Genomic DNA, 144179 nt, shown 5'->3' with positions numbered 1-144179 from the left:
GCCGTTTCGTGTCTAAGACCTTTCTACAATAAATTTTCATGAAAATCTGGGACAAGACGGCAAAAATATATATTTTTTATTTTAGTTTGAACGATCTCACTTGGAATGAGCCATTTCTTAAGTTATCTAGTAAATAAAATTTGCATAGATATTCGTTTATTTTAATATTACTATATCGATATAGTCTGTGGACAAACTGTGGTAAGTGTTTTGTATTGTATCAATGCAATGCATATGAAATATTTTTATAAAACTAGCAAATTTTTAACAAAATTTTTCTATCTTTTAAGAAAATATTTATGTTTTTACAAAAAATTTTCTCTTTTAAGAAAATATTTTAACTTTTTGTTAAAAATTTTCTATCTTTTAAGAAAGTAATTATGTTTTTATAAAAACAATTTCTCTTTTAAGAAAATATTTTTACTTTTTGTTAAAAATTTGCTAGTTTTACAAAAATATTTCAAATTTTTTAACGAAATTTTTCTATCATTTAAGAAAATATTTATGTTTTTACAAAAAATATTCTCTTTTAAGAAAATATTTTAACTTTTTGTTAAAAATTTTCTATCTTTTAAGAAAGTAATTATGTTTTTATAAAAACAATTTCTCTTTTAAGAAAATATTTTTACTTTTTGTTAAAAATTTGCTTGTTTTATAAAAATGTTTCAAACTTTTTAACAAAATTTTTCTGTGTTTTAAGAAAATATTTATGTTTTTGTAATAATTTCCTAGTTTTTCAAAAAGTTCTAGATATTTTTCTGAAACTTTTTGTATTATTTATTAAAGGGTGAAATTTTTCTTGATAATATAAACTTTTTCAACTGTGAAAATACTCAATAAAGACAAAATATATTTTAATAAAATAAATAACATTTTTATTCAAAGTTTCACCTCACCACTTCTGCGAGCATACATTACAGCTTTCTAAAAAATTTTATTTTTACTATACAATTTTTTTATTTACATCTAAATTTGCTGGTAATTGAACATCGTTTAATGGTTTTAAAAATACATTTCTCCCCACTGGAGCTGATTTTCTATTTCGCAAAAAAGTCATTCATAAGATTTACTATATTACTTCCAGGAACAGCTTTATGTTGAATTCCGAGTGCTTGTCCTATTTATAGGTCTTGTAGAAATCGTCCAAATGCTTTCGCCTTAACGAGAGCACAATGTTTAAAATCTGGTGAATGTATAGTGCACGATGAAAAAGTTGGTATCAGTTCATCTACTTTCGGACAGCCAAAATCTTCTAAACTGTAAAACACTCTGCCGGTTAGAATTTCTAAAAATTTCCGTTTCTCGAGTCCTTTCACATAGATATGTGAATACATATCACACAAAAAAGTCAACATAGTATGAAATTTAATGTAGGGTAATTCTCCTTGGTTCCAATCTATTTGATGAATATTTCGGACTATCCAAGAATATTGCATTTTCTGTTGTGTTGGAAGTTCTTCAAACGGGAACGGTGGTTGGAATGTACACACTCCGGTAATGGGATTACCTTTTACAGCATGAAAAGCAAGTTCTTTGACAATATATGTCCCTGAAGAAAGTTGAAAACCTTCAAAATCAATGACTAAAGCTGAGAATCCTTTTCTGTTTCCTTCCTACAATAAAAAAAAGAAAATTTTGAGTCACCAAGAAAAATAATTAACAACACACAGTTAAAATGTTTATGATAATGTTCATAACTCCTTTTGATTACTACGATTAAGAATTTATTTGCAAAGTAAAAGTCTTTACCTCGTGAGTTCTGTCTAAAATAAACCTTTTTACAAAAACAAATATGAAACGTTCACTTAAGAAAATATTTTATCTTTTTGTAAAAACTTTCTATCTTGTAGGAAAATATTTATGTTTTTAGAAAAATTTTCGATCTTTTAAGAAAAAATTTTAACTTTTTGTTAAAAATTTTAACTTTTTGTTAAAAAATTTAACTTTTTGTTAAAAAAATTTCGATCTTTAAAAAAAAAATATTTATGCTTTTACAAAAAAAAAAATTCTCTTTGAAGAAAATATTTTTACTTTTTTTGTTAAAAATTTGTCAGTTTTATAAAAATATGAAAGTTTTTGCTAAAATCTCCTAGTTTTTCAGAAAATTCTATACATTTTTCTGAAACTTTTTGTATTAATTATTAAAGAGTGTAATTTTTTCTTGATAATATAAATTTTTTCACATGTGAAAATGATCTATAAAGACAAAATATATTTTAATAAAATAAATAACATTTTATTCAAAGTTTCACCCAATCACTTCTGCGAGCATACATCATATGTTTCTTAACAATTTTTAAGAAATAATTTTATTCCCACGTTCTATAACAAGTATGAAGCACTATGTTATTATGACTAATTGATAAAACGTGGATAAGCCCAAAACGTCCCGGACAGACATTATCTTTGTAAAATTTTGTGAGAAATAGATAACATGTTCAAGTTCTATAATCAGTATCATTTAAATATATACTTTCAAATAGAAAGGCTATAGTTAGTTTTAAATTAACTCCTAATTTGAAAATAAAGTAAGTTATTTGCATTATTATAATATTAAATTATAATAAAACGAATATGTTTTTAATATAAATGAATTTAAAGCGGCAAAAATTCCCATTACATGTTTCTTAGATTTAAAATAATTCATTTGAAATTTTAAGGAAATTTAATTGATAATATAAATATGTCGTTATTCGTTCTTTTTTACAAAATGCTCTAGTTTTTTAGAAAATATTTTTATTACTGAGGGAGATTTTCTAATATTTCAGAAAATAATTTTATTTTTGTAAAAAATTTCTAGTTTTTCAACATTTTTTTAATATTTTTGTAATAATTTTCTAGTTTTAATGAAAACTTTTTTGTATTAATTATTAAAGGGTGTATTTTTTTTTATTGAATAGGTTAATAATAGGTAATATTGAATAGGTAAATAATAATTATAGTCATTTATATCAACTGTATTTATGTTAAAAATAACTAAAACTAAGAGTTATGAATATAGTCTCTTTCTAACATTTTAAGATGACACCATTAGAATTCATATAGTATTTTTTAAATTATTAAAATTTATTTTATTAAAACCTTAAGTTTTCCTCTAATCTCTGTACATTCACAGGATACTGTTTAACGAAACCAATCCACTATTTGTCGTCGGACTAAGAGTAGGAGGTTTTCGTAGTTTTCCTTCTCATATAACATGGGTACTCACAAAGTCCACTTCGAAGACATGTATTGTCTCAAGATCTAGGAGTTTCATTGTCTTTTGGGTTCAAAAATGACAACATTGATAGCCGTAAATCCAAACGATAGGGATAAAAATAAAATCGTATAAACTAATATTTATTGATTTAAAATTAATATACCTTTAATTCTAATACTTTTAATATTCACAGTAAACGTACTTAATAAATTTTAGCAAATGGAAAGTTAATTTAACAAATATTAACTTTATTTAGATTACGTAATGAAAAAAAATAATAACTATTCCTAATTTGTAACTAAGAAGATGAGTAATTTTTATTATTAATAAAATTAAAATAATTAATTAAAATGTGCGAAACAATTTACTTTCTCTTGGTTAATTAAAGATACAGATTAACGCATCTCAGTAGTTTTATGAATAATACTATTTAACATTATCAATATACTATTTATCATCAATATAATAAAAATAACGTAGTTATAAAATTTTTAAAGTTAACTAAGTTTTGTCACATGCTCTGCCTAAAAACGAATTAGTGCTAGAAGTTAAAATAAAACAATTCTATTAACAATAAATTTAAAAAGCATAGTAAATTACTGAGAAATCAATAGTACTTACTTCAGTTTCAGCATGTTTTCTCTTTAAATAACCGTCCATAACGACCTGGTGAATTGAAAAACATTCAAAAACTTAATCGAGACACAACAAGTGAAATACTAAGATAAGAGGGGGTTAGGGAATTTAAGTCACTCTATCCTTCTAGTTGCCAAATCATGAAAATGTAGCTCTAACAACCAATCAGAAAAATGTTAAACTGTCACATGCTTAACTATTTACCAGCGCAAGTGAAAGGAACTGAATTCAACACATACGTCATAGCCCAAGATCTAGCTTGTTATATGTTATCAGAATGACTCGCTCTGTAACCAGTAGTTGTGTTATCACACAAAACACGTCAAATCTTAACATGTGTATGGTCAGTACCGTTGCCACCCAGAGAAAGTTATAATAACATTAAGAGGGGCAGAAATAATTATTTAATAACTGTCAAAGGTTAAGTGAAAAATATATCGATGAAACTGTAGAATGATATCGATATCAAATCCATTTCATTTATACACGCGTTCAGAATACAAAAGTTTAACTTATGAACACATATCTAACCAAGCATTCGTGGGTCAGTGGTTATGATATCCAACTACTGACCCACGAAGGCTTTTTAATTGGCGTGAGTTCGATCCTCAGCATTAATTATACTTAATAAATAATAATAAAACAGATTTAAATATTAAAATAGATTTAAAGTTATTTTATTTCTAACATTCCCACATAGATGACGCCACTAGAGTAAAAGTATGATATCATTTATTTATTACGTAATAAGAGATGACGTCATAACTTCATAATATACAATATCTCCCCAAATAACAAAGTTTCTAAGTGTTGCCATCCTTAAAAACTAATATTAAAAATAATAAGTGTTGCCACCCTCAAAAAAACTAATAAATGAAAATAATATTTAAAAAACGAAACTATATTAAAAAACAGAAACCGAAATTAAAAATATTTTAGGCTTAAGAAAAAAAAGAAATAAGCTCCCCATGACGTTGCAGACGAAGTTTCGATTTCAGGCGGGCTGAAATAAGCACTCCTTGACTTTCCATTATGACGTCAGAACAGTCCAAAAGAAGTTTAACTAGTATTCGCAACAATAACTTGATATTCGATGACTCATGGGATTGCAAGAGAGAAATCTTGTTTTCGCTTGTTCATAGGAACCTATGGGGGGTCCATATAAAGGTGGTATCGTGGGAAAATCGCACATGCTTCAATTTGTATTATCTTGTACCTGAGCTGTTTTTCGTTTCTCCCGTGAGTTATTTTATTCATCTTCGTTATTTTTCCAATTAAATAATAAATAAAAAAATATTAAATACTCATCAAAATTAAGATCAATTTAATAATAATTTAAAATAAGATCAATTAAACAATCATTAAAAATAAGATCAATTAAACAATAATTATAAATAAGATCAATTAAATAATCATTAAAAATAAAGTCAATTTAATACTCATTTAAAATAAGATTAATTAAATAATCATTTGAAATAATTGCATTTCATTCTAATTTTTTAAAATTGTACCCCCCTTCCAAGTGTACGACTCCTCCCCCTCCCCACACACTCTGGACAAAATGTAAATCCATTCGTAATACTTAATTTTAAGCATATTTCATACTGTTAAATACAATTCAAAAACATAAAATATAAATATTATAAAATAGAACTAATTGTGAAAAATATTTTTTATAAATTTAATTATTTATTCAATTTATGTTAAGTTAGAAATATTTAATATAAAATAATACTCTTAACATACGAATATTATAATTAAATAATTTGAAACCGTTCTATATGAAGGATTCCTTCATTTTTATTATGAAACTGCACAAAATTTTCTTCTCTCATTAACATGCGTCATTTATAAATTTTAGGATAAATATATTCGTAAGATTAAAAAAAGATATTCCTTAATTATTTTTTAAAAACTCGATGAATACTATTTTATAGTATTAATAAACCTCTCGGCACCTCTATTTATCGTTATCTCTTATCACCACATGATGAGATCAATCCTCAGTAATAATTATATTTAAATTAAATGATAAAATAGATTTAAAGTTATTTTATTTCTAACATTCCCTCATAGATGGCGCCACTAGAGTGAAAATCATGATATCATTTATTTATTATGTAATAATTAACACGTGTATGATCAGTACCGTTGCCTTCCAGAGAAAGTTATAATATCCTTTCGAGTGGCAGAAATAATTACTTAATAACTGCCAAGTGAAAATATATCGATTAAACTGCAGGATGGTATCGATATAAAATCCTTTTCATTTATACACGTGCTCAGAATACAAAAGTTTAACTTATTTACACATATCTAACCAAGCATTCGAGGGTCAGTGGTTATGATATCCAACTACTGACCCACGAAGACTTTTTGATTGGCGTGAGTTCGATCCTCAGCCTTAATTATATTTAATAAATAATAATAAAACAGATTTAAATATTAAAATAGATTTAAAGTTATTTTATTTCCATCATCCCCACATAGATGGCGCCACTAGAGTAAAATCATGATATCATTTATGTATTAAGTAATCAAAAGATGACGTCATTACTTCATAATATACAATATTTCACCCCAAATAACAAAGTTTATGAGTGTTGCCACCGCAAGAAACTAATATTAAAATTATTATGTATTGCCACCCTCAAAAAAGTAATAAATGAAAATAATATTTAAAAAACGAAACTATATTAAAAACAGAAACCGAAACTAAAAATATTTAAGAAAAAAAGAAATAAGCTCCCCATGACGCTGCAGACGAAGTTTCGATTTAAGACGGGCAGAAATAAGCACACGGGCAGAAATAAGCAACTTCCGGTTAATAGGCGGGCAGAAATAAGCAACATCCGGTTTGGCAGAAATGTGCAACTTCCGGTTGGGGCAGAAATAAGCTCCGGTTGACTTTGAGTGATGACGTCACTTCCGTAGCACGTACATCGGCTACTACTACTTATATGCCTAAAAATTTGTTTAATTTATGAATATTATTGTTTAGTCTTATTTACTTGTCAACCACTGCAGATTTAATTCTCAAATATATATGATAATTTTCTCTTAATTATTTTCGAAATATTAATCAAAGAATTACATGAATTGCTCAAAAATGAAGAAGTGCTCCGCCTTCTGCGGGGGATCATCGGGGAAACATCTCAATCCCTGTGATTTCTATTTTTATTTTCAAGACTCTCTAGTTAAATTCACTGAACTTTTCATAGCAGACTTTTACTTATGTTTAATTAAATTACATTAAAATTTATTTTCTGATAATATAGCCAATTTATGCACATATATTTATCAACTTATGCACGTTAAATTCTTTCGAAAATTCTATTGTATTTAATGAACAATATTTCTCTGATAAAATATATTTACTACATTTTCTCCAAACATGTTATTTTATCATGTATCAAGGTATGATTTATTTATATTCATCAATTGTGTCTTTCATATTTCAAAAATCAATTAATGTACAGATTAAATCCTGTTTTATCTTTATTTTTAATTTAAGTCTACCATCAATATTTCTAACGTTATGTAAAAACGTCAATTTGTCATATTGAATTTTTTCATTGCTTTATTATTTCTCAAGCAAACGACTGGATTTTTATGACTGCCACAATGTTTGGCAAATCAATGTATTTTACCTTACTGTATGTAATTTAATGATGAATGGAATAGGGGCTGTAACGTAACAGTGTGACAACTGAGCTGAAAGCATCAATTTCTCGCAACTGAGCTAAAAGCATCAATTCATCGAGAGGTAATGCTAAAATGTTGTTGCTTAAGAGACACACACGAGAAGTGATGTTCTTTTTTGTGTAGTTGAAAAAGAGAGTTTTTTTCTGAGAAGAGATACTTTTTGGGGGTAATATTTAGTGATTTTTCGTGTGAATGTTTAAATAAATTGTTTGGTACAACTCACGTCTTATTTCTGGTTGTTGTGACACAACAGGGCCCAGTTTATTTAAATGAAGCAAAAAGCAATTACTTTTGAATTAGAATTTGGGCACAACTGGTTCACTTTTTAAATAGTCTGAGCAAACTACTTATAAAATACCGTGTGGAGGTTCTGTTAAGAATATTGTAAATTGTGTGAATGTGGCCCACCTTATGAACGGGTATTAGTGGCAGTGTGACATGGGTAATGTTGTTCGCCTCTGTGATTTAGGTTCACAGGTGCCCACTGGGTAACGTTAAATGAGCAACACTTCCGGCATCTTCCGAGGGGAAGAACGAAAGTTCAGTACCTGCCGTTAGAAAAAAGAATATTGTAAATGGGTTTATTGCTAAGAAGGCGAATTTCGTGCTGCGTTTAGTTTGATTAACGCGCACTTCGGTTCACTGATTGATTGGCTGCTAATAAATTGATTCTCTTGTCCTTTTAGTTTACACCTCTGAAAACTAATTATGTGTATAATTTGTTAAATAGTTGAACCAAGTATGTGACATTTCCATAGTGACTATAATTAGGAAAAGTGGTATTTGAACTATTATAGATTTATAAGAAAGTCGGTTTAATAATACTTTATTCAACATTATCTAATTTAAAATAAAAACGACGCAACTTTACTCGAAACTAATGTGGGTTCATTATGTTAAAATTAAAGTGGAAGCATAAACAAAAACTATCCTCTCACATTAAAAACTATCCCGTTAATTCTGTTCCTGTTGCAAAATCATGCGAGCTTTGTTATTTTCCCTGATTAATAAATACCCCTTAAAATGCCATTTACTAGTTTCATCCAATAAGCTCTTCATTTGTTCTTATGATTATTAAAAACATATTGTTACCAGAAAATATAAAGAAAGAAAGACAGTTGAATGAAATGGTAAAATTAGTGGTCACCACTGGCGACTTTTTTTTATATTTTTGAAGTTATACTTCTTATGCGACTTCCAACAAGGTTGCGTTAAACGTTTAACGATACATTTTTATTGGCCGGGAAATCACGTGGTAGGATCCAGTTTTCCCTCATTCATTTCCATATTGTTTTGGTTCTCACTAGCATAAAAATAATAAAAGTCATAAAAGTATTCGCGATCGCAACGCTCGAGTACGCCCTCTATCGGGAGCCTGTAAATATCAGACATTAATTTATCACGTTTTCATTTAGTTCCATGAAAATCATCGGTCATGACAGACGCCATTTTCTTAGCAGCAAATAAGAATCAAAATTTCCCTAAGGAACAGCTGTAGAATTTGAAAAAACTAACCAGAACATGCCAAACATAGAAGCAGAACACGCCAAGCATTTGAAGAACAATTTCTCAATAATTTTTACCTTTCTATTACCAACAACATAACTTACAATTTGATGATCACTTGCTGTTACAGATGTGTATATTACGGTAAAATAATTTTTTCTGTCTTCAATTCATTACAAATTAAAATGAAGTCAACATTGCTCTCGTCATTCCAATAAAAAATGTGAATTCAGAACGTCAAGAACTGCTATAGTTATAGAATTCTTCTTTGTTATAGAACAGTATATATTTCTGTATCTATATAATTCGGAAAACAACAATAAAGAATCAACCAAATTACTTGAAATAGTGTCATTTGTGCTGATGATTAATAAATTTTTCTATCGTTTTCTTGGTAAGTTTTTCTTAGTTTTGAAAGAATAGATAATTTCAACTAGAATTCAGCTGTTCTGTTTTTAAGTTACATATTCAAATTCATATCGAGATCTTACAATTATAAAATTTTGATGTGTGGTATGTTATCTAAAAGTAATAAAGGGATAATCTATGTATATATTATTTGAAAATAAAACTTTCAAACGAAGAACATTTCATTTGGAACTCTACGAATTTATAAAGAAGGTAAGTGTTATGATTTTTATAATAAAAAATTAGCTTGTAAAACTTTTTTTTCTTATTTGATGATAGTTCTCTACAGAATGGTTTCTTACATCTGATTAAGAACTATAAGAATAATAAGAAAAGAAACTATATGAAAGTTTTTATTTCAATGTAAAGAATTCCTAAAATCGTTTTTTATCCTAAGAATTCTTTATTTTCCGTTTTATAGTTTATAATTTTTTGATAAAAATTGTTGTCAAAATACTTTTTTTGAAAACGTAAATGGTATAACATTATGTGTTTATGTATACTTCTTGCATATTCTAATGTTTCAAGTAATATGATTCAGAAAAGTATGAATAAAAATTCGGTTCTTATGTATTAACGCCACAGCAGCTACAGATTTGGCTGTTTTTAAGTGCCGCCAATCTACACCTAAAATTTTTGTGACAAATCATAAAACGAAACACTTTATAAAATCAGAGTAGTTTATCGGATTTCGGTGGACAATGGGCAAAATATTTCACTCCAGAAAAAATAAAATTGCATCTTGTTCTATTTTTGGCAAATCCCAAAGGCGCATTTTCGTAGCACTAAAAAATGGTAACAAAAATCGAAGAACAAATAATTTTAGAATTCTTCTGATTTATAAAACAGGTAAGTGTTAATTTTTATAAAATGAAAAATTTTACTTTTAAGTAGTTTTTTTCTTGATGATAGTTTTCTGCGTCCGATTATGAATCAAAAAAGAAAAAACATGAAAGTTGTTTATTTTAATATAAGGAAGTTTTAGAATTGTTTTTTTTTTTGTTTTGTACCGTAAGCATTCTTTACTTTATGTTTTTTAGTTTCTAAATAATGATTTTCATTAAAACTTAAAATTTTTCGATAAAATTACTTGGCAAAAAACTTTATTTACAAAATTAAATTACATAAAATTATGAAGCTTATGTACACTTTTTGCTTATTTCAATGTTTGAAATTATATGATTCTTAAAACTATGGAATGTAAAGTTTAAATAGGCCTTTCAGGTTATATCATTAAATTTAGTAAAACTATTTCTCAGGCATTAGGTTTTAACTCTAATAAGAAGATACATATTTTTTTCTGTTTATTTACAAATATTTTTCAGATGTGTTTTGGATGTTCCCTCTTTAAAAAAAAAGAGATACCATCTTGTATTCGGTTGTATAAGAAAGAATATCAAACATTTTTTTTTTTTAAATTTAATAAGCCACATTAAAGAAGGAACGTTACAATGCTACACGCTACATTAAAGACGTCTCCAGAGTAACTGAATGACTGTTCATATAGAAATCGCAGGCATGCGTCTCATACAACAACGCCCCCTATAGTTCGTTGCGATCGCGAATTGTTTTTCTATAAGTATTTTTTTAGTTTGTTTTGATACACATATAATTTAATAGGGTAGTATTTTTTATTTTCAAATTTAGTGGATAACAATTGCAAAAAATGAGTGAAAACGATCCCACGGACAATGCGACGGATTTAAGGCTATGTCAAGGTACGTCTCTTGTGAATATCAATTAATTGTTTCTCTTCTGAAATTACATTATGACGCATCCACATACATTATTAATACAAATACATTTTCCAGGGCGAGACGATGAGGAAACCACAAGCACTTCCACTGGTTCAAGAGGTCCACGAGGGAAAAATGCACAATATTACCGTGATTACAGAGCACGGAAGCGAGCGGAGCAGGAAAAACGGGTTGCGAAGTTTAACTCCACGCGCTATTTTTTTTTAATAATAGTCGAAGAAATTTCGAATAGTAAGGTATATAACTTTTTACACAATTTTAACGAATGTAATTTTACTTGGCAAAACTAAAAATTTTAGCGAAATTGATTTAATAGTTTCAGAGAATTCGAATTTTCAGAAAAAGTTGCATCTTAAAAAATTCATTTCTCAGGAACTATTCGACCGATTTCAGTCAAATTTTGTATTTTTTTATGTAAAATTATACTCTTTAAAATGATTATAATGATTTTAATATGACATTATTATGTCATTTTAAATGATAGAGCAGATAGACCATTGAAATAGGTACTCCGAGACCAATGTTTAAATCTGTACAATTATGACGTGGTGACACTTTTTTAAGAGTGGGCGAAATCATTTTATCGCGAAACAAATCACGATAAAAAAATATTAAAAAATAAGGCAAGTATCCACCCTAACGTCTCAAGTGCAATTAGTATTACTTTTTAAAAATTTTTGTTGAATTAATATGAATATTTTATAATATTCTGTCACAGCTGTTTCTAAATTTTATCTTGATCATTTTAAAAAATCCCCACACGTTTAAAAAAAATACCCACTATTAAAATGCTACAGCTGGCCACTGGTCAGAGGCAAAAGTTTCTAATTTTGCGTTAAATTTAAATTCTATTTAGTGTTTTTTCTAACCAATGTATTTAGAATGAGAAATATTTAGTAGGAACGCGATATTACGTGGAATTTTTCCAGTTATCAAGCAAAATAACGGATCTCTCTTATTTAAGGTACCTTAAATAAGAGAGTCCGTCCGTTAAAAAGTTTGATCTTCAAACATACGAAAGCAATTTCTACCGAATCCCTGTGAATATTTATCAACATCAGATGGATTTTTTCTTTTGGCAACAAAACAGATTCCATGATTATACCTCAGGATCTGCAGCATAAACTTCTTCCTTGTTTCATATACTAAGACAACAAACTAAAACTCATTAATTCAGGGAATTAGAAATAAGAATTTTCAATCATCATGGAGTCCAAGATTTGACAAATACAGATGGCTTTATTTCATTTTTATTCATTTTTTTCCCTCTTCGCCAAAAAAAACAACACAAAACTTTTCAATTTCACCATCGCCTCGAAGCAAAACAAAACGATAAAAGTGAAACCATTTTCTCAGTTCAAAAAGAAAGCAGACGATCTAAAACGGCCGCCATAACTTCATTAGAATTCTACGTATGGCTTGCCTTCTAACCAGGTGAATAAAATCTGGTTAATATCTCAGTTAGGACGAAATCCTCAATAGACGTGGGGTCCAATCTTATTAAGAGACATAACAACAGAGGGAAAACTTTAAATGGCCCGGAATTTTAAAACGGCAGAAAGTTTTGGCGATTGTGTGGAACGTGTTCGAACTGACAATTCTTAAATCACCAGGGAGATTGCGATTCGATTGAGCTTTTGCCGCTGGGCTTTGGGCAGTGGAGACTTCTCCTAAGCGAGATGGGAGATTAATAATGGCGGCCCCCACACTTTCAACGGAACAACCCTGCGTATGGAAACTTTTGACACTCGTGTTCTTTAATGAGAATTATAGGGGTTGTACACAAAATTACTGATTTGAGAAAAATAATTATTTTAGAGTAAACAATAACTACATTAAAAATAAACAAAAATCTTAAAGTCTAAGGTGAATATGATTGCAAGTTTGAAATTCCGATTGAAAACCTCGCGCTATATGTGGAATTATGCGAACATTTCATAATTGTTTGAGATTTACACTATGAGTTTTAAAAGCAAATACCTTTGTTTAAAACTTTTTTGTGAAAACTTTAACTAAATGACAGCTCCACTTTCCGTTTATCTCAGATGCTAAGCATTAAATAATAAATGGTCAGGGAAAAAAATCTAGTTTAAAAAAAGATTGCCCGAAGTTGGGTAAGCTAAAAATTAGAAAGAAAAAGCAATAAAAAAATATTAGTTGCTAAATGGAATTTCTTTTTCCCCCCCAAAGATGTTACTTAATGGTAACATAAAACTTATTCTGATTGCTACTCGGTTTTGCATATTTAATGGGCAACTACTCAAATTTTTATTTTGTGATTTATCTAAGTTAACTGTTAATCGATCTTGAAGCCAAAGCGTAAAGTGGTCTTATAAAGTCCTCTTTTTTTCTTTTTTATTCTGAACGTAAACAAAAACCGTAATAGAAATGTGTAAACTTCTTTTCTTGCTTCGGAGATTAACTTTCTTATGATGAAAACATTCATGCTTAAACAGTTAAGAGACTCCATTCGCTTTGTGTGTTGCCAGTAGCATGAATAGTTGAGTAATACGACGCAAGATAAAATATTCAATTTGTGTAAACATTGTTGACAGAGCAAAATTAGCTGCATAAATGGTAATAATAAATAACCCCTTGTCACGTGATCCCTCTCATTTGGCGACTTTGGCGGTGAAAGAAGAGCGCTGTGTGACAGTTGATATTTGTTCTCTTTTCTGGTAGATTTGAATTTCGTGTTTTTAAAAGAGGGAAAGTTTAAAGCTTCAGAAATGTTGGGCTTTAAAGCACAGAAAAAAAATTAGATATTTTTTTCAACCAAAGTTTGATAAATTAAAAATTATTTTAGAAATCCAATTTTGTTTGTTTTGTTTATATGTTATCGATTGTTTAAAATTGTTCAAATTTTCACGAAGTTAGGATAAATTGTATTCGCGAATGGTTTTAAAAAAAAGGTAAAAATGTATCTTGAGTTAAAACTTATTACCATTTGATCCAGAAGTTTTCAGAGAAGTTATGTTGAAGTTATTTTGTAAAATCCCTATATTATAATTTTTTAAATATTGATATTTTATATTGATAATGTTAAATAATTTTTTATTGATATTAAAGTACATAAAAAATACTTCTTATTTTCACACCAAGCGTTTATTTTTTTTTTTGGCATAAATTCTACAATAATACAGCATCTTGTAAAATCCATTCCTTTAAACTTTCTAATTTTAATAAAGCTTTACTCCTGAAATAATCAAGTTAACTATTTTTAATACAACTTCCAGAATTCCCCAAATTTTATTTTTCTGCACAATTGTAATAAAAGAAAAAAGATCTGACGATTTCAATTAAAAGACATCTGACGATTTAATCAAAAAACTAATAATTAAGTGATAAAAACTTTGCCCTGTTTATCGAATCGTTTTATAATAATCTTTTATAATAATCCTGAAATAAACATGCTGAGCAAATGTATTTTGCGAATTAAATTAACTTAGAGTAAGCTGCTAATTATTATTTTTTTTAAATTGAAGAGAAGAATTGAAGAGTGAAGCAAGCTTTATTGTCTCGTTATTGTAAATAAACAAAGCAATAGACATTATCACTTAAACTTCGAGTAACGAGTTTTAGAATTAAAATTAAAGAAAAAAATGATATATTAATAATGAATAATTCTATATCTGGATGCTTTTGAGGTTCAGATTCGATACATTTCGAGGATTTTAAAATTAACTAACCAAGGTACAATTTCACCAAACAATCTGATACTGGGGAAAAGGAATTATTTTTTTAAAAGAAGTGTAAATTGACAAAACCTATAAAAGAGATTTGTTTGAGATTCGCGTCAACGATACTGTATGTGGTTAACAGTGTTCCGGCGGGCCTTGAAAATTTTAAAAAGTGGTAACGAAAATAAAACAAACGTCAAAATTTTAATTTCTGTGTAACCACCACTAAAAACTGTTTTCCAGAGAAAGTATATACGTATGAAAATTTAAGTTTCTTAACCACTTACCTATAATAGTGCATCTTAAGTAGTATCATAAAATAAGAAATATCTTCTAGCATTAACTTAAACTTACTATCACTACTAAAAATTTTGAACCCTGGTTAAGTTGTTTTGTTAATGATGTAATACTAACTCAACAGTTAGCGTTAAAAGTAAACCTTTGGATTTTCTTAATCATAAAAAGGAATAATTAGGATTAACATTTAACACTTAATCTATACCTTTTGCTACTATAATCGGTCAAATCACCGGACTTTATGTTTCTTGATTGAATGCATAAAATATGGATGTAAGGAAGGCAACAAACTAAAAAAAACTTTATTAAAATTAAACGAAATTGTATAGTGTCAACTTTTATGTATTACGAACACAAAGAATAAGAATTTTTATTTCATTACTCAACGCATTTCTTACATATACTGGATGTTTCCCTTGTACATTTTTTGCAAACATATTTCTTCTAACTATTATTAGTTATGTAATTCTTATAATTATAATACTTAATAGTTATAATTGTTATTATTATTCAAATAATTATAAGAATATATAAGAACAATTATTCTTATGATTAATATTATTTCTTCTAAGAACTTGTACTGTCTTGATTGTGTCGACATTTTTCTGGGTAAAAACTAACACTTACAAGGGAAACTAGGGAAGTGTGATTCGCCAATTTTGAAATAAACTAGTGGGATGTATGCCTTATGAGGAATAATTTTAGGGGGAAACATTCGTTTCGGCCCATAGAAGGTTCTGTGAGAGATAAAAAATAATTCAATATGTAGAAAAATCGGTATTTTATTACTTCAATGCAGACTATTAGTGATTATAATTGTCTCATAACTCCAATTAATTTTGTGGTACTTTCACGTACTGTATAATGCATATTGATTGTCGAAATTGATTTTGAAAATTTTATATATCTGTAGTTTTTCAGAAAAACCTGTTAGGTTAATTTGAAAACAAAATTTCCATCGAATGTTTTAAATTTTTTTTCCAAAAAACTTTCAAAATTAGTTGGAGTATGTAACTGCAAATCAATTAATAATTAATTAACAATTAAATAATAATTAATTAACAATTAATTGATAACTAATTTTCTGATTGATTTATTAATTAGCAAATTAATTAATTATCTAATTAATCACAAATTAATTGGAGTATGAGACAATTACAATAACTAATAGTCTGCATTGAAGTAATAAAATACCGATTTTTCTACATATTGATTTATTTTTTATCTGTCACAGGACCTTCTATGGTCCGAAACGAATGTTGCCCCCTAAAATTATCCCTCATAAAGCATATATCCCACTAGTTTATTTCAAAATTGGCGAGTCACACTTCCCTAGTTTCCCTTGTTAGTTAGAAATGAAGTAAAGATATCAAAATAAAATATAAGCTTCTGACCAACAGTTTTTGTTACTTTTTTGTGTAAACAAGAATGCCAATCTAAGATTTTGGGTACTTTCTTGAAATTTGTATTCTCAGTTATTCTGATGGAACTAACTACGCAACAGTCTTGACAGAAATGTGCAACTGATCAACTGCAATGCGTTGATCACGCATTACATCGTCATTTCTGATCCGATAACCTAATAACGCAATAAATTGCGGTCAAATGACCGGTTGTGGTAGAAATAGGTATACGAAAAGTATTATTCAAAACAAACAAAATACAAAAAAAAAATAATAGAATATTAACTGTATATAATTGTTAGAAAAAGTCATGAAGTCAAATGTGCAAAAACGATAAGATGATAAGCGCATTTTCCATGCAAAAGTTCTTAAACGGTCATTTGAATGGTTATGGTATATTTAGTGCTAATATGAGGCTTAGAAGAAAAGATGCAAGGTCTGAAAAATAAGTAAGCTAAGTATAAAAAAAATGCTAATTTAAAATACGAAGTTTCTGTTAACACTCACAAGGGAAACTAGGGAAGTGTGACTCGCCAATTTTGAAATAAATTAGTGGGATGTATGCCTTATGAGGAATAATTTTAGGGGGCAACATTCGTTTCGGCCCATAGAAGGTTCTGTGAGAGATCAAAAATAATTCAATATGTAGAAAAATCGGTATTTTATTACTTCAATGCAGACTATTAGTTATTATAATTGTCTCATAACTCCAATTAATTTTGTGGTACTTTCACGTTCTATATAATGCATATTTATTGTCAAAATTGATTTCGAAAATTTTATATATCTGTAGTTTTTGATAAGAACCTGTTAGGTTAATTTAAAAATATAATTGACATCAAATTTTTAAAAATTTTTTTCCAAAAAACTTTCCAAATTAATTGGAGTATGTAATTGCAAATCAATTAATTAATTAATAATTAATTAACAATCAATTAATAATTAATCAACAATCAATTAATAATTAATTGATTTTTCGATTAATTTATTAATTAGCAAATTCATTCCAAATTAATTGGATTATGAGACTATTACAATAACTAATAGTCTGCATTGAAGTAATAAAACACCGATTTTTCTATATATTGAATTATTTTTTATCTCTCACAGGACCTTCTATGAGCCGAAACGAATGTTAATTAATTTATTAATTAGCAAATTAATTAATTATCCAATTAATTATAAATTAATTGAACATCATTCCATGATTGAAATGTTACTTCGATACTATGATGGCTAACCATCATGAGAAGTTTGACTCTCATGGACAAACAATTCGTGATGGTTCCAACTATGCATTTCCATGATGTTTTTAATGGCAATTCTTATTAGTTCTCAGGAATATACCATCAAAACAATTTAGTTTGGTTTTTTGTTGGACTATCATAAATCAATCCGAATTCCTACATTGCGATGATAGTTGTTCATGATCGTTCCAACATTTGATTTCTAAGATACTATGATAGAAATTCGTGATGGTCTATAATGGTACAACAAAGCATTTCCATGATAGCTTAATAATTATTCTTGTTGGTTCAGCTGGAATTTACCATCCGAACATTTTGGGTTCTTTTATGTTGTCTTGTCATAAATCAGTCGAAATTCCTGTATTGGGATAATGGTGGTCCATGATCGTTCCAACATTTGATTTCTAAGAAACTATGAGGGAAATTTCTGATGGTTCTCCATGATCAAACCATCAACTCAAGTTGCTATTCTTTTTTTGGACCATCATAAATCAGTCCAAATTCCTAGATTGAATTGATGGTTACTTATGTTGGTTAAAATGATTAAAAAATATAATGGTTCAGGGTTTGAATTATTGATGTTTACCATCACAATTATGTTGCTCCATCTATATCTAAATTTTGAGTGGGGATGGTTCGAAGCTTTTTTTTAATATAAATTGCATTAAAACTTTGTATCTTGTAAAAGGAAACTGATTGTAGATTTGAAAACTCAGTCTGAAAATCCCATGTAGCAGGAAAAGAACTTTGCTCCGCAATGTTATTTAATCTAATTGAAATAAATCTTTTCTTTTTCAGTACGTTGCGAAATCTAACATACATTTGCCATTTCACCACACGACGTTGCTAAGAGATATAACTCAGTGTTTCGTAAATTTGCTTACGGCCCCTTTATTCGAGGGGAGCTGCGAGAGATGCATCCATCTGAACTTGAGATGAGTATTCTTTAACCATCATGAATCGTGTCACGCTTCTTAAAGATGGATGACTCGGCGACAACTCTGTTGCTGCACTTTACTTATTCATTCACGGCGCTTTGTTACGCCAATATTCCCACGCCACTGAAGGAGTGGCGATTCCTGGATTGGAAGAATAATAATGTGCTCACAATCAAGTAAAAGAACATTTCTTCTGATTTTCGATCTTGATATTTTAAATATTACATATCTTATGGAATTTGTTAATTATATAATCTATAATAAAAAAATAAAGAGTTTGTGTATTTTTCTTATTAACTCCAAAACCATTCGTGCTAGAATCTTGAAGTTTGAACTGTGGGAGAAGGGGTTAATTTTAGCTCACGATCCAAAAATTCGTTTAAAATATAGAGAAAACATGGAGAGAGAAAAGTGTAATAAAGATTTATGAAAATAGAAGAAAAAAAATTATCAAAATAAAATATTTTGAAAATATTTAAGAATTTTATTAAAATCAATTTAAAAAGTCGGAAAACAAAATAATGAAAAAATCTAGTCATCAGCTCACACGATTATATCTGCAAAAAGGTGTGCCTTCTGATATTGCATTAATGTATCTAAAGCAAAATATATCTATACAATAGTGTAAGGAGCACCAAAAAAAATTTGAAATAAAAATAGAGCATATTAAGTAAAAAATTCGAAACAAGGTACATCAAACAACGAATAAAAATTAGAAAGCAAAAAAGAAAGAAAACACGGAATAAAATGCAAAATGTTATATGTAACACGAGTAGAAAATGCAAAAGAACTTACACATCCCGGTATCTTTCAAAAATGATTTAAAATATTTCTGTAACAAGTTTGCAAGATTACAAAATATGAAAATAGAAGCGTAAATAGAGGATAGAAGGAACTTTTAAATGGCGCGTTCTTACTGAAGTTCTGAAGCGCGTTCGATTTGTTAGTTACCTTGGATTGGTCCAAACAAAATGTTGGCAATGTAATAATATTAGACTGGATAATTCAAAGTTAATTATTAATAAGGTTCATTTTTAGTTATATAATTTTAATGATATTTGGGAAATGATGAACATTTATTAAAAAAAAAATTTCTTGATGAAAGTTTTGAAGATTTTTAGCCACGGATTTTCACATGGTAAAAATATGAATATAGTAAACAAAATTTTTTAAATAAATTTATTAATGATAATAACATACAATTAACTGAATGATTTGATGTAGAACTTAATTACATTAGTCAAGTAATCATTGCTTTTTATCAAATTTTGATAGAGTTTGTCTGTTTGTTTTGTGGGTAAATAATTATTAAAATAAACATTACTATGCATTCTTTTAATTCTATTCATTTGATTAAAAATCATATTTAAATCGAATGAACAACTTTGTCTCTCCTCTCTCTCTCTCTCTCTCTCTCTCTCTCTCTCTCTCTCTCTCTCTCTCTCTCTATATATATATATATATATATATATATATATATATATATATATATATATATATATATATATATATATATATATATATATACAGGGTGTCTCAGATAAGCGTTTCAGAACTTCAAAGAGGGGTAGGGGGCATCCTGACGACTCGAAATCATATAGCAATGCGGGGTCGGAAATGCTTCCCTGACGCGGTAGATGGCGTTGTTCGAAAGTTCCAATCGAGCTTTCCAGTGCGTTGGCCTCCTCTGTCAACCGACCTATCATGTCTTGATTTTTATTTCTGGGGTCATATGAAAACACTGGTTTATGATACCCCTGTTGACAATGCTGGGGAGCTGGTTGCAAGAATCTCAGTAGCTGCAGGGGAAATTCGAGATATGCCTGGAGTATTGCAGAATGTTCGGATGTCCATGCACCGGAGATGTGAGATGTGCATTGTCGCCGGTGGCAGAAACTTCGAACACTTACTTTGACCCATGTGCCTTATGCTTTTTTCAATGTATTATTAAAACGATTTTTCACTTACGGTCTCGTTTCTTTATGGTGTTTCTGTGTACGTCACTGCTTCAGGAAAGCATTTCCGACCCCACATTGCTATATGATTTCGAGTCGTCAGGATGACCCCTACCCCTCTTAGAAGTTCTGAAACGCTTAACTGAGACACCCTGTATATATATATATATATATATATATATATATATATATATATATATATATATATATATATATATATATATATATATATATATATATATATATATATATATATATATATATATATATATATATATATATAGTACCGTATGCTACCCTGTATAGGGCAAAATGAAGAAATTTTGCAGCTGACCAGCGGCTAGTTAATGAAATTAACAACTTTAGTTACTGTAACAACATTGAAAACTTTAAATGGTTCATTTCTAAAAAGAAATAAAAAAAATAAGTTACACTCATAAAACAAAATCATTTTCAGAATAATATAAAATATTCATAAGAATTCTATATTTTAAACGGTCAATGTTAAAAGGGGGTATGTTACAAATCTGCACTTTCGAGAAAAACTAAAAAACACCGTGTCAATTGTAGAAAGATTGTTTTAATTCCTTCCAAATTGTTGAATTCTTATATTTAAGCAGCCTGGAAAATTACGCGGTATTTGATAATTGGTGGTTAATATTCCAAAACCGACAAAAAACTTATTTTAGGAAAAATGTTACATACCTCGTTCTAACACTGACCACTTCATTAGTTAAAAAGAATAACAATAAAATGCACACGTGATCCAATTTCTGCAGCAACAAAAAAAGAGTGAAAGTGGGTAATGACAGACAAAAAGTTTTTTTTTTTAATTTTTTTTAAGCAATGATTGATATATTCAGTCACCCAGAGCCCATTTACGACAACATCCTGACCCTCATTTCCATCAATGTATAAAATTCTAGAACTTAGTTATAATCTGTTGTTTAAAATTAAGACACGTTTGCCCATCGAGAAAAATTCTCCAGAAAAGAAACTTTTAAGTAATGAGTGAATCTGCCGGGGCTGATAGAATTTTTTTTCTAACACTTTCAACATTCAAAAATATTCGTAAGAATTCATAGGATTAAATAATAGAACAGTTTACCATGGATGATTTTAAAATATTTCTACCATTTCTGAAATCAAGAATTCACTTTTTATAAAAAAAATTAGGAAAACAATTCAAATACGAAAGATGATTAGTTATAAATAACAGTGGAATACAAACAGTGTGGAAATTGTTTTTCTTCAAGTAATGAGCGATAGAATCAGTCAGTTGCTGATTGAATTTTCTTTCTAAAACATTCGAAATTTTAATTTCATACGATAAAATAGTAGAATAGTTTACTAGAGAATTGAAGATTTCATTTCAGAATTTTATGTAATGGAGAATTCACTTTAAAAAAAAAAGAGAAACATTTCAAACACGATTGATGACAAGTTAAAAAATAGCAGCGCAATGGCAGCAGTGTGGAAATATTTTCTTCTTCTAGGGATGAGTGATATAATCAGTCAGTGGCTGATAGAATTCCTTTTCAAAAACTTTTAAAATTCAAATATTTAAGACGAAAAAATTAATTTTAGAGAATAAAATCGGAGAACAGTTTATTAGACAATTGAAGATCTGATTTTAGAACATTTCTACCATTTCTGAAATCAAGAAGTCTTTAAAAAAGTAGAAAAACATTTCAAATGCAATTAATGACAAGTTATAAATAACAGTGGATTGGCAACAGTGTGGAAATATTTTCTTCTTCTAGTGATGAGTGATATAATCAGTCAGTGGCTGATAGAATTCCTTTTCTAAAACTTTTAAAATTCAAACATTTAAGACAAAAAAATTAATTTTGGGGAATAAAATCGGAGAACAGTTTATTAGACAATTGAAGATTTGATTTTAGAACATTTCTACCATTTCTGAAATCAGGAAGTCTTTAAAAAAGTAGAAAAGCATTTCGAATGCAATTAATGACAAGTTATAAATAACAGTGGATTGGCAACAGTGTGGAAATTTTTTCTTCTTCTAGTGATGAGTGATATAATCAGTCAGTGGCTGATAGAATTCCTTTTCTAAAACTTTTAAAATTCAAACATTTAAGACAAAAAAATTAATTTTGGGGAATAAAATCGTAGAACAGTTTATTAGACAATTGAAGATTTGATTTTAGAACATTTCTACCATTTCTGAAATCAAGAAATCTTTAAAAAAAATAGAAAAACGTTTCAAATGCAATTAATGATAAGTTATAAATAACAGTGGAATGGCAACAGTGTGGAAATTTTTTCTTCTTCTAGTGATGAGTGATATAATCAGTCAGTGGCTGATAGAATCCCTTTTCTAAAACTTTTAAAATTCAAACATTTAAGACAGAAAAATTAATTTTGGGGAATAAAATCGTAGAACAGTTTATTAGACAATTGAAGATTTGATTTTAGAACATTTCTACCATTTCTGAAATCAAGAAATCTTTAAAAAAGAATAGAAAAACATTTCAAATGCAATTAATGACAAGTTATAAATAACAGTGGAATGGCAACAGTGTGGAAATTTTTTCTTCTTCTAGTGATGAGTGATAGAATCAGTCAGTGGCAGATGACTGATAGATTTCCGGAATCAAATCCTAATCGAAGAGAGAGTAAGAATATCTAAATCTAGTTCTCTCCATTAGAATGTGACTCTCAGAGGACTCTCACGTCAATGGTTAGAACTCCCATCTAATGATAATTCATGCAAATAGCTGTTTCCCGAATTATTTCCAGATATCACATTAGCCTAATGAATCAGAGGCATTAAAAGAACTAACATTATGACGTCACAAAGAAATAATGACGCCCCACCAATGACAGGCATCACACGCCCGGTGCCACTGGAATGGCTAAATTCAACCATAGCGCCATGTTTGGTCAATGCATGTTTTAAAACAGAATTTTGTACTCAGAATTATGCTCTTCCTAATATAATTGACTTTTTTTTTACCAATAACTCTACGAAAGAAAACTAATATGTTAATTTCCTTTCACTAAATTGCTAAACAAAATAAAAGAAACAATAAGGACATTGATATAATAAACTTTATTAAGTTTAACAGAATGAGATTTTCCCAAGGATGCCAATTGCTCCGCTTTTCGCCATAGTTTTAATAAACTCGTAGAATAAGGAAAATTACGCATATATTTTATATGAGTAGCAACGAGTTAAATACAATACATATGCATTTCCTATGATACTTCGAATTTTTGACATGAAGTGGTGGAAAAATTACTTAAAATGAAAATACTAAACTAAAAATAACTTTTGTTACCACAAGAAAATACTTTTTCATGAAGTGGAACAAGTTGGCATCTCATGATTTGCACGACATCAGAGATGCCTACTGCTCCGGACAAGACAAAATAGTTTATAAAGCAGTAGAGAACTAAAACCAAAAATTTGAAGATTTTTGGTTAATCTTGCCGACTTTTTAAAAGACACTAAGACAAAAGTACGTATACCTTTGAATTCTGTAGAAGTAGTGGTATGTAAAAACTCTATACATGAAATTTCTGAAATCAAGAAACATACATTAAAAGACTACCACTCGAAAATATTTATCCGCTGTCCGGAGCAAGTTGGCATCTCTAAAACATACTTGCCGTTTAGATATAATTAACCCAGCACATCTAGAGCTGCCAAATTTACATGTTTTTAGTAAACATTTATAGTAGTGGTAACTATGTTTACGTTTTAATGTATTATTTTTTATTCATTTAAACTTGGCATAAATGATTTTTTAATTCATACGCAACGTCACTTTGTTCCAGCTCCTGCGTGGTGAGGCTTTTAAAATGTTGACAAAAGTTCTGAAAGGTTTGGTTCTGAAATGTATACCACTCTTTGAAATATTTTGCAAAAAGCGTAGTAGTTGGCAGGCCTGACCATTAGATGTTTAACCCTTTCGCACCGTCTGTCACAAATACGTGCCAGCATAAAACCATATCAATCAGGGTAAAAAGATAAAACTGGTAATCAAAGTAATTCTTTAACAGTTTATTTGTGGACGGAGTTATAATTGTTTGACTTATTTAATTCATCATTACTTTGTTCAAAATAAAACTATTCAGTTATACTTTGAATTAACATTGATTATATGTATGATTAAACTAACAATAATTAAAGTAAAAGCAAAGTAAGTCTGTCAAATTAGCAACGACTATATTTAAGTTACCGTTTTTTATTTAATTACAACTTGATTCTGATTTTGCACGAATGCTTTTCTGAATCACCACCCGTCCCATGGGGTTAAATATGAATCAACTAGTAGTAGAACTAGAAGGTGTTGAAAACCTCAAGGGCGGTACTACATTAACCCTTTGGGGACGTGTGATTCAGAAAAGCATTCGTAAGAAATCAGAATCAAGTTGTAAATAAACAAAAAACGGTAACTTAAATGTAGTCGTTTCTAATTTGACAGACTTACTTTGCCTTTACTTTAATTATTGTTAGTTCAATCATATATATAATTAATGTTAATTCAAAGTATAACTAAATAGTTTTATTTTGACCAAAGTAATGGTGAATTAAATAAATCAAGCAATTATAACTCCGCCCACAAATAAACTGCTAAAGAATTACTTTGATTACCAGTTTTATCTTTTTACCCTGGTTGATACGGTTTTATGCTGGCACGTATTTGTGACAGTCGGTGCGAAAAGGTTAACGTAGATTTCGAAGTCATAAGTATTGTTGAAAACTTAGTTCAGTTTTATGCGAAGAGTTACAAAGCAGTAGCATAACAATACCTAAGGCATTTAAGTAATTTTAAAAAAAAATTAAGGTACTTCACCCATGTATTTCAGAAAAATTGCTTTACTAATCTATCTTATATGCACAGAGTGTGTACCATTTCAAATAAAAATCTCTTTTAGTGGATCTGTTAATTATCACTTCATTTATTATCTTTGATATCAGATTCGTCAGAAAAATCGTGTCTCGAAAACTATTCGATTAGACCTTTGAATTCGGAAAAAAAAGGGAACGAAAAGGTTCGTGACGGGTAGACAATCAGATAAATATTTTATTTTATTTTATAACCGTCGTTGAACATCCGACCCAATTTTTGGGGGCTTACGACTACTTTCTTCAACTCCGTAACCTTGCACTTTCGTTACATGTAGAGGAAAATCACGAAAACCTGACATGGTTAGCCTAATGCCAAAGGGACTCTAACCTATGATCCGTCTACCACTGGGGATATTTTACATCAGTATTGCTGTCGGTGCAAGCCGGATGCAGAATTCTTATTCATTAGTCATCACTGAGATTCGAACCCGGTTCACCTCATTGGAAGGCGAACGCTCTATGCCCTGAGCCATCACGGCTCTCTGATAAATATTTTTAAATTATTGATTTTGGTTAGGGATAGCCTGGTTGGCAGGGTGCTGGACTTACGTTCGTGAGAACGGGAGTTGAAATCCAGACTCCTAGTGTAGTAAATGGTGACTGGTGCACGTTAATTCTGTCCGGTCACAGAGTTCTCCATGTTCCCATAACAAATTATACCTCTAAGGGTACTGAATTGGAGATTGATCAGTCTCTGGTTCAGGTCAAAATTACGATCTGTGGATGAATGAATGGATGTATTAATGGGTCCACCCCATAAACGGGGGTGACGCATGCTTATGGCAGACGTTGAATTCTTGCCTATAGATGGCGCCACTTGAAAATAAAAACAATCGCACCCCTTGCCTTGATGGCCTATGACAACAACAACTAGAACAATTATTGATTTGCTAAATAAAATAATTTCAGTTTTAAAATTTAAACTTATGCATTAAGAAAACTTTGCTATCACTAAAATTATTTTTTCAATGACCGTACAAGATATCACCCATACAGGGGTCAAAGACTCCTGTAAAAATTTTAATAGGGGTAAAAGAGTTTACATCTCTCGTGTTTATTTTTGGATGAAACAAGACATTTTAACTTCCACGTTATGTTAACAATATAAATAATTATATTTAGTTTTAAATATTATTATGCTGTTAATTTTGAGTAAAAGGTATTTTGCATGAAGCCGACTCTTCCGCTTTCTGTAACTGGTAAATAACGAATAATTACACCGACTTATCAAAAGTGATAATAATACTTTTTAAAAGTGATATAACTGCTATAAAGTTGCTTTTTGTATGATACTTTGAATTTTTGATTTGTAGTGGTGGAAAAATGATCCAAAAGGAAAAATAATAAACTGAAAATAATTTAAATTTTGTTACCACTGGAAAATATAATTTTACAAAGAGTGGCAAGTTGGCAACTCTGATTTTGCTAAGCATTTCTGTGTTTGATAGTATGAAATATATCAGCTGCAGTTTTTATTTTTTAAATTTTTTTATAGGAGACTATTCCCCTGCTTATTCCTTCAAGTGTTATGATCTGTTAGGATCTAGAGACAAAGTGAACTACATGGAGCAATGTTTGATAGGACACTCCGAGCAAATGTGCCAATGCTAAGGATGAAATGACTTAACACAGAAATTGCTGAAACCTTTATTATCTATAGTAACCGGGCTTACCTTCCACAATCAAAATAGTGGAATTACAGAAATAACACGGTATGATCATGATTATTCGCAGTAACTGGATTTGCATTGGATAATGAAAACAGTGGGATTATCAAGGTGTGACACGGAAGGTTTTCGATTATCCGTTGTAACTGGACCTACCACAAATAATGGTTTGTTTATAGAGGTCATATAGTTCTTTGATATAACTCTGTAGATTGATTCATCAATGTAATCGGCTGGTTCAGAATCCTTTTATAGAGAAAAAACCACGATATTTAATTTTAATATCACTATTAACGAAATGTCTTTTTGTCATAAAGGTAGAAAGATAGTTTATTTCAAAATTAATTTGTACTAGTGCACCAATTAGTGATACTCTTTCACTCCGTTTTTCAATCACTATTTGTACAAAGTAACGTCTAATTTTTAATCCTTTGCTGATTTAATTTATTCTTGAATTTCCTTTCATTAATTTAAGTTCACTAGTAAGATTTTTCTCGATTGTACACGCATTACGATATCAAATTTCTCATGCACAAATGATGTAACATACCTCTTTTTAGCAAAAGTAGAAGCAATGATAATAAGAAAAAGACGAGAAAAAAACTACAAAAATTACAATTTTAAATTTTTTTTTAAAATCAAAACCAAAGCTACCAACTAACAAAATAATTATTTGCTTCTCATATAAAATGATTGTATTTATTAATCCAGTATGAACAGACTCCGAAGTGTTAAACATTTCGGAATCAATTTTGTTTAACCGTGGTTTTCGGATTAAAGAAGTTCGGATCATAGAGGCTTTACTGTACTTGCAGATAAGTGTTCTCAATGTATCATCGTCTTCGTTCATCGAAAACTTTTGCCTCTTGTCTTATTCCCCTTTTAGGTTCTTACTTGTGCAATGGAATAACTTAGCTTTTTATGCTTTTTTGAGTGGTTCTAAGGTGGCGGAGAGTTAATTTTTTGCACCATAAATAAGTTCGAAGGATACAAAATGTGTGACATCTTATATCATCTGACGCTTTCTTATGATGTTTATTTTTTTGAAATTATACTTCTCACTGAAGTGATACTTTTTATGCGACTTCCAACAAGGTTGCGTTAAACGTTTAACGCTACATTTTTTTTATTGGCCGGGAAATCACGTGGTAGGATCCAGTTTTCCCTCATTCGTTTTCATATTGTTTTGGTTCTCACTAGCATAAAAATAATAAAAGTATTGTTTTTCTATAAATATTTTTGAAGTTATACTTCTTATGCGACTTCCAACAAGGTTGCGTTAAACGTTTAACGCTACATTTTTATTGGACGAGAAATCACGTGGTAGGATCCAGCTTACCCTCATTCATTTCCATATTGTTTTGGTTCTCACTAGCATAAAAATAATAAAAGTCATAAAACTTTTTTTTTTACAAATATTTTTTTAGTTTGTTTTGATACACAAATAATTTATTAGGGAGCAGGAAGAAGAGTCGTTGAATAGAACTAGTGACCCTTCGATGACTGCTGATTCTTCTACAATTAACGTCGCAGGTTGCGAAGTTTAACTTCGTCCGCGCAGAGGGACTCCACGCACTTTTTTTTTTGTCCAAAGATCTCCTACTGTCTTCTATTAATTTCGTGTTTGGTGTGATGGAATATCTCCCTTATTTCAAGAGTTTTAGCTTTAAATTCGCTATCAGCTTATAATAACTTTAGCAGAAAGCGGAGCAGTTGACCAATACTCCAAATAACTAACCTCACCGGTCCGTGATGAAACCCTGAAGTATTTAACCTTTGGATCGAGTTGAAAAACACTGCTTGAAGCAATGAAAACTGAAATGGGTTTACACTAAAATTACAAACATGCAATTGAATTTTTTGAAACGGTGACCAAAAATGGGGGAAGCGGTGTTACAGTATCTTGAAATATCCATATCTCTGAAGAGACTTGGGCAAGATTTATCATCTCTGTCTGACCCGCGAAAAAGAGATTTTTTTGCCATCTCATTCCAAATTTCTCGCGGATTTTTAAAGCTGGTGTTAATGGCGAGAGGTCATTATTACATTTTTTTTTTTTGTTCTACCTTCTGTCGGGGATTTGATAAAACTGTCACTGCCCGGTGAAAACAGGCGGAAAATAATTCCCACGAGATTCGACGAAAGGCATTATGGGAATGGAATAACTTTTGGTTGGGGGAGAATTTTCATTATCTCATCTCATCTGCCGTCAATTAGTCATTTGACCAGTAACGGCTGCTGGTCAAAAAAATCTATCCAGTGTACATAAAAAATAAGGACTTATATTAGTAAAAAAAAAGAAACTTGTGCGCGTTTAAGTGTATGTTACTTCAGTTAATATTGATGGATTTTTTATCCAAACATTATCTAATGTGGAAGGTTTATAAAAACCTATTTTGATAATGCATATTTCCCTTAAATGAACTATGGAAAAAAAAAGAAATTGAAGTAATTGTTTAGATAGATTCGTCATCATTATTGTTTTTTCTTTCGATATTTTTTTTAAACGAGACAATGACTCTGAATATTTTTCGTAATTGTTGTAATTTTTTTTAAAATTTAATAACTCATGATAAAATAGGAAAAATATGAGTAACACAGCATGTTAATTATTTATTTTTTAAACTACTTATTATTGTCGGTTCAAAAAAAAGGTGGAATGCATAACTGCTAACATTTATGCTTGTAAAAAAAATTCTCAGTGGTAGCTAATGACCATTTCAAAGTAGATTGTAAATTAGTGTTTCATTAAAATTTAGCCAATACATGAGCAGCTTTTCATTAGATAGTCATAGTAGTGATCTGGAACTGGGTATGTGGGTAATGAAACGGTTCCATCCGTCATGAATTTGTTTTAACACTGTGAAGTCAACTGTTCGTGTGGTTGCTGGATAAGTAGTTTGAGCACTTTGCTCGAGGAAATTAAAATAATTGGAAATAATAAGAAGCACCTTGCTCAAAAACTTAATTTTGCAGGCTGTAGATGAGGTTCGCGCACTTTGCTCGAGGAAATAATATAGGTAAAGGTAAAAAAGAAAAATGTCAGTTTTTTGTTTGCAGATCAGAGTATAGTATCAACATGAGGGATCGCCTTTCATTATTTCTGCAGGTTGAACAGTCACAGCAATTGGAATTTTAAGCATTTTTTCAGAGAACGAGCAGGTTCACTTGTTTAAATAATCTAAATATAATGGTTGTCAAAATCATTTTAAACTACATTTATTTAAATAAAAATAAAATGTGAATTCATAAATTTTGCTCACACATTAAATACGAAAATAAAATCTTAGGGAAAATCCGGAATAGGCAAGTATGGAAGTGTTTTAACACACTGATGTCTGATTTATTTAAAATCCTCCAAATGTATAACAGGTAGTAAGTTTTTGATTCGGAATGATAGAGATTTTTAGTTAAGTAATTACCGAATCTAACACGATAACTTCACCAACTACGTCATTATTTATGATATGTAATAGTAATCAATGCGTTATCTCTTTCTGAAATAGACTGATAGGAAAATATTTTGACAGCTACTTTTTATTTATTTCTGAAATACGTATTTGTAGCTGTGTCCATTTTCTCAAATTCGTATTTTCACTGGTGTCCATTTTCTTAAATATGAATTTTTTTTGCTGTGTCTGTTTTGTTTCTTTTTAAAAACTCGTATTTTTAGCTTACAAGGGAAACTAGGGAAGTGTGACTCGCCAGTTTTGAAATAAACTAGTGGGATGTATGTCTTATGAGAAATAATTTTAGTGGGCAACATTCGTTTCGGCCCATAGAAGGTCCTGTGAGAGATAAAAAATAATTCAATATATAGAAAAATCGGTATTTTATTACTTCAATGCAGACTATTAGTTATTGTAATTGTCTCATAATCCAATTAATTTGTAATTTACTGGATAATTAATTAGTTTGTTAATTATCAAATTAATTAACATTCGTTTTGGTCCATAGAAGGTCCTGTGAGAGATAAAAAATAATTCAGTATATAGAAAAATCGGTATGTTATTACTTCAATGCAGACTATTAGTTATTGTAACTGTCTCATAATCCAATTAATTTGTAATTAAGTGGAGTATTAATTAATTTTCTAATTAATTATTAATTAATTGTTCATTAATTATTAATTAATTAATTAATTTGAAATTACATACTCCAATTAATTTGGAAAGTGTTTTGGAAGAAAAAATTAAAAAAATTTGATGTCAATTTTTTTTATTTAAATTACCTACCAGGTTTTTCTGAAAAACTACAGATATATAAAATTTTCGAAATCAATTTTGATAATAAATACGCATTATATAGTACGTGAAAGTACTACAAAGTTAATTGGAGTATGAGATAATTACAATAACTAATAGTCTGCATTGAAGAAATAAAATACCGATTTTTCTATATATTGAATAATTTTTTATCTCTCATAGGACCTTCTATAACGCCGAAACGAATGTTGCCCCCTAAAATTATTCCTCATAAGGCATACATCCCACTAGTTTATTTCAAAATTGGCGAGAATTGGCTTCCCTAGTTTCCCTTGTTAGCTGTGTTTATTTCCTGAAATACGCATTTAACTTTCCTGTTTAGCCCCACATATGCGTTTTAGTTTTAGATTTAATCTCTCTGTTTTTAATTTCACGTTGTTTTTTCTCACTCTCCCCTATATACCGCTCACGTTACCTTGTTCATAGCCCATTTTTTGCGTATGTTATTAGTGAATCGGATTTATTTTAATTGTTTATTCAGGTTTCATACACCGTCATTAACCCTTTTGGATGTACGACATCTCTCGTGTGGTCTTCCTAGGATTTTACTAGCTCTCACTTTTCTTTTATTCATCGTCATTTTTATTCATATTTTATATTACTTTTTATTATTCGACTCACAATACCGACGAAGTGCCGCTTTCGTCAGAGATACAGCATCCATCCTGAATTATGTAAGTTTATAACGTCTGCATCGATTTGAGTTCCAATCTGAATTTAAATAAGTTAAATAATTGTTCACAAACAAAATTAGACTGTTTTTTAAAAAAAAACTATTTTAAAAAGTTTAATTTGAAGTTAACTGTAAAAAGCTTTTAACACATAGTTTTAATTTTTAGTGCAATTATCATAGGATCCATTAACACTAGACTCTCAGGTACTTAAACTTTTGATAAGTTAATAATATTATCAAATATCACAAAGTATTACAATTCGATGCAAGTTTTTAAAAAAATAAGCAGTTGAAGAATAGTTATTTGAAAACTATTCTATGACATTACAATAAGTACAATTATTGAAGACCTATTTGAAACCTGCACTAGAGTCCTAGTGAATCTGTTAAATAGTTTAAAATGTGTAAAGTTTTTTTTCCCGTAAACTTTAAATTAGTTTTTACATATTAAATAGTCTTTATGCATTAAAAAATATCTAATTTCATTCGTAAAGCATTCTTTTGTACGGCTCAATGGCTCGAATTAAACAAACGAGTTGCTTTTTCTCCGGGTACTCTTTTAAGTAAAAAAAAAAAGAAAAAGAAAAAGGCGTTTGTGTTCCAACTTTAATTTCTTCAAAATGACTCTAGCTCTGGTCTGTTTGGATTTATAAAAATATGAAAAATAAAAAAGATTTATTCATGGACAGGGATCGTTTGGTCCTTAGAAAAATCGAAAAAGTGGTGTCGATGTCGAAATTATTAAAAAAAAAAAAAAAAAAAAAAAACCTATTTCACTTTATTAACTCTCCTTATAAAATTAAAAATTTGAGAATGGTGGTGAATACAAATTTCTTAAAATATTTTTTATTTTCTATCTTTTTTAAAAATTTTAAAGCCTGTTAGATCCACCATTGATTATTTATTTTGATTTTTTGTCCAAGACTGTCGAAAGTACAAAAGTATTGGCTTTTCATAAAAAAAATCTTATATGCTGTTTTTTGAAGCTGTATCTCCAAGGAAAATAAAAAAGCCGTAGTTTAAGTGCCTTACATTTAAAGCAATGCGTTGATTTTTAACATATACATATACATATGATTCATATACATAGGCTTTAGAACAGACAAATAATTTAAATATTTTAAAAGTTATTAAACTTTTTTAAAAATCGCCAATTTAGCGACATTTTACCACCCAGATGAAAATTATCAAAATCACTACCTTGTTCTCAGTTTTTGCTAGCTTCTATAAGTGCAGGCATTGGAGTAAGTTTTTAAATATTAAAAAATTAGACCACAAACGCTTTTCATTATCACAAAACTGTGACATTTCCTCCATATTGATGTTTTGCGCCATTTTCAAAATAAGCTTTGACAGCCCTGGCTTTAAATAGGCTAAACTTGACCTAACAATCATGATTAACAGTTGCAAAATCACAGCAGTTATGAAAATTGCATATTATTCTCAAAAAGGCAACATTTCATATTACGATGGAGCCTTCGAAAATTAGCCTTAACTTGTTTTAGAAAACATATACATTTAATATATATATATCCAAGTTAATTTTTCTCACCAAAATATGGTATATATATTAGTTTAAAATTAAAGATTAGAATTTAAGTCTCATACGCTTTTATTTTCCTTGGCGAACGAGAACTCTTAAACCATCTCCAGATTTCCATTCAAAGCGACTTAAATCTAAAACAAATGTGATCCAAAATCCAAGAACTCCGTTAAACACCATTAAAGGATTTCGCGGAAGATCCGTCCACATTTAGCCGGGGCCGCACGCAGAGTCGGCCCGTTACGGTGTGAATTATGAACCCCATAACTTAGCGGACCCTTTTTCGGTGGGTACCTCGCAAAGCTGCACTATTTGTTTACATTTTAGAAGAGGCGCTGCCCCCTCCACCCTCCGGCTGAATGACCCTCTTTTGATGTTCGGGGTGATGCCGACAGGTGAAGACGATATGATTTAATGGAACTCGTAAAGCTTTAACAAGTTTTGGAAGACAGAGAAATGAAATGTTTTTTTCTTCTCCACTTTTAGAAGTCTCATTGTCGGAAAGGGTGCCAACATCGTTAAGATATTCTGTGAATGTCAGCTTTACGCTAAGAATTATAAAATCCCTCTAAGATATATTGAGAATAGAAAAATTCTTGCAAAAAAAAAAAAAAAAAAAAAAACCGTAGGATATTAGAATATTGTGAGGTATAACACTTCATATAATAATTGACTATGATATGGATTGATTTCTTCAAATTGTGACACAATTATAATTTTTAATATTTCGAATCGCTATGCAGGGCTCGTATGTTTTTCAAAATATTTAAAAAAAAAATTTAAAAAAAAAGTGAACATTCTTTCGTATCAGTTTTCGCAGGCCTGCCAACTTTCTACGGTTTATGGTAATTATTATCCTAGTGGTATTATTCTAGTAAAAATTTATTCTAGTGGTACCTAAGTTTATGCTTCAATGTACTATTTTTTATTTATTTGAACTTATTTTCCGCACCACTATACATAAATTATATAACTGGTCAAATGCTACGCCACTTCATGCTTGCTCTTTCTTGGTTAGGATTTTAAACTATTAGCAAAATTTCTGAAACCTTTCGTTTTCACATGTCTACCAATTTTTAAAATATTTTGCGAAAAGTGTATAAATTTTCAAGCCAACTGTCGTTTTAGCATTCACATTCAAAATTAGCTAAATGAGTTAAACGTTTAAAGGGCAATTTCGGGACCCATTAAAATTCAGTTCTTGATAATAATTGTTATTAAACGTTAAACAGAAATACAAAATTAAGGTAATTTAAATAAATAAAAGTATGATTCATCCAATTCATAACAGGGAGACGACAATAGCGGCATGATTTGCCATGTCTAGACATGAATTGTTAAGTAATTCTTATTACATCCCTTACTTTCTACATTAAGGTGGCCAGATTTCTAAACCATCATTTGAGGACAGCGGAGCGTACTAAACAATTTTATAATTTGAGACCACCCATATATTTATGATAAATATTAATTTACTTGGGAGCTAAGCCCCCTGTCCGCTGCCGCTCCCTAATCCAGATGCGATAATTGTTGTTCCTTGGCAGAAAATAGTTTTTCGACTAAAGTTGAAATTATTCTCTTAACATTTATGTACTAAAAAGAATTTACGCTTGCGCCTCCACTTCCTGCGTCCAAATATTATTATCTATCAGCACTATAAATATTTAGATCTATTCGTGAACAGAAGTAATTTTTCCAAGTTATCATTTTTTAAAATAACATTTATATTGTTTATAACATTATATTGATCAAACAAATTTAATGAGTTCCCAACCGTAATTTAATATTTTCGCTTAACAAACAGGCGAATATAATAAATACTATTTTTGATTTCATTTCATTGTTTATGAAACTGAAAGTTAAGTTTTAAATCATTTAACAGATCTCTTTGGCTGTAAATTATAACGGTATATTAATGTTACTTAGCACAAAAATAATAATTGTAAGACGGTTAATAAGATTATACCACCTTTCTACATACTAAACTTAGTGGAGCTACATCCCATGTAGGGCCAGGGCCTACTGTGCCCATGTCAGTTTTCCTGACCTTGGGTGCAGGAGCAGATGTTTTGGTTAGGTGGTCAGCCGAACGTGGAACTTCCAGTGTTTAGTTCCCAAGAATACTTGGTGCTTATTTATCTATCCACTAAAGGAATGAAAGGCTGAGTAAACCTAACTCGGCCCGATAATCGAACCCAGGACCTGTGGCACGGGAGCGCGAAGCACTACCACTAAGCCACCGGGCGTCACCTATCTACATAACTTTATCTTAAATTATAACGCAGACTTGCATTATAATAAGAATAATAATAAAACAAAACAATTCTTTTAGCTTTAAACTCATGAATTAAAAGCGTAATAATGCCGAATGGGAAAATAACTTTCAATTGGGTATAATATAGCCTACGTCACAGGTTGTGTTGTTCCTACTAAATTTAACCCATGAACGGCATTTTCTGCGAGCCTAACTTCAAGCCACAAATAAACAAACGAAGTGTTCGATCGTTTAAATAGCTGCTCGCCAGATTTTATTGCATTATAAAGAAAAGTTATTGAAACTAAATACAACTAAATAAACAACAACAACTAAAACAAATAACAACTAATAACAATAACTAAATAAACAACAACTAAATTCCATTCGTTTAGCATTGCGTCATATGTTGTTCCTACTAAATCGAAGTAGTTGTGTTTTTTTCATATTATACCCAATTGTAGAGTCAATATATTTATAAAAAAACAATACCTTTAGAACTTTTATTAATTTAATGCTGATGACAACCAAAACAATATGGAAATGAATGAAGAAAAACTGGATCCTACCACGTGATTTTCCTGCCTATCAAAGTGCACGAACAACAATAGAAAACTGCGACACCATCATTAGACTTTTATATATAGTAAGATATGGGCAGCAAATATATTTTTTTTAATTGTTAACTAATATCAGAAACAGAATCATCTTCACCAGACTTTAATTTCCTTATCCAGTCGTTTTGGTTATTCATATTACTTTCTGCAGCTTTTTAACGCATGTATAATAGTAGAGCACATGATTCTTGAAACTTGTTTTTTCTGAAATTAGGGAAAGACCCTCACATAGATTTAACATGGTGCTTTTTTGCCTTTTGCTTGTATTCTCTGTAATATAAAATAATCTTAATGAAAAAAACATAAACATTTCTAATTGTTTGAAACTTAACAGAATGTAATGAAAAAGCCGAAAATTCAAAAAACATATGTTATGCAACCTTATTTCATGGTTACACTTTCACCCATGATTTTATTTCATTTTATGATTTTATTCTATGCAGATGACTATTCCACTTGGAAGATCTTCATAATTATGTCATTGGTAAGTGGCTAATTATGTTATTAAAATCCACACATCCCCCCTGTTTGCCAATTTATTCCCAATTTTGCTAATCTACGATTAGAATACATAGACTCACAACAGTGATAAATCGGGATCCTGAATTACATCTTTAACTCTGAAGGTGTCTTCTTAAAGAGAAAGTGGTGGGACAATAATGTTAACCATTTGCACTCGGAGTACTTTTAAAAGCTGTTTGATCTAATATAAGCTGTTGATCTTTTAAAATACACAATATAGCATTATTATACAATCTTAAAAAAATGTGGTTACTAATTATTAAGGTACAAAATTTCTCTTAGTGGTAGGCAAGTATATGATTTAATGTAATATTCCTTTGTTTCGTAAATTTCATTTAAGGATATTTTCTCCAACCATACATATTAGAGATAATACGGGCTGAGCCAAGAGCTCGAAAATCCGAGACCGAGTCCGTGCGGACACCGTTTACTGAGAAAAGGGTGGGCTCAGATTCATGATAAAATTTTCATGAACTTTTTTACTACTTTTAATTAGACGTTTGGTTCAGTTATCGAGTAAAAGAAAAATTTAAAGTTTATAATGTTCAAAAATTTACAGCTATCTTCTATTTCTGTTCGGTACTTTTGCTTTGTGAGACAAACACTAATTGTCAAGTAATTTGTATTTAGCTTAAGCTTTTTTATTTTAATTTTTGTTTAGTAACTTGGAGTTTCAGTTGGTTCAGTTTTTCTCTTTGCTTTTTCTTTCGCGGTAAGTGATAAAAAAGGTTTTAATTTAATAATTCCTCTTTTAGACATTTAATGCCAAGTGACTAGATCGCCAAATTTCGCTTATATCCGACGTATATTTCGGGTTCGGAAGGATTCGAGCTTTAAGTTTCCCTACGTATCTCGGGCTCGGCTTAAAATTCTTCGGTATTGGGCAATCTCGGACCTGCAAAAGTGAATCCGAGCTCATTACTAATACATGTAAATGATTTAAAAGTTTATTAGAAGTACCACTTTGTTCCAGCTCTATCGTAGTAAGACTTTTAGAATGTTGGCAAAATTTCCGAAAATTCCGAAAAAATTTGTTTTAGTTGTCTATTGCTACAACTCCTCTTTGAGAAGTTCAGAACTTTATAGGAGAGCCAGACAAAATAAAATTTATATCAGTTCAAAGACTAAAATTGGGTGAGCACCTGATTAGAATGAATGCCACCTAAAAGGCCACCTAAGGTGACCGAGCCACCTAACCTTTTAGGTGACCGAGCCACCTAAAAGGTTTTCGACGCAAAACCACTTGGAGCCCGAAAAAGGAAAAAACCAAGGATCCCGTGGATGGACTGTCTAGAAACAGATTTGAAAGTTCATGTTTAACTACATAGCCTAGTAATTTTGAACCCAATACAAAAGACAAGAGAACTAACTTTTCATGATTGGCCCGACGGTAAAGGGACACTAACCAATGACCTCTGAGGATATTTTACGACAGCACTGTTGTCGGTGAGAGGCGGATGCAGAATTCGTATCGACCAGATTCTAACCCGGATTCTTTAAGATTCTCCAAGATTCGAACCCGGTTCACGTCATAGGAAGACGAACGCTCGTTCTCCTTAAGGCCTGGTTTCTTAGGACAGGACGCCGTCAGCTGGAAATCAGCGCTAACCTCTGATTGGTCCATTTGTGAGTTTGATAGTATACGTCATCGAACGCTCATCTTGAACTACAATTGCCGTCCAACTCAACTGCAGTTGGATTACAACGTGACGTTAACCACAGAAGCAATGGCGGACAACATCCAACAGTACATTGAAATCAGCCAAGATTTTGATTTTGACATTAAACATAGCTTCTTCATTAAGCATAGCACTCTTCATTTAGCTCAGCTATAATATGTTTTTTCTTGGACAAAGTCATTATTTGTTCTCTAAAACACTGGTCGACAATAACAAAATCAATACAAATTCAAAATAAATATTTGTTTACGTTATTAACGCATGCGCAATGAGAGATAATGTCTGCGTTGAACCGACTGCTCACGCTGATCTAACAAAAAAGTATTTTTTTTGGCGTCAGCTCTACGTCAACTTTCCGCTGACGCCCAGATAAGGCGCTTGTCCTAAGAAACCAGACCTTTAGCCACCACGGCTCAAAAGTTCTTATAGTTACAAACTGTAAGAGTTTATCCAAGAAGAGGGCAGTTTGGAACCTTATTATGAGGAAGGTCATGGCCCACCCTAAGCTAGCGCGCTCTTGAATAATAATAATAAGAAAATCATTGTATAAAGTGTTTCCGATATAAAGTCTTCTGCGACACTAAAACCATTATTGTTTTTAATAGATTGCAAACAAAGGTATTCTTCGAATTCAAAAATAACAGTAAACTTTTTATAGGTGTATGATAACTTATTATTTTTTTTTTAATTTTTACATAATATTAATATTGTTCTTAAAATCAATTTTTAGCCATTTCTGCAAATTGCTCTTACTAGTATACTTAAAAGCATTTTGTATAATTTTTAAACAAATCCGAGATATGCATTTGTTTCAATGCTTAATACAATTAAAATTAGCTAATTGATTTAGTCAATTAATTAGTTGAACTAATTGAATTGAACTAAGCACTGTCATTCGATTATATTACTTCATTAAAAACAACAAGGAAAAACTCAAAACTTAAATGATTTAAAAATTCATAAATTGGGGACACATTTTATTTTGATCAAATTCATTTCATTTTTTTTAAATTCTAGTGAATATACCTAGGGAGTAAACTTTAAGACGTATTTGGAAGAAAATTTCTTTTTGCAAACAATTCTTTAAAAAAAAACTGTCTGCTTAAAGGGAGATGAAGAAAAAAATAATAAAATAAAATAATAATACTATTAAAACCACGAATAATTTCATAATTTTTTTTTTAATTCTAGAGCAAATGTCAGCAGTTTTTGTGTTCAAATTGATTAAACTATTTCATTAATTAAAATAATAAAAAAATGACATTTTAATTGCCGTACTGTATCCATATTGATTCATCAAAAATAACTGGTGTAAACTTAAAACTTTATGAATAATTTAAAAATTCATGAATTTCAGACGTCATTTATTTTAATTAAATTCAGAAGTTTTCACCCTCGAAAACTTTTTTTTCTAAATTAAATACCTAAGAACTAAACTTTGAAACTTGTTTGGAAAAAAATTCTCTTTTCAGAAAGTAACCCCTATAAAAAAATAACCACTTGAAAAAAAATCAACAATGAATAAAATTAGAATAAAAATAATGTCACATAATTTTATTTTCTAGAACAGATGTCGCTTAAAAGGCTATGACAGATTGACTATTGCATTGGAGAGACAAAAGAATCTCCTCTGTTGCCAAAAAAATGGAAGAAAAAAGAACAGCAAAATTACCTACATCAAATCAAGCAAGTACTCAATGACTCAACAGAAAATGAGAAACACCTAAACTCGGCAAAAACAAAAGCAGAACATATTCGTTGTCATAAAGCTAAAAAGAGGGCGAAAGGGAAAAAAAGTATTATTTAAGATGCTAAAAAGGGAAAGAACAAAAAAAATATTTCAAAAAGAAATGAAGGAAGAAAAAAAAAGGATAAATTTATGAAGAAATGAATAAACACTTTCATTACGGGGAGTGGAGTGCAAAATGTCATCAAGGGAAATTTGGCACGTTGATGCCAGATAATGAAAATAAGAAACACAAAATAATCTTCCTTTTCCGGTTCTAATTAATGCCTATATGCAAATGCGAACTGCGAATTACCCTATCATAATCTCCGAACCGACACAACCAAATCAAAGAGTTCCATATTTCCCGAGAGGATTTTGCTCGCCATCTTTCTTCCAGGGTTGCCACTTCAACTCTGCATATTCCAAACGATAACTTTCGAGTTGGCTTTTGTCACGAATGAATCGAAGATTTTTAAATGGATCGAATGATTTTTAAAGGCATTTTTGATTTTTATCAATTCAATATTATATTAGGAAAAATTTTAATTCAATATTTCACTTCTAATTTTGCATATCCCAAACGATGATTTTCTTGTTGGATTTTGCTGTTAATGAATTTAAGTGAATATCATGATTTTAACTGTATTTTTGACTATCGCATTTCAATATCATAATAATAACTTTGATACAATATTTTATTTCTGCATATTCCGAGCTACAATTTTACTCATGTATTCTTCCCCAAACTAATTGAAGAAAATTAAAGGAATAACGTGATTTTTTTGATTATCCTACTCCCTAGCTATAATTTTCGGGCACATAAAAGGAAGGACAATTTCTAATCTAACATTTAAAAAGAATCTTCTCGCAGTTTTATTGCTTTTTTAAAATCATTTTTTTTTTAATTTCCTTAAAAAGCACTTACTATATCAGAACCCAGAAACTATTGTGATTCTGAAGATATAATAATTTTAATAAATAAAATAAAATAAATTCAAGCGCTCAAAACAAAAGGGATTTTAAAAACAATTCATTTAACTCCTAGTTAAATACAAAAACGTTTAATTCATAGAGTTTCCTAAAAAATCATTAACTTTAGTTTATTTCGTCCCTTTTGACTCAATATTGCAAATTCGATAAAATTAGAATATGTATTGTATTTTTAATCTATACTAGCGTATTAGAATGAAAAAGTCTACAACTAATTTAGTCTGCACAATATTTTTCAACTGTTAATAATTTCTCTCAATTGATGAATATCTGGTGGAAGTAATCCATCGATGTTTTTTTTTCAAATGATGAGGAATTAAAACACTTCCGGATATCGGAAAGTTATTGTATTACGAAAGCACTGTTAGTATGTGAATACGATTTCATTGCGATTAGGTTTCCATTATGATTCGTTTTTGAAAAATTATATTAATATATTTATTTTTTTTACTTAAATAATTTTCAACCCGTAATAAATATATACTTTTTACATCAATATTTTGAGGAAACCCACGTATATTTGAAGCGAAAAGAATAGCCGGTTTACCCGATATGATATATTTTTGAAATAATTTTTAAAATTCCAAAATAAAAGAAATTTTCATGCTACTTAAAGTAATAATTTTGTTGTAATTTATCTCATTAAATTATAATTTTGTTAATTAATCTCCTTCATACTATAAAAAAAAGATTTTTTTAAAAATATGTATTAAACGGATCTTAAAATGCAAGTTAATTAACATATTCCAATTTGCTTTGCGTTCAAGGATTCAAACGTATCAAATTTCAAAATTTGGCATAAACGTTAGAATTTAAACCAGTTACATTAAAAAAATGTTCTATTTGTGAAAATGTTATTCAATTTTTTTAATTAAGTACAAAGTAATTTAAATGTAAATATTTAAAATATCATTCATGAATATTTAAAATGGCTATTACAAATATTTATAATGGTCGATCCAATGTCTTGATTATCTTAAGTGCATGTTAAACTTGAATCAATTTCACAACCATTTTCTACTTCTTGGATTACAAAAATTGCCCTTTTAAGTTTCATTTTGCTGAAGACAACAGAGTCAGAATTTTCAAGTATAACAAGAATTATCCGAAGAAAATAGTTTTTGGCATGAAACTATATGCACTAAACTTTTAGAATTTTTGTCCCAAATTAAAACGATTTCTAAGAAGAAAAAAAAGTTTTCGTTATCTACAAGCATTGTAACAATTTTCAGTACTTATTTCTTAAAAAAACTTTATATCTCGGAAACTGAACAAGGAAGTGAAATAAAGATATCAGGTCACTTGGGAATTCGAAAACTACAGGTATTACCTAAAATAGTAGGGGTTTTTAAAAAAAATACTAAAATTGCCAAACTATAAAAAAAGGAAATGATGCAGCAGAAATATTTTTCTTAATTATAAATTTAAAACTGTTCTTTTTCATATAGATAAAACATAAAAAGATTATTAAGGGAAAACACAATAAAATTTTCTAAGCATTTTTTCAAAAACATTTTTCATTTTTCGATAGTTTATTACTTTAAGAATATTGTCTTAAAATATGCAATTCATTTTTGGGAAAATGCAAAAGTTACGGCTTAATATGTCTAACGAGTGTCCAAGGACGCGCCTTGGACATGCATATATGAATTTGTGAACTGAGTAGATTAATTGATTTGCTCACTCCTAAGAAAATATTTTAGAAATTTATTAAAAAATACCATCATTTTAACTGTTTTATTGAAATATTTTTTTAAAAAATTCAGTAAGAAAAAGAATTAATAATATTTTAAGGTTAAATAGTTTAAATTCAAGTTATTTAGCTATAATAATGTTTAATAAAGGTTGCAAAGGGTTATTTTACTTTATAACCGTCGTAGAACAGCAGACACAATTTTGGGTTTACGACTACTATTAATCTATTCAGTAGTCTTGTAATTTTGGACCCAATCCCGTTCTCATTTTGGTTTAAAATTTTTACACCGATAACATAATGACATGATGATTAAAATATATACAATAATATAAAAAAAATGTATTACGTTAATTTCATCATAATCGTTACGAAATTTATTTAAAAAAAATCTTTTTAAATAGAAACAATGACCCTAACAGAGAGAATTTATTTATCTCTCGAGATTTTTATTCTATAAGTCGTCAGTTCCCAGTTATTTTTTTTTAAAAGTAGGAATTGATTCACTTAAAATCACCCCAATTTTTATTTTCTTTAATATTTTTGCAATTTTTACTTACCATTTATTGTTGGTATTATTTCAGTAAACTCATTTAACCGTTCCTAGTCAGCCGACCCAATTTTGAGTTTACGACTACCAATGTTCAACTCCGTAGCCTTAGTTACTTTGAACCCAATCCAGAAGACAAGGGAACACCTGGATTAATTATTGGGTGAAATTTACCTTCGTGGAGGACTTTTAGATAGAACTAACCAGCATTCGCGTTACACGAAGAGGCAAAATCACGATAACCTCTCACGGTTAGCCTGACTGCAGGGTGGTTTTTTAACCCATTATCCGGCTACCACTAATGATATTTTACGTTAGCACTGTAGTCGGTGTGAGCCGGGTGTGAAATTCGTATCGAATAGCCATTGCTGGGAATCGAACCCGGGCCAACTTACAGGGAGGTGAGCACTCTATCCCCTGAGCCATCACGATACTCTAAGTAGATATTAGAATTCTTATTACTACGAAAGAGATCATCAGAATAAATAAAAAAGGTGGAAGCTAAAACATGGCAAGGCTTTACTTTAAAGCCTTCGAAGATTCTATCCTCAAAAGAAAGAACGCCTGATTAGTGAATAATGTACCATCTTTACAACAGTTAGATATTTTTAGCAGTTATTCATGATAGTTAGGTTAAATTCTGTCTTTCTTTATCCAACATAATTATTTAAGGAAAATATGAAAAAAGCGTAAAATGTCAATAGGAAGGAAAGTTATATTTCTGAAAAAAATTAAAAGCGTTCCTTTCTTAATATTTTAAAAGTTGCTCCAACGTTTGGACTCATAAAATGTCCAAACAATCAAAAGCTATTTATTGATTTAAAAATTTTCATCGAAGTGGGAATATTTCGTCGTAGTGGTTAATTTTTTTAAAATCTTGAATAACTTTTTAAATGTTTTTTTTTTTCAATTTAAAGTTCTGATATTTATGTTCGGAAGATAATATATAGTCGATTTTCCAAAAATTTGACATTTTAAAATTACAAATTCTTAAACGCAAAAAGTGCTTTAAAAATCTTAAAAATTCAATATACTTACTTGAAAACTTACTTCAGCGATGTTGACTGTTAAATCCGTTTTTTGGCTCAAAAAATACCAGGAGTATAACATTTTTGCATGCCAGGAGTGTAAAAACATTTTTTATGTTACAAAGTTCATTCGATTGATTTAATATTAAAAAAGTTCTTTTACAGCAGTTATCACATTAATACGCATAATGTGTTATTTTTAAAATAATTTTTTCACGTACAAAAACTGTAACATACTTCAGTTTAGAATTTCAACTCTGTTATAGGAACGTCAGGTGAACCTGATCTTCAGAGTACTTTATCAATCAGCAGAATGATAGGGGCAAACAAGAAAAACTCGAAAAATTCGCTCTCTACTTTCTAAAATTATATTTAAATTTCGTGAGCCAGGAGAGAGTTATGAAAACCTTTTAAAGGATCTCATTATATTTCAAATTTTCAAAAAATATTATTTTGCACCTTTAAGTATAAATCTTTTATTATTATGCTTAAAAATTTGAATTGTTAGTGTAAAAATTTTAAATAAATAAATTTAAAAAAAGTTTCGGACAGACTGTAAAACTGACATTTTAATTTTCTTGCGAAATTATAAATGAATTTTCTTTATTATATACATGTAAATACATGAGAAATATTATCTCTTAAAAGTATAAAGAAAAAAAAAACTATCTATCACACGTGAATCTCGTTATATTTTTTAAGAACATAATATTGCATCATTTTTGTAGAATCACCCATATATAATATAAAATGACTGCTTTGTTACGAGTTTAAGGTACAAAAAGCTAAGGTATTTTTAATTTCTTTGGCAAAAAGCTTCGAAAAACATCCTATGGTATTTTTGGGAGAGGGGGCTAGTGTTCTTAAACAAATCGTTGATGAGCTCTTTATTTTGCACACAGCTCGAAACACGTGTTTAATTAAATAGATATTACTTGAAATAAGTCTTTAAGAAAATGAATTGTCTTTTAAAAAAGGAATACAGCTTTAAATGTATGTTTTAGAAAGCGATCATTACTTGAAATACATGTTTAAAAAAAAGACATTGCTTAAAGTATGTGATGAAAGAAATGGAAATAGCTTTAACTGTAGTGTGTGTTTACAAAAATTTACATTGTTTGACACACGTGTTTAAGAAAATGGACATTCTTTGAAATATGGATTTAAGAAAATGGACATTAATTGCTCTTGTTGCTGTCGTAGAAGGCAGGGAGTGTGATTGTTCTTATTTTTCTGTGGCATTCGACTTCTGCCACACCCATACGTCACACTCGTTAATAGAGCTAGCCCATTCATTCATCCCCAGATCGTAATTTTGATCTGAACCAGAGAGCGATCAATCTTCCCCAGAGATATGATTTGTTATGGTAACATGGAGGACTCTGTGACCCGTCAGATTTAACATGAGCCAATCACCATTTACTACACGGAGAGTCTTTGGTCTTTTGAATACGAACTTCAGTTCTTACACAGGTAAGTCCAACGCCCTGCGAACCAGGCTATCTCAGCCCCATAGACATTCCTTGAAATACGTATTCAAGAAAATGGACATTATTTGAAATATGTGTTTAAGAATTAAAATAGATATTAATTGAAATACGTGTTTAAATAAAATAAAAATGGAAATGCATCTAAGAAACAGAAAAACAAAAATGAAATTGTTTGAAATGTGTGTTTAACCCTTTAGTGCCAACTGACACAAATACGTGCCAGCATAAAATCGTATCAATCAGGGTAAGAAGATAAAACTGGTAATCAAAGTAGTTCTTCAGTAGTTTATTATTGTTTGATTGGTTTGATTGGGTTAGAATTGCTTGATTTATTTAATTCACCATTACTTAGTTCAAAATAAAATTATTTAGTTAAACTTTGAACTAACGTTGATTATATATATGATTAAACTAGCAGTAATTAAAGTAAAAGCAAAGTAAGTCTGTCAAATTAGCAATGTCTACATTTAAGTTACCGTTTTTTATTTATTTACATCCTGATTCTGATTCTGTTCGAATGCTTTTATGAATCACCCGTCCCCAAGGGGTTAAGAGAAATAGACATTAAGTAAAATATGTGTATAAGAAAATGAACATTGTTTTAAATATGTATTTAAAAAAATGCGCATTGCGTACAGTACTTTTTGATAAAAATTGACATTGCTTAATACGCTCGACAAAATTTTTTTTGTATTGTATTGTATTATAAAAGTCGGACTGAATATGTTAATTAAGAACAAATGTTAAGATATATCTTTAGATATATTATCATTGGCATTCGAAAAAATTATATCATTTGCATCAAATTCAATTGCGTTACATTTTTATATAAGAAGAGCGCTTAAAAAAGAGCCAATATTGATCGCCAACATCCAGAGATCAGAAGCCAAAGATGGCTAAACCTTTTTTTAAAGTTTATGAAACACATTTTTGCAACATGCTGGGTACTTTTTCTCGACTTCATGCTAATGACGAGCCTTTGTTGGGGGTATGGGAAAATATTAACATGAGTAGCAACTTCTTTTTTTATTATTAGGCTTCGCGGAAAGGGTTTTTATAATGATCTCCGCACTCGCCTTCCGTACAACCGGGAATAATAAATTTATATTCTACTGAAAACACAAAGCCTTCCACTTAATAACTTGATTAAAGTTAAGCTCTCAACTGATCTGCATACGGTTAAAGAAAGCCATGCACGCCTTTAAAAAAGGCCCACGGGATCAAAATGCCTGACTTTTTCTCTATGCGTTGCCAAAGCTGCTTTCCTTTTACTTCTTTTATTTATCGTTTGCATTTATATATATATTTTTTTGTTCTTTTTAATATTTTTTTTCGTAAGACAATTTTGAGTCGTTGACAAAACTTTTCTTTGAGATAAAAAAAAAAATTCTTTTTAGAATAAAAGAATAAAAATAAGTTTCCTCTAAATCCCGTGATACCACGGAGCGCCGAGATATATGTTTCGAAGCTTGACAATTTTTTGGGCCTTTTTTGAAAGTGAAGTGGACCCTCGGCGATTGCTGGTTATCCGGCAGGAATAAAAAACATGGAAGCAGTTGGTTGGAGTAAAAACATTTAAAACTTTTTGGTGAATATTAATCACGGTGTTAGAAAACATTATGGAGTCAAAAAGGGTATTTAATTGCCTAAGAGAGAAGAAATCCACTGAGTGGGTTTATTATTTTCTCCTTGCTGTAACAACTTATGAAGAAAAACGCTAATGACCAAGCTTCTTAAATGACTTTTCATAAACCCCACTATCTTAAAATCATTTTACGAACGAGGCAAAAAGTTAACCATTAAAAAAGCAAGTGCAACGTAAAAAAGTGACTGCTTCGCCCCTGAGGTTTCATACGACTTTTCTCAATATAATTAAACCATTTCGTAGTTTTTTACTTTTTAAATTAAAAGCAAAGTTTTATCCTCGCTTGCTTGTAAAAAATTAGGAATAAAAAAAAGTTTTGTGTCTTGAAGTGTATTCATTAAAATTACTTAATGAATTTTCAAATTAATTTTTAAAACCTTCGCATTATGATGCAGGAAAAGATGAGAAAAAAAAATGCTATTTATAACAGTGTTCTTTTTTTATTTGAAAATAGAGTTATGCATAAAATCAACTTATTCTTAATTCAGATTATTTGACTTGTATCAAATCTTAGAAATAATATATAGAGCGAAAAGTGTTACCAAGTGATATTAAATAAAAAAAAAGGTAATATCTAGAAAAACTTTTGTTCTAAATTAGATTTTTACGAACTAAGTACCAAATTTAGTGATCCAAAGCAGTCACTTAAAATATGAGCTGATATTTAATTAAGTTAAGGTAACAGTCACAGAAACGCACTTTCTGTGAATAAACACATTTTTTCGTGACAGATTTAGGTTTCTATCAAAATATGTGAGGTGCCTACAGCTTAGAACATAAGATTCAAATAGCTAAGTCGGGAGAAAGGTCGATGGTTATGTTAATTTCCTTTTTGGCAATATTTCTGGAAATTTTTAAGAGAATTGAAAAGAATTTTGCGCATAATTCCAAAATTTGTTAATCCAACAATGAGAAAAAATGTATAGATATTCAAAATTACCGCATGCTTTATATTTAAATCTCTGATTTGGAAACGGCATTGCAGTAAATATTTATTATCAGTTAATTTGTGTGAATTAAGTGAAAAGAATTCTATACATATTTATAATTTAACCGTCTCTTATAGGTAGTCCAATCAGACTACTGTCAAAGCAAATGAATTTACGAAAGAGCCATTCAATACAAAATCTAGTAAAAATAAGAAAGTGGTAGCAAAGATATGTCTAAAAATTTGTTTAATTGATGAATATTATTGGTTTGTCTTATTTACTTGTCAACTACTACAGATTCAATTCTCTAATATATATGATACATTTCTCTCTATTACTTTAAAATCTATCCCCACTGCCCTAGACGAACTGTGCACTCTGCCCCAATGAAGCCCGGTTATCGGGGGGAGGCGAGGGAGTGCACAGGGAGTCCTCCCCTTTTGTAAATAGCGTAAATATTTTTTCTTTATCTTTATCTTCAATTTGTTCCCTTTTTATTATGTATCAACTTGCGATTTATCTTTATGTATAACCCAGACTTGATTTTTTGATTATCAATTATTGTTCATTCTGAGATTTAACTTAATGTTAACGCAGCACCTCCCTTCCCTTCCATCACATATTCTTCAATTTAGATGAAAGAGCAGATATCCATTCCTGGATAGGTACTCTGAAAAACTTGATTAATTAGTACTTTAAAATAGAATTTGGATTCAAGCGCACTACTGTTCTACCTTTTAAATAGTCTGCGCAGAATACCGTGTGGAGGCTTTCTGATTAAGGTGGCGGATCCAGAAATGTTTCCTGGGGAGGGGGGGTCGAAGACTCCAATCAATAAATTTTTTTTATAAAAAAAATTTTTTTTAATATTTTTTTGAAGGAAAAAAAAACTGGGGTTTTTTATGCTAGTCTTCTCATTTATTTTTTTCTTAATAAGCAATAGAGCAATACATAAATATTTCAAGTATTCAAAATCTTTAAATAATAAATGTAATGCGTTTTTTAGAAATTTTGGCAAATCTGTCAATGATTTTTTCAACATCCAAATCAATTTCTCGATGAATGTTTAACAATGCGAGCTCTTCACCCATCTTCACCTCTATACAATCTTTGGTTAAATCTGTCGAAGCGCACTTCAACATTATTAATGTTTACAATGAAACTATGACGAATTTCGTTTCAATCTTTTGGATTATGATTCTTGAAACATAGAAGAACATAATTAGATGGGGGAAAAAATCAATTTTTCCAAACTACCTAGGTGTATATGCTCTCTTAAATAACTTTTAAAATATTTTATTTCTTTTGTGAACTATTAAAAAAATTTATTTATTTATTTTTTCAATTCAGGGGGGTCGTGACCCCTATGACCCCCCCCCTGCTGGATCCGCCACTGGTGATTGTTCGGTCGATAGATAAAGGGCCTCTTAATTTATCAGAATACATCTTAATTTATTAAAATAATATAAACAGATTTAAAATAATATAAACTGAAAAAAATATTTGCTAAATTACTTTTCTTAATTTTAGTTCATTGATAGTTGTTTGCTTATGGTAAAAAATGGAATATTTACAAAAAAAATTATATTTTTGTGACTGAAACATTATTTTTAAGGTTCGTGACTAAAGTGCAAACGATTTATGCAAATCTGATCAAAAGAATCTTACATCTAGAAAAAACGAACTGGAAAAATTACTAATCAGAATAAGTTTATATAATTTTGCTTATTTTAATTTACATTAATGACATATTATTGATATACTTTTTCAGTATCTATTCACGATTATTGAATCCATTATAAAGAAAGATAAATATGTTAGAGTTTTCTTTTTTTCTTTTGGGAATTTTCCATTAGCACGATATTTACACAGAATCATTTCGGTATGAAACAAATAGTTCAGATAAAAAATCAGCAAACATTCTCCATTTTTCACATTAACATTTTTATATTACGTTTGGCATTGTAGTTTGCAATCTGCAATGATTTAATGGCGGTGATATTTATATTATAATACAGAAAAGGGGGAATTTTTTATAAAGCTAATTAAACATAAAAATTATATGAATAAACTAAGGATTTGATTTTTCAAGGCAAGAAAAATATTATTTTAGAATATGTTCACGGAGAAAACGCAATCAGGATAGCTAAAATAACATCCTAAATAACTTTTATGCAAATGATAGGATTTTCTCTTTAAATTTGCTTATTAAGTGGTGCTAAACTATTAGTTAACTATTTTCTTTTACGGAAAAATACGTTTTTTTTTTTCAATAGTTTTGGATTTTTATCTATCGTAATAAGGAGGGTGAAAAATTTGGAAATAAGTTTTTATTTTATAACCGTCGTTGAACTGCCGGCCCAAATTTGAGTTCGCGGCTACCAATGTTCAAATCCGCATCTTTGTAATTTTGAACCTAATCCAGCAGAAAAGGGAACTCCAGAATCAAGTAATGGGAGAAATGTTGTCTTTGTGGAGGATTTTTTGATGGAATTCATCCGCATTCGTGTTACACGGAGAAGAAAAGCACGAAAACCTCCTACGTTAAGCCTGATTGCAAGGGGATTCGAACTCATGATCTGTCTATCACTAAGGTTACTTAACGTCAGCACTTTGGTCAGTGTGAACCTGGTCCGTAATTCGTATCGACCAGCTGTCACTGGAATTCGAACTCGGTTCATAAGATTTGATATACAGGAAATAGTTTTCAACAATTATTTATTATTTTTACAATAAAACTAAAGAAAAAACGCCATGTCTTTAAAATGTCAATTTTTATGAACTATTTGACCATTTTCGTTCGAATTTTATATTTCCTCGTCTAAAATTACATAGTATATCCCGTTTTATCCCGACTTTATATACTAAAGTGACGCAAAACGTGGCTTCTTGAAAAAAGGGGTATAATTTTTCAACTAATTGGATATTATCTATTATTAGTCGCTATTTCATTCAATAAATCTCTGCTAGTTCAAACATTTAAAATTCGAAAAATTCCGGCGCATTTCGGTTGATTTCATGAAATTATTATATGGAAAAAATAATGAAAAGGGATATGCATGTGTTAATATTTCCTTACGAACTTCTCAAATAAAAATAAAAGAAATCAAAATACAAGAATAATGATATATGTTTCTTTGATAATAATTTATAACTTCCATAACAGTTCTTTTTCGTTTTTATTTCAACGAATATATTAAACTTATTTAATTTATTTTCAATTTATGCGTACACTAAAAATAATTTCTGATCTAAATGATGCTTTGTGAATGTAAATGTCAGACGTAAATTTTAATTTTAAGCTTCGCATTGATAAAAAAAATAAAAAATTTTGATTCCCCTCATTTCCGAAATGATTCACAGAATTTAGGTGGTTAATGGGTTCACAGTTAGAAATGAATTTTAGTTGTTACCGTATTCGTATTTATAAAGTCGTGGTTTCACCGAAAGGATGGTCGATCATTTAAGATTCCATAGCAGGAAAAGAACCACTGCACTGCAACATATTATACTAATAAAAATACTCCTATTCATTATTTTTATCCATAAGAAATGCTTCATTAAATGTAACAGCAGAATGAAACGAGGTTTTCATCAGTCAGATCTGATTTTTGTTCCAACCTCACCTGGCAAACGATGACAGGGACGGTCCATCAAAACCTCTCTGTCAGGGCGTGCACCCTAAAGTCCGATATCAGGGGTGGTCATCGGTGTACCGTATTCCGCAGACACTCCTCGTCCCGATGGAAATGAGGGGGGTCAGGGTGGGCACGCCCAAAATGACTTCCATAATACGTAGTTACTTTGCTAACATGTGTCAGATAATGAAATCGTCTGCGCGTAGAAGCTTCCGAAGAGATTTTTTCTTACATTTTTGTTTCATGGAAAATGTAAAAGCTTTAACCGAGATTATTTTATGCTAAAACTCTGTAGTATTTGCTTAATAGATATTAAATCTGAGTAGACCTTGTGGAATTTGCTAGTTTTTATCTTTTTTCAAACACGAATCTTTAATTCTAAGATTTGTAATTATAGTTTTCCTCCAATTAACCTTTTATTTACGGACTTATTTTGTGATATGAAATATGCTTATTGATTAAACTTAATTATTAAGTAATTATATCTCAAGTTTTACTTAACAAAGTACTGTAAAATGAATGTTTTAATTTTAAATTAAGATGTATTCTTTCACTTACAGAGTAAAAAAAAAGCTCTAAATATAAAATTAATTAAATTTCAGTTACGAAAAAAAAAATCGTCTGACATTTAAAAAGATCAAAAGTTATGAAATAATTCCAAACCTTGTAAACCTCCATTTCTTATGAAAATGCACTTTTATAATTGATTCCTAAAATGATGTGGAATAAAGAGAATTGTGTAGGAAGAGCAGATGGCATTAATATGATTACTGAAGAATTAAATTGCACTTTTATGGCATCAGAAATATGAAAAGCCACTTTATTCTTATAAATCAAGCACTCGGCAATAAAAAAATTTAATAACTTTTTCTTCTTAACTGTGGGGCAAACTTTTTTCGCTATTAAATTCCGTAATAAATTTTCCATTCGCCATTTAAATTCCTCCCTTGTTTTCATCGTTTAGCAGTTTCTATATTTCCTTGGAAAATCACTTAGTATTTCACATGATACCCGGAATTTTTACTCAATATCCTAATAGAAAACAATATAAATTTTAAATTTTTCTAAGCAAGTGCAAAGTTTTCAATTGCATGTAATTAACTAAGGATTGTATTTTTTATTTTATTTTAAAACAGTTTTAACCCATTTTTAAACAACTAAAAGGTTAATTAAGTGCATATAGCTTCATAAATAATAATTGACTTACGATTTTTCTTGTTACACGTGAGAAATTTTGATTTAAAAGTTTTCATGAATCATACCACGCAAATTTTACGCAAATTAGACAAATACATCAGACCGGCCCAATTTTTCAGCGATATGATATGATCAACACTTCATATTTACGTTTTAAGTTCTTCTATTTTTACATGCAGCCTGAAACACTAAGCCGGGGATGGGCAAACTACGGCCCGCGGGCGAACTGTGGCCCACCAGAAGGTTTTATCCGTCCCGCGGATGGAATTTTAACTTTCCAATTCGTGGCGAATATAAACAATATACATCCATTTTCTTGTCTACTTTGTTTAAAGCTATTTTTGTTCTTACTTTTTTAGCAAAGTACTGATGACCCTTTATTTCCTCTATTTTTGTTCTACAAAACATAAATTGATGAAAATAGTTAGCTCAAACAGCTTCAATGGGTAAAATCTTGAAAGCAGAAGTTCTTTATAGAGTGGTAGTAGATCGGCATCATCTGAAGCAGTTGTTTCTAAGTATGCCAACGTATGAGTTTTACAAATCATCACTAAAAGCTAGTTTCCCAAATTTAATATTTCATGTCCAGAAAGTCAGAGCTATGTTTGCTTCATCTTATATGTGTGAACAAGTGTTTTCAACGATGAACCTTAGAAAATATCATTTCAGAAGTAGACTAATAGACAAACATTTGGCCTCGTGCCTTAAAATAAATACATCTCACTTGGAACCATGTGGTACTATAAGGAACTTTTAAAAATGAAATCGCGATTTCATTCATCTCATTAAATATTAAATTAAAACTTGTATATCGTTTTTTTTTTATATTTTAGAAGTTTTTACTTGGCCCACCAAACTTTTTTCTTTCGATTTTTTGCCCTCGACCAAAAAAGTTTGCCCATCCCTGCACTAAGCGAAAGAACAACGATATACTTTCTTCTTCTATGTGAAACTTTCATCTTTTTTTAAAACGATACTTTTATGCTAATTGTTGATGTTAATATGAGAGAATAGACAGAGAACATGTTTGGTTGAGGTACCCAGCTCCATTTTATAAATGAAGTGATATTCTATGGTTATGAAGTGATTCAGGTTAACAAAAAATTTCACTTTTATGTTATCTTAAATAAATCACTAATAATTTGAAAATAATTACAAAACGGCTTGATAAATATTTTTTCGAATAAATAAAAGCATATAAAATAATGTGTCATACTAAAAGATAAAAACTTTTTCTTATTTTTTTTTATGTATATTACTGTGGACGACAGAAATTGGTGTTTGTTGACTTCCACCAATGCATTTTGACAATCAAATAGTCGCTTTGATAAATGTTCGAAATATATACTAGGTCTAGTTAAGTGCCTCTCCCCGGTATACATTTGCCCGGTATGCCCTACATCAATGTTTTTTAAGGTTTAGTACCACTAACCGGTATACCCTACATCAATGTTTTTTTAGTCAAGTGCCCCTGTCCTGTATGCATTTAACTGGTCCTCCGAACACTGATGTTTCTCCTAATCTATCATCAGCAGATATTAAAATATCGAATCAATATAATAATATCAACAAATTATTTGATATCAAATTGGATGTAACAAATATTTCGGGCATTCACCAAAGCGACTATGAGATTGGTGACATTCACCGGTGAAAGTCGACATTCCCTTGATTTCTGTCCTTCACAGTAACATATATTTCATTTAGTCATTATTCCACTTTAAATTCAATATTTCATTTTCATTCGCGTTATATTTTATTTTAAGTGAAAATTGCATTAACCTTTGTGTGTTAAAATGTCGAATATTGACAAAACAGATTATCGACGTTTTTTAATTGTCTTCAGATTAAATTTCCACCCTTTTTTTTATTGCTATAATCTCTTTCAAACGTAATGGGCTATGTTATGAGTTCAAGACGCCAACTGTTTGCCAACTCTCTCTATCTAGTTAAGAAGGATGCACGCAAAGTGAGAGCAGTTAAAAGAGTTAATAAGGTTTCGAATCCGCGGAGATGTTAACTTTGATATTCGTGATTTAGGTCTTGCCCAACCCCCCGACCCCTCTTCTCTATCTCACAATGTTTACCCGACCTCTCTAAATAAATGTTACACGCTCTCTCTCTCTCTCTCTCTCTGTAGGGTTACCTCGCCAAAATTATATCGCCAAAACGAGACAAACTTGGGATCTTGGTGAACTTTAAAGAGTATGAACTGATTAAAAGCAGTGGTTGCAGAGTATTACAAAGGCGAAATTCTCGAACTTTTGGGAAATTTTTTTTCTAATGGTAGTAAGAAAGTAATTCATTAATCTATCCATCTCCATATATAAAGGGCTGACGACATTCTACGCTTCTTGTAAACATTTATTCTTGTGGTAGTTATGTATATGTTTTAATGTATTATTTTTTGTTCATTTAAACGTATTTTCCACGCCACTACGTATAATTGATTTAAACGTTCATGTGCAACGTTACTTTGTTCGAATACTTTCGTGGGGAAACTTCTAAAATGTTGGCAAAATTACAAACAAAATTCTAAAAGATTTCCGTTTTAAATGTCAACCACTCTACAAAATAATTTGCAAAAAGGGTAGCTGTCAGGCCTGCATATATAGGAATACAAACATAATAATAAAATAAAAAATAAAATAAAACAAAAATATTTTATTGGGAAAACTAAAGATAACGCAACTTCAAAACACATTTCCTTGCGTAGTGATATTTTGAAATAAAGAATAATTATCCTAAAGAAAAAATTGCTTTTTATAATGCACCTATATCACTAGTATAAGGAAAATACACGTATATATATATATATATATATATATATATATATATATATATATATATATATATATATATATATATATATATATATATATATATATATATATATATATATATATATATATATATATATATATATATATATATATATATATATATATATATATATATATATATATATATATATATATATATATATATATATATATATATATATATATATATATATATATATATATATATATATATATAATGAGCGAGAAACAAAGTGTAATTTTCTGATTGGTTTAAAACTAACCATTGATGAAAATTAAATTAATAACGATGATTCCGTTTATTTTCATCTGTATTAATATCTAGCTTACAGCTCTCATTCAAAAAATGAATTTATAGTACTTTCCTTAATGTTAAATTCTTTTTAATCGTTATCCTAAAAGGACTCGGTTATCAATATAAATAAATGATGTAAGAGGGGTATGCGACACTAAATCAAAGTTTCTGAATTTATCTTAAGCTATGTGTTTATTTCATTTTTAGTTACGCTCTTAAAAACGTGCTGCTTTTAAATTTATTTTAGAATCGAGGGTGATTGAACTAAATTACAAAAGGATACTAAACAAGAAAATTAATACAGAAATGGTCGTTCAAACGAATTTTACAAATCGTAAGTTATTATTGATGACAATGATGCCTAATTAATTAAAAGTATAATTTGAAATGTAAAAAAATACGCTTTGTACTACAAAGGTAAATTAATAGAGAAACGGCGATATTATTTATTTATGATAAAATATATTTTACATTCAAATTACGATCTCCTTTTTTCCAATCCCCTGTTCTCCTTTCTTCCTCATTGATCCATGTTGCCCTCTTCCTTAAACTCCAAGACTTATGGGATTATTACTTAACTACAAAATTTTTAAAAATGAAAACTAATTCTGTGGGACAAATTTGTGTCACATTTATATAAGTACTGGATTTTACGGAATTCGGCCGAGCATATTCTAAACTGTATCGATTTTAAGATCGACGAGGTTTTTTCAAAACCTCATCTGTTTTTAGACTTTCTGGACACTTTTGGACTTATGGATCTGGTCTAATTGGGATGGACCTCTTGGGGTTTAGAAGCAACAACACGGAATTCGGAATACAGTTCTGAAAATGGTTTTGTTCCGTAAGCTACAGAATTTTTGCAGAAGGGTGTTTTCGGATAAGTTTATTTTTTGTCTGAATGAACTAGTTAGTCTTGTGAGAAAAGAACGCATGCGTTAATAAGCATATTCTTTATACATTCGTCAGCTTCTTTGAATAGAATACTTTAGGAAAAAACATATGACCCTAACGTATCACAATCATTGCCTTCCTCCTTCATCCACTACCTACGTAGCAGAGAAGTAAAAGCACTTAGTATTCACGCGAGTGAATTTTAAAATATTAGGGTGACAAACCATAGCTTTGCAGATATGCAAAGAGACGCAGTAAAGGGTTAAGTACCTTTTTCATTTAGTTTTTTTTTTCAGAGAATAAACTTGTCAGAATCGTAGAAAAACTAGAAAAAGAACTGGTAGTTAAGATTCCTATTTAATATTCAAAAACTCATCATTTTACCTTTCTATTTAAAGAGAAATTGGTTTAGTGATTTTGTTTCTGATGAGCATTTTGTCCGATATAGCACATTTTGTCGTATAAGATATACAATTTAAAGTCTCAAAAAATGTTTCAACCTGCCACGACAAACCAATGATTAAAAAATAGTAGATGTGAATGATTTGTTAGCTGTTTTAGCTCTTAAAAGTTTAATTAGTTTAATTTTTAGAAAATATTTCCAATTTTAATTATTGTTTTACTACCACTTTGAAAAATCCAGTCACATAATCTACTGCAATAAGCCCTACGATAAGAGATTTCTGTGTCTGCGACAGAGAGTAATAAGGTCTTGAACTAGTCATTGTTATTAGGAGAAGAAAATAACAGGTCCCTAAAAAGGTACGAACATTTTAAGTTCCTTTTTTTTGTTGAAAGAGTCAGCAACGCTGAGTCATTTAAATTATGACATAAGCAATTAGTTTACGAACATGCTGTTAAAAACTTTTCTAAGAGTTGTTTTTTATTTTTTGGAGCACTCTGTAAGTCGATATAGAAGCTTGTTGCTTAAAAAAAGTTATCTTTTTAAAACCAATTCGGTTGTAACCAATTCTTAACCCTATACTCGGTTAAGGCTTTCTTTCTTTCTTTCTTTCTTTTTTTTTAGTGGCAGAGAAATTTCTGATTTAGTGTACGCAGGACTGATTGCTACGATTTTCGCTAAATATTTCATACGTTAGTAGACAATTACAAACTAAACCTTTCACCATTTCAAGTAATTTTACCAACATTTTCAAAGCCTCACCAAGAGACAACTGTGACAGTGACGTATCATATGAACTTTTAAATCATTTGCATATAGTGGAGTGGAAAGTAACTTTAAACCAAATTTGCGAAACAAGCAAACATACTTTGAAACATGACATAATGCGGACTAACATCACACGAAAATTTTTTTCCATGAAGTGAAGAAAGTTGACATACTTGAGTAAAATTTTTTTTTTTTTTTAGTAAATTTGATTTAAATTTAGCTTTCCCTCCACTACTATGAAATCAGTAAAACATCTAAAAAATAGAAGTGCGATACAATAAATAAGTTTATGAACAAATTATTAAATTGATGATTCATTAGAAAAATGAGCTACTTTATTAATTAGTCAGGGAATCTACAAAATCAACGAATCAGTAAAAGCATGATGTGATGAATAAATGAATCAGAGAATTGAATAATGTCAATGAAACACCGATTGTTAATTCGGTGCTTCATTGATTCATTTCAGATTTATTTTCCATCAAATTCCTTGATTCGATCACTCATAGATTCAGTGATCCTTTTATTCTCTAATCCATTACTTTACTGATTTAATGACTAATTTTTATAGACTGATTCATGGGTTAAAATTAATTTATTTTCTTACCTATTAATTCTCTTTTACCATTTCTCTTTTTTGTCGTGACTTTAAACACGTTTTATTCATAATCTATTTTTCGTGTTTAAAACTAAAAATCAATTTTGTGTAATTCGGTTACTTCCATCATATTCAGTTTTTCTTACCCATGCTCAAACATATAAGTTAACAGTAACTAATGGTAGAAACGGATTTCTGTTATATATGGTAACACATGAACAAAATTTATGGTTATAACTTAAAATTAGGGCTGAAAAGACGGTCAAGAAAGAAAACCGTTATTTAAACCATTTAATTTTAGCTGCTATTCGTAAAGCATGAACTAAGCTCTTACCATTCTTAATTATAAACTATTCATCATTCACTTTTTCCTCCGAAAAAAGAGCTTTCCTTGTCTATAATAACTGTATAGAAAAATTTGGTAGTCATTCATATTTTACTCCTCTCGAAATCAAGCTAATTATAAAATGATATATTTTATCAGTTTTTGCTCTTTTTGTCTTGATTGATATATTTCAGTCTTGACTTAAGCTGTTGCAATTCTTAATTATAAACTCTTCATCACTACTTACATTTGCTCGGGGAAAAAAGCTCTCTGTATAGAATAACTACTAAAGAAAATCTTGGTAGTCATGCATATTTTAATCCTCTTAAAATTAAGCTATTATAAAATGATATATTAAATCAGTTTTTTATCTTTTCAGTCTTGTATATGAACTTTCAATATATAAACTTTCAGCCTTGCTGAAAAACATATTTTTAGTGTAAAAGCAATTAAGGGCCAAATATGGCAACCCTACTTGTCCGTGTTTCTCTTCCATTACATATCGCGAGCATGAAGAGGCAAGAAAGAACATTTTTTTTTTCGTTAGTTGAGGAACTGGCGCTAGTAATTTCATTAAAAGCTCAGCCCCAGAGTGTCAACACGGATGACCACGTCCAGGTCACGTCACACCTCAACCACGTGACCCTGACGAGCCACGCCCACCTCCCCTGACAATCTGTTGCGGAGTCCCCTGTTTGCCCACCTTGATTAAAAAAGATCTTGTTTGGATTCGGACAGGTATAACTGATTGAAAGTGGTTCCGCGTCATATTTTTTTTACCTTTCTTTCTCTTCTCTTCCCAGCTTTTAGCTCACTCACTCCCACCATTTCATTTCAGACTTGGAGAGAGATTTCTCTTTTTTGTGCGTCTTCCTTTGTAGTCACTTTAGGGAAGAGATTTATTAGAAAATTAGTTGACAACACGGCGAGAAAATAATTTGTTTCGCGAACAAGATTGCGAAAAAAAGAACGTTTTTTTTTTTTAGAATAAATGGAAAGAGGCATTCTAAATAGCTAACATTAAAGTATGAATTGCAAGATTTTTCTCCGTAACTGTAGCTCTAGAAATTCAAATCTAGCTCTTTTGAAATTGTACACATGATTAGAAAATAAATAAATTAGACCGCGGTTTGATTTTGAAGGAGAATATCCCTTCTGATTTATCTTAATTCCAGTGATGCTAACTGCTACATACGCAGCAAAATATTTCTTCAAAGAATAGAGTACGTGGTGGCTCTTGGAATAGAGCGTTTGCCTTCCATTGAGGTGCCCTAGGTTCGAACTCCAGCGATGGCTGTCGATACGAATGACGCACCCAGCTCACACCGACACAGTACTAACTTGAAATATCCTCTGTGGTAGACGGACCCTGGGTTAGGATCCCCTTGCCATCAGGCTAACCATGAGATATTTTCATGGTCTTCCTCTTCATATAACGGAAATGGGGGTGAGTTCCATCGAAAAGTTTTCCACAAAGTCAAATTTCTCCCAATACTTGATTCCCTTGTCTTCTGGATTGGGTTCAAAATTTCAAGGTTACGGAGTTGAACATTAGTAGTCGTAAACCAAAAATTGAGTCGGCAGTTTAACGACGGTTATAAAAGGATAAAAAATAAAAAGTTAAAGAATTATGTTTAATGTTGCTAGCACTTTAAAAGTCTCCCCCTGAAAATACTATTTATTGATTTATTCATTGTTAAGCGTATACCTGCAGGCTTGTGCACTTATTACAATGTACGACTTTTAGGATGTTAAAGAAGAAATAGCACAAGTTAGAAATAAACTAAACTCAGTTCGTGACAGCCCATGGGGGGCCAAGGCCTACTGTGCCCCTCTCAGTTTTCCTGACCTTGGGCTCTGGGGTGCAGGAGCAGATGTACCGGTTGGGTGGTCAGCCGAGCGCGGAACCTCCAGTGTTTAGTTTCCAAGCATGCTTGGTACTCATTTTTCGACCCACTGAAGAGATGAAAGGCTGACAAGATGAATGCCTGTTGTAGAGGGATTCGAACCAGCTACATTCCACGCAATCAAGCGTTTGATGAAACAAATGAATCACTTGACAGAGTGGTTTCAATAAAATACTTGAAAAATACCAGGCTATTTTATGTGGGTGCGTAGGTAGGTAAAATTTATTTACGTCACACTAGAGCTGCATAATAGGCTATCTATTTCATATGATTTATATGAGTTTCACCTGTGGTAGAGGAAAAAATAACTTCGAATTAAGTTTGCTCAACTTTGTTTTAAGTTTCTAAATTAATTTTCCTCGACATAAAAGCATAAACTTCCAAAATTTTTAAAATTGCCTCCTCAAAGCGAAGAAAGTTTGCACTTTTGTTACTCTTAAGACAATAAAACTTTAATCGTAAAAGGTACTTTATTATTAAATTTCATGTTTCATACAAAACGTAATTATTAAGTTTATACAAAAGAGTTTCCTGACTTATCACATTTAATTATAAAATGACAGCTAAAACTGCAGAAAAACTCAATTTGGTTAGAAAGGCTTGGAAATCGATTTAACCCTTTGACGGTTATGAACGAGTTCAGCTCGCAATCGAATCGTGCCTAATAAGGCGCGCAAACGAGTTCCGCTCGGGAGCAAGATTTCTACCGTAATGGTTAGTAACGAGCACTACTCGGGTAGTGAAATTTTTTACCAATGCGAGCTGACAAGCTGAGCTCGTTCGCCATAATTATTCTGCATTGACTACGTTAAAAGTACGTAAAAACTGTTATTTATGTACTACGAATACTTTAAGAAGTTTTTAAACGCGTGAGGCGAGCTATCTACAGCATCCAGAGAAGCTAACTTGCTCCGCTTTGTAAAATAGTATTTCCTAGTGATAGCGAAAGTCAAGTTACTTTCAGTTTAGTATTTTTCCTTTTAAGTAATTTTTTCACCACTAAATATCAAAAACTATAAGTATCATATAAAATGCAGCGTTAAAGCAACAGTCTTCTGGTTACTCTATTAAAAAGTAGGCGTAACTGTCCATCTCCAACGAAATTATAACAATTCCAGAAAGCGGAGCAGTTGGCATCGCCAGAGAAGGGTGACATTTTTGGTAGAACAGCGGTGAAAAATAGCTGCTACTTTCGACTACTGTTTGCTCGTAATACTGCGCGAATTAATGAAACGAAAACTGCTCATTTCCCTGACCGTCAAAGGGTTAATAAATTTTTACTGCATTATTATGCCATACCTGCCAACTTTCACTCTTTCCGAGAATGGATTTTCAGAGTGGTTGTAAAACAATAAACGAAAAACAATCTGACTCAAAAATATATTTATATTTTGATCCAGTTGAAATTCGCTTGTGCAAGGATTATTATGCTTTTATATATTCATTGCAATTATTTATATGTAGTGGTGGTCAAACTCATTTATAATTATCATTATAATTCAAAAAGTTAATTGGAATAACAAGAGTATTGCTACCACTTTAAATATGAAAATAAAATCTTCCGGAAGAGTTGGCAGGTATGTTATGCAATATAAATAACGGATTCGATATTATAATATTCATATATCGAACAAAAAATGCCATTAAGGTTCAACTTAACGTTTTAAACGAACAAATATTGTAAATGGAATCAAAATACCACATATTCGACAAAAATTGCATTAGTAGGTAACAGGGGTGGTTAAGCACCGTTTTGTTTTCGGTTTTAGTTGAATACTGATATCCATACAATGAATATTAGTAACGAAACCGGATGCTTCTTTTATCAGATGCATATCAATGTTAATTTAAATCTCAAATAGTAGAGGACATGCAAAATTATTTAATTAAGTAAAATTTCACCCGTTTTTCTTACATTTAATTTTGGAGCAATTTTATTTAGATTTAAGAATAATTTTGTTCGTAAAATAAAACGTTAGTTAATTCAAATCGAACACTTTGTTGCGTTTAATAATGTTTCAGTGCTGAAAATGAGCTACGAAGGCAAAGCATTTTTACAGGGTTCACTTCTTAAAGAGCAGTTTATTAATATGATAATTTAATATAATATGAATGCGAAGAAACATTTACAGAATTTATTTGTTGAACTAACATAGTGCATACATCAATGTTTTTTTCTGTAAATATTAGTGGTGAAGTTACTATAACTTGGAATTACTGGTGTATAAAGAACATAATTTATTCTCTATACGGCAGTAATTCCTGTGATAGTCATTTCACCGTTATTAATTACAGAAAAGTTATCGTTGAATGAACTAGGTAAGTACAACAAATAAATATTGGTAAAGTTACTTCACGTTCATAGAGCATTAAATTAGTATATTAATAAATGCAGTGCTCTTTAACGGACGAATCCTGTAAAAATACTTTGCCTTCATAGCGCATTATCAGCAGTGAAACATTCTAGAATGCAAGATTCCTTTGGAAAGAGTAAAATCTTCATTGCGCGCATAGTATAAAGACGATACGTTTTCATAACCATAACTTTTCTGTAAATAAATATGGTGAAATAACTATTCGAGTAATTAACCAACTATAGGGAATACGTAACGCTCTTTTAAGTTATATTCTTAATATTAAACACGCAATAAAGATTTTACTCTTTCAAGAAAACCTTGCTCTTAATAATGCTTCACTGCTCATAATGCGCTATGAAGGCAAAGTATTTTTACAGGGTTTCTGAAAAAGCATTGCGCTAATGCTCTTTCACCACTAAACGAACATCTGTTTTTGTTTCATTCATTTTTGATTTTTAATCTTAAATGTTTGTCTTCTAATAGTAACATATATTATGGAGCATAACATCATTTAAAAAATAATGATTTAAAGAAAGTATAAACGTCGTAATTCTTTTATTCTCCGTATTTTGTTATTAATTTTCATCTCTATTATACGCGTTTTTTAATCTTTCAATGTACTATCACATACTTTAATTTATCTCTGTTTGACACATAGATTTAATTTAATTCGCATGAATATTATAACATGAATCTTAATTAAAATTTTACTAAACATATTTTTCTAACAGTATAGTCATAAACCTTTGAACTTTTTGTGAAACATTTTTACAAATTAAATCAGCGTGGATCAAATGGAATATAAATTTTATTTATTTATTTAAATTTTTATCTTCTCCTCAATACAGCACCAAGTAATTACCTAGTATTTATTTATATAATGCAATTATAGTCGAAATCGTAGTTTATTTAATTAAACATATAAATTTAAGATATCAAAGCAGGATTTTTTTCTATTTAAAATATCAAACAAATTTCTTGTTATGATTTTCCTTTAAAAAAAATCTGTACAAGTTATTCAGTTTCAATTAAAAACTCTTATTGTTATTAATAGATTCTGGTGGCTAAATTTTCTTGTTTCGACAAAATTAATCTTAAAAATAAAACACTTGTGCTACATTATTTTCTTTTTTTTTTAAGAGAAAGTATCGTCTTGTAAAAGGAAGCAAAGAAAGAACATTTTAGATGAATTTTTAGAACCCGAACTTTTGTCTTGAGTTATTTTTACTGATTGAAAGATTTTACATACTATGATCCAGATTAAATCTGAAAATGTTTAAGTAAAGTATAGCTGTAAAATTGTTGTTTCACTGTATTCGGCGAATGGGCCTATAGGCCTAGGCCGCTGTAAAATTTCATAGCTGTAAAATTACAAAAGTAATTTTTTGCAATGAAATTAAATTTCATTCAAAAGAACATTTAATATCAGAAGTGGTAAAAAATTTATTAAAATCCATACACATGATGTTCCAGACGCAAGTGCATCAAGCAAATGCAATGATTATTTCGTCTTATATTATTTCTTACATCATTCTTTTGTTGGCAACGCATATATGTTTTTATATTTTGTGTACACTTGTGATAGTAAAGGGAGTTTTGTTCTATGAGGTACTTGTTTTAGTGTTGATTATAATTAGAAAACATTTACGCTTATAACCAGCACGCATTTCATTGTTGCAATGTTATCAGTAGAATAGAAATTTAATAAAAACTTAGTTATTTTCAAAATAAGGAAGACCCTAGCCATTAAAACGATCTATACAGCATTTAATGAAGTAAAAATAAATAATTAATTCTATATTATGCTTCCATTTCCATCTTCAGGAGGTCTGGTCTAAAATTCATCCTTACATTTCACTGACCATTGTTAACTTCTACTTTTTACTTTAGTTTTTGTATTAGGAAAAGAAGTATTCAAAACTCTTGCATGATTTTTTTTTAACATTCTTCTGATAAAAACAAAAACAGAAATATAATTTTTAACATCAACATACATAAAACAGAACTCATTAAATTCATGAAAGCTAAACCTATTTTTATCCATTGACCCTTACCTATCCCCCTCCCCCACACGAATAAACAAGAGCAAACGACCGATGCCAACTCTTGATCACCTATTACAGCCTTTCGAACCGTGATCCATATATTACGTCATCAATGACCATGGAAGGGAACATTTTTAATGCTCGGGGTCTATGGGTCAACACTGACCCTCCGCATGGCACGTGACGCCGCGGTCATTAGAAGGGCCCTTTTTGATGGAGTAACTCTCCCCACAAAACACGTGTTTTGTGCTCACAAAATAGATGGGACAAGTGTTGTAAAAGTGACCTTTGGTACACAAAGTAATTTTCACCAGTGGGGGGGGGGGGGTTGTTATCTTCGTTAACCGCACGCAAAGTATTCGAAATTCTACTTTTGCGAAAGTAGGATTTTTGAAATAGAAAAATTGGAATTTACAGCAAGCATGACTTCCAGCTTTTTTTAATTTTTTTATTTATTTTTTTTTTTTAGTCGTAATGATTTTTTTTATAATGTAATGGTATGAAAAAGTGGTAGTGATAGTGATTTCTAGTGGTATCAAGTGGTATAGATTTATTTACTTATTGAGTCGGCATTTCTCATGTGCAACGAGAAAAAATGTAATTTAATAATTTTTTTATAAAGCTGTCTGCAATAAATCTGCTTTTTTTCGTGTTTAATTATGAATTAAAATAATTTTTTAAATAAATAAATACATAAAAAAAGAAAAAGAAAGAAGCAAGCAATCCCAGTTAATTATAAACGATTAAGTTGTATTTTGGACAACCGACCCAATTCTGAGTTTACGACTATCAATGCTCAACTACGTAGCATAATAATTTTGAGCCCAACCTAGAGGACGAGGGAAGTCCTTGATCAAACTCTGGGACAAACTAGTCATCGTGGAGGATTTTTTAATGGAACTAATCTGTATCTTCGTTACATGAGAGGTAAACTACGAAAACCTCCAACAGTTAGCTCAATGACTAGGGAATTCTAACCCATAATCCGTCAACCACGGGGTATATTTTTGCGTCAGCACTGTGTGCAAGCCAGTGCAGAATTCATGTCTACCAGCCACCGCTGGTACTCGAACCAGGTTTTACTTCATTGGGAGGCGAGCACTCTATTCCCCGAGCCCATGCGGCTCTATTAAAGGTGATTGGAATTTTTTACATTTATTAAAAAAAGTATACCCCAAGAATCACTAAAAGAAATCGATCAAATATTTCAGGTATTAAAAAATACGAAAGGATACGTATTTTTCGGTAACACTTAGGAAGTTTTTTTTTTTTTTTTTGCATTTATGCAAATTATTGTCGTTGGCCATTAAGGTAAAGGATGTGTTTGTTCTTGTTTTCCAGTGGCGTCATCTATGGAAAAGAATTTGACTTCTACCACACTCATACGTTACACCTATCACACCGCGAACCCATTCATACATCTACTGACCTGAACTAGACGGCAATCTATCTCCAATTCAGTTCCCCCAAAGGTATTGATTTGTTATGGGAAAATGAGGACTTTGTGACCCAATAGATGCAACGTGCATTAGTCACCGTTTACTACACGGTGAGCCTTCAGCCTGCTGAACTACCTTTCTCATGAACGTGAGTTCAGCGTCCTGCCAACCAGATTATCCCGGCCTCATTAATTAAAGTACTTGATCTAAATTAATTCGGGTGTGAAGATTTAAATTTTGAAATTATTTTTGTTCCGAAAGCTACAGATAATTTACGAAATGTGTGTTCAGTTTTGTTTAATTTTTGTTTGAATGTACAAGTTTATAAAGAACGTATAGGCTTATATGTCTATTCTATGTATTTGTCTGCTTCTTTGAAAATAACACAGAAGACAAAATAGCGCATGCCCTTAAGGTATCACATTATGTACAGAAATGCATCATCACTTTCCCCTTACAACACCCTACGTAGCAGAGAAGTGGGGAGAAACTCAGTATCTGCTAGAGGGAATTTTAAAAAATCCTGGTTGGGGATATATTATTGAATCTCGCATGAAAATTGTATCTTGTAGAGAGAAAACAATTTCAAATTTGAAATCAGTGAAATGAAAATATCTAAATCTATTCTTTTTCCTCAGCATAATTTTTTCGCGTAAATTGATAACGCTGATTTGCAAATAAATTTATATATTTTTTGTTAATTCAGAGCAATTATTTATGAATAACAGTTTAAGCCATATCGATCTCTTATCATCTCGTTTTATGCAGACTATGAAGTAGTTTTAAAAAACGAAAAAGCGTCCAAAACGAAACATTTTTTAGTGTTTGAAACGCTGATTTAATACTGCGATATTTAATATCATGAAAATACCGAAATCTGATTTTTATGAATATGCAATTATTAAAATTTTTATTTGTCACAAAAATTATTGCTAGAAAATAATGGATAAAGAATAATAATACATATGAACTGTTATTATAAAAGAAAAAAGTGACATACAATACTTCATTTTTTTCAAATATTATATCATAACCATGATTTAAGTTGCAAGTGACAGTAAATGTAATAAACCTCTCTAATCTTTTTTGAACTATAAAAATAAGAATTTGAGTGAAGCAAATATTGAAAGTTTATTCATTGGTTTTTCGAAAAGTGCAAAAATAATAAATTTAACTCATAATAATTATTGTTATTAGAAAATAAATACATACATGAAAACTATTATTATAAAAAAAAACATTGATACACACTGCTTTATTTTTTCAATGATTATCTCATATCAGATCAAAGTTCTAAATGCCAATAAACGTAATAAACCTATCAGATCATTTAAAGTAAAAATTTGCCTGAATTTAATAATATTAATTCAGTACAAGTAAACACTGAAATTACATAATATTGCAAACGATATCAAATTTGTTCCTTTTTTTCCATTTTTAACAAATGAGAGCTTGTCGATTTAATCTTGTTTCGATTGAAATATCAAACGACTGCCTTTTGGGAGATATTTCATTATCGTCTGCGAAAATAAGCAGTTGAGTTTAGTTGTCTCTTCAACATGATACTTGGGGAGGGAAAAGTCAGAAAACCTCTCTTTCGAATTGTTTGAAGGCAATTGCTCATCGAAAAACGTCATCAGATCGCGGAATCTAATTTCCGGGCTGCGCTTCAACAATGATGATGATGATGATGATGCTTTTGTCCATTAACACGCGGAAAAATGATTACATTAGATGAACTTTCCTTTCATCGTTGGGGTCACGTGGGACGTCCAATAATAAAGAGCAAATTTTTATCATGTAGGAATGGATACTTTTCTTTGAATGGTGGAAGTTACTTTAATTAAACACTTAACTGAATTCCTTTGCAACTCATGAACTTTCAAATTTAAGACAGAAGATTTTGCATAGAGAAATATTTTTATATGTTAATGAATCCTTTTTTTAATTTGATAAATGTGAATTAAAAAAGATTTTCTCTTACGAGGTACATAAAATTTTAAAACATTTGTATAAAAGCGGGAAATTATTCTCATTTTTAATGAAGATTTTTTTAACTATTTATAATATTTTAACAATTTATATGTTTTTTAAGTATGTAAATTTGATTTATTTTTGATTTAACAAATTTTCTAACAATGAATTTGACCGCAAGGCAAAATTTACAGTCGTTACCAATCGCATTGCGTTTGGATATAAAAAAGGTGATTAAATTTGTTTTACTGATCGCCACATTTTTTCGCCGAAGATGCTCCCTCTGTTCTCCAAAGCATGTGTTTTAAATTTTCCATATTATGGTTACCATTATTTATTCTGAGAGAAAGCTGTAATGTTCAGTTTATTTTACGCAGGCTCAAAAATTCAGGGGAACAGTAGGTTATTGAAAGCTTTTTTAAAGTTTATTTCATATTATTTAATATAAAATTTATGGCTGACCATATTAAAAGTAATTATAATTCTATAATTACTATAAATTACTCCTCGTATGATATATGGTGACTAGTGCTCGTTAAATCTGTCGGGTCACAAAGTCATCCATGTTCCTATAACAAATCATGCCTCTGGGGGTACTGAATTGGGGATTGATCGTTCTCTGGTTCAGGTCTAAATTACGATCTGAATGAATGGGTTCGCCTTGTAAACAGGTTGTGACGTGTGTGTGTGGCTGATGTCGAACTCTTGGCCATAGATGTCGCCACTGAAGAACAAGAACCGCACCCTTTTCCTTCAGTAAACTTGGTATCACCAAGCAGGCTTGATGGTACGGCAAGTAGTATTAGAAACAACAACACCGTAACTGTTTCTCTTAGATCTAAATAACTACAAGCAAGAGAAAATTGCAAAAATTAATGTTTGAAAGTTAGCGGTGTTTGAAAGATTTTACCATTTACGCAGAAAAATATATTGGTGCTTCACGCTGTATTTTGTAAACCTAAATTATAATAATTTTCACTTATATTGACCTAAATTAATGCAAACAATGTAAGAAATAAGAGAAATATATTTAATAAAAATTCTGCATCCAAGGGTTGTGACCGTTTAGTGCAATAGAGTCATAGTTTCCAGCTTTGCACACTGTGGTATATTTCTATCTATTCGTAGACTATCATCATTACTTTCAATCACGTGACAGGTTAGGGGGGAAATCGAACATCATATACTCCTTTCGCTTCTAATCCTTTTCTTCGATCGAAAGGGTGGAAAAACACCTAAGCGATATGTCCACAAGATCCTTAACATAAAGTTGCCAAATTCTCCAGAAATAGCAATAAAATCCCATTACTCCCCATCCCAGTTAAGAAGGTCCCACACACCTTCATTCTCTAAGGGGGCCCCTGGAGAACGGGGTCCCTGATTGTAGGTGGGGCCCATGGGACGCGGTAGCCTCAATCAGTGGTCGGCCAAGTCTAACGAGTGATTAGCCCTGACTGGTTACAGGCCAGTTAGGCCTCAGGGTTGTTTGTTTCTGGACTGGGTGCACACTGATCGCATTAAATCAACGGTCGAGTTGTGGCGAAGGGGGTAGAGGAGAACCCTCCTGGAGAGAACCCTCCTGGGGATGCCCCAGCAGAAACTTTTCGTCTGCGTTCGTTTGAATCGATAAAGAGTTGATTGGATACACTTCGGAACCTTTGATACTTCATTGCTATATAGAATGAATTAAATATTTCCTAAGAAATAATGTATTTGCGTAAAATAAGTGTTTTATAGTTTCAAATTGACCTGAAGTATAATACTAAACGTCAATTCTCTCAAATACGTACCTTTAACTGCTTTTATTTTAAGGAAAAATATTAACTTTGTAATTGCTTCATAAGTTTGTTAAGCAGGAAATTGAGAAAGTCTCAATACAATATAAAGCTTTTATTTAAAATGTTGTATAATGATTCGACAATTTGTGAAAAATATTTAGATATTAAGAATATATATTGATGTTACTGTAAATAACCGAAATCAAAAAATGTCGACTTTCACCGGTGAATGTTAACAGTCACATAGTCGCTTTGGTAAATGTCCGAAATATTTGTTAGATCCGATTTGATATCAAATAATTTGTTGATATTATTATATTTATTCCATATTTTAATATCTGCTGAGGATTGATTAGGAGAAACATCAGTGTTTAAAGTACTGGTTCAATGCAAACTGATCAATGGCACTTGACATTTAAAAAACATTGATGCAGGGTCATACTGGGCAAATGTATACCTGACTGTGGCTCTATACTTTAAAGAAACATTGATGTGGAGCATGCCGGGCAGTGGTTCCTAAATAGACCTAGTATATATTTCTGTTATTTTGCAGACAGACTATGTAATTGTCAACATTCACCGGTGGAAGTCAACGATCACCAATTTCGGTCATTCACAGTAACATTGATATATCGGGGATAGACGTTCTGAAAGTCGTGCTTTTTTTACAAGGAAGTGCTTCATTAACAGCAACATACACCGAAGAAATTTATTTATGCATTTAGAAATTTATTATCTAACGCATTTTAATGTGTTTGGAAAAAAGCACGCATTATCTATTTCGTAAACTCTTTCTGAAATATGAAATAAATTCAGCCCCGTCCTGAGAACTTAATTAGCACAAGTTCTGAAACGAATTTAAACCATTTCTGAAGGATACTAAATGAATTTAAGCCATTTCGAAAGAAGATTAAATTAATTTAAACTTTTTCTGAAAGATATCAAATAAAGTCAACTCATTTCTGAAAGTTATTATACAAATTTTAACCAATTGTCAACAAAATTAAATACTTTTAAAACTTTTTTGTAAGATATCAAATAAATTAAAACCATCTCTGAAAGAGCTTGTTCAACTTCTAGAATATATTCTTAATGAAACTTTTCAAACATATCCTTGCGGAAACTTCCAGAAGTATGCTAGAAACGGAGATCCAAAAACGAATATAAGATCCTACTCAATATGTAATATGTTAAGCAAATCTATGTCTATAACTTTTTAGGTTAAAATACAGTAGTTTAAAGAAGGAAAAATCTTATTGAGTGAAAGTAAAAAACCTAAAAGGCAGTTTAGAGGGAAAAGGGCACGAGGACAAACTTTTGATTAAATTTTAGTGGATATTTTCACTTTATGACAAATTCTTCAGATAAAATAAAAATATAATTGCAATATTGAATATCAAATAACTTTATGAAAGCCTTTATTGAATAGTGATTCAACTCTGTTTATTTTTTAAAAAAAAATGGAATTAGTCTTACTTCATCTATTAGTCTTACTTCAGGTTTGATTCAGACCAAAAATCATATTTGACAAGATAAAAAAGAAACAATAATGCTATTAGACGCTTATCTCAAATTAAACAATAGTGATGTTGCACTATTACACTAATCAAGTAAAGCCTTCAAATGTCCTTCAACTATTACCGATTTTCCATGATTCCAGAAAATAATTTTCTTAATCGTAATAAGGGTAACGATATTTTAGTAAGTAAAAAATTAAAGAGTCTTAGCTATATATAATGAATCTAAACAAAAAATAAGTATTTATAAGTATTTCTCAAGAAATACTTAGAAAATCCTTTTATAACTTTAAAAGTATTTAGTTCATGTGATTTTTCATACTTAACAATAAAGTTTCAAGCTTTTAAATGTTTAAGAGTCCGACAATAAATTTTGAAAAAATAAAAAATAAAAAACTTTTTTTGAGCACCCTATGCCAGAAAAATAGGCAATAAGCTTATGACTGTGATCGTAACTGTGAGTATCGATGACTTTGGTAGTTATTTTCAACAACTACATAAAATTTCGTAAACTTCGCTTAAATATTTATGGAATTATGGAATATTTCTTTTATATTGCACATGTGAGAAAAAAAATTCTCAATTTTTTTTTCTTCCTTCGTATTTGGCAACAAGTGAAAATAAGTCTAATTTGAATATTTTAGAAACTTAAAAAGTGTCAAGAAAATTTTCTAAGTAATTTTTGTACTCTTTAAAAGAAAGCTCAAAGCGATAAGGGGATTTTCCCAAATTTTATGTTGTATTATGAAATAAGATTTATTAAAAATGACATCAGCATTGTGAGGGATCATATCCCATAAATATATGTTTTCTTTCACATATTTATAATCACATTTTGGTGCACGGACGATTATTGTAAGGTATTATGATATGTTATTAAGTTTTGCATTATATGACACAAAACGAATTTTGTAGAGAACCCCTTATCATTCTCAGCTTTCTTTTAAATGTACAAAAACAACTCAGAAAATTGCGTGAAACTTTTTAAATTTTAAAAATAATCTAATCAAACTAGTTTTTTTTAGTTGCCAAATACGATTCACTTCGAAAATATGAAAAGAAATTTATAATTTTTTTCGCGAATGCGCAGTACAAAAGAACTTTAAATAATCATATTTTGAGCAGTTTTTAACGATTTTTTTTCTTCAAATTTTAAAGCAGTGATTTTCTAATTAATTTTGAATTTCTCCAAAACATTTGTTTAATTTTATTAAATACTTTTAAAGTTATAGTAAAAAAACTTAAAATAAAGTGATAACTAATAAAATTCAGAATTTCATCAAGATAAATAAAAATTAGAAATTTTTTACAGCTTATTTTTTATTTAATTAAAATAAACCTTGTTAAGATTCTTTACTTCATATAATATTTTTAGACTTAAAATTTGTTCTATTTTGATTTTAATCGCTTTTTTAAAAGTGAGAACGGATTAAATTTTTTGTTTCAGAACTTATCCATATTAGCTCAAGACATGTCCCCTCTTTACCAGTGATAAGGAACAAGTATGGAGTAAAACAGCTGTTTTTGAAAATAATTTTTTTTTTAAATTTACACCCAAATTAGTTTACGCATCATTCAAAATGAAAACAAACTTTTAAATGAAAATAAATACCAGATGTTTTAAAAATAATAATTAGTGATTCTTTTATTTAGCAAATTTATGAAAGTTGCTCACTTGTCTCTCAATATTAAAAATTTCCGTTGTCCCTTCCAATAATCTTTTAATTGCCACTCCTTCAGAAATTTTTGCCGAGTGCACTTCTCGCTTTCACAACAACTATTAGATGAAACAATAGATTACATAAAATCCTAAATTATTCGTGGAAACGCTATTGTAATTTTGAAAACTTTTAGAGTATTATATTTATTATTTAGAGCATTATTTTTTTAAATTAAACGTACAGTTTTGGGAAATCGTTAAAGTCAATACGCTTTATACGTAAACTTTACGCATCATTGGAATGATATTATCATTCCAATGGATGAAATGATATTATCATTGAGATATTTGGTAAAAAAAGATTTGGTATATTCTACGTAATATTAACGGAATGGTTTTTACCAGCTACCCTTTTATAAGATTACTATCGTAAATTTTAAGGAAGATCGACCAAAGAATATTTACTACTTAGATTTAGTAAAATTTATTCTGTTTATTTTACGTATTATTGGTGAAGAAAATTTACCATTTAAATTTCGGTTCGAAATTATTCATGCAAATTTTCTATTTTTAGGGTAGCCATTTTTTGTGTAATTTTTCATTTCAACTTACGTACATTTTGAAATATTATTGACGTAAATATTATGTAAAAATAATGTCGTCATTCTTACTTAGTAAAAAGTGGTTTGTAAAATAGTCATAAAAAAAACGAATTTGTTTACATAAAATTTTGCGTAAATTTTACGTTTTTTTATGGGAGGGGGCAGTAATCATTTTTTGCTCTAATTCAACGTTTCAACTTATATAAATTTTGCCGTGTTTTTGACGTAAATAATAAGTAAAAACGGCGTTCTCATTTTTACCTAATAAAAAGTATTTTTTTTAAAAAAAACTAATTTATTTACGAATAATTTTACGTGAATTCTACATTCTTTTGGATAACCATTTTTTTTGTTATAATTCGACGTTTCAGTTTTATCTAAAATTTACGAATGTTTACTAAAATTTTAAGGTGAAATATACGTATTTTTGACGTGAAATGGATGGTTCTTTACTACCTTATATGTTTAAGGAATATTTCGTTATCAAAATGTTGTCAGTTATTAGTTTTGAATTATTTCTAATCAAAGTTGCTCATTGCTCTACCTTTAGTAATATATAGCAATGACATTTCTGGTGAAAAACCCTCAATTCTGGTTAATAAAACAGAAAATATGGTTTTATTAATAGTCATTTAGTAATTTTGGCAGAAAGTCTGATTTTCAAAATTTAGAATCCTTATAACCACACATTTAGTAAAAAATATAAAACTGAAAAGTATATTTAATCAAATAAAGGGTTTATAATTCATGCTGTAAAGTATCATGATATAATTACTACATTTACCAAATTTTAACGCAAATTTAAAAACATATTTCATTTTTAGCCCATTGACAGTTCTGCAGGTTAAAAGGCGTGTTTTAACCAGCAGTCTTCTCCGCAAAGTAAAAACGGTTTTTCTATCGTATTAGATAGGAAACTAGTGCACAGGAGAGAGAAAAACATTCCATCAATTTTGCCCTTTTGCTAAACCAAAATCATTACCAAAACGCCTTCGTAAAAATTACCGATTTTTAAGGTGTTCCCATGTAGCCAGAAACACGGTTATTTTTACCACATTCTGGTTGATTTGAACATAATGTGTTTTCTCAGTGCAAATAATTCAGTTCATACAAAAACTATTAGCAAGGGAATTTTTTCGTAACAGTATTGGAGTAATTAAATTGTTTACATTGTTATTCTTTTTTTAATTTTTTACGCAAAGGAAAAATTTATTGCTGTTTGTAAATTTGACTGCTCTAGCAAGAACATAATAGGAGAAAATTTTCAATATAATAATAATAATTGAAGAGTACTTGTTGAAAATAAACCCTTGTCTTTGTTTCAATAAATATTAGGGGGACCGCAAAGTAATGTCGTTTCAGTACATTAAGTATTCGCTAGTCTTAACCAATTCATTTTTTTTCAATCCATTTCGATTCGGCACTAAAAGGTTGGTGATAACGGGGGGGGGGAATACATTATTGATTAAAAATAAAATCTTGTTAACAAATATCAAATGCACCAAAATGACATTACTTTCCGGTCACCCTAATATTTGAATAGTTCCATTTTGCACTAAATTGCAATTTCGAATATAGTCTCATTAGAGATTTCTAATCTATGTGATTAAAATAAATAAAAAAAAGGCATTAAACTGCGAGATATTAAACGAGATGATAAAGAAAACAAAACGACGTGAAATGAATTGCTGGGCTGCCAAGGTAATAGGTAAGTATTTTATTTACGTGGTACTTGAGCTGCACAATGGGCTTTTGGCGACGGTCTTGGAAACATTCCCGAGGATGACATCAAAATTTTGATTCTCCACTTTGGCGGCCCGACGACCTACGCGTGAAGTCGAACCCTTTTCGGTAGAACAGTTTAATGAGAATCGATACTGTGCACCCTCGGTTCCTACGTAGGCTGATCAAAGTGGTCACCCTCCCGCTTACTAAACTTAGCCAATGATGCTTGACTTCGATGCTCTATTGCAGGGGTGGCGAACCTTTATACACCAACGTGCCATTTTCTCTAAAAAATTGCTTAATGAGGTCATAAACGTGCCGTCAAATAATTTTGACTTCGTGATTATTGGGAAAATAATAATACTAAATACTCAAAACTCTTTATTTACATTGAAAAAAATATTTACAATATTTTGCAATGTCACATTTATACACGTAATTCAACTTAAAGTAATATCAGTGTGACTTCTGTTGTTGCAGATTAGATGACCAATAACTTATATTAGGTTGTAAGAAGTTAGTTTAAGCAGGACTGTTGATTTTTTTTGCTAGTTATTTACTGTTAGCTTGTTTTTTGCGGTTATTAATTGTTTTTTTAGTATTAATTTTTCATTTTTTTATTAATATTTGTTTATTATTTTGTTTGTTTTTTGTGAATTTTAATTTAATTGTTACATATGCTTCATAGTGTAATAACATTTGTGTAATAACAATTCATAGTGTAACAACAATTGTGATCGGTGGAGTGCCCAAAATATTGTGTTGCGTGCCATAAATGGCACGCGTGCCATTGGTTCGCCATCCCTGCTCTACTGAGAACCGTGCCTTTACAATCAACCCATTATGAGACGCTGAGGGATGTAAATATAGGCCCTTGATATTTGAACTAAAATAATAGATTTTTACCTTTGATGGTAATAATGTAATTATTTTAACTTACTTTCTGATTACCGACATGCTCACAAAAAAGTAAATAGACCATAAATTCCATAATAATTTTATTGCACTTAAGTTAAAACAAATAAATAATTCAGTTTGTTTCAACATGAACAGTATTTTCCATAAATTAAACAACACAGAATTTATGTTTTTTTTGTATAGAAAAATAACTCAGTACAATTTGTTCAAACTAAATCCATGCAACTAAACATCGCAATAGATCTCTAATAAATCATATTTACAAAATGTGCTTTTCACTTTTTATTTCCATATAGTTTAAGCAATTCTTAAAAAGAAAAATAAAAAGAAGTTGAAACATGTAAAATAAATTTACAAGAAGAGATTGACATTTGATTGTGATTGAAGTTTAACAGTTAAGATTAATAGCAGTTCAAGTTTTCGAACTTTATGGAAATAAAATTTAAAAATATATATAATTAACAATACATTTTATTCTATTTTTCTGTTTTAAAAATTTTGTCAAATTACCGTAAAAACTCAAAATTTTATGTTTCGCAACAATTATGTTCATCAACTGCATACACAGTGTATAAGTGGCAATTGACGTCTAATTTTTATATGAATTTTAATATTGGTATTGTCTATACAATTTGTGGTTGGATGTACTAATTATTATACATATTATATAAATAATTATGAATATTATAAATCATTTTTGAATCAATTAATTATTACGAATAGAGATCAAACCATTTCTTGCTTGATATACCAATTATTGGTGGATTTACCAATCAGTGTAGATTTCGTATTATATTATTTTCAGTTGAATTTACCAATTATTATTAGATATACTATTTATTCCAGATATATTCCGTACTCTTTCTGATTTTATTCATAACTTTTTATTGGAAATATCAAGTAAAGCAGACGTAGTCTATTACATTTTCAGTTGGATATACCAATTATTATTTCTTTAAAAAAACGAAAAACAAAATGAGAAAAGTTTATCTCAGAGTTTAAATTTATTTTGAAAAAAAAAATGCTCAAACGTTGACAATTTCAGGCATTTTAAGAAAAGAAAATAACGGTCCTATTAATTTCTTGTCAGATGTAATTTGCCAATCTTGTTTTGATTCATAATTCTTTAATAAACTCATTTAAGACAGGTATTAAGGGAACCTTCAAATATTACGTAAACGTATTTTTAACACTTTTGAACTCCCACTTCTCAGAGAAAAAAAAAACACATTATAAACTCTAGGCTCACAAGATTATATTCTGTAAGAAAGTCGCAACACACTCCCTATTCATTCAAACTTTATGACATTTGCTATAGTGTTTCAATTTTGAGAATTTTAGAGTTAAATACAACTAAAGGATGTAACTATGCATAAAACAAACGTTACATTAAAAAAAATTATAAAATTTTAAAATTCCTGTAAAGAATTTCTTCCAACTTTTTCTTTCTCCATGATCAACTTTTATTCTAAAATGGAAATTTATCCAAATGTAATTTTTTTCGTTGCAGTTATTTTGCATTTAAGGAACTAAAAATACGGAGAATTTACTATCTTACGGGAAGTGCTGCCCAAACCATTCCCCATTTAAAATTAACAAAATAAAATTCATCCCCCTATTAACTTTGTATGAATTTTAAGCCACCCTGGAATTAAAATTTTGAAAAATACTTTAATTTTAAATTATTATTGTAAAATATTATTATTATTAATATTATTATTAATATCTAAATTATAAACATTTAAATTATTAATATTTAAGTTAATATTAGTTGTATCAATATAAAAAATTCAATAGTTCTTTAGAAAACAAATTATTTGGTGGAATTCCTTAAGCAAACAATTAATGAACCACATGTACATCATTTTCGTTCGTAAAAGTCACATTTGTGCTACGCTTTTAAACAATCGAACAATATAGTTTTAATTTCAAAATAAACTATTGCACACATCCAGCCAAGTTTGTACTCTTTGTTTTCACGTACATATCGAAATGAAATTCCAAAAGAGAAAAAAGAACCAAAAATTAGAATTTGAAAATTAGAAAAATCTAAGAAAATGTTTCAAACGAGTTAAAATCATGATGTTTGCTAATAGATAAATGGTTTTCAAATGAAAAAAAAACAGAAAATGTAAATAATCACACAAATCATCTTTTCCTTTAGGAAATTTATTTCACTGAAAAAGTTATAGGATTTGTTCTTCTATGGCTTTTGTTTGTGTTTGAAATACCTTTTCTAAAATAAGAATTCTAAAGACTTTAACAATGGAAAAAGTAAGAAAAGTTGTACAAATAAAAAATAAGCCTAAATGTGGTGAACAATTTGACATTTAGAAAACATGTAAAAGTAAATTATGAAAAAAAATTTAACGTTTAGAAAATTAGATAAAAATGTACACTATAACAACCAATTTAACGTTTAGGAAAGAAAAAAAATAAATTAATAAGTGGAAATTAATTTAACGTTTAGATTAAATAAGGGAATTTAAAATGCTGTAAACAACTTAAGAGATTTTGGGAATAAATTAAAATATTAAATTACGGAGATTGAATTGATGTTTTGAAAAAACATGAAAATAAATTAAGCTTGAGGATACATTTCAACGCTTAACCCTTTCGCGCCGACTGTCACTAATACGTGACAGCATAAAACTGTATCAATCAGGGTAAAAAGATAAAACTGGTAATCAAAGTATTTCTTTAGCAGTTTATTTCTGGGAGGAGTTATAATTGCTTGATTTATTTAATTCATCATTACTTTGTTCAAAATAAAACTATTTAGTTATACTTTGAACTAACATTGATTATATATATGATTAAACTAACAATAATTAAAGTAAAAGCAATGTAAGTCTGTCAAATTAGCAACGACTGCATTTAAGTTACCGTTTTTTATTTAATTAAAACTTGATTCCGATTTTATACGAATGCTTTTTTGAATCACCCGTCCCCAAGGGGTTAAGAAACATATAAATAAAAGTTAAAGTTCGTTGAACAATTCAATGTTTATGAAATATTTAAAAATATTAAGGCACGGAAAATAATTAAATGTTTAAGGAACATATAAAAAGTTAAAATGCATGGAATAAGTTACTGTTTTGGATGTATATAAAAAAGTCAAACTACGGAAATCAATCTTACGTTTAGGAGACATAAAAAAAAGCTTTGATTTAAAAAGTTGTTCATTTATTGTAGCTATCAATTCAAAAGATTTCTTAAATACTTCTCTTAAATAATCCCCTTTAAAAATAAAGATGATCGATCATGCTTTTTGAATATATCCTATACATAATTATTAAACAAAACTGTACCGATTCTATTCAAATATAATAACAATCATAAAAAATTATCAAACCTCAAATAATTGAAGGCTGCATAAATTATTTCTTACTGAGATAATAATAATTTCGACATGTACTGATTCAAAGAGTGCATTAACCGTCATTTAATAATACTATAAACTTTACAAATATGTAATTATTTACACAATATATATGTTTCAAAAATGACTAGAATAATTTAAGAAACACGTTATATTCACTAAATATATTTTCTACAATTTGTACAGAATTTCACGGCATGTCTATAGAAATCGATATGCCGTGTATTGTTTGAGGAAATACATCATTCTACAGAATTTCCTCCAGAACTATTATCTTTTAAATCAACATTTTTAAATTTTCTGATGAAAGTTGGAGCCGTATGTACCATTGCATGTTATGCGTTTGGATTTAAATATGATCATAAAGCTAAACCCTAGATTACCTTGATAAAGTAGGGTTACTCTTTTCCTTACGACCTTTGTGCCGCTTTCAATTTCGATTGGCTATCGCTGATCACATGGGCAAACTGTCGCCATTTTGTTGACTAGTTTAAACAGCTAAGTAACATTGCGCCCGGTTTGTTATTTTTATTTTCGCTTTTCTTTTTACTTTTTTCATTTCTTGCTTTTAAATTTATAATGACTGGTTGTTGCGTATTTGGATGTTCAAATAAGTCAAATTTCGGCTTTAAATTTAATCGCTTACCAGTTGGAAATCGCAATAAAAAAAACGGCAGAAAATATGGATGCATAGAATTGGCAGTGATAAATAGAAGCCAATCGAAAACAGAAGATTTTGTCAAGTAAGTTCGAAAATTATTTATTTATTCATTTGTTACAAATTTTGCAAGATATTATTTATTAATTATGTAAAGCGAATATGTTTCGCTTTTTTTTTCAATTAGAGGTTTGATAAATTCAGTTGTATTAAATATATTCACCTGAAAGATAATAGATTAAAAATGTTGTTTTTAACTTAAATAATTTTTTCGCTAGAAAGCTAAACAAATAGATATTAATAGCATTTAAATATTTTAGTGTTTTGCGTTCAAAATTAAAAGTAAATTAGCGTAGCATATTAAAAAATTTTCAATTGAATAAATTTTAAATTTCAACGTTTTAATAATGATCTAATTCCTATTGAACTCTTAGTTTCTTTATTTCTTATTATTTTAAATATATCATACATTGTAATAAAATTTAGCGATAGTGCAAAACAAAATTGTTGCATTTTAAATTCAGAATTTGAATAAGAATTCTCGAACAAATATTTATTAATCTTTGAACAAATCAAAATTTATCTATTTTGTTATTAAATGTGTCAAAGCTCCCATTTGCTGATTATTGACTGTTTTATCACATACCTTAATTTTAAAGTACATAAAAAACTGATATTATTTTAATTATTTCTAACTATATTTAACCCTTTGAACCTCATAAAAAACCGATTGCAGAAAATTTCAAAGAGTTCAGAAAAAAAAGTTACAGCATGTTATGAAAGACGAAATGAGAAAGTTTTAACTTATAAGGTATTATTTTCCCTGCATGAAATAAAAACAAATTTTATAATTTCAGAAAGAAAAATAAATAATTTAAATTAAAAATAGTAAATATTTAAGTTATCTTTAAGAATATTAAAATATAAATAAAAAATCGTGTTTAAGAATTGAAACTAAGTATTTCTACAGTGAAAATTGCGGTCACAAGAGAGTTGCAGTCACCAAGATGGCGACATGTCGCTACTTTATCGAAGTATCCAGGGCTTTACATAAAACTAGTCTTTGTTTTACCCAAGAACTGCAAATAATGACTAAATGTACCGCTACTGGAAGTACCAGGTGAAGAAAACAAGCTCAATCATATTTTAAAAAGTTAATTCCAAATATCTAGATGTTTAAATTTAGATAAGTCTTCGTTCAATTCAAAATAAAAACAGCAAGGAAAGGCTGTTTTGGGGCATTCATTTTTTTTTAATAATAATTCATAAATATGGTTTTGGAACTAGATATCTCTTGGAGATTTCTTTGTCAGGGCTGAGGAAGAGAAAAAGAGCGCTTCCCCAAGCCCTCACGGTCCCAGAGTATACATACTAAAGTGTTCGTATACGTACTGATATGAAAACAGCAAATTGAGATCATATCCGTATGATCACAAGCCGCTGAAATCAGAAAGGCGCGTCTGAGATGTATGCTACTGTAGGCCGTGAAGAGAATCACGTGGTCACGGTCTTGAATGAGTTAATACTTATATTGTAATATTTTAAAAAAGACATTTGCAATGCAAAAATGAATTCTTTTCTTCAGAATTGACATGGAAACATATTTGTAATAGTGGATATGTTTTGTTTCGTTGACCTAGATATGCTCTTAAGATTATTGGAGTATGATCTGTAGTAACTTATATAATAGAGGAGTAATGAAATTTGTTTAGATATTTGTGTACATATTCAACTAAATGCTGAAAGTTACTCCAGAAATATTGATATCAAAACTAAAACTGCTTAATGACAACACTAATAATTGAACACTTATAGTGTTGAAGTCAATATTTTCTAGAAAACTTGATTTTCTTGGTTTCTGATATGAAGTTTCATTCACGATACTAGATTCTTTCATTGTTTCATTCATCGTTGATAGGATTCACCAAAGCCATATTTCTTATTGTCTTAATTAATACTCATAAGTCTCATCAACTTTTCATTCATTGTTTTTCATTCCTCAACAAATTTGGATCTCTAATTGTTTCATTTATTATTGTTAAGAGGACTCGTATACAGAACTGGATATTTTTAATGCTTAGTTTATTGTTAATAGGAATATCCATTAAAAAAATTGGAATTGTTTGACTTATTGTTGAAATTAAGTTTTATTGGATTTATCATTATTTAATTTACTGTTTATATGAATATTCATAAATGAAATTGAATTTCTTATTTATTTATTTATTGTTCATATGAAGATCAATCAACAAAAATGAATTTCTCATTGTCGTAATTAACTTTTATATTAAATTTTGAGTCTTTTTAATTTCGCGTTTTTTTTGCAGACAATCGACTAGTCCTCAGTCATGTTGGTTTTCAGATGTATCTGAAAGGTACCTTTAATTTATGACTTTGAAGCACATTTAAAAGAATGATTTTCTAAATAGTTTCACTTTAAAGACGCGTCATGTTAGAGATTACAGCACTGGTAATGTGTATCACTCGTTCATGATATCAACTTAGACCATGCATAATATAATCACAGTCGGTGGATCCAGTTTCCTCAAGTCGTGGTATTTTGAAGCTACAGTTAGCCCTGGACGCTAATTTTGAAGTCGATGTGACAAAATTCCAATATACACATACATCGAAACAGCAGTCTCTGTGTGTAGAACAGTTTCCCAGCTGTTTACAGTCGAATAACCGGTCTAGTGAAGTGCCCTCATGTCAGAGTGTTGTGTTTCTTTATGTCTTCTGAGATCGACTTTTCGCTGAAAAGCTCGTCCACAAATATCGCAGGCAAAGGGTTTGAATCCCGTATGCTTCCGACTGTGCGTGATTAGGTTAGATGACTGACTAAAAGCCTTACCACAGACTGTGCACTTATGGGGTTTCTCACCTGAAATAATAAGATACACAAGTGTTAAAGTCATTTTACTTAATTTTAAAACATACGAGGTTGAAGAAGTATCCGGACATAATTTTTACTGCCAATCATATATGGCAACGTTACTTTTAATAAGTAACGAGTAAAAGTACAAGTATTTTTAAAAAAAGTAACGAGTAAAAAGTAAAAAGTTCTTAGTTTAAAAAGTAACGAGTAAAAAGTACAAGTAAAAGCACAAGTACTAAACAAAAAAAATAACGATTTAAAAGTACATTTCTAGGAAATCGAAAATTCAAAGTAACCTAAAATTTTATTGAATAATATTCTTATGTTCTTTAATGTTTTTGCAAAATTGTTGTTATTTATTTAATTATTTTTAATTTTGAAAGTTATGGATATTAATTTATTTTTAAATTCGGAAGAATATTATAATATAATTTTATAATATAATCGTATAGTATAATTTTAAAATCAAATATAATTTTAGTATCAAACTTTTTATGGATTTGCACGAAAAAGAAATTTTATCTATTGATTTTAATTTATTATTTTTATTTATTTAAATTACCATTGATTTAAAATTATTTTACTCTCTAGAAACGCGTTTTAAAAGCACATACATAAACAAGGCAAACACGGGGTTTCAGATTGCTTTGTGATATTTGAGCTAGTAAACAATAACTGAATGTGCACTGAAGTTGAAACAGAAGGTATTTAAACACGAAGTTAGCTGTGAATGCATATATATTGCACATTAATTTTATAAATTAAAGAAACATAAGCATTTATTTTTAAATTTAAATTATTTTTTTTTAGAAAGCTTGCCGAGTTTTAGAAAAAAGTAACGATTTCATTCGATATTTCCGTTACAAATACTTGTACTTTTTCCCTAAAAAAGTAACGAAAGTACAAGTAAAAGTACTAAATTTAAAAAGTAACGAAGTACAAGAAAAAGTACGTACTTTTTACTTGTACCGGTGGTACTAGTAACGAAAATAAAAGTACTGCCATATATGCTGCCAATACAAGAAAAAGCTTGATGTGAGACGCTTAGTAACTGCTTGTAGATTAACTATACTGCGCATGACCATAGAAATTTCTCGGAAAAATTGTTAAATAACAATTTAGTTAATTGTTATTTTACCATATTCAAACAAAACAGTCAAGTAACAATAAATCTGATGAAATTCAAACTGAGAGAAAAACCGTTTATTATCTACTTTCACCTAATACGGTTTACACTAGAAAGACGGAAAATTAATATTTACCTAAATATATTGCCCAAAAGCAGTCAAAATGACTGGATTGTGAATGCGTGAATAAATTTGTTTAAAATTAATTTTTAACATTTTTTATAATATATAGCAAGTTATTAGTAAATATTAACAATAAAAAAAATTACGTGTTGTACAAAAAGTCGCAAAATTCTAAGAAATTGTCATTATATACATCATTGTTTTTCCAATTGAAATTAAAAGCAGTCAAAATGACTTCCTTAGGCAATCTAGTGTTAAACAACAAGACTTTTATCGAACAAACTAAGCCCACCTAAGGAAGACACTTAGTGCCTTGCAGCTGGGATACCAAATTCCGTTAAATAACAATTAAAAATATAACACAATCAATTTTTTTCACAATATATATGTGTAGCACAATAAAGACAAAATGGATAATAAGAAAAACGAGAAGAGCGAAGAAAATTTATTTATTGCGCATAAGCTGCAAGTATCACATAATTTTGGTTGCAAGTATGCATATATTTTTGGAATCTTCTTAGAAAATAAAGTCAAATAACTATTCTTATTATAAGTATTGTATTGTAGTTTTGAGGGTAAAAACATGCACCAATCACTATGAAGGTTTATGAAGGGAAAAAAAAGATTGAAACTTAAATGTGGTTATTCTTTTATGTATTCTGCATTTTTGAAATTTTATCAGGTAAAGTAGCTCTCAGGATATATTGGTTAAGGTTTTATTCTACTTTACCAGAATGTCTTAAATGAAAGTATACAAGAAACTTTTAGTGGACTTTTCTTCAGATTGTTTATTTTGTCTACTTCCTAAGTTTCGTATTTGTTTATTTTTTGCTATATTTATACTGTCTGAACCCCAAATTTTACGATTTGTTGGGTGGTATTCTTCTGAAGGAAAAAAAAGAACTCCGAAGTAATCAACTTAAATGAAGTCACGTCACAAATGAAGTCATCTCTATGCATGTGATGAAATCATCCCCAATTGCAACCATAAAATGATAACTATTATAAAACAAAACATCGAAGAGTTCTTCATTTATGTACTAAAAACAATAAAGGAATTCCTGAAATATTTACACCTATTCTTCTCCCCGGACGAAAGAGAAAAAAGAGAGGACCATAAAAAGAGGAACAAAAATCCGGGACGTATAAATGTTAGCCGGACTCTAAAGTACAAAATATAATTCCGGATCCCGAGCTCAATAAAAGAACGCTTAACTGCAGACAGAATACGCTATCAATAACAGTAACAAAACGTATTTCGGAATCAAAATGGGGCAAATTTCTCGTGTTTCTGACCTCCCGAGGGTCCCACTACTTGCTCATTGGGGCAGAAGTCCCAGAGGGTGGGAAAAAGAGTAGGGGCACTAAATCGTAGATGGCCAGGAAAAATCCTGGACCGTCGAAGTTCGGAATGTCTATGAAGTTTGAGTTCTACCTTCATGAAGAATGGATGGGGAGTGGGAATTTCCCAGTCCAGTCCGGTACTTGAAAGAGGTATGGCCTTGCATCATTGTCCAGGTTACCGGACAGGAGGAGAGAGTCGCCAAGATACAGATCCAGATGGTGGGCGCCAAATCTCGGATTCCTACTTAAATCATAGTATGGCTTACTTTAGGGAGTCGATAGACAATAAATACTTTTTTCGGGTATCTTTTAGGAATTAATTTGAATTTTTTTTGCAAATCCGAAGTAAAATTAACTGCTCATAAATCATTCCTAGTGATTCTAGCTTAAATCATAGGATTCTTCAAAGTGTTAATAAACAAGTGTTAATAAACCTAGTGATTCCTACTTAAATCATAGCTTGCTTTAAAGTGTTAATATAAGCAGTAAATATTTTTCTGGGAATCTTTTTTATTTATTTTTTTGGAATTGATTGGAATTTTTTTGCAAATCTTAGTAAAATTAACTGCTTATGACTAAGAGGCAAAATTAACTGCACTACTGCTTAGTAAAATTTAATGCTCATAAATCTTATCTATATCTAGTGATACCACCTTGTATGACTTGCTTTAAAAAAAAAAAACATTTTCTTGAAATTTTTAAGAAATTGATTTTAAATTTTTTGCAAACCTTTAGTGTTCTTTTAGTTCCTTTCTACTTAAATCATACCTAGTGATTCCAACTTGAATCATCGTAAGATTTGCTTTAAGTCGTCGACAGACAATAAATGCTTTTTTTCATAAAATTTTCAGGAATTTAATTTAAACTTTTTTGCAAATCATTAGTGTAATTAACTCATTATTTCAACTTATATCATTCCTAGTGATTCCAACTTAAATCGTAGTATGATTTGCCTTTAATGTCATTAAATACACCATAAATATTTCTTTTTATAATCTTTAGAAATTAACTAGAAATTTTTGCAATCCCTTAGTGTAATTAACTCTCATTTCTATTTCGATCATACCTTGTGATTCCTATTTATGTCATTGTATGATATGCTTTAAATGTCAATAAATAGTTCATAAATAATTTTTCCTGGAATTATTTTGAAACTTTTACAAATGCTTAATGTAATTAAGTGATTATTTTTACTTAAATCATGACTGAATGATTTTCTTTCAGCGTCAATAGACAAGAAATATTTGAATTATTAACTACTCAAATATAAAAGTTCATAAAACTGTTTAAAAAATTGATTGGATTTAAAGTCTTATATGACCAAATTTCTTGAAATTTTACATATCTCCGTTTCTTATCAAAACATTTTAAACCAAGGAGTGTAATCTCCAGCTAGCTTTGCTCACCAACTCTTCATGATTGCTTTGGAAACATTTTTGTGTCTTGATAATAAACAGATTATTATTACGTTAAGAAAGTAATCATTTAATTCAAATATTCTATCATTTTTTTTAATTTTATTAAAACTTCAATTTTATTCTATAGGGATAAAATATAACTGAATCAATTTGCACAGTAATTATTGTAAGTTTGTCACGATTTTAGTTTAATTGCTAATGAATTTTTGATTTTAATTGAAATTTGTTAAATATAATTTGCCATAGAGATCATTTAACAACAGTGCAAAAAATTATATTATATTAACCATTTATATCATATTAATTGTTCACTTGTGTAATTTGATTGAACATAGTTTCTCACAAAACTTATTATGTTATTGTTCTCCAAATAAAATATAACTCACTAAAAATGAGCATTTATTTAATTTTTAATAATTGTTAACTGTAACTAAACAAGTTGACTGTATCTGCTGATGGCTGCACAAGTCATAAGTGGGATAATAGATTCCCATCATTATTTACAAATTAATTTAATGGGTGGGGTGGATAGTTCGCAAGACCTTATTAAGGTTTAAATTAAGGGACTGCATTTTAGTAAAAGAAAATCAGATCATTAAATCCCCAAAATCAATTTAAGGGACTTTCTTTATGGCTTACTTTAATCTCGTAGATGATTGTGATTTAACTATTTTTACTTATTTCACTTGTTTAGAATAAATCATGGTCAACAAACTTCACAGAAAAATGTATCATTATTTTTCCTATCTCACTCAACTTGTTCTTACAAGAAATCAAAATGTGAGGAGGAGAGTTTTCGCCAAATCTAGTAACCTCTTCTAGCTCCAGCGACGATAGGGTGATGGCAGTGATTGGCCAGTTAATGCGGAGCAAGTCCTCTTCCGAATCACTTCGCGTTATTGAGAAAGCACAAAAAATGATTTGCTCTCTCCCTTGGCCGAGCACTTAACCCTACACGTGGTCTGCAGGTCAAGAGGCATTCGTAATGGCCAAAGCTCTGCCTCGTCCGCATTCGAACGACCGATTACTAAAAGATTCCCCTGCTTACACTCATAATTACTCTCAGAGTCTCTGTAACTGTAACTTTTTTTTTTTCTAATGGGAAACCGAAAAGCGAAATTGTTTCGATTCTATGGAGGTACTCGTAAATAAGACTGGAATCTGATAAATAAATAAAAGAATAATTGAAGTCAGAGAAATAAGAACAAAAGTGTGTAACTAAAATGCATGATGGCGATGTCAGCCATTTTCATTAAAGCTATTTGGCTTGCTTCAAGAAATAATCATTAGTAATCGTACTTTTCTTAGACAGCCTACTTTTTAACTTTTTCGAAGTTTACTGAGATGTATGATGAAGTTATTAAAAAATCAGAGATAAACGCGACAATGCGTAATTATGCGGGATGTTCCGTTATTGAAAGGTCTGAGATAAACTCAACTATGTATAATTATGCCGGTTTTTCCGTCATCGAAACTCCTGAGATATACTTGACAATGTATAATTAAGCCAGTTGTTTCGTTATTGAAATGTCGGTTTTTCCATTATCGAAATTCCTGAGGTATACTCGTCAATAATAATTATGCCACTTGTTTCGTTATTGAAAATCTGAGATATACTTGACAATATATAATTATGACGGTTGTTCCGTTTTTAAAATTTCTGACATATACTCTTTAATATATAATTATGCCAGTTGTTCTGTTATTGAAAGGTCTGATATAAAATCGACAGTATATCCCTGTTTTTCTGTTATTGAAATTTCTGACATATACTCTTTAATAAATAATTATGCCAGTTGTTCTGTTATTGAAAGGTCTGAGTTAAACTCGTCAGTATATAATTATGCCGGTTTTTCCGTCATTGAAATTTCTGAGATACACTAGACGACATATAATTATGCCAGTTGTTCTGTTATTGAAAGGTCTGAGATAAACTCGTCAGTATATAATTATGCCGGTTTTTCCGTCATTGAAATTTCTGAGATATACTAGACGACATATAATTATGCCAGTTGCTCTGTTATTGAAAGGTCTGAGATAAACTCGTCAGTATATAATTATGCCGGTTTTTCTGTCATTGAAATTTCTGAGATATACTAGACGACATATAATTATGCCAGTTGCTCTGTTATTGAAAGGTCTGGGATAAACTCGCCAGTATATAATTATGCCGGTTTTTCCGTCATTGAAATTTCTGAGATATACTAGACGACATATAATTATGCCAGTTGCTCTGTTATTGAAAGGTCTGAGATAAACTCGTCAGTATATAATTATGCCGGTTTTTCTGTCATTGAAATTTCTGAGATATACTAGACGACATATAATTATGCCAGTTGTTCCGTTATTAAAAGGTCTTAGATAAACTCGACAGTATATAATTACGCCGATTTTCCCGAAAGAGTGCGATAAATCAAAACAAATAATGAATATACGAAAATAAATATATAAAAGGACCAGCTTATTTAAATGCAAAACAGAAAGGCGGTACTTTATGGAAGGTGGGCTTAGTTTAATCTTTCGCTACAAATAGCCTGATTTTTCATACCTAATTAAGATGATAATTCGCCAGAGTTTAAAATGTTGACATTTGTTTTCATTTTGACGAAAATTTTAAAGTCTATATGACCAAGAGTAGCCTGTATTAATGCTAGGATTAGAAATTTTTGTATAAAAATAGAGAAAATCTAATATCGTAATATAGAAATGAAGACTGAGGACAATTTAGAAGACAACTTACCCCATTAATGTTCAAATTTTGTTAATGTTCAACTGCTAATATGATAAAGTGGATCTATGTTTTGTATATGTCTTTTATCTATATGTCTTCAAGTCATAGTCATGGTCTTTACGACAAAAAATAGTTTTTTTCAAGATAAGAAAAAGCATTGAAAGTTTAAAAACTTTCAATGCTTTTATATATATATTTATTACATATTTACTATATATATATATATATATATATATATATATATATATATATATATATATTACATTATATATAAAAATTTATATATTTATTAACTTGTTTAATTTAATTCGGCAAATAATTAACGAAATTATGAAATAAGTTGTAAGAATCATTTTTTTTTCCTGGGTATGTCGCATAATTTTAGAATAGGATTCTTTTTAACAATTTGTTAATGTGTTCTAAATTTTTTTGTATTTTTTAGTTTTCAAAATGGAAAGTAATCAGGCACAATTGTTTGAAATATTTTCCATAATATTTAGTATTAATAAGGTAAAAATTATTTAAAGTTTGCAATTAGGGTATAATCTTTTCAAAAATAGTTTAAAAACGAATAGATTCATATGTATGAGAAACAACTTTAAAATTATCGCGATATTTAGTATTTTCAAGCAATATGTTTTTGAAAATTAGCGACTTTTGACATAACTGGCTCACTCTCTTTTTTCTTGATGATAAAAGAAAAGTGTGATTTTATCAGGATCATTTGTTCCTGAGATAATCACTCTTTCTTCCTGATAATAAAAGAACCTAAAGGTTTTCGAGTTGTAGGAAGATCACAAACTGAAAAAAAGACTAAAAGATTTCAACAATTAAAAATGATAAAAATATTATCCCCAAAAAATATGTTGGATAGACAAGGCTAATATCTATCCGTAGTTTTAGTAAAGAAGTAAATAATACTCAAAAATACCATCTAAATTCTTTTCAGATTTTTTAAATGCATCAAAAAAGTGTTCAAGCAGTATTTATTTTAATAATTTTTTTTAGTTGATTTCATAATATTTAATATTAACGTGCAAAATATTATTGAAGCTTTGCGAGTTGGGCATTAATGGTAAAACAATAATCTAAAAATAAGTAAACGTATCGATGTGAACATCAATATTAAAACTATGGATAGACATCAAATAGCCGGAACAAATTTAATAACCATCATCAATTTATCCTTTTATATTTTTCCAATTACATTGGGCTTTGCAAAATCATCAAAAGATGCGCTCCATTACTTTTTCTTCAGCAAAATACTTTAATGGAAAATTTCCACTGGGACCCTCCGTCCGGGTTGTCTTTATGCTGTCCGACATTATTAGAAAATCTGCAACAAGATCAAAGCTCTGACGATGAAAACTGCAACGTCAAAAAAAAGGGAACAAAATAGCTCTGCAAGTTAGCTAATGGATCACGGATTGCTTTTAATAGCTTGGTTAGAAAGGCTTTCGGCACTAATGTCATTTGCTAGGGGCGAAGACCTAATTGTTTTTTATCGCCTAAAGTCAATAGTTTTGAAACCTTTGCGCCAAACACAGTTTGGCAGCACTTCGTTTTGGGGTTAATGAAAGATTAAATTCTCCGTAATGACCCCTCATTATAGCTCCCTCCCCCTTTTTCGAAAACTTACGCTTTTACCCAAAAAGAATAAAAAAAGACATGCATACCTGTTCTTCAGAGACCCCAGAGGAATTGTCGACATGTAATACAATTTTGTCGACCAACATGTATTAAATTTCGCCAAGGATGTATGCCAAGCAAATGGAAGGGGTGGGCGTTTGATTTTGAAGACCCCCCAGTCTGGCTCTGGTTCTAATACGGCCTTTGGGACTAGGCGAGTAAGGAAGCACTTCAAGTAATTGAATTAGCCGCCTTTTGCAATCTGGCGAGCTCTGGGATTGCATGCGAAACGACGCGATACGGCCTTTTCCTGAAGAATATATAACGTTATAATCTGGAACTGGTTTGTCGTGTGGGGGGGGGGGATCCACAGGGGATAGCGACCCCCTTCTCTTCCTTTAGTTTCTGCTGCCTATTAAAGATCATAAGCCGCTTCCCTCTATCTCAGAATTTAGAAGTGAAATGGAGGGTATTTAATGAATATTCACAGAATTTTCTCTCGCATATTACGGTTACAAATAACGTTTGGGAATGAGAGATATTTCTGCCATAAGAAAGGCTGTGTATGTAGATCATCATCACTTAGAGAACTGAGTTTGTTTTTAAGATGTGGTGGTAATGGAAGATTGTTTAGGATAATTACTTATTAGGTTTACAGATTTGTTGTTTCATCATTCTCTCCGATTCATGTTAACGATTCAGATCTGAGAATGGAATTAATTGTTTAGTTATCAAACTATAAAGAGCGATAAAAGTTTGTAAATTTTTTTTAAAATTTGTCTTTCCTGATCGTATTTAAGCACTGCCGAATGATTGCTTAAAATCTAAATTTTGCTTTATACTAGTTATCACCTCGGATTAATAACTGTTCATTTTTAATTATTTATTTAGTGTTGTTTCTAGCAGCAAACAAGCATAATTTGTAAAAAAAAAATTTATATATTGCAACATTTATAATAATCAGCACATGATTCTAAATATGGCGACGCATTACAAAGGATTATGTAACCAAAAAGAGTGACGTATAAGAGGTGTAAGCAACATTTAATTAATATAATCAGTCAAGTACAGCACAACGGCACAATAGAACAGACGCAATAATCTTGAAGGTGCTAAAAATTACTGAACGTTCACTTCAATTATCAGATGACGCCAAATATGGCGATACTATAGAGAACGGGTGCAATAATCAAGAGGATAATAAAAATTAACAAGCATTCGCAATCATCAACAGATGAAGCCAAATACAGTGACTCGTTAGAGTCAGATAATCAGATAAAACCAAATATGGCCACACAATTGAAAGGATGCTTATGACCTGAAGGCCATTAAAAATTCTCAAACTCTAACAAATATCAGCACACGACGTAAAATAAGCACTCCATGAGCCAGGGGTCAGGCTTCAAAATTTTGTGGCCAACGGAATGGCAATGTGGTCCTCACTGCGTATGATGCCGCCTTTACTTGCCAGACAAGAGGGTACCTATCGATCTGAAACTGGACGAATTTCAAGCCGCCACTGATGTTCAAATCACAGTCCCTTCACAGTAACAGCTTTGTGCCTCCAACAACTGAGCCACTGTTGTTCATGTAAACTACTAAAATATGGCTACATGGATATGATAACCTATTGCAATAGCCTGAATCGATGCAATTAACTAAAGATCTCTAATAGGTATATTTGAAAATGCGAGTAAAATAACCCGAAGTGTACGAAAAATGTTATCGCTCATTACAATCAGTACAGAGGTGATAACTGCTCCGGATTCAACAAAATATGGTAAAGAATAGTAGAAAGCTACGAACTAAAATTTTCTGATTTTCGGTTCATTTTCTCAATTTTTAAAAGGCTCAACACGGCTTAGCTATAACATAGAGGTGTATCGCAATAAGCCGTTGGTTTATTCAGAAATGGTGGTGAGTATTAATAATCCCTATAAATCGCATTTACCAAACCGAGAGATATCCATTTAAAGACTATCACTCAAAAATATTAAACTGCTGTCTGGAGCAAGTTGGCATCTCTGTCAGAACATAAGGTTAAATTCTGCCATGCAATAGAAAGAATAGATCAACTCAAAGCGTACGAGAAATTACTACAATCAGTACATAAAGAAAAAATTTAAATCAGGAGAATGCCGACTTTCACCTGTGAAAGTCAACAATCACATAGTCGCTTAGGTAAATATCCGAAATATTTGTTATATCCGAATTGATATTAATTTATTCGCTGATATTATTAAATGTATTCGATATTTTAACATCTGCTGAAGATAGATTGGGAGAAACATTAGTGTTCCGAATACCGGGCAAATGTATACATACCGGGCAGGGGCACTGAACCTTAAACAAACATCAGTGTATGGTATACCGGGCAGTGACATTTAAATAGACATAAGTATATGTGTTGGACATTTACCAAAGAGACTATGTGATTGTCAGCATTCACCGGAAGTTAACAACCAGCAATTTCGGTCATTCACAGTAACAAAGCCGCAATCAAGCAGATGCAGTAATAAAAATTCCCGAACACTTACCCGTATGTATATATGTGTGTTTCTTCATATCAGACTTCTGGTGGAATCGTTTACCACAATACTGACACGGGTAGGGACGAGTGTCGGAGTGTATCAGCAGATGAGTAGAGAGCGTCGATGAGCGTTTGAAGCTCTTTCCACACTGCTTGCACTCAAATGTCCTCTCGGCCGTGTGAATGGCCCTGTGCTGACTCAAGCTGACCTCATGGCCGAAGGTCTTGTTGCAAAGCTCGCATGCAAAAGGCCTTTTCCCGCTGTGTGATCTCCGAGAATGGACTTCTAAGCCATGAGGTGTACTGAACATCTTGTCGCATTTTACACAAGAGTAGACGTCACTCGGATGAGGATGACCGCTGGCTGGTTTCGAACCTGGACTAAGTAAAAGTCCACCATCTAAATGAGACAGAAGAAGAAGAAAAATTAAAATCATAATGTATTGTATATTTAGGATTACTTCGTTATAGAGATAATATTATATATTTAAAAAAAATCTGCACTCCTGTACAAGGACAAAGGTCGGAAAAATTAATACAATATCTGGTATTTGCTGTCTTTTTCTAATTTTGTGGTGAATATATCAATTCAGGCAAGTCACTTTCTAGAAAATTTTAAAAACTGATAGGAAAAGATCGAGAAAATAAATTTTTTTGACTATTTCGTACTTCCGAAAAATATTTTAAATCAAATATCTTCCGTTGCAACTGGTCAACTGAATTTCTAAAATGGACGTAAAATTAAAGCCTATGAAATTTACAATAACCTCATAAAACAAATGCCACCATTTTTTTAAATTTTCCTAAATGAGCATTCTTTTTTATTTTATTTTTGGCATGGAGTGTAAAAATTTGCACTCTATAACAAAAAAATCGACGCACCCAGACGGAATTGTCCGATTGAAACGAAAATTGGTGAATAGGAAGACAATGTACAGAATAATAAATGATTGAAATTTTAGAACAATTGAATAATTTATTGCAGAGTTACAGAAACAAGTTCAATAAGGTGTTGACCCGCCTCTAGCCTGGATACAAGCTGCCACACGGCGGGACATAGACCGATAAAGCTCCCGGATGGTCTCTTGCAGTATTTCCTGCCGAATTCGACCCAATTGTCGAACGAGGTCCTCAACATTCCGTGCCAGATGCAATCGCCTCCCCATCATATCCCAGACATGCTCGATGGGAGAGAGATCTGGTGATCTGGTAGGCCAAGGAAGAGTTTGACAAGCTTACAGACAGTTCATAGCAACACGTGCCGTATGTGGTCTGGCATTGCATTGCTGAAAAACCAGCCCAGGGTGCTGCAAAAGAACGGTAGCAAAACAGGTCTTAGGATGTCGTCGACGTACCGCTGTGCAGAAAGTGTACCTCTAATGACGACCAAAGGGGTTCGGCTGTGAAAGGAAATGGCACCCCAGACCATAATGCTTTGTTGATGGCCGGTGTGGCGTGCAATAGTGAAGGCAGGATCCCCCTTCTCCCTTGTGCGTCTCCAAACACGTCTTCGATGATCGTCCAGGACACAGTTGGAAGCGGGATTCGTCGCTAAAGACTATACGTCCCCAGTCGGCATCATTCCAGCCTGATTGAGTCATGCACCTTTGTAATCTGGCACCAAGAAGCAATCGGATGATTGCTTCTTGGTGCGTCGATTTTTTTGTTATAGAGTGTATACTAAAGGCAGGTATTATGGAACACACTGCATACAAAGTTTGTCAAAACTCTATTCCGCGTCTACGACAGCTTTCGAGTAACTCGGATAAAAAGTTTTTTTTTCTCATTAAACTAATCAGTAGAACAAAGTAAGTTTTTCTTGAATTTTAAATTGAGTCCCAGCATGTATACCATCATCATATCAATTTTCAAGGGATTTGTAACAAACTAAAGTACCTTGGCAATTTTAACTGCATTTAGAGCATTTATGACACCATATTATCAATTTTAATTGCATTTGAAGCAATAATGTTATCATCTTATCAATTTTAAGTAGATTCACATCAATAATGACTTCATCTTATAAATTTCAACGCCTTTTGCAGCATGAATGGCATCATCTCATCAATTTCAACTGAATTCACAGCATTAATGTCAACATCATATCAATTTTGACGGGATTTGAATAATTAGTTGCACTATCTTATCAATTTTAACAACATTTGAAGCATTAATGTTTTAATCTTATCAATTTTAACGTCATTTTCAGCATTAATGACATCATCTCATCATTTTTAACTTATACAGAGCATTAATAACATCCCCGAGTTAGATGTTAATGGCATAACATTAAATGAGCCTAACAAAATCATTGAGGGGAAATAAATGAATTTAATTTAAACTAAAGAACAAAAGGAGAAGTTCTCACCTTTGAAGTGAGGGTGGAGTGGATGGTGAGGGTGTAGGTGTTTCACTGAATCTGAGTAGGGGGATCCGAGTCCCAGGAGGGGAAAGGAAACGCAGTGTGCAAGAGACGGAAAAGGTCGGAAGATCTCGGCTGCAGTCGTGTAATGGGCGGGCAACAGGCCATTTGTTCCACTCGATGTCGACGAAGACCTAAAGGAATAATTCGATTTAACTATAAATATTCGAATAAAAATGACAGAATAAGGCAGCTTTCTAAAAACCGGAGCATAGCATAGAACCAGGGATGCCAAAGGCGACCAAAAATTTAAAAAGTGGTAAATAATAAGAAGCAAAAAACTTTTAAAAGAGATTAAATTAAAAAAAATTTTCTAGCATATTTCTTCCAGTTTACTATTGATAATAAATGCTCAGATTGTTTCTGTTTTAAATATTAATAATTTACAATGTTAGTTTAACAATAAAATAGAGATTAAATAAACAAAAATGAATTAGGTTCCACCACTACTTGCATTTTTAGTAGTCCGTGGTATCTCTGAAGAACTAACTTTAAAGTTCTGGCAACAATTAACTTTAAATTTAATTTACAGTAAAATTTTTAAAGCAAATTTATGATTCCATTTAGTGACAAAAATAACTGCAAAATGTTTGCATAAATGAATTCAAAAATTATTTTTTCCAACCAAACTGCCCAGTTTTATACCATACTGTTTAAACAGGCAAATTGAACTCTATTTTTTTTTAAAAATATTTTCCAGATATTGCAAGATACACATATTTAACTTATTTTTAAAACAGCAAAAACAATATTTTTTTATCATTTTTTTAAGATTACTAAATGGACATATTTAGTTTACTTTTAAGAATTAAAAATGTACACTCTCAGCTTTATATTTTAAAATAATAATATGGACATAAATAGCTTATTTTTTAAAATAACAAAATGCACATACTTAATTTAATTTTATGATTTCAAAATGCACCTATTTAGTTTAATCATTTAAAAATTATAAAACGGTCTAACTTAGCTAATTTTTTTAAAATTGCAAAATAGAAATGATTTAAGTTATTTTAAAGTAGCGAAATGCATATTTTAAGATTATTTTTTAAAATTGCAAAATAAAAGTATTTAGTATTTATTTCAAAACTGTAAAATGAGCTTTTTTAACTTATTTTTAAAACTATCAGTGGACAAGTTTAGCTTATAGTTTAAAATTGCAAATGAGATATATTTAAAATTGAAAAATTATAGTTAATTTTTTTAACTGCAAAAACGGCATATTTTGCTTATATTTTGAAACATCTTGTTTGGATTATATTTCAAAATTGCGAAAGGGATGTATTAAACCTTCTTTAAAAATTATTGCCCAATTAATCTATTCAACATACTTTTTAAAGTTCCGAAATAGACATATTTTACTTGGTTTTTAAATTGTGAAATATTTATTACGTTAATTATAGTTGATACGTTAATTATGCGTTATTATTGATTTATATGTTAATTATGTATACATATTTCATTAATATGTTAATTTTTTTAATAATGGAATGTAATCGAGCAATGTTTAGCAATGCATCACCTGTGAAATATGTTAATTATAGTTCATACATTAATTACGTGTTATGTTAGTTAACATGTAAATTATGTATACGTATGTCATTAACATGTTAATTATTTTTAAAATGGTATGTAATTGAGGAATGCATCATCACCTGTGAAGCATGGAAGATGATGAGGGAGAGGAATGAATTCCGGAAGGAAAGAAGAGAGGATGAGTGCGCAGATCTCCTGGCCACAGTCCTAGTCCGAGTGACCGGAAGTCCGCTCCCGCAAGAGGAGCAGGAAGAGGATACTCCTTGGAGAGCACTCGACTCGCTTCCTGTGTTCCCGCATTCGATATGCTTTCCACTTTGTTACCTGGGGGGAAAACAAATGATGACAACTTTAATAAAGTGAAGTTCCATTGAGAGAGATTCCATATTCAGAATTGTGAGAGGGGGGAGGGTAAACAATACCTTAAAGTAAGGCACGCATATATTCCAAGATTATTTTTTTAAAAATTAGTCCAACATTTTTTTAGGTTTGTTGCAATGAACCTATATACTATATTTTTTTCCAATTTTAAGTGAAGGTTTGTCACTATAAGCCTAAGCGAAATCCAGTTGAATAAAAAAATTGTCCTACATATTTTATTTAGCCTGAAGGCATACAAGCTGATCTTCATAAGGGATAAGATGCTGGTGATTTTTTAATTATAATGTTGCATTGAAAAACGATGGCACTATTTGCTAAGTGTAGCCAGTCGCATTGCAAAGTAATGGCAACATTCGAAAAGAGTCGAATTTTTCTACTAGTCTGCCTCTTTGCAAAATGATGTCAATATTTGTTAAAAGTCAAATTTTTTAATTAGCCTGTCGCATTGCAAAATGAGGGCAGCATTCGAAAAGGGCTAAATTTTTCAATTAACCTATCCCTTTGCAAAATGACGGCAATATTCGAAAAGGGCTAAATTTTTCAATTAACCTATCTCTTTGCAAAATGAGGGCAACACTCGAAAAAAGTCAGAATTTTTATTTAGCCCATACGTATATGAATGTTTGAGTGCATATCTACTTTTCAATATGCAGATGGTTTTGAAGCACGAGGAAGGTTCCCGGATAAATCTAGCTTATAGCTCAGTAGATCACACACTTCTTCACAGTTTGACTGTTACAAATTAGTATTATAACTAATTATGTGTAACTAATTATGTGTAACTACGGTTTTTAAGGTAATTCTTTTTCTAAAGACGCATCTATTAATCTTACGTAAAATTCGTTGGAAAACACGAAGTTATTGAATAAATTGATAATTGCCAATTCCGCTGGATAATTTGTTCAAGTATTATTGAAATTAATTTTTATATTTTTTAAATTATAAGAACAACTAGCCGATCTGTTTGAAGTTAATGTTTAAACCTCCTTTTTATCATACATAACGAAAGCACAATTTTTTCCCTATAAAGCTCGTAAATATCAGCTGATCTCAGTCCATTTGCTGCAAAGCACCCTATTATCAAAAACAACAAGCTAAATATATAGATATTACTTTTTAAAAACGATTTCTTATTTTAAGAAGAAAAAATTTCCAGCTGTTCTCTATCCTGTTGTTATTGAAAAATAGTAAAAATCATAAGCATGAATGAGTAGTACTTTTTCAAAAATCTCTTTAATTTTAAGAAAGCATTTTCTTTTCAGCTGTCCAATTGTTGCTTAAATATAGTAATAATCCTACCAATAAGCAGTACTTTTCCAAAAATAAGTATTTATATAAAGAAAGTTTTTTTTAGGAATATAAAACTTTCAATCTCATTAAAGGAAAAAAAATTCTTTCTTTAGTAGAATGTGTATATTATAGTTACCTAATAAAAAAATTTCAATGAAATTAATCTCTTGTTTTAAACCATCTCAAGTACTAAGCTAAATAACTTCTTCAAAATTTTCACCTCGTTTGATCTCGCATTTAACAGCATATATATTTTGTTGATTTAGTTTATGCATCACGCAAGGATAGTTAAGTTAATATTTCCAATAAAGTATGTTATGGGAGGGGAGAATAACGTGTTAAAAGTGACATAAATTTCATGTTTTCTCATTTTTTAAAATCATTTTTTGAAAAATAAAAGAAAAATTATTTAAACGTAGTTTGTTCAATGTAAAAAAAGAACAGCCAAAATAATTTTTGATCAAAAGATCAGTTTTAAATGGTTTAACCCTTTCGCGCCGACTGTCACAAATACGTGACAGCATGAAACTGTATCAATCAGGATAAAAAGATAAAACTGGTAATCAAAGTATTTCTTTAGCAGTTTATTTGTGGGCGGAGTTATAATTGTTTGATTAATTTAATTCACCATTACTTTGTTCAAAATAAAACTATTTAGTTATACTTTGAACTGACATTGATTATATGTATGATTACACTAACAATAATTAAAGTAAAAGCAAAGTAAGTCTGTCAAATTAACAACGACTAGATTTAAGTTACCGTTTTTTATTTAATTACAACTTCATTCTGATTTTGTACGAATGCTTTTCTGAATCACCCGTCCCCAAGGGGTTAAGGGGCATACTTTAAATAAGCTAATTTATCAGTACAGATGATGCTTTTAACTATCTGTACTGATAAATACAGTACAGAAATTACGTTTAGGTGATGGTCAGTGTAGATGATGCTCTTAACTATCTGTACTTATAGATGCAGATAGCACAGTGCAGATGATGCTTTTAGCTATATGTACTGATATATTCAAATAGCACAGTACAGATGATGTTTTTAACTATATGTGCTGATAAATAGTAAAAATCATAAGCATGAATGAGTAGTACTTTTTCAAAAAGCTCTTTAATTTTAAGAAAGCATTTTCTTTTCAGCTGTCCAATTGTTGCTTAAATATAGTAATAATCCTACCAATAAGCAGTACTTTTCCAAAAATAAGTATTTATATAAAGAAAGTTTTTTTTAGGAATATAAAACTTTCAATCTCATTAAAGGAAAAAAAATTCTTTCTTTAGTAGAATGTGTATATTATAGTTACCTAATAAAAAAATTTCAATGAAATTAATCTCTTGTTTTAAACCATCTCAAGTACTAAGCTAAATAACTTCTTCAAAATTTTCACCTCGTTTGATCTCGCATTTAACAGCATATATATTTTGTTGATTTAGTTTATGCATCACGCAAGGATAGTTAAGTTAATATTTCCAATAAAGTATGTTATGGGAGGGGAGAATAACGTGTTAAAAGTGACATAAATTTCATGTTTTCTCATTTTTTAAAATCATTTTTTGAAAAATAAAAGAAAAATTATTTAAACGTAGTTTGTTCAATGTAAAAAAAGAACAGCCAAAATAATTTTTGATCAAAAGATCAGTTTTAAATGGTTTAACCCTTTCGCGCCGACTGTCACAAATACGTGACAGCATGAAACTGTATCAATCAGGATAAAAAGATAAAACTGGTAATCAAAGTATTTCTTTAGCAGTTTATTTGTGGGCGGAGTTATAATTGTTTGATTAATTTAATTCACCATTACTTTGTTCAAAATAAAACTATTTAGTTATACTTTGAACTGACATTGATTATATATATGATTACACTAACAATAATTAAAGTAAAAGCAAAGTAAGTCTGTCAAATTAACAACGACTAGATTTAAGTTACCGTTTTTTATTTAATTACAACTTCATTCTGATTTTGTACGAATGCTTTTCTGAATCACCCGTCCCCAAGGGGTTAAGGGGCATACTTTAAATAAGCTAATTTATCAGTACAGATGATGCTTTTAACTATCTGTACTGATAAATACAGTACAGAAATTACGTTTAGGTGATGGTCAGTGTAGATGATGCTCTTAACTATCTGTACTTATAGATGCAGATAGCACAGTGCAGATGATGCTTTTAGCTATATGTACTGATATATTCAAATAGCACAGTACAGATGATGTTTTTAACTATATGTGCTGATAAATAGTAAAAATCATAAGCATGAATGAGTAGTACTTTTTCAAAAAGCTCTTTAATTTTAAGAAAGCATTTTCTTTTCAGCTGTCCAATTGTTGCTTAAATATAGTAATAATCCTACCAATAAGCAGTACTTTTCCAAAAATAAGTATTTATATAAAGAAAGTTTTTTTTAGGAATATAAAACTTTCAATCTCATTAAAGGAAAAAAAATTCTTTCTTTAGTAGAATGTGTATATTATAGTTACCTAATAAAAAAATTTCAATGAAATTAATCTCTTGTTTTAAACCATCTCAAGTACTAAGCTAAATAACTTCTTCAAAATTTTCACCTCGTTTGATCTCGCATTTAACAGCATATATATTTTGTTGATTTAGTTTATGCATCACGCAAGGATAGTTAAGTTAATATTTCCAATAAAGTATGTTATGGGAGGGGAGAATAACGTGTTAAAAGTGACATAAATTTCATGTTTTCTCATTTTTTAAAATCATTTTTTGAAAAATAAAAGAAAAATTATTTAAACGTAGTTTGTTCAATGTAAAAAAAGAACAGCCAAAATAATTTTTGATCAAAAGATCAGTTTTAAATGGTTTAACCCTTTCGCGCCGACTGTCACAAATACGTGACAGCATGAAACTGTATCAATCAGGATAAAAAGATAAAACTGGTAATCAAAGTATTTCTTTAGCAGTTTATTTGTGGGCGGAGTTATAATTGTTTGATTAATTTAATTCACCATTACTTTGTTCAAAATAAAACTATTTAGTTATACTTTGAACTGACATTGATTATATATATGATTACACTAACAATAATTAAAGTAAAAGCAAAGTAAGTCTGTCAAATTAACAACGACTAGATTTAAGTTACCGTTTTTTATTTAATTACAACTTCATTCTGATTTTGTACGAATGCTTTTCTGAATCACCCGTCCCCAAGGGGTTAAGGGGCATACTTTAAATAAGCTAATTTATCAGTACAGATGATGCTTTTAACTATCTGTACTGATAAATACAGTACAGAAATTACGTTTAGGTGATGGTCAGTGTAGATGATGCTCTTAACTATCTGTACTTATAGATGCAGATAGCACAGTGCAGATGATGCTTTTAGCTATATGTACTGATATATTCAAATAGCACAGTACAGATGATGTTTTTAACTATATGTGCTGATAAATACAGATAGCACAGTACATATCATGCTTTTAGCTATCTGTGCTGATAAATACAGATAGCAGAGTACATATGATGCTTTTTATCTGTACTGATAAATACAGAAGCACAATACAGATTGTGATTTTATTATCTCTACTGACATATGCAAATAGCACAGTATAGATGATGCTTTCAGCTACAAAGAAACACTCAATACACGCAACAGACGTACAACAGATTCAAAGCATACTTTTTTGGATAAACATTAAACATACCGTTTTTATTTACTTATTTATTTAATTTCCGTAATGAAGAGCTTCTAAAAACTACATTTATTTTTAACCTCAGACTGGATTTAAATAACGAAAATGAACACAAAGCACATAAACTTAACCCTACTTTATCCATAATAATCACCCAAGTTATAATGCGTGAAAAATCAAGCAGGGACAGCTACACTATACCTAAATAAGAGTTTCCACTGACCAGCCCTAAATGTAAATATCAATTCACGATTCAGTGCCGCAGCTGCAAACGTCCTGGCCATAAACCTCCCACACAAAAAAAAGGGCTGATAAAAAAAATATTCCACGCCGGCTATGTGAACATCGTAATCGAATCAACCTCATTCACCCTGGCATATAATTCCTGATCATCCCCCCCTCTCCCTTTAACCCTCTTATTCAAAGAGTGGGGGGGGGGGAGAGGTCTCTTGGGGGCATGCCGCAGAAACGATACACTGATTCAATGACGGTGACTAAATTCAATAATTGAGTTGACCGGTATCCTTTTGTACAACCCCGCTCCTTGACTGTAACCGTGGGTTTACTGTCAATGGTCTTCTCTTAAGTGTTATGCTTTTAAAATATACGGTAGAAAAATCTGTCGACAGTTTTTTAAAGGGGATTTTCAAGTAGGGTGTGAAGTGAGAGAAAAAAAATCCGATAAAGAGGTAAAAGTGTCGGGATAAGAGGGGTTAAATTGGGGGTTTTATGGCTGACATTTGGTACTCAATTGGGGGGAGCAGATACATTTGTAAAGTTTTGAACTCATAAATACTTTATGTTGGTTTCTAATTTATCCATTAGATAAATAAAGAGATATTTTAAAATGAACATTCATAAATTCCCAATCAAATGTCTTTTTTTCTTAAAAAATAATATTGATTAATTTAATCTTCTTTTGCTTAAATTTTTATTGTATTTACCATGTCCAGGGTTTCCATGGGCCTCCTCAATTTTAAAAAATGGCAGAGATGCCAACTGCTCCGGACGGGCTATAATACTTTAAAAAACGGTAAACAACTACATACTAAAATTTCCAAATATTTGACTACTTTTGTTTACTTTTTAAACGGTGTCGCGTGACTCAAATGAAAGAAAGAGGCGAATTATGTATGCTTTTGAACTATTTACAAATAGTGGTGGCTAAAAACCTAATAAATTGAATTTATTAAACCAAGATTCACACATTAATAAACTACCACTAGAAAATATTTATTTGCTGTCCGGAGCATGTTGGCTTCTCTGGAAATGGTAACGAAAATTAATCAAAAGTCGATAATTTAATTTTTGTGTAACCACCACTAAAAATTGTTTTCCAAAGAAAGTATATATGCATGAAAATTTCAGCTACTAACGACAAAGTGGTATATTAAAATAAGAAATACATTAACCTTAACCTTCATTTTCTACCACTACTAAGATTTTTCAAGGACCGCGGGAACCCTGCGTATCTTTTTTCTCAATGGCTCCAAAATCCACAACTTTTCATATCCTATTCTTACACAGTAACAACAAAGACGAAAACTTATTTCGCTTTGTTTAAAACTCTTGTTTAGTCGTTTATTTTTTAATGTGTTATTCCCAGTTCTTGTTTCAAATTTTAGTAAAATTATTTATTCTACCAGTACATGCAAAATATTGAACAGTTCATATAAATACGCAATCATGATCCCATGTCTAGCACACAGTTATTAAAATTTAAAATTATCAAAAATCTGAAGAAAAAAATTTTCTACTCTATAAATAGTTTTGCTAAAAGTAGAGCAGTTGGCAACGAGGAAAATAGTATTATCAAACGTATCCTCCACCATTTCAGGATTTTTCGGATTGCTGTAGTCAATCAGAAATTTTTAGAACAATATTATTAAACTTTAAGAACAAGACCATTTGTCTATCTTTCCTTTTTTTCCAACTGTTACTATATATACACAGTTGCAAATTTTCTATGCATTTTATGAACATTTCTCCTAGTGGCAACAAAGTTTAATGCTTCTTTTTATGCATAAAAATCTAATCGCAGTTTTCCATTGTTGTCAATACATTTTTATTGGCTGGAAAATCACATGGTAGGATCCAGTTTTCCCACATTAATTTTCATGTTGTTTTGGTTGTCATCAGCATAAAATTGACATTAGTCATAAAATTATTGCTCTCCTATAAAAAATATTGTTTTCCGAATTTAAAGGTTAAAATGACCTGTGCTGTCATTATTACGTTTTTGATTTAGTTTGATTTCTAAATTAAGAGTTTAGGAGGATTGTTTTTAATATTATTGTTATTAGAATAATGTAGTTTTACGTTATGTTTTAAGATAAAGTTATTTAAATTTGTGTCTGATCTTATTAACTGTTTTACAATTATTGTTTTTTGGCTCAAATGACATTAATACACTATTATTATTGTAACTACGGTTAGACAGATTCGTTAAATGATTAAGACTTTAATTGTCAATTTCATGCACAAAGTGATGAATGCAAAATTTGTATTTAAAATACATCCGTCCGTTTAGTAAGCAGAAATATTAAATTATCGTTGTGAACTCACCACATTTGTTATAACAATATATACTTTTAATTTTAAATGCTATTTCAAGAAATGATTACTTAGGAAAATGACTGATGTTCGCTTACAGATTTTAATAGTATCATAAGGGAAAAATTTGGACGGGGGAAGTGGAGGCACAAGTGTTCTTTTATGTACATATATTTTTAGTTGAATCATTTCAACTGTTTTATGCGAAGAAACGGTAATTATTGCGAAGCAATCATCGGGGTTGATGAGCATCAGCGAACAGGAGATTAGTAAAAAATTAAAAGAAGTTGGCAACTTACTGGCAACACTTGTCGGTGGGATGACGGAAGCATTGTCGTTTGGAGGTGGTGCCAAAAGATGAGGGGTGAAGAAGGGAAAGAGAGGGAAACTGGACTCAAAAGTGGCAACCGATTTGAAAGCGGGCAAACCGTACCACAGTCCTGGGTAGCAGGTCCTCAGGGGCTCCGACGGCCTCACCTCTTCGTCTCCCCTGCTGGCCGCTCCCGTCGGGGGAGGGGAGGATGAATTTGCAAGACTCGAGAAAGGAGGCGAACTTTCCCCACCTGAAATTAGAACGAAAATACTTGTTTAGTGAAGACACACTGTGCATAAACTTATAACAAACATATTTCGAATTATGATGATCTTGACGGAAAAACATGTTCAGTTGAATTTCAGAGAATTTCAACTGAATTTGAGAGAAGTTCTTTTTGAAGTTAGCAGTGAATGGTTATGCTGTAAAATGATGTTATTACAGTTTTCCAGTTATTACATTTTTTCAACGAAATAACTGGGTTTGTCTGGTTTCATGTCTATGTGTGTATATTTTCGTTGGTGCGTTTATCACATATCTTCGGAATTTGTTTCGGTAGTTGTCGATTTTGCACTTTTAGAAGCGGGATAGGCGCTTGTGTAATGATTGAGAGCATGCACATGATGCAGAGCAAACGCTTGATGTAAAGATGAGTGGTTTCAGGGATTATTCTGCGACTTGTGCTTTTTGAAGATTATATGTTCTTCCCAATTTAGATTCCCAACTCCAAGATATTCGCCTTTGTTGAACGAAATCCTTGATTTCATAATTAGATATTTTTAGTACATTATATTTTTTAATAGTATAATAAATATTTTCATTATATCAAAATTTTTTATATTAGGAAGTATCCAACTCAGTTTTGAATACCAATTTTTTATCATACATCTTTTTTGAACCCTGGTGCCTCAAGGGATAGAGAGCTCGCCTCCCAATGAGGTGATCCGGGTTCGAATCCCAGCGATGACTGCTCGACACGAATTCCGCACCCGGCTCGCACCGACCACAGTGCTGACGTAAAATATCCTCAGTGGTAGATGGATCATAAGTCCCCTTGCCGTCAGGCTATCTTCCATCAGGAGTTTTTCGTGCTTTTTCTCTCCATGCTACGCAAATGCGAGTTAGTTCCATTAAAAAGTCCTCCACGAAGGCAAACTTTATCCCAATACTTGATCAAGGAGTTCGCAGGTTATAAAATATAAAATGCATCTTATTTTCTTACTTTTATTACCTTTTTTTTAAATGCTCCCGAGCCGTACGAACCCTTTCTATTATTTAGTTTTAAAGTGCGAGCTAATCAAGAGAAACATGAAACTCCACTGTTAATGGAATATTAGCACCACTTTTTACATTTTTTTAAGAACCGTACGAACCCTGATATTAACGCGCAACTATAAGATGCTCATAAATATATCTCTGAAGGACTTATAAACAGTGATAGGGGTATTATTTTGAATGTTCATATATAAAACAAAAATATAATCATTAAAATACACATTTTCCTACCACTAGACGAAATACTCCAGTTAAAACGTAGAAGATGACAGCTATGTATATCAAACGTTTATGTAAAAAAAAAAGATGGAGTTGAAAAAATATGTAAATATAGAACCACTGTGTTTGATCCAACAAAACAAAAACCAGCAATCGTAAACAAGATAAGGCTTTATTCCAGACATTAAATACACACTCATATTTATTTCCCCGCATCATGTAGGTACACAGGTGCGCAGAAACAACACAAGGTAAACTGTCATGAGAATGATTAATTGTGTGATTTCACTCAACAATAAACAAGGGAGAAGTGTCATATTTCACAAGAAGTTTGTCTTAGAATGGGGATTTTTTTTCTTCTTCTTTGGGTGAACCTGGTGTTACGTAGAGAAGATAAAATGGGGCTAAATAGGGGAGGTATTGCCAAACATGGAAGTAAAATATGAACTGGAAAAGGAGAGTTTATACGAACAGAACTTGGCATAACTCACATGTTAAAACTGATAGACTTGATATATAGGGAAGAGAGAGGCTATAGTGTGTACATTTTTTACAAATTTGCCAAACAAAAGTTTACAAATGATAATTACTCATTTGAATGTGTTCTTTTTTAATATTCTTTGTTTTTGTCCATGTTACCGTTAACGTCCCACATCAAGAGAATGTCGACTTTTACCGGTGAATGTCAACAATCGCATAGTCGCTTCAGTAAATATCCGAAATATTTGTTACATTCGATTTGAAATTAATTTATTCGCTGATATTATTACATTTTTTCAATATTTTAATATCTGTTGAGGATATATTAGGAGAAACATCGGTGCTCGAATTACCGGTAAAATGCATACTGGGAAGTGACACTTGACTATAAAAAAACATTCGTGTAGGGCAGTGTTTCCCAAACTTTTGACTTTTGCGTACCCTTTCTAAATTTTTCGTAACGCTGTGTACCACTGATATAAGAAATGAACGTATTTTTAACTATGAAAAAATTGCAGTAAAATTCAAAATCACAACTGGCTGTTGATGCCACTAATTATTAACAGTTAACTCTGCCAAAAATAGCCAATAGAAAAATACGTAATCATAAATTTTCGTGGCTAGCTTTATTTTAAAAAAAAAATTTAAATTTTCGTTTGTTGCAAGATATTTCGCATAAGAACGTGTATCCCAGCTAAACTGTTCCCGTACCCCTGGGGGGACGCGTACCTCACTTTGGGAAACACTGATGTAGGGCATACCGGGCAAATGTATCCCGGACAGTGACACTGAACCTTAAAAGAACATCTGTATAAGGTATACCGGGCAGTGGCACTGAACTTTAAAAAACACCAGGGTAGGGCATACCGAGTAAATGTATACCGGGAAGTGGCATTGAACCTTAAAAAACATCAGTGTAGTTTATATCGGGCAAATATATATAGGTCAGAGGCCCTGAACCTTAAAAAAACATCAGATCAGTGTAGAATATACCGGGCAAATGTATATTGGACAGTATAGCACTTAACTAAACCTAGCATATATTTCAACCATCTACCAAAGCGACTATGTGATTGTCTACATTCACCGGTGGAAGTCAACAATATCGGAAGTTTGACACCTATTTCGGTCCTTCACAGTAACATGCACACTAGCGCCATATTATGAGATTAGTGTGGACACATCTTAAAACTTTAATCTATTATTGCGTATAAAAAAGTACAATGCACAATGATTCCGTATAATCATTAATTCTTTTAATCTCAATACCGATCATTAAAGAAAGACTAAACAAAAGTGACTTTTAAAATAAGTAATAAGCATATTCATTTATAATATAATAAAAAAAACAGATTGAATTTATATATAATATATAAACACTTGATTGAAACGATGGCCGGGAAAGCCTATTTGGCAGGACGCTGGACTCTCGATCATGAGAACGGGAGTTCAAATCCAGCGGGTTGAAGGCGTATTAAATGGTGACTAGTGCACATTAAATTTATCGGGTCACAAAGTCCTCCATGTTCCCATAACAAATTTTACCTCTGGAGATACTGAATTGGAGATAGATCGTTTTCTAGTTCAGGTCAAAATTACGATCGGTGGGTGAATGAATGGAAGTATGAATTGGTCCACCCTATAACGTATGGATGTGACAGAAGTCTAATTCTTGGCCATAGATGGCGCTTCTGTAAAACAAGAACAATCGCACCCCCTCTGCCGACGGCAACATCAGCATTGAAATGATGAATAAAAATAGTCTTGAGTTGCAATTACAGTATAAATTTTGAAGTTACTTTACACCCTAAAAACCTTGTTTTTAATTCACTGCCTGAGATTCTAATGTTCCAAAGTTTGTAACAAACAGAGGTAAAATTTGTAACTATATAAGAAAGTGTCACACAATATCACCAATATTTCAAAATTTACTGAGAATTTTTGAATGATAAATAACAGAAATGTTCCATTTGTTTCCCGTGTCCACGCTAGCCTCCGCCTTCCCTATTTTATCTGTAAAACTGATCGAAATTTTTTTTAAAGCTTAAGATGTTTAGGGCGTAACTGACAGAAATTAAATCAGAAATATTTCTAAGATAATTTTATCAAAGGTTACTAAAAAAGGTTACTAAAAAGGTTACTAATTACTAGGATTAAAGTTACTAAAAAAGGTTTTAATTGAAATTTTAAGTAAATTTGGAAACAGAAAGAAATTAAGAACTACTGGAACCTGCTTTTAGAATAAATTTTCATATCAAAAACTAATTTCTTCAGTTAACTGAAGAAAAAAAAAACCCAACTAATTTTGAATTTATTTTTTATTTTAAATATCACATAATTGAATATCGCATAATAAAACATCACATAATACGACCTAATGTATCTTTTTTCAGTAACTAAGCTCTTTATTGTTTTAAAGAATTTTTTGCGAACTATTCAAAAATTGTAAAATCGTGATTCTGCAATTGTGACAAACTTTCCTCTTTCCCCCTCTATTTCAGCGCCTCTGGCGGTGAACTAAGACAATCTGCTGGGAACCGCCGTCAAGCACGGACCTTTAATTCGGAACACTTAACCCCTCTTCTAAATTCTTGTATTTTTTTATTCTTGTTTTATTTTATATGTGTTTTGTCCTTTTCAATAAATATTTAGAGTTAGTTAATTTCTTGTCTTCATTTATGTGAATTGGTTAAAATACAAATAAACCCAGACTTCCCTCACACAATTTCTTTTATTTTAAATATTTTTTACAATCCTGTGTTTTGAATAAATTTGATTGTAAAAACGTACATTATCACTAACGTACGTAAAAACGTACTATCATTAATTTTGTTTTCATCATCATTATTAAATATATTTGGAAAAAATAATTAGCAAAAGATGTTTTATACAGTTCAATGGTTGGATGAAGATAAATATGTGTTTTCGCAGAAAAAATATTAATTTAAGAAAAAAAGATTCCTTTAAAACAATCATTATTATAGCGATATGTAATTATTCCATACAACTCGTATCTGCTTGATTATTAAATACAATACACATTCTCAAATATAATAATGATAGAGTTTGGCTAGTGTTTTGTTATATTTTAATTCATTATGCTATTATTTAGACATACGTAAAGAAAGTAAATAAAACTATTTCATTCCAATTTACAGTGAAAATTATTGCTCACGTTTACCCAGAAAATATAGAATTAAAATTCATTTAAAACTAATTTAAAAATGAATTTATTTTTATAAAATCGTAATTCGAATAAAGTTCAAACTAAAGTTATCGCGGACTTTTATTTCAATGAATGTAAAAACTTAAATCTAATTTTTTAAGAAAAAGAATTGCTTTAAGAATTCAAGAGAATTTATGTGATTCTTTTTAGAAAAAAAATGAAAAAATCTCGGTTATATTCATGCATCTCGAAGACAGTTTGAAATCTTCCATCAAAACGTATTCCGACCCACCGTATTTTTTTTTCTTTCTGTTTCCGCCTGAAGGCATTCTTACTACTTAGGAATTCTGAGATACAAAAATTGAAGTCAAACAACATCATTCTTTCTATGCTCTTGGGGGATGACTATAAAATCTTTTCTCTTATAAATCCAAGTTTGTAGTTGCTATAAAAATTATTACAGACTCTCGAAAAAAAAATTTTCCTTCGAAATGATAATACCCTGGTTTCTAGAATTCTTTTAACCCTCAAGCTGATTAATCTGAAAAGTTTAATAATTTCAAAGGAATTTTTTAATAAGTTAGATTTGTTAACACGACTCTATAAAAAGCTTTCGAATGTGCTGAAATTTTACACAACATATCTAGCAGGCCCTGCATTGTGCTTTTTATTGTACAGAAAAAGTCCATTATAACGATAATCCATAATAACGAATACAATTAATGATATAAGCAAATATACAGATTTAATGTTAAAGTAGAACTTCTACAGTGTATATATATATATATATATATATATATATATATATATATATATATATATATATATATATATATATATATATATATATATATATATATATATATATATATATATATATATATCCCTTGTGCAAATTAATTGAAAGAAACTTTTTTTTTCGTGTTTTTTAAAGAAGATGTTTTGGGGTTGTTTCGGTTACAATGGTGTTGGACCTTTGCAGCCTATTGACGGTATGATGCGTTCTGAGCAGTACATTACTATTCTGGGTAAAAATGTTGTTCCAGAGTTGAAGAAACGATACCCTGATGGAATAGGGATTTTTCAACAGGATTTAGCTCCTTGCCATACGTCCAAAATTGTCAAGAAATTCATGTCTGAGAATCAAATTGAGACATTGGAATGGCCAGGGAACTCTCCGGATATCAACCCAATTGAGAATCTCTGGGCCATATGCAAGAATCGCCTATTAAATATGGACTGTACAACTATGGAGAAGCTAATCACGGCGTTAATTCATGTTTGGTACAAGGACACAAATATTATAAATGACTGTAAAAAATTAGTGGAATCCTTGCCGAATCGTGTCCAAATGTTAATAAAGTGTCGTGGAGATCATATTATGTACTAAAAATTTTTGAGTTTGTATAAGTTTAAATAAAATAGCATTTTCTCTTAGTTTTCTGAATTTATTGAGTTTGTTTCAATTAATTTGCACAAGGGTGTATATATCGGGTTGAGTAAAAAGTTTTCCGCCAAGGGGAGATACCTCCGTGCCAGCAGCAGCCATTCCCGCGGTAGTTAACCTTTTCTGAAATGGGATTTTGCATTTTAAAGCTGAAAGTTGGAACTACACATCTGTGTAATTTGTTTGTCAAAACTTTATCATCTTGTGCTCCAGAAAAGTGTTTGAAATGGAGCTATCACGTAAGCAGATCAGAACGATTATGTACTATGAGTTCCGAAATAAACTCAGTGTAACTGAATGCAACAAGAAAATGCGTGAAAGTTTAGGTTTCAATACTGTTTCTTATGATACAGTAAAAGTTTGGTTTCGAAAGTTTAATAGTGGAAATTTCAGCATTGAAGATGAACCACGTTCTGGCCGCCCTATTGAGATTGATTGTGACCAATTAAAGCAAATTATTGATCAAGACGGAAATGTTTCAACACGAACCATTGCGTTTGAGCTTGACGTTTGCCAAAAAACAATAGTAAATGCCCTCAAAAGCATAAATTTAACATTTAGGTTAACCGCTGGGTGCCTCACGAATTGACTGCTGAAGACAAGAGCAAAAGAAAAGCGGCCTGTTTGGTTCTGCTCAGAGATCAAAGGAAAGAGAACATTCTGGGCAGAATTGTGACCTGTGATGAATAATGGGTATACTACAACAATATTAGACGTAAAGGAGGGTGGTCAGCACCCGGGGAATCAGCAGGTTCGTTTGCAAGACGAACGCTAACTAACAAGAAGGTCCTTCACTGTATCTGGTGGGATTGTCGTGGAATTATCTACAAGGAGAACCTGAAAAGCGGGCAGGCTATCAACAGTACAATATACAGCAATATGCTAATCAATGTTAGCGATGCCATTCGCGAAAAACGAAAAAACGAGTTCAGAAGGAATGTGGTTCTCTTTCATCAAGATAACGCCCGGCCACATGCCAGTGCAATGACCGGCTGGACCCTCTAAACACTGGAGTGGGATTTGATGCAACATCCACCATACAGTCTAGACATGGCACCTTCGGATTACTATCTGTTTTCACATCTGCAGCTGCATCTTGATGGCACAATCTTCCGTTCAAATGACGAGGTCATAAATGAGGTTGATCGCTTTCTGGACTCGCGCACCCCCCAGTTCTTCGCAGAAGGGATTGAAAAGTTGCCAAAACGTTGACAGACTATTGTTGATTTGAATGGAGATTACTATCCTCATTAACTTTGCTGATTTTCTATCTATTTATCATTTTACAGGATTGTTTTTTTTGGCGGAAAACTTTTTACTCAACCTGATATATATATATAGACGCACAACCCTACAATAAAGGTAGACACACTTTCGGGTTTTGATATTTTTTTTAATTTCTCTAATTTCAGAGATTTTAAGGATTGACAATAAATTACAAAAGAAAACAAGTATTTCTGAATATCCTATGCCAGAAAATCAATCAATAAGCTTGCAACTTGTATCGATTACTTTGGCTGTTATTTGTAATGACTGTATCAAAAATCTAGCTTAAAAATGTGCATGGAGATATGAACATTTTTATGAGAGGTTGAAGTAAACGAAAACATCAATTGTAGTTTCGTAGCCGGATACATCAAAATCTTAAAGGTTTGAACTTCATAGGAGGTATATTCCATACCTGCCAACTTTTAATCCCCTCCATTATCATTTTTCCCAGTGGTATTAAAATGGAATTAAAACTTCAATTTTAAGCAAACAAATACGTTGTATTTGAGAAAAATTAAGTTGACAACCATGATAGTAACGCATATTAATATATGTGCTTAATTTTTGTAAGAATAGTGGTGATCAGTATCTTTTAAAAATTAATATTATAAAAGAAAAAATAGTATATAATTACTACCACTTTAAATATGAAAATAAAATCTTCTGGAAAACCCGGAAGAGTTGGCAGATACGATATTCTCTACTGACCTGATACTATCATCTTGTTAAAGTGGTAGCTACATTTTGAAAATTATACATACTTTAAAGTATTCATATCTGCTAAAAAATAATTTCATTTCGTTCATTGTGAGTTGAAAAATTCAAAACTGATCTTATAAAATTAATTGGAAGTTAAGTTAATGAAATTTTCAGCAGTCTTGAGAAAAGTTCGTCACCACTCTTTAATTTTTCCCAAGTTGTGGATACCTTGGGTCTGAAGAGTTGAAAGGTTTCTTAACTCAGCAATGATTTGGCAGATTTCAAAACCAATTTTTTTTATTCGCTAAAACTTAAATTTTTTAAACCTAGTGTATATATTTTTAAGAGAGAGAGAGAGTTAAGGGTTTCGTTTTTATTTGAGAATTACAAAATTTTTCTCAACTTACCTCTTTAAATTAAACATTTATTGATAGCTTAAAACATTTAGATTTATCTCACTTTTGTAACTGCTTTAAAAATCATTTGAGACTGTTGTGTCCTGTCTAAGCGATGGGGTTTAGATCTAAAGCTATAATGGAAAATGGTATTATTTTTTAAATAGAATGGTAGCTAAAACTTAAGCTTTACACATAATTTTATAACATTTTTTCAATGTTTAGTTTGCTGCGTTTTTTCCCCTTTTAACAAGAATATAAAAAATTCCATTTATGGACATTGTTTAAGGAAACGTTATATAGATGGGGGGGGGGCTGATATTGTTCTTTACCCTTGTTGTAATTTGAACCCAGAAGACAGGGAAATTTTTCATCGTTGAGCTCCCTTTATCTTTTGTCGCAGATGGAACACCGGTGCCTCTTTTACACATTTTTTTCGATGCTCTAATTACAAGCAAAAGTATTTTCTGTTATTTTGTACTTGCCAAAAATATATTAGATTATTGGAATTATATTTGTATTAAAATATGAAAATCACAAAGATAAATTTTAAAAAGAATCATCGTTTAAAAATTTATCAGTGAATGATATTGTAAATTCATTCACTGATAAATTTTTGAATAGCTGCAAAAAAGTGCAAATTTTAAAAATTATTGTTTGAAAGTGAGTCGTGTTTGGAAGATTTTTCCTTTACCCCACACAAATACGTCAATGTTTCTTGTTATATTTCACAGCCATAAATTATTAAAATGTTAGTTATAAAATAAATATATTCTCAACTAAAACAATACAAAATAATGAATGTATCAAAAACTATGTTTAACAAAAATTCTACGTCAATGACAATAGTTTGGGTTAAGGACAATAGTTTTTGTTGTTTACTTATCAGCGTTTGACTTTCTATTGAAAACCTATAGAGAAGATATTCTTTTATCTATAAAATGTAACTCACTCTAGTTAGTAATAATGTTTATCAAAAAAAGCTACATCAAGCAACTAAAATAAATATTTGTATTTTATTTAATGAAGAAAAATGAAAAATAAAGTGATCTGTGCAATAAAGATTACATTTTTATTGAATTACGAATACAAACAAACACAAGAGAAAATCGCGACCAAAAACTTCATTTAAACAGGTGTTTTCTATAAAAACGTAAGCCAACATTTATCGCCAAATACAAGGATAGTAAATCATTGCGGATTTTTGATTCGAAAGGTCCGTTCTTTCGGATTGTGAGAAGCGATAAAATGTTTTACAGTTTCGGCTTGATTTTTATTGACATTTTACAAGCACTGATAAGCATACGTCATTGACTCACTTTAAAGTGACATAAATATCATAAAATTATTACTAAGAAATATGAAGTTCCAACGTAGAATTTATGTAAATGTTTTTATAAGATTAGGTACCCCTAAATATTTTTTTCGTATGTAACGTAAGAGTTTCATAACTTAAAGTATGCATCGTTTCTTGAAGTTTTTATAATACTGAGAAAAATGTAGTTCCGGCGGGCGTAGAATTTATGTAAATGATCCTATAAGATTTATGTAACAAAAAATCCCCTTCTTTAAAAATTTCCACGGTGTCTTATCAAATTCTTATACAATAAAGAAACATGTAGTTTTAGTAAGAAATCTTTATAAATGATTTCATACAATTTATGTTACACAAACATTTTTTTGACTAATAAAATGAAAGTAAAGTGTGTATTTTTTACTGAGATTTATGTAACAAAAAATCTCCTTCTTTAAAAATTTCCACGGTGTCTTATCAAATTCTTATACAATAAAGAAACGTGTAGTTTTAGTAAGGAATCTTTATAAATGATTTCATACAATTTATGTTACACAAACATTTTTCTGACTAATAAAATGAAAGTAACGATTGCTAGCTTTATCTTACTAAGAAAAATGTAATTTGGGATGTAAATGATTCCATATCAGTTATGTCACTCAAAAATGTTTTATTCCTACAATATAAAAGTTTCGTAATGAGTCACAAATTTTCTATAATGATAGAAATAATGATGTTTTAATAAAGAATTTTTGTAAATGAATTGATAAGATTAATGTTACGCGAACATTTTTCTTACTCATAAAATAAGCGCAAAGTATGTATTTCTTTACTGTGTTTTTATAATACTAAGAAAAATGTATCTTAGTTGATTACAAAATAATGAAAAATATAGTTTTGCTAATGTAAATGATGTAAGTAAATGTAAATGATTCACAGCGATTTATGTCACTCGAAACTGTTTTCTTCGTATAAAATAAAAGTTTCTTAACGTCTCAGCTATTTCTTATAAAGCTAGAAAAATATGGTTTTAAGTTTTAAAAAAATTCGTAAATGATTTCATAAGATTTATGTTACACAAATAATTTTTTTACTAATAAAATAAACGTTACTACTTAGAAAATAAAGTTTTATTAATAAAATAACGTTTTTAACTAATAAAACAAACGTAGAGTATGGCTTTTGTTACCAAGTTTTTATATTACGAAGAAAAATGTTGTTTTGGCTATTCTAAAAAGATGAAAAGTGTAGTTTTGGTGACGTAAATTATTCAAATGATGTAAATTGTTTGATGTTGTAAATTGTCACTCAAAACTGTTTTCTTATAAAATAAAAGTTTTCTAATGTGTCACTAATTTCCGGTAATGCTAGAAAAAATAAAATTTTAATAAATAATTTCCGTTAATGAATTGATAAGATTTATAATGATAATATGTCTTAATTGTCCAACTCATCGGCAGGAATGAGCATATGTTGTGTGTACGTCGAATGAGACGAAACCCCAGTCGATAGGAAGAGGAAAAGGATGAAGATAGGATAAGTCGATAGTACGAGCTGGGGTCATGAAGATCTCACAAACTTTGAAAAGCAGTGACAAAAAAAAAATGAATAAGACATCGAAATTTGAATACATGTAAAACCATTACTGTATATAGAAGAAATGCACAAGGGTTAGATTAAAATATAGAAATACTTCTATACTAAATCTGTGTGAACACTTTTTCTTTTAGCTGCAAATGCGTAGAGCGAATTTACATGAAAAAACTGTTGACACAATTTGAAAGATCATGCTCGAAGATTTTAGATATGATGTCATTCTTAAACATGCAAAATTCGGATCAACCGAAATGAGAGAAGGAAGTTTAAAGATCCTCTCCTTTTTCTTTGCCACTATAATGGGATATCTGCTAGTGACGTAGCGTGAGTATCTCGATCCTGATTGGTAGTTAAAACGTGCCATTTGTTTAAGTTAGCAACTGCTCTTTCCATTCTATTTACGAGTAAGCCAAGCCCGTCAAGTATCAATTCTCTTAGGTGATACGTTACCATATATGGCAACGTTACTTTTAATAAGTAACGAGTAAAAGTACAAGTATTTTTAAAAAAAGTAACGAGTAAAAAGTAAAAAGTTCTTAGTTTAAAAAGTAACGAGTAAAAAGTACAAGTAAAAGTACAAGTACTAAACAAAAAAAGTAACGATTTAAAAGTACATTTCTAGGAAATCGAAAATTCAAAGTAACCTAAAATTTTATTGAATAATATTCTTATGTTCTTTAATGTTTTTGCAAAATTGTTGTTATTTATTTAATTATTTTTAATTTTGAAAGTTATGGATATTAATTTATTTTTAAATTCGGAAGAATATTATAATATAATTTTATAATATAATCGTATAGTATAATTTTGAAATCAAATATAATTTTAGTATCAAACTTTTTATGGATTTGCACGAAAAAGAAATTTAATCTATTGATTTTTATTTTACACTGGTTATCATAAATTAAGGAAAAATCACAAAAATAGCGATAACTCTTTCAAAAGTAAGCCAAACCGTGCAAAATTTGCATATGTTGTCCACTAAGAGTAGCTGAGTAAAATTGCAATATGCAAATTAGTGGCGCTGCACTCGGCTTACGTCATCTGCCTGGAGCATAAAAGTCCAAGTTTGAGAGAAAGCACACAAATTTTACTGTGATTGCGACATTGAAAATCTGAGATAGCCAATTCGTAATAATGACCTCTAGGCATCATTTGCCTGAAGAACTACGATGGAGAGCCATCGGGAGACTAGAGGCAGGGCAGAGTCAATCAGAAGTGGCCAGATGGCTAAATGTGAGTCCATCTGTGGTTCATAGACTTTGGAGGCAATTTCAAACCACAGATTCGGCATCTAGGAGGTTCAGTCAAGGACGGCCAACTGTTACGACCAGTGCCGATGACCGATATTTGACATTAAGTGCACGCAGGAATAGAACCGCTACTCCGACACATCTTAGATCATCTCTTGCTGCAGCCACCGGAAGGTTGGTGTCAACGTCAACTGTGCGCAGAAGGCTCCACGAAGGTGGTCTGTATGCGAGACGACCAGCCATTTGCGTGCCGCTCACATCACGCCATAGGAGAGACCGTTTGCAGTGGGCCCGACAACATGTCCACTGGACGTCAGATCAATGGAGGCCTGTTCTCTTTACGGATGAGTCCAGGTTTAGTCTAGAAAGTGACAGTAGACGTTATTTGATATGGAGAGAACCTGGGACCCGTTATCATCCATCAAACATCCGTGAAAGAGATGCATACGGAAGAGGCAGTGTCTGTGTTTGGGGAGGCATATCCTTAGGAGGGCGCACATACCTCCATGTCTTTCCAAGGGGAACCGTGAATGCTCAGGTTTATCGAGACAACATCCTTGATGCTTATGTGCGCCCATATGCCGGGGCAATTGGTGATTGCTTCCTGTTACAGGACGATAATGCAAGACCACACAGAGCTCGCATTGTTGATGATTATCTTCAACAGGAAACAATTACTCGCATGGAGTGGCCAGCTCGATCCCCGGACTTGAATCCTATCGAGCACGTTTGGGATGCTCTAGGGAGGCGTGTATCTGCCATCAATCCGCCCCCTCAGACCCTTGCCACGCTTGCAACTGCTTTACAAGAGCAATGGCTCTCACTTCCTATTGAACTGATAGACCGCATAATTGAAAGCATCACACATCGCTGTTTGTGCTGTATTGCTTCTAGAGGCAATCATATTCCATATTAAAGGTACTTTTTCTATTGCAAACCGATACTTCCAATTTGTTTATTTTATACATGTGCTAATTTCTATACTACTATTAATGTCTGATAATTTCTTTTTATGTTGTTTAATACCTTACTATGTGTTGTATATTGTGGGTAAGTTTCATAAAATTCCATGTGTAATTTCTTGAGTTATCGCGATTTTTGTGAATTTTCCTTAATTTATGATAACCAGTGTAATTTATTATTTTTATTTATTTAAATTACCATTGATTTAAAATTATTTTACTCTATAGAAACGCGTTTTAAAAGCACATACATAAACAAGGCAAACACGGGGTTTCAGATTGCTTTGTGATATTTGAGCTAGTAAACAATAACTGAATGTGCAGTAAGTTGAAACAGAAGGTATTTAAACACGAAGTTAGCTGTGAATGCATATATATTGCACATTAATTTTATAAATTAAAGAAACATAAGCATTTATTTTTAAATTTAAAATTATTTTTTTTAGAAAGCTTACCGAGTTTTAGAAAAAAGTAGCGATTTCATTCGATATTTCCGTTACAAATACTTGTACTTTTTCCCTAAAAAAGTAACGAAAGTACAAGTAAAAGTACTAAATTTAAAAAGTAACGAGGTACGAGTAAAAGTACGTACTTTTTACTTGTACCGGTGGTACTAGTAACGAAAATAAAAGTACTGCCATATATGTACGTTACAAATTCTTTCGTAAAGATTCCTTTTCAAGGATTTTAATTCTTTCACTAAATATTTACACAGACATAACACAAAGGCATGCACGAAGCCATATAGAACATAAACAAACTAATCATGCATTGAAGTTGCCAGGTACACAAAACAACCACTTATCACAGTTATAATAAAATATATAATAAATCTAAATCATGTAAAAGAAGCAGACGAGAAAGAATTATATTTCAACTAATTAGATGTGCGATACGGATCTGCATTTAATTAATTTATCATTAATTAACATTCTAACTTATGTAAAGAAACTTAGCTCAAATTTAATGCGCCATTTCACAAGCGAAGATTAGGTAGCTCTGACTTCATAGGTCACGTGTGTGGGTATGGGAGGTCTTCTTCTTCTTCTTGAAATGCAAGTACCCAATTAAAAAAAGCATTCTAATATAAATACAGTCAAACCCTGCTATAGTGAACACGGCTTATAGTGAACTCCCGGATATAGTGAACGAAATGTTCGGTCCCGTGCTTTGCTATACACGTATAATGTTATTTTTTGCGGATATAGTGAACCAAAAAAGCGAGAAAGTTGGATATAATGAGCTTTTTTCTGTCTTCGACTGATTTTTTTCTTAATTTTTTTGTAATAATTTTTAAACCTCTAGTTCAAAATAAATACATATACAGATTTCTAAAACCATCCATAGAGGAGAATGTAGCGAAAAATTATCTGAGAGTCGGGCAGTGTTTCCATTTCTGATGTTGAGGGATTGCTCATCAGCTAAAATTACTAATTTTTTTTTGTACGCAAGACGAAGAGTAATGAAAAATAACAAATTTTTTGCAACTGCCTAATATTTTTCAGAATTTATTTGAATAATGTGTAATAATAGGGAGGAGTTTGGGAACCATTAGTTAAATTGCCTGCGTAACGGATATAGTGAACTCCCGGTTATAGTGAACCAAAATTTCTGTCCCTTGAAGGTTCACTATAGCGAGGTTTGACTGTATTACAATCCTTTAGAATGATATATAAATTGCTGTCATTAAAATTAAAAAGAAGTTATTAAATTCCATCTCCTCCTTTAGCTCGATCCAACCTTCGCATGGCTAAAAATTACACAAGTTTCAAACTATGATCTTTCAAATTGTGCCAACACTTGAAATGCCATGTCTAAAACAGCTGCTGCTAAAATAAAGACATTTTAAATACAAATCGAATAGAAGTTTCGTCAAACCCTTGTTTACGAGCCGTGGTGGCTCAGGTGATAGAGCAGGGGTGGCGAACCTTTATGCACCAACGTGCCATTTTCTCTAAAAAATTGCTTAATGAGGTCATAGACGTGCCGTCAAATAATTTTAACTTCGTGATTATTGGGAAAATAATAATACTAAACACTATCAACTCAAAACTCTTTATTTACATTGAAAATAATATACATTTTGCAATGTCTCAGTTATACACGCAATTCAACTTAAAGTAGCATCAGTGGGACTTCTGTTGTTGCAGAAATGACCAATAAGTTATATTAGGTTGAAAGATGTTAGTTTAAGCAGGACTGTTGATTTTTTGCTAGTTATTTATTGTTAGCTTGTTTTTTACGGTTATTAATTGTTTTTTAGTATTAATTTTTCTATTAATAATTGTTTATTCTTTTGTTTGCTTTTTGTGAATTTTAATTTAATTGTTACATATGCTTCATAGCGTAATAACATTTGTGTAATAACAATTCATAGTGTAACAACAATTGTGATCGGTGGAGTGCCCAAAATATTGTGTCGCGTGCCATAAATGGCACGCGTGCCATTGGTTCGCCATCCCTGTGATAGAGCACTCGCCTTCCAATGAGGTGAACCGGGTTTGTATCCCAACGATGGCTGGTTGATACGAATTACGCACCCGACTCGCACCGACCACAGTGGTAGATGGATCATGGGTTAGAGTCCCCTTGCCATCAGGGTAAGAGTAGGAGGCTTTCGTGATTTTCCTCTCCATATAATACAAATGCGGGTTAGTTGCCTCAAAAAGTCCTCCACGAAGACAAATCTCTCCCAATACTTGATTGGTTTCGAAATTAGATTGAATTCATAATTACAAGGATATGTATTTGAACATTAGTAGTCATAAACATATATGGCAACGTTACTTTTAATAAGTAACGAGTAAAAGTACAAGTATTTTTAAAAAAAGTAACGAGTAAAAAGTTCTTAGTTTAAAAAGTAACGAGTAAAAAATACAAGTAAAAGTACAAGTACTAAACAAAAAAAAGTAACGATTTAAAAGTACATTTCTAGGAAATCGAAAATTCAAAGTAACCTAAAATTTTATTGAATAATATTCTTATGTTCTTTAATGTTTTTGCAAAATTGTTGTTATTTATTTAATTATTTTTAATTTTGAAAGTTATGGATATTGATTTATTTTTAAATTCGGAAGAATATTATAATATAATTTTATAATATAATCGTATAGTATAATTTTAAAATCAAATATAATTTTAGTATCAAACTTTTTATGGATTTGCACGAAAAAGAAATTTTATCTATTGATTTTAATTTTAATTTATTATTTTTATTTATTTAAATTACCATTGATTTAAAATTATTTTACTCAATAGAAATGCGTTTTAAAAGCACATACATAAACAAGGCAAACACGGGGTTTCAGATTGCTTTGTGATATTTGAGCTAGTAAACAATAACTGAATGTGCAGTAAGTTGAAACAGAAGGTATTTAAACACGAAGTTAGCTGTGAATGCATATATATTGCACATTAATTTTATAAATTAAAGAAACATAAGCATTTATTTTTAAATTTAAATTTTTTTTTTTAGAAAGCTTACCGAGTTTTAGAAAAAAGTAACGATTTCATTCGATATTTCCGTTACAAATACTTGTACTTTTTCCCTAAAAAAGTAACGAAAGTACAAGTAAAAGTACTAAATTTAAAAAGTAACGAAGTACAAGTAAAAGTACGTACTTTTTACTTGTACTAGTAACGAAAATAATTGGTGGTACTAGTAACGAAAATAAAAGTACTGCCATATATGGTCGTAAACCCACAAAATTGGGTCGGCTGTTGAACGACGGTTAACAAACAAAACCCTTGTATGTATGTACGGAAACTCGGAGCTTTAAGTTAGCTAAACGCTAAAGAAACACTTTCGAAGAAATAAGTTGGCTGTTATCAATGGAAACATACTGCCATTTTTATAAAATCTTAGTCTTCAACAAATATTTTATTGACATACCGTAAAAGTTATCCTTTTCTTCTTTCCTGTAGCTAACGCACGACGTCAAGCAACTTTTTACCCTTTACTAAGAGGAGGATACTAAACAATATTTCTTAGGATGTCTGGGTTTTCGACAATTGTTCGAACAATCTTTTCCCAATGACTGACTTCGACTGGCATCAATATTCCATGACTACATTAGTCAGTTTACAAAGAATTTATTAAGGTCTGTTACATTTACAGAATGTCAGAAATATTCTAATAAAAAAAAGACACATGCCTTTCCTTTCTCTCTTTTTTTCCTGTTTAGTTCTTGAATGACCTTTTTTGCAAGTATTAAAATGTATATATTTTATACATATACAAACACGCCCTAATCTTTCGCCACCTCGCCAAATTCGATAAAATAGTAAATTTAGCGAATAAAATTTTGTTTTGACGAATTATTTTATTCCTCAAAAGAAATTAAAACTAATTCAAAATGAATTTTTCTAAACAAGTCAGATTTTTTTTTTATTCGATGACAGTAATTTTCGGTAGATGCGCCACATAACCCATTAGAATTGAACCCAAATAATAAAAGCCTGAAAGAGACTACCGTAAAATAGTTTTCTATGAGGAAAAAATTAATCATAAAAAATTGTTAAGATTTGCATTTGGCGAAGACTTTCGAAAATTGGCGAATACTTTTGACGATTGGCTAATTTACTGGCTAATAATTTGAAATCCTTAGAATGGATGATGCATATAATGCATACTTAGGGCCGGGATAGTCTGGTTGGTAGGGCACAGGGCCCATATCCAAAAGGGCGTGGGTTCTATCCCCGTCTGCGAATACTCCCCGTGTAGTAAATGGCGACTGATGCAAGTAAATCTGTTAAGTCACAAAATCACCCATGTTCCCATAACAAATAATACCTCTGGGGGTACTGATCTAGGAGTTTCCTTGTCTTCTGGATTGGTTCAAAATTACAAGGTAACGGAGTTGAACATTAGTAGTCGTAAAACCAAAATTAGGTCGGCTACTCAAAGACGGATATGAAATAAAATATAACGTGCACTTATATATACTTATTTGTCATCAAAAGATTTGAAAAAAATTCTTGTTTATTTGAATTCATTTATTTAAAGATTGTTACGCGTGCCTCTTTCACCAGGATGTTGTTATCAGTATTTCTATCAGTTTTGATTTACCTTCCGATTACACTTAATACGCTTATCAGTTTTCAAAGAACACATCATATTTTTTTTATGCTGATATTATATTTATTAGTGCATATGTTACAGAGTAAAAGAATGTCGACTTCCACCAGTGAATGTCAACAATCACATAGTCGCACTCTGGTGAATGTCCGAAATATTTGTTATATCAGATTTGAAATTAATTTATTCGTTGATATTATTATATTTATTCGATATTTTAATATCTGCTGAGGACAGATTAGGAGAAGAATCAGTTTTCGGAGTACCGGTTAAATGGCATACTGGACAGTGGTACTTGACCTTAAAAAAACATTGATGTAGGGCATACCGGGCACTGGCACTTAACTAGTGTTAGTATATATTCCAAATCGACTATGTGACTGTCAACATTCACCGGTGTAAGTCAACAACGACCGATTTCGATCATTCATAGTAACACATATGAAAACGACAACATCATTACAATCCTTTCAAATTTTCATTCATTCACTTACTTTTTGATACTAATGGACTTTAATTTTCCTAATTTCTAATTCTCACCTTATGTGACGCACTACTATTTTTGAATTTTGCTCGGTAACCACTTAAAAATTTATACAAACTGGAAAATGTTAATAAAAACCCTTGAAAAGGAGCAACTTTTTCGGTGAAAAGCCTTAATTTGGCACAAAATTCAAATTTTGCGAGAATTTCGATTCATTTTTTCCTTAATTTACTAAATTCTATAACTGAGTCGCTGTGATCTAAAGTATGGAGCACTTGCCTCCTTATGAGGTGACCCAGATTCGAATACCAGTGGTGGCTGGTCGATACGAATTCTGCTCCTTGTTCTCACCGCTGGAGCAGAATACCCTCAGTTGAAGACGGATTAGTTAGAATATCTTTGCCGTTTAGCAAACCGTGAGAGGTTTTCGTGATTTTCATCTCCAAGTAACGTTTGTTCCATCAAAATGGCTTCCACAAAGGCTGATTTGTCCCAATGCTTGATCCAGTAGTTCCCTTGTCTTCTGGGTGGAGTTCAGAATTACAAGACTACCGAATTGAGCATTGATGATCGTAAACTCATAATGAGGTCGGTCGATCAACAATGGTTATAAAACATACCATTTTGTAACTAAAATCATTCTAATTTGTCTAGTCTAGCCAAAGTGGCACTCACAAGGAATGTAGTAAATGCCCCAGAGATTATCAAAAGTAATAGGATCTTCGAGAGAAGTAAATTATATTTCGCTAACAGACCTAAAAATGGCTTTTCATTTTTTTTAATTGCTAGAAACATATAAACTGCTTCTTTTTTTTTAATTTGTATATTTTTGAAGCGAATAAAGTTTTCAATCAAGTAATGTCTTACCGCTTCAGTTTCTTGGGACAATTATTTAATATTACTGGTATTGTTGATCGTCTTACAACGAATCTTAAACATTACCATCCTTCAAGAAGAATATCTATTCAAAATTTTAGAATTGTGACTTAATAATTAGCGCCACTTCTAGATCTGAAAGTTAATATTTATAAATATAGCAAAGTGAACTGGTAAGAAAATAATTTCATTCGAGTTAGGAAAAAGTTAAATATGTGCGCCGACCCATCAGTTTTAACATACATATACAGAGGTCTTTATAATTAAAGTTCCATTTTGAAATGGCTATAAAAATAAAACTACCCGACCAAATGTCATCAAACTTGGTAAATGTCTATAAAAGGTCATGGGATTTTAGTTCCCGCAAAAAAAAAAGAAAAAAAAAATCAAAAATTCACCACTAGCGGAGAATGGCGCTGTATGCAATAGTGTTAAACAAATGTGAAATATGCCATTTTGTTTTACACGTCATGTGACTTTGCAGTTATAAAAGTGAGGCGCCTTGTCTGAGCTGTCAGTGTTCTGAGTCGACAATGTCTGTTACCATGCAAGACCGTGCTTTGCTCGTGAAATGTTACTATGAATGCGACAGCAATCAACGGAGGGCTTTACAAAAGTTCCGTACTGTAAGAGGAAAACGCCGAGGTCCAATGACACCGCAAGGTTTACGACAAATTTACGGTAAAAGACGTGTAAAACTAATTTGCATATTTCACATTTGTTTAACACTATTGCATACAGCGCCATTCTTCTGGTGGTGAATTTTTGAACTTTTTTTTTTGCGGGAACTAAAATCCCATGACCTCTTATAGACATTTACCCTGTTTGATGACATATGGTCAGGTAGTTTTATTTTTATAGCCATTTCAAAGTGGAACTTTAATTATAAAGACCCTGAATATAGAATTGTTTCTTACCCGTGAGAAATTAAATTGTGGCGAATAGTTTATAGTTAAGAATAGTCAAAGAGCCTGCTGCAATAGGATACCTGCAAGTGACGTAGTGAGGGTATGTCGATCCCGATTGGTTGTTGAAACCTGGCATTTGTTTGCGTCTGCAACTGTTTTTTCCATTCTACACCATATTCTGATACTTTTGATGATACTTATTTTGTTCTTAGTGCAGGAAGAGGTAAATATTCATGACAATCAAGATTTTTTTTAAAGTTTACATGGGACTGTTTCTTCAACGGAAAAAAAAAGTGATGAATAATATTTATTTAAGAATGGTAAAAGCTTATTTTATTCCTCCCGAAAACTCTCTTTTTGTAACTTTTACTCTTCGCTTCAGTGTGGGACAATCCAGAGCAATTGAAGTGGCAGAAGAGATATTAGGTCATAATTCATAATTTCCTCAAAAATATTCATGTGTACAAATGGTAACTTTTAACCTTTTCGGGACGGGTGGGTCATCAACGTATTCGTACGAAATAAGAATCAGGATGGCAAAAAATAAAAAGCTGTATCTTAAGTTCGGGAATAGCTAATTTGAAAGACTCTTAAAAGTGTAACTATATAATTTTTTATTTGAACTAAGTATTGGTGAATTAAATAAAGTAAACTATTATCACCCCACACATAAGTAAACTTCTATAAAAATACTTTAGATACCGGTTTTACCTTTTTTTACCCAGATTGTCGTTATCCTGAGAATGCATATATGACTCTCCCGTCTCGAAAAGGTTAATATATCATTCTTTATATTATACATTTTGTATAAAGTTATTTTCTACACCATTGCATGAAAATAATTAGGAAGTTTTCATGAAACAGCACTTTGTTCCACACTCATGTTTAGGCTTTTAAAATATTGGCAAAATTACCAAACATTCTGAAAGACATTAATTTTAAGTGTCTACCACTCTATAAAATATTTTGCAAAAAGCGTAGCACTTGGTAGCCCTGCAATAAGGAAGTCGTCGTTCGTAACCCATTTGCAGACTGGAGAACTAATACGCTTTTTGCAAAATATTTTATAGAGTGGTAGACACTTAAAAATGAAGGCTTTCAGAATTGTCGGTAATTTTGTCAACTAACTTTTAAATCATTTATAAGTAGTGATGGGGAAAATAAATTTAAATTAATAAAAAATAATGCATTAAAACGTAAACGTAACTATCACTAGAATAAAATTTTACAAAAAACGTTGAAAGTTGACAGCCCTACATTGGCCATACATTGCAATTTTAAGTTCCTTACATTTAAATGATCTATAGTTCTACACCGAATCATTTACTTTGCTGATAGAATTAAAATAACAATTTTGAAAACGTTAATATAATCAAGTGTCATCAATAGTTGAAGTACCGATTTGTCACACAACGAAGTATTTATTCTTTTAACATGCATGGGTTTAGTAATAAAGTAATCGTTCTAAAGTAGTTGTAGTACTTCTATGTTAAGTAATTTTTGTTATCGAATATTACAACAATTATTTTTTTAAACTTTTATTTTTCCGTTCTTTTAGCCAACCTGACATTTGCACATTCATTTGGCAGAAATTGCTTAAATTATATTTAAGAACTATTTAATCAGTTTTTATACACAACTAACGTTTTATTTTTTAGAGAACTAATGACTTGTTTTAATATTTTCAAATAATTTACAAAACATTTAGAAAATCGATTCTTTTCAGCTTCTCACATGAATAAAGATGATTATCAAACGTATTCAGAACTATCTCAAAACATAAGTCTTTGTAAGAAACATAATAATTGACTATATGAAATGATTTAAACTTAGCAAAAATTAGTAAAAATTTTTCATTTAAAATATAATTTAAACAGTAGAAGCTAAAAAAATTTAAATAACCGAATAGGAAAATTTTAAGTGTTCTTCTACTTGGAGTAAAGAATATACACAAAAAAAATCATTTAATGTTACAATAAAGAAAACGCTTAGAATCCCAATAGTTATTAAAATATCGCTCTAGAAAGATAATATTATTTCATGAAACTTTATATTGTGCCAAATTTTAACTTACTTGCGTTCATATTTAACAAAGTATTTCATTTAAATAATACTCTAAAATTGTTCGAAAGGAGAAAAAATGCTAATCTAATTAAATCCTTTTTAATTAAAGCAAAGAAGAATGTGAATAAAGCACAAATGAATGTACAATAAAATGACATACTATAGCTTCAGTTCTATAAACAAGAAGCTTCCTCAGTGTCTAAACGTCTAAAAAATCGATTTCTTTTTCAATTCCTCAAAACAATTCATTTTTTTGACGTTCAGATACTGAAGAAGGTTCTTGTTTATAGAACTAAAGCTATAGTATGTCAATTTATTGTACAATCATTTGTACTTTATTCATGTTCCTTTTGCGTTAGCTATAATAGCACAAAGTACTATACCCTTTCTTCTCTTGTTTTTCAAATTGTTGATTTAATCATTTTGTTAGTTAGTTTTCAAACAATTTTTAAACCTTTAAGAAAAACTTATTGTTAGAGAAATAATTAAATCGAAAATATTTCTTTAGTATCAAACCTCTAATATTTACCTAACCTGTATTTCGGATTTTTAATCAAAGAAACTATTTGATGAAAAAAAAATCTTTTAAGAAAGTTTCTGAAAAATTGGTCTTATACTCATAAAATAAAATTAATCATATGAAAATCAAAATGATTTAAATAAGAAATAAGAGATAATAAATAAGAAATGACCTAAGCAATGACTACGAAATGACCTAATAAACAATAATGATATTCTTACAAAGAAATGACGTAATCGTGAAAAACGATGACTCCACCAAAATGAAATAAAAGCGAAAAAAAGTTTTGCATAAAATCTAATTTCAACTTATTTTTAAGTAAGAAAAAATTAAAGACTAATATGGAATAAGATATTTAAGATCTATAAATCCCAAGTGCTGACACACATTGCAAAATGCGAGAAGAAATGTGCATTCATTTATAGATTTTTAAACACTAGTAGCATAATTAAAGTGTAGTTATTATGAGTTTTTCTATTTAATAGTTAATTTGATAGTTCATTTTTCTATACCAGTCTTTTTTCTAAACAGTTGTGAAATTTTATTTTTCAACAGTTTTTGAGAAATATTTTTTTGCAAATTTCACATGTGATTTTTGATGAGATAAAATAAACTAAATGTCATATTATAAAGCATTCAACTTATTGACTTATTCGTATTATTCCCAAGCAAAGCATATCGAAATTTACTTATTTTCTTTTGCATAAATTATATATAGATAGCAAAATTAAATGAATAACGTACAATCTTAAGTGGAATCTTCAAAACGTTTAAGAAATAACAATTAAATTGTCACAAAACGAATGAAGACAAAAAACGATTGTTGCTTTAAAACAAAAACGCATCGATCAAGATTAACAGTTTTAAAGTAACAGAATTCACTTCATACATAAAATCAACAACAATTACTTAATGCATTTTTTATTAAAGATAGTTTCAAAAGATACATTTAAAAACTGGATGGTGCAACTAGTCAGCTGATATTGGCATGAAAAAGGCTATTTTGATCTGGGAATTTGAATTATGCCTAAAACTTCGTTTTATTTCAAAAAGTCATATTTCTAGATATAGCCTTTTCTATTATTTTTCATTATTTTTGAAACTATTGCTACTATGGCCTATTTAAAAAATATTACAGAATAATAAAATATTAGGAAAATGGAGTTTGATATCGCAGTACTCTTAGAGGATTGTTGTTTATACTAAAAATTTCAAGGCTAAAGTAAAAAAAAAAAAAAGCTTTTTTCAAAGCTATTGCAGAGAAAAATAAAATTAATTTACAGAGCAGTATATATTATTGAAATGCTAAACTTAAATTATATTTGGTTTTATAATTTAAATGAAAACAAACTATATCTGCACCTGCATTTAAAGCACACAATTTCATTTTAATTCCAAATCTAATTCATGCTATACGATTTTTTAATTTATCACCAAGAAAGAATACCTTAAAGTAATTTATGAAGAATTTGGCTTCCAAGTTTTTCATTCGATAAATTAATCAATCAACTAAATTCATTAATGATATTTATTGTTAGTTTTATTGTATAAAACAACTAACCTATTGACCAAAAAAGTGACTAACAGTTATCAAAAAACATTTTAAACTTTAAAAGTTATCAATTGATTAATTGTATCGACAAACGAACTGTAAAAGAGGCATTTATTGTTAGTTTTACAAACACAACTATCTTTTACAACCAAAACATCTAATAATTATCAAAAAGGCATTGAATTGCTAAGTTTGTCACTTGATTACTTTATTGTTAAATCAACGAACGAACTATAAAAGATACTTTTATTGTTAAACTTGCTTATATAAGGCAGCTATTTTATACAACCAAAAAACTAACAGTAGTAACTAACGATAAAGCATTTAACTAAGTTTAACAATTGATTAAAGTCAATTAACGAATAAATTAACGAAATTAACGAAAGCGGCAATAATTGTTATTATTTCGTATACAAAGCAAATTTAAATTGCGAGTTTTAATGTCAAGTGGAAGGTCACTATTATGATGACGAACACAATGTTAAAATTGTTATTGAAAATGTTAACTTACCCTTTTTTTTTAACTCGTTTAAGTGTTAATCAATTGATAAACTTTTAAGTTCATCAATTGATTAATTTAATCGTCAAACGAACTGTAAAAGAAACATTTATTGTTGGTTTTACTTACGCATCTATCTTTTACAACCAAAAAATCTAATACTCATCAATAAGGCATTGAATTTCACTTGATTAATTGAGTCAAGAAACGAAATAAAAGAGAGACTTTTATTGTTAAATTTACTTATGTAAAGCAGCTATCTTAAACAACCTAAAAACCAGCAGTATTAACTAACAATAAAGCAGTTAACTTCTACGTTTAACAATTGATTAAATCAGTCAATTAACAAACTATGAAAGAGATTATTATTGTTATTATTTCGTATACAAAGCAAATTTAAATTGCGTGTTTTAATGTCACGTGGAAGGTCACGATTACGATTACGAATGAAAATTATTATGGAAAATATTGAATTAACTTACCTTTTTCAACTCGTTTAGGTGTTACAACTCGAAAAGCACTGCCCATTTCTCGTCCAAATCCCAATCCACGTGGAGGTGACGACGATCCTGTTCTGCAAACTCCTTCCAACTGCCCCCTAACTTTATCAGGGGACGGAGAAGGTCTTGTCATTCTTTTTTATGTCGATATACTATTTTTATATAGTCCTCAAATATTTTTCCAGAAAAAGATTTATTTAATCATTCGAATGATTTCAATCGATTAGTATAATCAAGCAAAAACCATTTTCTTCAATAAGATATACTTCTTTTTTTCTCTCTCTTTAAGCGTAAAATGTGCTAGAGAATACTCGAAATGTTTATTGTTTCAAAATGCAGTTAAGAGTTATAGGAAAGTAAAATTTTTCTCATTATTGTGGATATTTTTATTTCATTTATTTTCATTCTGATTATTCGAACAGTTAATATAGTTTTTCCAAATCTAATTTCATATTACTTTATTGAAATGATTGTACGTTCTAAAGCCTTTTAAAAACATAATTTTGAAATCAATATTTGTTTTTTTAAAAAAATCAGGAACTTTACAAGTTACGTTTTAAATTAATCATTAACAAATTTGTGAATTCCTTTGCTGTTCTCCCATCAAAATATAATATCGTTTGCTTTTTTCTAACATTAAATTCTAAAAAAATTTGCAAAAAAATTTTTTTTCGAGCAAATAAATATTTAATAACAAAATTTAAATTAAATTAAATAATTTAATAGTTTTAATTAGATATTTAAACTGTAAAAGCAATATTAAAACAGTTTTAAAAGTGAAGAATTCGTTTTTAAAAATATTGCTAAATATCGCTTGCGAAAAAAAAAAACAAATATACGGCATCAAAAATCGTTTGCAATGTTAAATCACTTCAGTTCAAGAAAATAATTGCAGAACAATTAACAAATCATTGCCAGTATAACTTTGTAGTTGTGTTCCCACTCAGCGGATCTCGTTGGGAGAAGGCGCGGCGTGAAGAGTGATGCCGTTCGGATCTGAGGAACGTCGCTCCGGATTTGAGTGCCGGCCATGCAGGGCGCGAGGGATGTCGGGGCGCGATAAGGGGCGGAGCTTTGGATCTGTTTGATGCTTTTGATTAGCGTCGGCACAAAATAAAAAGCGAAGCGTAAGGCACCAGAAAGGATTGTGGGTGAGGGGGGGATTGTGCGATTTTTAGCGCTCTTCGGCATTTCATTTGCTGCGTCAATCATGTCACAGGTTTACGACAATTCTGATATTACGGGAGGAGAAATAATACTCGCTTATTTCATACAGATTGAATGCAAAAGTTTATCACGCTGAATTTGGAAGACTTTTATGCCTTAAATTTGCCTAACGAGCGCCTTTTGGCTTTCGGCATTAATGATAGATTTGAAACTTGGAGTATTTTTAAACGGTTTCATTTTTTTGTGTGGAGTAGTTTATTTTTCTTTTACATTTTTAAAAAAATAATTTTATTTCAGAATCCTCACATCTTATACTCAAAGGTTCTTTTTTTTTTTTTTAATTCCTTTCATACCTTTTTAAATGAGGGATATGCTTCTATGAATAGCTTAAGATTTTATTTTATTTAGTTAAGAATCGCATCATTGCTTAAAAATTATTCCAAATGTCCTTTTTTTTCTTCTTTTTTTTCTTGCTAACGATATTTTTATGAAACATAAATAAATAAAACTTCCAAAATAAAAATTATAAGAAACCAAAATTGTTTTGTCCATCAACCAACAAATAAAATATGAATTAATTAATTACTATAAAATGTAAAAAGTTTCATTATTCTAGTCTTCGTAATTATTAAACACAAGCTACCAGTTACCAGAATTTCATTAATAAAGAAACTTTCTTATGTATATTTTAGAAATACCGGTAGATTGTATCTAATAATTCAAATAATTGTGCAAACAACTCCGCAACGTCAATAAATGGTCATTAGCGAAATGATCATTTTGCATGTTATCGTAAGTAGTAAAATCTCCTATTTACGCACGATTTCTTGTAAAAATGCGCAATGTCGAAAAGTACCCGTAAATTCACATTCATGTTATAGAGATTAGAACTATATAGTCGTTTAGGTCGGCTGTTTACAGTAACATTTAGTTAAAAAGCCTTTTTACGACATGTATAACAATTAGTGATTGAAATACACATAAATTGAATCAGAGAATATAAATCAGCGAATCAATGAATGCGTGAATTTAATAATTAGCAAATTGATGAATCAGCGAGGGCAAGGTTGATTTATGATGTTTAATTATGAATAAGTTTATTCATTTATAAAAGCCATAAGCAAGTGGGTTAAAAAACAAGCCGGCGAATAAAAAATTACAAAATGAACAAATTAGTTGGTCCACATGCAAATGAAATATCGAATCAATGTATACAACAACAAAAAAAGTTCAAAAATACAGTGAATTGAAGAATAAGCAAGGCATAGCTTATTAGAGAATCATTTGAAGATTTGCTATTTCAATGATTTATTCGGACTCTGATTCATGGATTCATCAATTCGACCACAAATTCGTAGATTCACTTTTTATTGATTCAGCAATTAATTAGTTGAGTCAGTCATAGAGTCACTCATACAACCATTCACTCATTTATATTCAATGATTCGCTCATTTGTTAACCTGCCCATTCATTGTTTATTGATTCATCTACTCGTTGTTCATTAATAGATTTTCTTAAATTTTAAATAATCTATATAACCTATCTTAGTTAGTTACGTATACAAAGTGTAAAAATTGAGAAAATAAATCTGGCTAAAAATCGGGGAATCGTTTTGCAAATATGAAAAACATTGCTTTAACCTCATTATTCTTTCTTTTCTTTATTTAAATAAACTGGGCCCCTATCCCATTCATCATTAAATTACATACAGTAAGGTAGAATACATTGATTTGCAAAACATTGTGGTAACCATAAAAAATGTTCCATTATGATTTTTCCCAGTGGTAGTAACATGGAATTAAAATTTCGATTGTAAGCAGAAAAATACGTTGTATTTGATAAAACATGAGCTGACAATCATGATATCAACGCATATTAATATATATGCTTAATTTTTGTAAGAATAGTGGTGATCAAAATCATTTAAAAATAAAGTTCATAAATGAAAATATAGTATATATTTACTACCACTTTAAATATAAAAATAAAATTTTACGCCAAATGCGTAAAAGTTGGCAGGTATGCATTATTCTTTCTTTTTCTTTATTTAGCAAAAACTGGGCACCTGGACCGCGCAGCGGCCCCTATCCCATACATCATGAAATATTATATACATTGATTTAAAGACATTTTGATTTTAGCAACAGTATGGTAGCTATTTCTAAAAGTCAAGCGTTTTGCTTGATAAATTAAAACATTTTGTACTACAATCAATTTAAAGATGGTTATTATATACAGGCATGATTTGAAAATATACATAGGTACTTATTTACAGACATAATTGGAGATTAACCTCATTATTACAAAAACTTACATTGTTATGTACTTTAACAGAAAAAGTAAAAACTGGTAATTTATAATTATTTCTTTTTCCAATTATTTCCGTGAAACAAAGACACCAAGATACATTAGCAATATATGTAGAAACATTTCGTTCTGTTTTTGCAGTATTTTTAAAACTGAAGTGGAAGTCTTAGGATAAATTGTTTATTTATTTGAATCTGTAATTATCTAACACTCTTTTCATAACCGTAAATTTCATTTTGCTGCAAAAAGTTGCTGTAACGCGGAGTCAGTAGAGAATGCATAACGTTTGAAATATTTTTTACAATGGTAGTCAACAAAGCCGAAATTTTTAAGATCAATTTTTATAAATTTTTACCTTAACTTGAACATTATTTACTGGGTAGCCACAACCGGTAAAAATTTAAAAATTGGGGAAAATATTTCATGATACTGTTAAAAATTTCTAAAAGTTTATTTCACTTTTTGTTGTTTTAACAGCTAGATATATTTTACAAATACATCTTGGTAGGTAGCTTTCAATGAATTAATTTTTTTCATTCAGTCTTTCTGTACAACTCAGTTGCAGCCACCTTGCTTTATTTATTTGATCTGTTACAGATTTGTTTAAATTATTCTCATGAATTGTTAAAATAATTCTTTTATTCCAATTTATTAAAATTTTAATACATAATTTTTGCTACCACTAATAAAAATATCCTCCAAAACAACGACAGTTAGTAGTAGCAAAATTCTATAGTGACTAATAAAATTCAGAATTTCATTTAAGATCAAAATTTGCCCTTTTTCACAGCATATGTTTCTCAGTTTATTACTGAATGTGAAGTTAAAAAATGTTTTGCTTTAAATACAAGTAATTTGAAATGTAAGTCCTAGTGGAAGTTACGATTAAATAATTAAAGAAAAAATAAATAAATATAAATGAATTGAGTTTCTACCACTTTTTGCATTTTTAGTCTCCTGTAGCATCCGTATAATTTGAGGATAAGTGAATAGGTTAAAAAAACGTCCCTTAAGAGTTTCTGAAAACTGATATTGCTCCATTAAGAGCATAAGCGCAAAATGAATAATCTGATATAAATTTCAGTTTCATCTTACATTTTGAGCATAACATTCTTAAATATACATATTGTCCACATAACAGGCCTGCCAACTACTACGCTTTTTGCCAAAATTTTTATAGAGTGGTAGCCATTTAAAGACCATAACTTTCAAGAATTTTTGGTAATTTTGTCAGCATTTATGAAACCTCACCATGAGAGAGCAGAAACAAAGTGGTGTTGCATATGAACTTCTAAATCATTTATATGTAGTAGTGTGGAAAATAAGTTTAAATGAATAAAATAATAATACATTAAAACATAAACATAGCTACCACTGGAATAAGTTTCTACAAAAAGCGTTGGCAGCTCTGACATAGTATAGCTGCCAATTCTTCAGGGTTTTTTTTTTCAGAAGATTTTATCTTTCATTTTAAATTTAAAGTTATAGGAAATCTTATTGCTAGATAACTACATAGATAGGGCCGGAATAGCCTGGTCGGTAGGGCGCTGGGCCCATGTTCGAGAGTTCGTGGGTTCGAACCCAAACCGACCAAAGACTCCCCGTGTAGTAAATGGTGACTGATGCACGTTAAATCTGTCGAGTCTCAAAGTCCTCCATGTTCCCATAACAAATCAATATCTCTGGGGGTACTGAATTGGAAATTGATCGTTCTCTGATTCAGGTCAAAATTACGATCTGTGGATGAATTAATGGATGTATGAATGGGTCCACCGTATAAACGGATGGGACGTATGAGTGTGGCAGAAATCGAATTCTTGGCCATAGATGACGCCATTGGAAAACAAGAACAATCACACACCCTCTGCCTTAATGGCATACTTCAACAACAACAACTACATGGATAAATTTAATTCTGAATAATTTTAACTACCATTACAAATATTTAACTTGTATATTTAAATATATTTAACTTATATACGCTTGATAATGGGACATTGGCAGAGGTGGGGGAAAACCTAAAATTCATCAGCTAAAGGTTCTATAAAAAAACAAGCCACTGAACTACTCATGTTAGACGTCACAAAAGCGTTTGAATGTGTATGACATATTGGCTCGATACATAAAATATTACAAAATAATGTCCCAAACAATATCGTCCATATTGTAAATAATTACCAGAACAAAAGATTTTTCTCAATTAAAATAAGTTACTTCTTTTCTAGAATTAGAAAGATAAAAATCGGCGTAACACAAGGATCTATCCTTTTACCGATTCTCCTTCTAATTTATTGCACACATTTTCCTGTCAATAAAAACGTTGCAACAATTCAAGTAATATTCATCCCTCGTCTATCAGACTTCTATTACCAGTCTTTAGCATTTTGCAAAAGAGGCATGTTGCGAAAATGGAATGCAACTAATGGAATGAATGGAATAAAATGAAGGAATGGAATAAAATGAAGAAATGGAATAAATGAAGTTAGAAAAGAGGCTTGTTCCGAAAAGAGAATGAATGAATGGTGACATGATGAAATGAAAGAATGAAATTGGAAACGAAGCTTGTTCCGAAAATGGAATGAATGAAGCATAAAAAGAGGCATGTTACGAAAATAGAATGAAGTTTATGGAAAGAATGAATGGAATGAAATGAAGAAAAGAATAAATGAAGATGGAAAACAGGCATGTCCGAATAGGTCGCCAAAATTATTCAAATAGTAACAAACTACTCCTCAATGCAATTTGAAGTTTTTCTAATTTTTCAACAGTTCAATTTAGATAATGTTCATCCCGCTTTTATCAGACTTCTATTACTAGTCTTTAACATTTTGCAAAGGAGACATGTTCCGAAAATGGAAAGAAGTTAAGAAAGTATGAATGGAATAAAATGATGAGATAAAAGAATGAAGTTGGAAAAGAGGCGTGTTCCAAAAATGGAATGAATGAATAAAATGGAATGGAAAATGGAATGAATGAAGTTGAAAAAGAGGCATGTTCAGAAAATGGGATGACTGAATGAAATGAAGTAATATTTGAATGGAAAAATTTTTGGCATGTTTGCACGGATACTCAAATGGTAACAAATAACTCATCAAAGCAATTTGAAGTTTTCCTAATTTTGCAGAAGTTCGATTTAAATAATGGGCATCCAGCGTCTATCATCACCAGCTATTACCAGTCTTTTACATTTTGCAAAAGAGGCATGTTTCCGAAAATAGAATGAAGTTAATGAAATGAATGAATGGAATGAAATTAAGAAATGGAAAGAATGAATGGAATGAAATTAAGAAATGGAATGAATGAATGGAATGAAATTAAGAAATGGAATGAATGAAGTTGGAAAAGAGGCATGATCATACTACTATAACCAAGGCTCGTGTAGTCCTTGTTAAATTCAAAAAGTGGTGTTAAAATTCTAATTAAGGAGCTATAAATATCTTTTATAGCTTTCACTTTAAACTTAAAAATTCCAGGTGCTGGTCTTGCGATCCAGTTGCCTTTACTTGGAAATATTGAGCTTAGAGTTAAATACAAACTTATTATTTTCTTAATTTTGCTATTACTTGTAAACTTTTTTGAGGACCATACAAACCCTGTTTTATTCATGTTTAAAGTGTGTAAAGCTATATCGTAACTTAAAGTCAAATTACGTTTTTCAGCCAATATTATGCTATTTTTTTAAATGTTGTGTCTGTCTTTAACAGTAGTCTTTGCTAAAATATAGTATTCATGCTTAACCCTTGTCTTAAATAGAGTAAATTGTCAATATGAAGAAAAAAATATCACAGCTTTCACAAGGATAAAAAGTTTCTGTTGTTTAAGTTTTTGAAATTTTAAAATTTACATCAATGCTTTAATGTTTGAACTCATTAAATTGTTCAAAAATTGAGAAACATTATATGAGTTTAATGACTTTTATCCAGATTGAAAAATCTGGTTATATTTAAGATATTAAATAAGGCAGCTAATTAGTTTCATCAAGACAATATATACTGTTTAGACTGACAACTTTGATTCAAGTTTAAGGCAACTGTGACTTTTTATTTCTTTTTTATGAGGATTTATGAACGCCCTTAATAATAGGCCGGAACCAAGAAATATCACATTTCTGGGGTTCCTTAAATGTAACAAATAAATTTTTATTCTTAAAAATTGTCCATTAGAATTAAATGTTAACTAAAATTGAAATAAATATAATTTCCAATTTATTAATATGTTATAATTTAATTATGTTATAAATTATTTTAAAGAATTTAGTATATAAACAACAAATTAATATGATTAAAAGTTGTGAACAGAAGCCAAGAATTAGTAATTACAACATTTGTTAGAACCCAATAGTTCTTTGCTCGTTGACCCCGGATTTCTACTGACTGAGTCTTTTAATTTTCTTAACAAATATGGGATTTGAAAAATTGTCTTAAAGAATTAAATTAAATAAAGCATGAACAAATTTGTCTTCCCTTTTTAACAGTTTAATTAACTGTATATACAGAATAACTTTTTAAGGATTCCTTTTTCATTATTGCTCGTCAATATCTATTTGAAAATATACTTTTTCTATTTAGAAACTGCAAAGGGAGATAATATCAGGTCTTCCAGAAAAGGAACATTTACCTTCTAATTACAGAACACTTTGACACAACGTTTGACACACAATTAGTATGCCTCCCCTTTAGATTTTCGATTCGAAAGACCTCAATCTTTTTTTATTTTTGCATCGACACTCTAAATCCTGAGAAGATTCGAATAAAGCAAACACCTGTGACCGCAACCGCTTAGGTGCTTGGCAAAACCAAAACTTTATTCTGGAACAAATCGTTTTTTCCGAAAAAGTATAATAATAGCTGTAAACTGTAACTGTCTTCAAGCGGAAATTCTTATTAATAATGGATCGTTTATGATGCCTGGATTTAGAAGCGTCTTCGTTCTTTATCGGTGATATTTGTCGATAACTGATAAAAGTAGGCGTAAAAAAGCTGAGAATTGTTCAAAGACGTAAGAGCCGATAAATAATACTTCTTTCCGGGACCTCACCATAAATTATCCAATATGTGAACTTTTATTATCTTTTGTTGATCCGAAAATATACTGTAAAGTTACAAAAAGGACTAAAGTTTCGCTTTGCACAAATGTCTTCCAAACAGCTAGGATCAAAAGAACGATATGTTGTTTAATTATATTATGATACAGGCAGTTTTTATGTAAGTTATATCTGAAACTTTTAATAACTAGCAATTTGTGTTTGTTCCTTTTACACAAAAGTGTTGCTAAATATTCCAGTTAACGCTGCATAGCCTTAGAAGCAATGACAGTATCATGTATGAAATTTTCTTTATGAATTATTTAAATTGGTTGTTTTAAGAATAGTTTACACCTTGTTTGAACTAAGGAATATTTTTTTTTGTTTAAAATTAGTTTCAAATTGTTTTCGTGAAGGCGATACGTATGCAATATCTGGTGATCGATTCCATATCCCTTTCTTACAGACCAAAATTAATGAAAAACTGACAATATCTGGGAATTATTAACATTCAAAATATTTCCTTAATAAATTTATAACAATTCATTATTTAGTGCATACCGGGCAATGACTCTTAATATAAAAAAGTAGCAGTGTAGGGAATACTGGGCAAGTGTGTACCGTCACAATAGCAATGTGTTCCTACGTGAACGTATCCAAGTCAAAATTTTTGATGGTTTTCCACTGATGGAAAAAAAAGAATCTTAATAGTAACCATCAATAATTCCATCATGAACCATTATATTTTTTATTGTGGCCAACATAAGTAACCATCACCCCAATGTAGGAATTCGGATTGATTTATGATGATCCAATACAAGAATAGCAATTAGTTTTGATGGTTTATTCATGCTTAACCATCCGAAATTTACATCATAGTTTCTAAAAAATCAAATGTTGGAACGATCATGAGCAACCATCATCCCAATGTAGAAATTCGGTCCGATTTATGATGGGCCAGCATAAAAAATATTTGTTTTGATGGTATATTCTGGAGAACCATCAAGAATTCCCATTAAACCATCATGGAAATGTTTAATTGGAACCATCACGGATCATCATAGACTGTTGGTACATGAGAATCAATCTTTTCTTGATGGTTAACCATCATAGTATTAAAGTAGCATTTTCCATCATGGAATGATGGAAGTTTTCTAGCATATCAAAAACCAAGAAAGCATAATGGATGAGGGTGACCGTCAAGTGATGTTGGATCATCATGAATTGCACTATAAAAACCAACATAAACCATCAAAATGTTTTAATTGGACCATCAGGAATTTTGACTAGGGTAGTGCTGGGATTTGTGCATGTCGTTGACAAGGGAGACACCAGACTAAAAGGAACACCTGCTGGACTAAGACCAAGAGGTGTTCCGGATTGAGAACAGTGTTAACAACTCCATCTCGCTAAAAAAAAAT

General features: G+C 30.4%; 2 protein-coding genes across 2 annotated transcripts; both read right to left on the bottom strand.

Annotated features, from left to right (window-relative positions):
• Window positions 1-852: 852 nt before the first annotated feature.
• Window positions 853-4302, bottom strand: LOC147810232 (uncharacterized). Its single transcript, XM_087160564.1, has 2 exons — window positions 3821-4302; window positions 853-1613 (listed from the first exon to the last, which is right to left on the bottom strand). Exons 1-2 carry the CDS (start codon window positions 3857-3859, stop codon window positions 1122-1124), a joined length of 531 nt encoding a protein of 176 aa, XP_087016690.1. The 5' UTR covers window positions 3860-4302; the 3' UTR covers window positions 853-1121.
• A 79802-nt stretch (window positions 4303-84104) lies between these two features.
• On the bottom strand, window positions 84105-135283 carry LOC107439215 (uncharacterized). The gene is made up of 6 exons (XM_016051732.4): window positions 134243-135283; window positions 107712-107975; window positions 99644-99848; window positions 97935-98122; window positions 95574-95966; window positions 84105-84670 (listed from the first exon to the last, which is right to left on the bottom strand). Exons 1-6 carry the CDS (start codon window positions 134391-134393, stop codon window positions 84480-84482), a joined length of 1392 nt encoding a protein of 463 aa, XP_015907218.1. The 5' UTR covers window positions 134394-135283; the 3' UTR covers window positions 84105-84479.
• Window positions 135284-144179: the final 8896 nt, after the last annotated feature.

The sequence above is a fragment of the Parasteatoda tepidariorum genome, chromosome 4 (assembly GCF_982258835.1).
Source record: "Parasteatoda tepidariorum strain Cologne lab strain chromosome 4, Ptep-v5.0, whole genome shotgun sequence".
Lineage (NCBI taxonomy): Eukaryota > Metazoa > Arthropoda > Arachnida > Araneae > Theridiidae > Parasteatoda > Parasteatoda tepidariorum.
The sequence above is the reverse complement of the archived record's forward strand: the minus strand, read 5'-3'. Positions and strand labels throughout refer to the sequence as shown.

Excerpts from the sequence above, each read along its gene's own strand:
- LOC107439215 (XM_016051732.4), bottom strand. The coding sequence starts at position 134,393 with ATGACAAGACCTTCTCCGTCCCCTGATAAAGTTAGGGGGCAGTTGGAA. Across the intron at positions 99,849-107,711 it reads CCCACCGACAAGTGTTGCCA|GTAACAAAGTGGAAAGCATA; the intron begins GTAAGTTGCCAA and ends TTTTCCCCCCAG. Across the intron at positions 84,671-95,573 it reads ACACACATATATACATACGG|GTGAGAAACCCCATAAGTGC; the intron begins GTAAGTGTTCGG and ends TTATTATTTCAG.
- LOC147810232 (XM_087160564.1), bottom strand. The coding sequence starts at position 3,859 with ATGGACGGTTATTTAAAGAGAAAACATGCTGAAACTGAA. Across the intron at positions 1,614-3,820 it reads GAAAACATGCTGAAACTGAA|GAAGGAAACAGAAAAGGATT; the intron begins GTAAGTACTATT and ends TTTTTATTGTAG.